Source organism: Glandiceps talaboti, chromosome 18 (genome assembly GCF_964340395.1).
Source record: "Glandiceps talaboti chromosome 18, keGlaTala1.1, whole genome shotgun sequence".
Classification (NCBI taxonomy): Eukaryota; Metazoa; Hemichordata; class Enteropneusta; family Spengelidae; genus Glandiceps; species Glandiceps talaboti.
The window spans coordinates 6,220,730-6,342,319 of record NC_135566.1 but is presented as its reverse complement, the minus strand read 5'-3'; the positions used below and the strand labels follow the sequence as shown (position 1 = coordinate 6,342,319).

The following is a 121,590-nucleotide window of genomic DNA, read 5'->3' as shown; positions in this document are numbered from 1 at the left end:
AGAGTAGAGTAGAGTAGAGTAGAGTAGAGTAGAGTAGAGTAGAGTAGAGTAGAGTAGAGTAGAGTAGAGTAGAGTAGAGTAGAGTAGAGTAGAGTAGAGTAGAGTAGAGTAGAGTAGAGTAGAGTAGAGTAGAGTAGAATAGAATAGAATAGAATAGAATAGAATAGAATAGAATAGAATAGAATAGAATAGAATAGAATAGAATAGAATATCTTTTTCTGGTTTTTTATGTCTTCCAATTTCAATTTGTAGATCATGTTGAGCTCAGTCTAATTCTTGAAATTAAACCAACTTCTTTTCTATTTTTCATAATTTAAAGATAATTGGCTGTTTGTATCTTATTGTGTAACAATTTGTAAGTTCTGAGCTTTGAGTCTTGTCTATCATTGTCTTTGGTCCATTTCTTGGTGAAATAATCTTTACAAAATGTTAACAGCGTAACTAAAACATGATTATCAGGAGAGGATTGTAAAGGAATGTTCTAAAATAGCTTTATATTCAAAATATTTTCTACTTGGAATTGCATGAGTTGACCTTTAGCTTACAAGTGACTGTGAAATATTGCTATCGATAAGCAAACACTCAGTGACTCCTGATCAATGATATAGAACATGGCTATACGTGCGGAATAGTTTGAAACTTATCTACGCGAGTGTCCTCACACATATATATGGATAGAAGGTACACATCAGAGCATTGGCGTTCATTGCATTGCGACCCACACTTAATGACAGTTCTTTCTGGCAAACATGACATCTGTGATTACTTCGTTGTTGTTGTTGTTGTTGTTGTTGTTGTTGTTGTTGTTGTTGTTGTTGTTGTTTTGCAATAAATATGTTATATTATGTTACAAGATGGATTTTTTAAATTCTATACAGTCTACTGAAGCCAGTGATGTGGAAGGGCACAGATTTCTTGGACTTGATCAGTTGGCATGGCATGCCTTAAATGCCTTCCTTGGTATAATACACTATGGAACAGTACCACCCACATCGCGAAGAATGTCTACTGTCTAGTCATCCGACATACATGTACATGAAGTCCCGTTCGATAAGAGTGAAATTTATAGGAAAAATACGGGAAATAGCACACGGGCACTAGAACAGATATCTATGCAAATATGAACAAAACAGTATACATGTATAGTTCTATCGTGTCGGTGTCTGTCTTTGAATGGAACATATATTTTGAGTATGTATGCTATCCGATCTACTACAGTATGCATTCTCAAGATATATTCTCTTATGTTATTCAAAATTAGACACTAACACAACATGAAACCTGGTGTACATTATACTGTTTTATTCACATTTTCATCATCGGTTCAAGTGTCTGTGTGGAAAAATACCAAACTTACAACTTTCGTCACACGGTCACTGTGCACTGCATAGTCCAGACGATAGGCCATCCTACTGCGCCCTCTCACGTTCACATTTAAAAAAAAGTTAGTAATCATTGACGCCACATACACAATCATGCACATAAACGTAGGGACTGTATTAAGGTATTATTGCTTAGATTGTTGTTGTTTTCCTAAGGAAAATATCACACGAATCCTGCTACTACAAATGTATCAATGGCACTCTATACTATATTAACGCGAACGATGTTCTTTCCATAAAGGTAGGGAAAATATGCAAGTCAAAACGTTTGTATATTTAGCCTATAGACAAGCAAAACAACAATCTGAGAAATACTACTCGCCCCTATGCACATAAAGGACATAGCTCAATGTGTGATGAAAACTAATTTTTCTTTTACTTTAGGGGTGGGAGTTTTTTAAAGCCATTTTAGTTCTCATCCACACAAAAACGATTACTTTTAATGGATTTGTTGTGTACAAATATTGTGTACTTTTGGGATGTGAAATTTGTTCCTGGCTAGTACCTTTGGATATAAGTTTCATAATTGTTAAAAGCCAACAAAATTGAAAATCACTCTTCAAACAATACCAGAAAACTAACTAGAACGGCAGTCACAAGTTTAACTTGAAATGAAACAATATTTTAGTAATTTTTAAACAATGAAACTGTCTGCACACTCGTTAACTATCAATGACATTGTTGGCACTTCAATGACAAGTTTGCCTTCTATAACTATTGCATACTGCATGGCGTCACACTCGAGGTGCCCCATACAAGTCTCCTCTCCGATCCTCGCTTGGGGATTGTGATGACCACAAAATGGGGACAACTTGGACATGATTTGTTACTTTTATCAATGAATCCCAATCTGATTAAAATCTGATGTGACGAAAGCGGCTAAATGCTTTCTTTTAACCTCTATTTCCATCGTTCTGTGGGAAGGCGGCGATCACTCGGAACAATAAATAAAAAATTTAGCCGCTTTCACCACATCAGATTCAGGGATCAGATTGATCAAATCCGAAATACTCTTGTATCATATTTTGGGGCGACCTCGCCATATTTAGTAAAGGGTGAATTTGTTTCTTTTTTGTACAGTTCTAGTCACTTCCCATAAAGTTCTCCCTCCCTTGTGCATCGTCTTGACCAATAGTCCCTTATTCTTCCTATGTACAATAATTTTCTATACTTCATGAAGTAGAAAGCTCAGTGCTCAGTAGAGCAACATCCTGTCGTATAACTTGAATGTGCGTATTCGTATTCTCAACTCAAGAGGGCGCTATAAACACCAAAACTTTGGATCAATTATCTATGCAAATACTGATGCAAATTGACCATGGCAACTCCAACGTACACAACGCCATATTGGAGGGCTTTAGTATAGTGTAGTGGGGTTTCAACCACCACGAAAACATCATGGGGCGAGAACGTACTCCCACACCAGACGGTGGACTGACAACGGGGATCGGAAAAGATGAAAAGTCAGATAGTAGAAGAGGAAGTGTATTAGGCAGCAGAGCTCCAAGTAGAGCTAAAAGCCGTGGAAGTATAAGCGACAGCAGAAAGGTAATGTCACTGAAAATCACAGTTGTTGTCATAATTGAGTTACCTCTATACAAGGTGTGAAAACGACCTGACGTTTTCGTCTTTGTGACTTGCAAGATTTTATCTCGGGTGTGAAATGGCAAAATATCCCCATGGAAACTTACACCATGAAAGTATAATTCAGAAATGAAATAATTTGATTTCGGGGTTTTGAAATAATGGTCCGTTTCAATTTCTTTCATTGACTGGCGTTCTTCAAAACCAAATATATATATATTTTTAAATAAACTGTGCATAGATGGCTGATAATGTGATATTAACATATCACTTGATTACACATCTTAGTTTAATATCAACGACATGTCAAGTATTTCGTCACTGCACAGACACCGAACTGTTAATTTATATAACGTTATAGTCGCTAAAAAGGAGATACATTTAAATTTGAACCTGCACACCTAGAGCACTTCGTTTATTTTACTTTGGTGAATGAAAAAAAAAGTTAAACTTTTCCCCGTGAACAACTGCTCTTATTTGATTGACAGCAGTTAGGGAACAACTCACTGATCGTTGAATGTGATTTCCCCGCCAAACACATTGTAATTAGTATATCTATAAATTCACTAAGTACAAGTAGATCATAGAGTACAGGAAAGGTCACTTCTTCAAGTTCTTGTCAGGTCGACTTAAAGTGTTATATTTCTTTGTCATACATGTCCTTCTGAGTTCCACCCCCATGCCCCATAGGACACGTTCCATTCATATTAAGAAAGGCCCAAGTCCTTCAACGATTCGTTTATTAAATAGAGAAAAACATCACCTGTTTTGGTAAACTATTAGACCAAAGTAAATTGTTCTTCCAAACACAATGTTTTCTTAAATTTTTGACTGCATACCATATATTTATCATTACATTGACTGAGCATGAATTTAAATTCAGCTTACTTTTCTTTTTATCTCTCCCCCCCCCCCTTTTTTTTTTTTTTTTTTGAATATTGAAAATGTATTTGTTGACAATATCCCTTATGTATGAGATATTCATTTCTGTTATATTCTCTCAATTTTCAAGGACCTTTGCTGTAATGAAATAAATGAATATTTTATGTTTGTTTAGCCATACCTATTAAAATTGTTAGTAAGCTAGGATGTATGAAAACATTATAAAAAATTATTTTTTTGTGATATTTTTTGTGATATTTTTTAAGAGACTATTATTTGATCAATGTTTTATCTGAAAATTGAGATGTAATACAATTGAATCCAGTTGAGAAGAAACAAATGTGTCATGACAAAAATCTTATCAATATTGCTACATTGTATTGTCAGTCATAAATAAAAACTGAAGGACAATTACTTCATTTCATTCCATTGATTGCCTCAGAAAATATATGTCATTACAATGTATATAATTTGATGATGACCTGATTAGATAATGGTCATGCATGAAAACAAAATGTAGCAATGTTAGTAAGATTTTTGTTGAGTCAGATGATAAAATGTAGCAATGTTAGTAAGATTTTTGTTGAGTCAGATGATAAAATGTAGCAATGTTAGTAAGATTTTTGTTGAGTCAGACAATGAAATGTAGCATAGCACTGTTGGTAAGATTTCTATTTAGCAGGACCATGAAATTATCAATGTAAGTACAATCTTTTTTGAGTCAGACAATAAAGTGTAGCAATGTTATAATAGTACCATATTTGTCAAGACAAATATTCTGTTTCTGTCATATCCATTATCCATAGATATATGTCTTCATGTGAAATAATTCAAATTAAATTTAGATGATGCATACATCATAATGATGTCAATAAATTTATGGTAACCTTTTTAGTGATACTCTTTTCATGTTTAAAGACTCATTTGAATACTTTTTTGGTAGATTAAAGTATTTATGAAATGTTATTAAAAATACTTTTTATTGTAAGAACTATTATGTTACATTCCAAATAAACAGTTCAGAAAAATAATATGTACAATAATATGTACTTTCAATCCAGACAACAAAATTGAACTCATGTCTGGTTTTAATATTTTTGTCTGTCATATTTTGCTAAAATTAATAATAGTTTGACTTTAAATACTGTAAAGAAGAAATTCAAGAGAACAAATCTCAATCTCCAGACATGAAAATTAACCAGACTTAAATTGTAAATGTATCTAGCTGAGCAGATTGCGATTTTTTTTCTGTTTCACGTTTTTGATGCGTGTCAAATTTCTATATGGTACTTGAGCAATAGTATGCACCATGATAGCCTGGAATCCATGTGGATAGGGATTTTCTTGTTTTCCCAGCCTCATCTGCATGGATTCCATTCTAGCACCATGGTGGCTGAACTCATGTGGGTTAAATATGTGAAAAGGGAAGGGTTTGATTCTTGTGGTAATTGGGAGTTGATTCTGTAGTTGCCAGTTCGAGAGCAGGATGTGTGAGTATTTGTTGTCTGCTGACTGTTATAATATCATTTTTGGATGAAATCAAAGTATCAAATTTGATATGAAATATGATTTTCAATATGTGAAGAAGACGCTGAAAAGTTTGCACTTAGTAATATTTTTTTCAGAAAGAACACTGATACTACAGCATATTGCAGGTTCACTGACTCTTTGATACAACCATGCAGAAACCAATAAAAATCTAAACATGTATCACTTTAAGATATATGTAGCAAGACTGCAAGTTCTTGCTACATTTAGTCTGAATGAAGTAAATAATGTAAAGGTACTACAAGTAGACACAGACAAGTGGGCACCAATGTTTGACATCTGCAATTGATGTCTGCATGGTGGCGGCCCTGTTAGTTTATTTCATTTAATAGACAAAATGTAACAAGAAACTATATTCATTTAATCTTGCTATGTGTAATTTCTATTTTGGTTTCTGCATAGTTGTATCAACTAGGGCCAGTGAATGGTTAACCTGCAATGTGCTGTAAAACTGTCTTATTTTGAATGCCAGATTTAAATTACATGTCATTGGTAGACACATCCCTTCACGTTTAACATACACACACATTCTTGCAAGTCAGAGTGTTATGTTACCACTGACACAATAACAACTAGGAGCAGCATGCATTGTCATGTAGAATTGCATAAATAGGACAATGTTGTATGACAGTGCTCACAGGAGTGAGATCAAGAGTTCAAAGTAGGATTTAAAAAACTAAATTCTTTTAGTTTGGGGATGGCGAGGTTATAAACATGTTAGTTTTAATGGAATCTGTACCCTTAAATACAAATTGTTTTGAAAAAATGTCATTAGATAGAGAAATGGTAGAATTTTACTATAATAGTAAAGGCATGGCACTAAAATAGCATGTTTTTCCCACTACATACTGACTTTATATTCATAGACTATAGTGCTACATACTGTTTTGAAAGTAATTGTTCTGTCAATTTTGGCCTATGAAGTTAGAAGTAGGTAGGGGTGGAGGGAGTGGGGAAGGGGGTCTGAGACCTAACTAAAAAAAATTATCTTTATCCTACATTAAACTGTTGATCTCACCCCTAAGGTGTAGAATAATTGATTAATTAAATTTCTGCTCAATTTCAATATTAAGATGATTAAGAAATATCTTTATAATGGTCCTGAAAACAGACGCCATCACTCGGTACATATTTTTTTAGCCAGGTAAAATCCACATTTTGAAATAACATAAAATGTCTACTTACTCAAAAATATTTTGAATTGAATCCCAAAACTATCTTGTGTACATTTTTGTCATTTTCATTTCCACATTTCTACATTCTTAGCCTAATGTGCATTTACACAGCTGGGTGGTTTAAAAAAAAAACTTCAATTAATATTGTTTTCTATAATTATTATAGAATTTATTAGTGAAGGTATTTATAGGGACAAGACCCCTTATGTTAGTTGTTACTTGTGTTTTTTTGGCTGATCGAAGAAAAATTTGGGAGAATAGTACATGCTGTTTGTTGTATATTTGCTTTCTATTTGGTGTTGATATTTATGTTGATCAGAGTTTTAGACAGGTGAGCTTACATGCATTTTTTATGATTTCCAAAGATGACTGTTTTAATGCATATATAGAAAGTAATTTAAGACTGTTTTGTCAACAGAGTCAGGTAACACTAACAGTTGATGTATTGTGTGACTCGTGATGAAATTTTGTTTATTTATCAGAATGTCGTCATTCCGTTTTTCTCCTTAGACAATCAGCAGACCAGGAAGTCGATCAGGGTCTGCTAAGGGACGACCTGACAGTAAAGTATCGAACCGATCAGATAACGTCGACAGTGATACCGAAGACACAAGAACAAGAGCAACGTCAGACCAAGATGCAATGAGTGAGAGTGGCTGGGACACAGATCTGGAGGTCGAAGGTATGTAATTTATGCATAAAAAAGTAAAAAAAATACCTGATAAATTAAGTTTAAAAAATTTAGTGAAATTGTGTGCTGAGAATCAAAATTTGTTAGTACAATAATAAATCTATTGCAATATTTGGAAAATCCAGATCGACAGCTTTGTATTCATAATATCATAGTGATATATCATTAATAAGTAATGACCATTTTCATTTTCATTTTTCATGATTGTGTACATTTCATAGCAAGATCATACATATTTGATAACTAATTATAATCCATTGTGAATATATAATGAAGTCAACCTTTGTTGGAGATAGTGAGCTTTCCATACACACGTAATTTATTCAAAGCATATACCCGTTCATGCATATCAAGAATACGTCAGTACCATTTTCCTCTAGTCATGCTAGTACTATTACATATCTTACTACGACATAGAATACTTTTTCTTTGTATAGACTTTGCTTGTTTACGTGCATGCTATTGTTTGGAGTTTCTTTGCTTTACAATAATGACTTTTATTGATTGTTGCAGTGAGATATAGCCATTTTCTTTATCCGGTCGATTGGCCACCTTTCTTGTTTTTCAATAAAAGTTTTCTCGTTAACAACTGCATGTAGTAACCCAGATGTCATTAACTGAGTGTTTTCTCTCTAATAAATCAACTGAAAGTGTTTTTCTGAAGTAAATATTGAAGTTTTTTTCTTCCAGGGTTTTCTTTGGGTGTAGTTTTGTGAATTTTAATAATAATAATCATCTGTTCCTTTCATTCATTGATTCTTCCATACTAGTAATTCTAAACTTCAGTTACCAACTGTTGTCAGGATAGGCTTTTTAGAAAAAAAAGAAAAATGTTGCTTCGTGGCATTTTTGGTAAGAAGGTGCCGCAGGTGACAGATCTGTCATTGTCAATGAACTAATAACAATCATCTCATTACAGTATACTGTAGTTGTCCGATACACACACCTGAGTGAAATTATTCATGCGACAAACACAATGCATTACTCAATATGAACTCTTATCTGTCTCGAATTCTGACCAACATGTTCAATTTTATTTATTTGCATGATATAAAAGTTGACTTACGGGAAAAAATATTCTGTAAATTGTACAATTTCTGCTCAGAAACGGTTTTGTTTGAATTTCCCTAGTTACTAGCTAGCTTTTTGTTGCCAAGGACACTGAGGTATGTGTGTATGAATCGGACGACTGCTGTTACTGCTTCTAAATTACTTCAGGCACACAGACTGTGCCTCAGGGAAGGTTTCTGAATGTGAGCTAATTCCTTCTTTCTCTACCTGACTTTTTATTTACACTCTTCCATTAATCTACATAAGCTGCCTTTTCTTTGTATCCCTCTAAGTTATATAACATAAAATCCTTTGTTTTTCCTTCTCTTAAACTAATAGGGTTATCAATAGTCTGGTATACAGTTATAATGATGACACAAATAACCAAGTGACCTTTCACCTTCACAGTTCATGACATTTCTCTAGCCAAACTAACCACATTGAACTAACAATTAATTCCAAAGCAGCGTTTAGTCCCACAGCTTGACCTCTGAACTCTGACCTTTGACAGAAGGATGTTTGATGTAATATTTCATATATTCTTTCTATACGCATCTTTTTATTTGGCCTTTCCTCCAGGAGTTTTACGCAGAAGTAAGATATCCCACATTATCATTAGATTTCATTGTTGTTTTTCGTGTGCATGCTTGACTTAATCGAAATGATAACTTTTCTACGTCGTTATATTTATGACATTTTATTGACTTTTAATTTTTTTTTCCTTTCTTTTCTAATAATTATCATATTTGTAAATATATATCTTTATATATTAATTCTTTTCAAAAAATGTAAATGATCAATTTGTCATTTCACATGCACTGCATCACTGTATTAACAAAAAAAATGTCTGTGTACTAAAATGTGTATTTCAGTTTTGTTGTTGTTGTTTTTGTTGTTGTTTATGTTTGAATGCAATGTTTGATGTGAATGAAACACAGTAGTACCCATATTGATGTACATTTTATTTCTATCACAGATCTCTTTCTTTTCTTTCTTGAATTCATATTTTTTGGGAATATTCTACCTGTTCGGAGGGTGTTTATTTCTCGATTCCTGACCCATCATTTGTTGATGTCTGTATCTGACTAATTTGTTTATCCGTAATAGAAACGAGGGAATCATACGACGCATCGGGAAGAACGACCTACATAGAAGCATGTAAGATGAATGGCGTGGTACCGGTGTCGTATTTTTCACGACATATCACAGACGCTGATCTTGTGATGAAGCATCATGGTCTTGGTCCATCTGGAGCGAAGGCAATAGCGATTGCACTGGTTGTAAGTATACTAACATATATTGGTAGACGCTTTCGGATTTTGTGATTTTGCGTAAATATCTCCTCTTGTTGAAGAAAGTTTTGTAATACTTTACTTGCATTTTCAACCAAGAAACTGTTTTAGGTGAAAGTTAATCTGTTTACACTGGTCTCGTTTGCATCTCACACACAAACCAAATTTCCAATCTTTACCGTTTCCATTTGTTATGATTGAACTTATTACAGTATAGATTTTGGGTAATTTTAGTCAAAAACTGTGTACAGATAGAAAACAGGTTGTTATTCTGATAACCTGAAGGTTTAAAGGGCCACAAGCTGAAATTATCTGTTTTGGGGATGTAATTTTTTTCTGCATATTAAAAGTTACTCACAGTTTTACTGACTGATGTATACTTAACTATCACTTGCAATTAGCTGAACTCAAACCTGGTATTAAGATTATAACTTATAAATAATCCGATGACATAATTTATGATACATACCAAAAAATATACAGGAAATCCCTACTATGTAATCAACTCTTCTAACAATACCAGAAGACAGATTGTAATGTTACAGAAGACATGCACCAGCATTAAAATTTTACTAAGATATTTTAATCAAAGTAAAAGCTGATAAACTCAGCTTTTACCACTTTCAATTATGGCAGCTAGATTCCTATATGAATAAAGCTGCCTATGACATTCAAAGTTCAAAGTTCAAAGTTCAAAACCTCACTTTCAAATCTTTCAATCACACATACTATTTTTGTCCAGCCTATGCAAATAGTGTGTATCTCAATGACGTTATTTTTGTAGCGGTCACAATATGTATGATTAAGACAACATTGGTGTCTTCTCAGCTAGCTATTGTGTCAGGAATTGTCATTTGAACAATAGACACCTGAAGGCTTTTGTTCTGTTGACATAGGCAGTCCTTCACTGCAGCATTCCCTTGATTACCGTTGTATTGTTTGGGTAAGCCAAAGTAGTTATGTGGTGTAATATACTGGTCACCTCCAGCACTCATTAGGTAATCTTGTTGGTGTAGCTTGCCTCGTTATTATTGTTCTATTAACAATGCAATAGATTAAAGTAATTATTAAGTCTATGCTGACCACAAATTAATGTACATCATGTACATCATGATGGTATCACCTCAAGGGAAACATACAGTGAGAAGTCAGGTGATCACTTTTAGCCAATAGCAGCCGGTATCCAAGTGTCCATATCTTGTTTAGGTGGCGGATGTTTAAGTTTTGTAGTCAGGCGCTTGGGAATCTGTCGTCAAAAAAGACAGCCATTGTTAGTCTAGTGCTATCTGTGCGCTGAATCTCAAGATCTGTTGTTACGAGACAATTCAATACCACCACCTGTAGTATCAAGACTAACCAAAGAAATTGCAGTGATCAGAATGTTGTTTTATCAGCGGTGGACAATTAAAACAGGATTTAACAGTACTGAGTTGACTGTAATCTAACAAACTAATTGAATTCATGGAATAGTTTCAAGATTAATTTGTTTTGTGACTGTATAGCATAATAGGATTCCAAAGTGTATTGGTTGGGAGTCCGTGCATGTTTCTCTTACTTGTAAATACCAGCTTTTATCGTTACACCAATCTTTGATCTCAATTCTGTGTTCTTCACTGATTGTGCTGGACTTTAGTTGACTGTGCTAATCTGTGTAGAAATGTAGGACTGAAAGATTTCGTCAGAGTTTAAGGCTTGTAGACTTATATAACACCAAAGATTCATCTCCACAGGGAATGTGATAGTTAATCTTACTGTATTAAAGCCTATACTATATTTGTTAGGGTATGATGCAGGCTTACTAGAAACCAAATACAATTTTATGTATAGGGCTAAGCTGTCTACAAAGTTCGGTAATTTGGATATGAAAAAAATCATTACCGGTATATATTGTATTTTATGTTGGCCTTCGATCAACTTTCAGTTACTTCACTATGAGGATTGACTAGTCTAGTGCCTATCCATGGCATCAAATCTCAATGGGTGAACAGATAATTCAATACCATGGGTAGATCTAGGCTAGAGATTGAATGAATGAATGAGAGACATCCGATAGAAAACAAGGCCCACATGTATAGTTTCTATACTGCTGGTGTGTGTGTTGGGGTGGGGGGTCAACCTCTCTGTAAAAAGACGTGTCCTGAAATTAATATCATCGGGCTATGTAGTCTTATTCCTATAGAACATAATGTGGTACTTTGCGATAAACAACTTCAGTAGATGCACAGTGTACAATGTAGATGTCTTTGGTTGTCACATGTGATATTCCCTGTACTAGTAAATTGATTGTATGACAAAGTACTCATTAGTATGTGTTATCACAACAGTGGTCATTAACTGTTATTGTCTTTTTGTGTGCCACGCAGGGCTAAATTGAATTCTTAGAATTGATTTTCTTGATAGCAAAGTAACTTGACCACAAAAGTAGAAGTAAGTCATGTGAGAGAATGCAATAATGTCATTATGAAGTTACCGCTGTAGGTGGTAAGAATGGAATGTCATATTAAAGAAAGCCATTTGACTAGATGGTGGAGAGAGAGATCATAGGAAACAAGCCAACACATCTAGTTACTAGACTAGCTCTGTACATAATGATAAAGTTTATATATATTTAAACAAAGGAACCACAGTTGATTCAATGATTAGTGGTGATAGAAAATGGCCTATTGAGTTTATTATGTCTAACCATACTGCCGTGTGTTATGCGATAACAGTTGGATAGTTATCGTTGATTAAAGCCAACATCCATTTGTAACAAAATGGTAACAAAATTACACAAAGCCGAGAATCAAACAACACCTTAAGTGCACTTGTCTAAAGATTGTCTAATACAAAAAGTAAATGTACAGAACTCCAGTTTACCAACATTTGTTAAATTCCAGTGTCACTCTTTATATATTCACAGGCAAATACAACAATATTGAAATTAAATTTATCAGATAATTGGTTAGATGCAGAGGGTGGAATCGCCATTGCTGAGATGCTCAAAGAAAATTGTTACGTTGCTGAGTTGGTAAGTTATGTTAGCAATTTACATTGAATTAAGTACTTGTTGGTTTGTTTCTTTTACAAGATAATGTGTGGTGTCTCAGGAATTTTACTTTAAAAAAGTGGCAGGAAACAAAGAATGTTTGTTTTGTCCATGGGTAAACATAGACCTTAGTTGGTCTGCAAATTTGTTTTTCTCTCCACTTTTGGCTTGTGACGATTCTTTTTTTTTCGAAAATCCTCCAGTTTAACCCCCAGAAATCAAATAATGTACCCCTAAGTAAAACTTAAGAATGTCTGAAATTGTTCTGGAAGTTGAAGTTTTTAAGTAAAGATGTTCTTGTACATATTCCCAGAAAACCCTTTTTCAGACAAAAAAAAAGTGCAAAAAGCCTATCCAATTTCAGACTTGAATGCCGTAAAAGTAGACCCCATTGTGCAGCACAACCTATATAGGTTTTTGGAGTACCCAGGGTACACCCTCATTGCAGTACCTACGTAGATTGTTAATGGCAGTACCTTCTCTCCTACCCTAGGGTACATCCCCATTGCACATACCTATATAACTTTTTAATAGAAGTACCTCCCCACCCTCAGGGTACATTCCCATTTCACATTACCCCTTACACTATGCAAATAATCTATATTGTATTTTGTCTATTTGATAGGACTTGTCTGACAATAGACTTGGTGATGATGGAGCTAAAGCTATGTCAGAGATGTTACTACAGAATGTAAACTTAACTCACATTACACTGGCTGGTAATGGCTTTGGTGATAAGAGTGCAGAAGGTTTTAAAGAAGTAATACTGGTAAGATAAAACTCATTCAGATTTCTCCTCAACTGACTTCACAGACAGAATAAAATAAGCATAACCCTGACTTGTAGACTTTTGACTCTTGATGTTTTTAATTACTTTGCAGAAATTTGCCCCCCTCCCTCTTCAAACAGATGTATGAAGTTTGACCCCATATTTTGGACAACATAGTTTCCAAGTTGCCGATTTTCAAATTTTTTTCAAGATTTTTCAAACCTACTTACCTCAGGTTTCAGCTTTGTGAAATAGTTTCTGCATATCAGCCCTTGGGGTACTAGACATCTACTAGCGCCCTCACAGGCAAAAAGTGTATAACATTATTATTTATCATTATCATTACAGAACAACAGCAAAATAGAATACTTGAACTTGAGTAGGAATGAATTCAGTGAACCAGCCGGACAGATTCTCGGAGAAGCCATCTCAGAAAACATAATAATTCGTCACCTTGACCTCAGCTGGAACCACATCAGAAGGAAAGGAGCCGTGGCATTAGCTAAGGGCATTGGAGTAAGTTGCTGGTCTTAATGCTGTGGAGAATTTTTACTTCCTTGCATTTCTCTCTTTTGTTTTCATTTGTCCCACTTAGGGACTCAGTAAATGCTAATTATAATGCATGCATGAAAATGCTGTGATCATGTGATTTTGCCTGGCGGGCATGGCAAATCATAAATTTGAAAAGAAAAAAAAAATTTAAAATCATTGCAAATGTTCTGCATAACTCCATTATAAATCAATTTTTATGATATTTCTTCCTTTTTGTAATTCTATTTTCTTTTTGAATACATTGATTTTTATAGCATCAGCTGCATATTTTTTGGCATCGTGTAAAAATAAATGCAAATGGCTTGTAATATCGACTGCTTTATTTGCTTCATATACAAGGCATGTCTTCTTCCATCATTGCAGACATCAATCTTGTAAAAAAATCTAAATTCTTTGAGAATGACTCTATATTTTGAAAGATCAGTGAAAAATGTCCACAGCAAGTTCAGCATTTCACTCCTCTACTTTTTACTAATGACACCCAATGACTGGACTGTGTGTAGCAATAGTCAACCTACGGGTCATCAAGTCTGTTTGTACAATACCCCACATTTACATACACACAGAGACGTACATACTCTCACATCTATGCACACAGACATGCTCACAGACACTCCTACATACATCGGTATATATACATCCAAACATCCACACACACACACACACACACACACACACACACACACACACACACATATACCACTGAAATACACGTATGCTCACATGTATGCACATACTCATACACATACTCATACACATACACGTACACATACACATACACACACACTTGCACATATGCATGTACACAAATGCAAGAAGTCACATGTGCATACACTCAGACATATGTACATGGAAACACCCACACACATACACATGCTCATGTGTGTACACATATACCTCCTACACACACACACTCGTTCACTTTTTTTATACCACAGATGTTTTCGTTCAAACAGTACCTACTGTAAACTCCAGGATTTTATATTTACCCAAACTATTACCCATACTTCTACTAAAGATACAAAGAAGTCATAATAATTCATACTCTATATATTGATTTTGAATCAATATTTTCCAAATTATCACAGAATTAATGACCTGTTTTTACAATCACTGAGTGCAGAAGATATAAGGTTGATAAAAAGAAAAGTTTCAAAGTAAAATACTGTTGGGGGCGCTGTTCAAAATTGGCAACAAGTGTTAACCATGTATGTTTTCACCCCAACCACTTTGACACTGTAGAGCAACATTGGTTTGAGAAAAGTAGATCTGTCATGGAATGGACTTGGCAATGAAGGTGCTGCAGCAATTGGTGAAGCATTGAAAGTCAACAATTCTTTAGAAGAAATAGACCTCACGTGAGATGATGTTTTATTGTGTGTTTGTGTTTGCAGTAGTAATAGTGAAGCTGATATAGACTGGCAGGGTACTTCTGCTGTATGTTTTGTTTGGTATTTAGACTGTCCTCTAGTTTGAATAATCAGTATCATTGGATACAATTTATGTTAAAATTCGGGGTCAATCTAATGCACTCTCAGAGGTCACTACACCAATTTCCTGATATGAAAAACAAAAGGTCATATAGGTTTGACACTAGGAGTGCTATTCAGAAGTGAAGACGTGAGAGCCACAGTAGTTGAATACTGTACACCTTCTTTGACAGATCACCATGTCAAGGTATTTTAAGGCCAATGTTGATAACATGCTAGGCCTTTCTGAAAAATTCTACTTAGTTGTTTGGAAGATGTAATCTTGTAACAAGATAAAGAAATTATATTTTGTTGTAGTTTATTGACTGTTTCTTGTATTGCCATGCTGTTGGTATCTGTGACCAAAGATCTGATCCTCATTTTGCCTAATGTAGGGCGCCCTCTTGTGACACTTTCTTCAAAAGTAGCTACCAAGTGGGTAAATGAAATAAGGTGTACTATAGTGACTGTTATGGCTATGCAATCCATTCGACTCAGTAAAAGAAATGATTTGTTGTCATAATTCCAGGAATAACCGTATATCACCAGAGGGCGCTGTTCTCCTGGCCAAGGGATTATACGTGAATGAAACTTTAAAAGTACTAAAGGTTGGTTGAACGTGAACAGTTCTTTTCTTTTTCAATTTACAGTGTTCGCTGAAGAACTGTTAGAAATGTGCTAAAATCAGCACCCCCAAGACGATTATGATGTCAACCTGTTACTATACTAATAGATAAAATAGACCTCTTATTAACATATACAATGTCTAATTATTGGTATTTTAACAATTTTCAGTGAATGTTTTGCCGGTTGTGTGGTCAAAAAAAAATAATACTCCAGTTACATCTAAAGCAGGTTTAATCATGAATGAAGGTTGTGCAAAAATGTTTTGTAAGAATTCAAAACGAATGCATGTAGTAAACTAAAGGCTTTGTTTATATGTATCATGTTTGATGTTGTAAAACAAAAGTAGAAAACACACTTATTATATGTAGTAACATCACTTTTACTAAGTATGATTGCATGCATTGATATTTCAGTTGGGTAAAAATCCTATGCAAACTGCTGGATGTTATGCCGTAATCAAAGCTATCAAAGAAAATGCCAATACAACAATAGAAAACCTGGATTTCTCTGTAAGTACCGTAATTTGATATTAGTTGATAGAACTTGCAGATTTCTTACAGACAAGCTAAGTAATATTTCAACTTTAGAGTTCTCCATGTGTATGTTACATTTTGAGAAGAAAGGCAAGGCTTATAGATTTTATTTTGGCTGCATTTCTGATGCTTAGAGTCCTAGAAATGTCATTTTCACCAATTGTGTATTGTGCTACCCTAACAGAAATGTCATTGTTTCACCAAAAGTTCACTAAAATACATATACTTAGGCTGAATCAGAGCTCCGTTAAAAAATGTTATTGATTTTTCTGTGTTCTGTAGGCAGTCTTTTCACAATGGCTTCGTCTAAATCCATGCATAGCTATTTCAGATATCCTGCTAACAAACAGACAGACCAACCGACAGACCGACAGACAAACAAACAAACAAACAAACAAACAAACAGGATGAAAACATAACCCCTACCAAAGTTCTTTGATGAGGGTGAAAAGATAACATAATGTGCATACATATTCTGACATCTTTCTGCCTTCTTCACTTTAGGATATTCAAGTCAACAAAGATTTTGAAGATCTCTTCAAGGAAGTGAAAGAACTACGTCCAGATTTGAAATGTAAACATGGCGGCTCTGCTGAAGAAAAGAAGAAGAAACCCAAAGTGAACCCCATGCAGAAACTACAGAAATATATCCAGAAAAATAATCTGAGATTGGTTGATTTTTTTAATAAATTTGACAAGGATGGTAGTATGAGTGTCTCTTATGATGAATTCAGGGAAGGTTTAGAGGTGAGTGCTTACTAGGGAGGCCAGACGCTGTGTGAAATGTTGCAACATCGACACGACGCGCTGCACACTACAGATTTCTCAAAACTTTGAGAGCTTGTATCTTGATTTGTAGTTCATGTATTTGAAAACAAATTATATCACTCGACAGGGAATAAATAATTCTATATTTGTGCCAATTTTCACCAAACAAATCCGCTTGCAAATATAACTATGCTGGCAGTAAAAATGACACCTGGTGCCGAGCGCGCCTTCCCGACTAACTCACACTAAAATTCGCCCTGAGACGGCACGCACTTTGAAGTTAAACCCCTTCAATACTGAAAACATTCCCGCCAAAATTGTTTGGACAAAATTCTTGTTTTATGTAAGTTTTTGGCATATATCAACTTCATTTTAGACTGGAATTAAAGAAATGTTACTTCCTAATAAAGTAATATTTTTGTAATTATGAAAATATTCATATAAATTGGGTCCCCATATTATTTAAAAACTCGTCTCTAGTCATGAAAGGGTTAAATTAATTTCCTTATTTTAAAGGGACATGATATGGAACTTTTGTAAATTTTCATCTTTTTTGATTCTTTGAAAAAAAAAGTTATTTTTATTTTACTACTTACTGAACGTGCCTAATGTAGTTAGCAGTCACTGACAGAAATCTTACATTATCCGCTGCTACAATATCGTATTTATAGATAGAAACTGTTTTTTTACACTCTGTTCGCATTGCTGGCCCTAACTGAAATGGTACAAGGAATTTTGCATGAATAAATTTGAATAATACTATCATCACCATCTCAAGTCAAATTCAAGGTGTCCTGTTCATTTCCTCTCGACACATCTTTCTATAAATATATTTTGTTTTAAAACTTCATGAGATATTAGCCTTTGAAATACAGTTGTTTTATAAAATGGCGGGTCATTTTGTCAGCCCTGAGATCAACAAAAACTTTGTCGGGTGGAAACAATGCCATAAGATTATTTTAATGTAATTCAGGGCATGTATCCTAAGTAAACCACATAGTTTGTAAGGTACACCATGACAGGGCACCCTCACACATCCGCCACCCTCTTTCACAGGCTGGTGAGGGCAGATCAACATGACATATCGTAAAGTCTATAAACCACATTGCTAGATTAGTTTTATGTGTGTATTTACTGTTTATCCTCTTATGGAAACCATTTTTCAGTCCAAGCACATGCAACTTTAAATTTTTTATCAAAAAATTTGTAAAACAATACTTTTCTGTTTGTTTGTTTGTTTGTTGATTGGTTGGTTGTATACTTTCATTACAGGAAACTGGTATTGACATGACCCCCGATGAAGTAGAGATGCTGATAGCAGAATTGGACAGGGATGGGGATGGGGACATTAACTACAGGTATGGACACACTATCTCATATAGACATACACACACAATTATCTATCATCAAATGTAATGTTTACTGCTGATAAAAATGTACTGTGTGTTGACTTGTATTTGTATGGCCTAACAAGTTTTCTTTAGACAGTGGCCAAATGAACGGAGACGAACTGGTATGGTCGTAAACAAACCCAAGAAGTGTGACTTGAGTATAATAACTAATGCACGATGAGTACTCGCCAACAAAAACTCTAATATTAGCAATAAATTATAACTGCTGCGAAATTAATATATTTATGTTAATTTGTTATGTAATAAAAGAAAAAATTTGTAATTATGACAAAAAATAATTACACAACTTACTTTATTAAGTGCAATATTGTTTTAAGAAAAATTATTAAATGTATATCATAATAATATTTATATTATTTTTTTGTGTTCATTGCACTTTCTATGATTATTATGTACTTTAGAGTAATTTTTTTTATTTTTCAATTCACCCAACTTTTTTAATTTCAGTTCACTTTCTTGAAGAGTAGTTTGTTTATTTTAGCCTGTTGTATGGTATTTTAATAATTAGTTAGTTATTCACCAGTACTGGTCAGATATACCTTATGTACATGCATATCCACTCCCAACGAATTCAAAGTCAAACTGTTTACCTAAAATCCACATGGAATGTATGAAAAGTCATGATAGTTGACAAAGTCGTTCATTTGAAAAATGCTCATCTCCAAGAGTTTGTTTTCAGGTTGTAAAATGAGGAATCAAAGTTATTGTTGTCTTATGTCACAGTGATTCTATAATCCTGAACTGTGCTAATGAAAAAGGACACAGTAACAGACCTGAGTGAAATGTGTGAAAATACTTCCTTCTGAAAAATGTTCTGTGTTTTTACTCATAACTGAGATTACTGTACATTTACAGTCAAAAGCCATTTGTATTATAGAGTCTGATGCAAATCTACTGGAATATAGATTTTTAGCATTTGAGGTATATCTGGCCAAGTATTTGCATGATTATAACAATGAATTTCACTTTTATCCAACCAGGTATCAGTACACCTAATATGGCACACTGACCTTTCACCTATGCAAATAACTCTACAAGCACAAAGCACAAACTACAGGAAGCACCAAGAATTTGCATATTTTTTTCAGTACAGACACAATGCACACAAAATATAATTTGTAATTTTCACAACCAACAGAACAGCTATGACAGATGCCAACATTTACATTGTCAAGTGTTTCATGACCTTTGACTCCTTGACAGTTGCTATGCAACAAGTCTGAAATCAGAGCTTGGTTTTTCTCGCTGCATGCTTGCGTGTGTCATCTTTATGTCTTATTACATTGAATAGGGATGTTACTACAAGAATGTTCAGACTTTGTAATGCCCTTATTTCAACACTTTTCAAAGACGTCCTACGGTGTATAACTAATGTCTTACATAATCAGAACAAATGGGTGCAAAATCCTTTTAGTGTGGAGTATTCATATGTTCTCAAAAACTAACAAGAAATGAAATTAAAACTTGACTAAAGTTGGGAAATTATATAAAATTGTAGACATTGTATGAATATGCATGATATACTTACTTTTATGATCCTGCATGACATCCCATAATATGTTACTGAATGCCTTTAATCAGAGCATCCTTGCATGAGAGTCTGGTTGAAATGCATGCCTATCCGCTGTGCTGTGTCCGTCTAAACACCAAGGGTATTGGTATGTAGCCTGTACAAAGTAATACACATGACCAACCAGTCATTTTTACTGGGCATGGTGTGAAACTTACCTCAAGTAACAAATCTTGTGCGTGTATTGTTTGTGCTGATACAGTGTAGTTCCTAAAACTCTTTATCATAATGTACAGACAAAAGGAATCTTAACTAATATTACTCACCGTCTATAGTCATGTTAACTAGTTCAAGTAAAAAAGAAATAAAAAGTGCACAACAGTTTGCTTCTGGAAGGGTAAAAATATTTGTACTAAGTTAACAAAACACCAAGTTATTGTCAACGATGTTGTCACCGTGCTGTTTGTCTTTTCTGTAGTCTGTCAAAATGTTGACACTGTTTATAACTTCAAGTTCCTGTTTTGCCAGTTCCTATTTTGTTGTCTACTATACTATATCGTCACCATGATGTGTAACATTTCTGTGTTTTGTCAAATGTTGACTCTGTTCTCTGTTTTGCCAAAGCTGTTTTGTTGTTTGGTTGGTACTACTCCCTCAGTTAGCCATGTATATGTACCTTGTATCTGTTTGAGTCCTGTTCCACCACTGTACAGTAGTACTGTAACTATTTCACCTTGGAGTCTGTCCATGGAAGTTTCTATCCTTTGTTTTCACTTGTGCTTGGTTTGTAGCCGTTGTGTTTGTAGTCAACTTAAGTTTGCAGTTACAAATAAATTAAAACTTTGTACTGCACCTAAATACTTGGATAAATCTTAGCTTTCAATCTGTTCTCAGGTCTTCTTCAGGGATGTGGCGTCACATTGTTTACGTATGTGTGACTTCAAAATACTGACCCAGAAGTTTGCAGTGTTTGTCTATTTTTGTGTCTACTGCAATGTGGCTGCTGTCACTGTTCATTGTCTATTTACATTAATGTTCTATGTCGCTGCATCTCTGCCACTGCATCTCTGCCACCTAACTTACATGAAGATTGTTTCACTTGTACTTGCTATGTTGCTGTTGCATTGTTTGTTTATATTTGTGTCTGCTGCAATGTGCGTGTCACTGTCTGTTACAGTATGCTGTTGTGTCTCGCTGCATCTCTGTCACCAAAATTACAACAAGTAACTCTGACAAACATACTCTCAGCTTTCTTGCTGCTAAGACTGGATGACAGACAGTGTGACCTCAAGGTCAAGTTTTTATTTCATAGACTCAAACACATTACATGTGAAAGCGCTCATGATTGGACGTCCTCAATATTAAGTTTTTTCGATTTTCAATTTTGACACAAACTGAACCTATCTCTAATAGCAAAAATAAAGGACATACAAGAATTTTTACACAAAGTGACATTGCTTCTCTTAGAATAAAGGACATACAAGTGCTGACAACATCTCAGAACTCAGACTGACATAAACACCATTTTTTTGCAAATGACCAACAAGAAGCACAAATAACAACAAAGTTTGACAAACAAGACATTTTCACTAGATCTGCACAATCTGTATTCACATCCATACATACAAAACATCCAAAAACAGAACATCATACACATCACCACTTTCTAATCACCCAGCATTTCTAAAAATACACAATATTTCTGTCCCCACACTTGTTAATTTATTTACATTAATGTTTAATTTTGTATAATTGTTTGTTTTATTCAGTTAAATGTCCAATGCTAACAAAGTTTGTCTCCTCAGTCCAGTCACCGATTTTCAAAATACTAATTTCATGTTCTTTTTTGTTTTTTTGTTTTTTCGTGTAATATCTTCCTTTCCCTGTATTAATGTGCACGACGCTACTACAGGCTTATCACACTGCGGTTGGTATGTATGGCCATCCCACCCGGTAGTTTTAAGGTTCACCTTCCAATTTAAAAAAAAAAAAAAAAAAAAGTTATATTTTTTGTTAGTCTGTAACCCTCTCCTGCAACCCCCTCTAGTTTATAATTTCACTCGGCACTAAGTAGATTTGTACGCACATTTCACAGAAGGTGGTAAAAGTTTGTCAGCAATGGGATCTAATCTTACAAACTAACCAGCTTCCTTTATGTAAATCGGCTTTTCTTATTTGCATGAAATGTGTGAGTAAAAGCTATATAGTGTGTGACCTGCTAGATAAAGTTTATGACTTTGACTTGAACATTAGAATAGATATGGTGGAAGCTATCAGGCTGAAGTCAATACAGAAACTAAAGGATGTAGTTGGTTGCATTGGCTTTAGCTATGTAAAATGGGAAGCCATTTTATAGGGCTCCTGTTCACTCTGTTCATCAAGCATATTCAGTGTTATGCCTAAAGTTTGGGAACCCCTGTAACAGAGAAGGGCTGGTTATCTAGTAAAGCTTGTACAGATTTCCATACCCTTTGATGGGGAACCCTTGTAAAATAGCAGCGGAAGTAGATTTTACTTACTTGCTGCCTTAATAAAATACTGATATTCAAATTTATTTGCATATTTTCTTATGGGTTAATTAAAATTGCAAGTATTGACCAATAAATATCTGATATTTCCACCCTTTTCAAGTCCAAGTCAATAAATGTATTAGTGACTGGCATCATGGATGTGCAGTTGTAGTTCTGCCTAGTGATTGGCTATTGGTAAAGTCAATATATCTAGATAATGCATGCTGCTTTCAACTCTGTGTGTGTATACTAGTAGATAGATAAGGGTATATAGAAAGACTGTCTGGTAAGTACAAAGCTTCACAGCATATAGTGAGTTAAAGCTTGTTGGATTTAAAGGGTATATCAAGGCTCAAAGTTTGTCAGAAAGCTAAAGCGGATAACATTAAGATTTAAACTTACCGAGGCTCAAAGTGGGTCATAGATATAAAACACAGTTAATAAGAATTCTATTGCTTTTATTGTAAGATTAGTTTTATATGTAAAATGAGGACTTCTTAAGATTATTTTGACTGGATTTTTTACTTCAAAGACATTGCCCTAAACTTTTCAAATTGGTTGAACAGACTGACTGTATATACTGTATATACTCTCACATTCGATGAATGTTGATTGAAAGAAAATATTCACGATATGTATTTATAGTACAATGTCTGGTATAAGTGGGTCCTTGTTTTAAGGTGCAATGTCTGATATAAGCTGGTCCTTGTTTTGACTGGGGAAAGATGGGGAGGGGGTTTGAGACAATAATTTTAGGGATGGCTTAATGAAAGAGAGGGTTGACCCAAACTTTGAGCCTTTTTCGCTTTGTATCCTGTGTGATAATTCCAACGCTTTTTGGTGAAAGTTTTGTTTACGTGATTATTTTCGTCTGTAGTTTATAATTTGTGTATCTAGTTACTTATTTGTTCATTTATTTGTTTATTTATTTATGTATTTATTTATCGATTCATGTATTTATTTATGTGTGTGCTACAATCACAACTAGATGTTTGCCTCTATCCCACAAATGATGTTAATGTACTGATCTGTTTGATTTTTAAAAACATTTTCTATGGTATCACACAGCGTGTGTTCTTCACCATGTAAAATGTGTGATTATAGTTGCCTTTTATTGGCACTACACTGATGGTAAATGCTCTAGTCTGAGTGTTGAAGGCCTGGTGGTTGGGAATGGCTTGGTGGGCACTCAAGCAGTAGTTTAGGGGTTGGTTTGGTCAGCACTCAAAGCAGGAGTTTGAGGGCTGCATGTTTAACATGGCAACCTTATAGAGTTAAAGGATGATTCATGCAAGATCCACAGTGTCATAAGGTCATAGTTCAAAATTATCTTGTTAGTATTTACACCTGGTTTTCAAGACTTGACCAATCAAATTACCACATGACATGATAATTGCACTATTGAATTGAAAATGAAGATGAAATTGTTGAAAAGGATAAATGAGATTTGAATAACCAGGTGTAAATTAATAATGGCAACTGTGCTACAGATATCTACCGTTACCATGGTTTCATGTAATCGTTGTTTTGTAACGATCGGTTTTTGAACTGTTGAATATATTAATAACTCCCATGAAATATATGACACTAGTTAGAACATAAACTGAAGGGATGCTGTCTGTTAACGAATAAAACTTATCAGATTTACACTGGTCATCACAGCAAACAATACACTGTTGTTGCATTATCAAGATATTTGAACGACGTTGAAAAACGTTTTTAGTTGCCGCTTATGTTTAACGCGTAGCATATATAACATATATTTACATGTATTAGTATATATTAGCATATTTTGTAAGCGTGTATGGAATAGGCAAGCATGCGTCTACATATATTAACATACATTTGCATATTTTGCACAGCGTATATAAAGCATACACATGCATACATCTACATATAAAGACACATTTGCATATTTTGCAGTGTATATAGCATTCACATGTATACCTACAGCATATGCATACTTCTACAATACATTTGCATATTGTGCAAAGCATACAGCACATACGTGTACCCTACTGCATTAACATACATTTGCATATTTTGCACAGTGTATGTAGCATACACATGCATACCTCAACAATGTCATGTACATTGTATTAACATAAATTTGCATTTTTGTGCTGCGTCTATAGCATACACATGCATACACCAGTATGTAGTCACATGTAATCGCATATTTTGCAAATATCGGCTTACATTTGCATCTTTAATAATTTGACAACTTCTCTTTCTCTAGGATATCAAATAATCATCAATGCATTTCACATAGTGTAAGTTGCATGCCACAGTTGAGCCGTTACCATGGCAATGCCTGAACTATCTGGGTTACATTCATCACTATACATCAACTTCTTGTATGGTACATATTTCTATAGGTAATAAACAGTATACTAATGTGCAGTTTAGATGTGCTGAAAACTTGCATCATCTTTAAACAGCAGGTTTCTTTGCACTTGCAGCAATGGAACAACACGTTGCCAGCTGCTTTGACATAAAAAATATGTTCTAGTGAGAATGGAAAATTGTAAAGATGTTGAAATTTTCCACCTTTTATACCTGCTTTTTTTTAGATGTATGGTTTCAAGCCAAAATGAGTTTCATTTTCATATTTTATGAAATGATATGATATGAAATCTTGAAAGAATGATTTAATTCAAGGAACTTTACTGCATAGTTCAACATTATGTTTGAAGCATAGATACCCTTGAGTTTGACTTCAGTTTTTTAACTTTCCAAAAACATCTTATGTCCAAATACTACAGTAATAAATAGGCTATTACATATATATGCAAAAATGACGAATCAATTTTTCGTAAATGTACTACAGATAGTAAGATTGATGTATAGTGATGTTGTTACCCAAATTAAGCTTTTTGAATGCTACCACTTTTCCACCTTTTTTATGACACTCCATAACTGACCATTGCATGTCACCATTTCTCTTCCCTTTCCCATCCATTCCTCTCTTTCCCTATCTGCATGCTTCATCCCCACCACCACCACCACAGTGAGCTTTACATGTGCTACTCCAAGAAGGTAAGGTTGCTATGGCAACACATGAATCACAGTATTTCGGAATAACACCACGCTTGTTAAAATGGCTTGTTGTGTAATGCACACAGTTTGAAATAAAACTTTTGTACAGCGTTTACGTGTCATCTTGTCAAGTGTTGAGCTTTGTGTTGCACCAGCATTCGAAATGAAACGATAGTGTATGAAATCATTTATGTTATTAAATTGCCTGCAATGCTGAATCTAAAAAAAACTTCATATAGTGTGTTTCTTGATCTCTGAGGACAGCTTCTCTTCAAACTCCCATAACAGTACTAGTATTTCGTTTCCATTCCCCTTTCCAGAATGACTTTTAATATATGTAGTTGTTATCTTTGTTTGATTTTAATGAAACCACCAGAGTTCATGGAATGTCTGTGTATCAAGCTTCATCAATGTGTCAGTCGACCTCTTTGTACATACAGCAGAAAGATTGTTTTTTCTTGTCGGAACGTAATTCTGTATTTTACCCTGACTACTGAGACACAGTTGTTAAATCTTTACTATAATATAGAGTAGAGAACACAGAAGTCAGAACATCATCAACACTGTATCATAAAGTCTTTATATTGACAAAACTGTAAGGCTGATTTCAAAGCAGCATTTCTTGTGCTAAGGAAACCCAGAAAAAAATCATTTCCACCAATCCTGTATCATGTGACCTCTCTAAAATAGATTTATAAAGAATAGTATATCTGGCTTAGAAGAGGTTTGCTGTACACTGGAGTGAGGTATTGTGGGAAATAAATTAACTTAGGAGCTCCAAACCTCATAGAAGAGTTACCTCAGTATTGATTTAGTCAGCAACTTGGGTTCAAGAGGTGTGAAACTACAGGGTTTTTTTTGTTTATCCATGATACCTTGACATCTGAGCCAGAATGGCTGATTTTTACATTTGAATTAAAAGCTACATTTCTGCATAAGATGACTGAATATGAAGAAGCTTGATACACAGACTATAGTGTTTATAATATAAGAATTTATTGTACACAGATTCACTCATTTTACAACATTAATCTTTGTGTGTTTTAGATTGTACATATCACATATCATGTACTGACCATAGCATGTAGGTCGTATCACCCTCACATTGTGTGTTTGTTCTGTTTTGTTTTCTCTCCACTTACTATTACTACCACCACCACTACTACCACCATCAATCACCATTGCATGCTGTTCTGATTTGATCTCAACTTTTTTCACCTCATCAATGCCAATTTCAGTGAGTTATACCTGGGCTTTGTCAATAAGGTGGGTGAACATAAACTCATCAACCTGTGGGTCCTCAGTGGTTGTGTTTCACTAACCTAGGGAGGCTCAGTGGTTAAATGTATACTAAACTTTCAGGTTTGATCCTGTAGAATTTTATGTCTTAAATGATCTAACACAATCGTTCAGGATACCATTGTTATTCGTTTGACCTTGAGTGAGAATTTGAGCTTGAACTTGAGAGTTCTGAAAAGCAAATTTTTTAGAAAAGATTCATATTCGTGAAAGTGTTCCAACCATCGTTTTACTTGTTAGCTTGTAATGACCAGCCTCAATTTATGTTACCTTTGTTGGTAGAAAAAATAAAAAAATATTGGGATCAGATTCACATTCATATTATGTGGAAATGTCAATCTCAATCCTATGCCAACTTTACTCTATTTCAATAAACAAATATGAATATCATTTTCTGAGCAATCTGAAAAAGTTCATAAATTCTCACTCAGAATTGTGAAAGTGAATATTTCTATGTAGGTTTTGTATTATGCAGACACAAACACCATAGCAACAACAAAAAACACCATAGTAACCAAAAAACTAATCCAACACACTTCTTTTTCATGTCTCTTTCTTCTGCTCTACTGGTATTTAGGCTCAAATGGCCATGTCGGACAAGGCATGTTGGTGCTCTTTCCTATCTCTTTATTTTCAGTCTTTATGATTCTTTTATTAAATGTAAAATGTGTAATAATTATGCAAAGAACGCTAAACATAATTCAATATATATGCAAATTATATTGTAATTATGTAATGTTATTGAGTTATTTTATGCAAGCATTTACTCTGCTTTTAATATAACAATTTGTATATGCTATGCGTACTTATGACTGTTGTAAGGTTTTGTATATTTTAAGATGTTGTACAATTCACTAATGCTGCAATTTTAATGTATTTGCTCGTCATGTTTACGTAAATTTTGATGTGATTTGATTCGTACATTGTCAGTTTTATATGAAAAGTACTTCCTTCTATCAAGTTCTGTTCAAACAGCTGACCGAGCCAGCAAGTGAAGCATTTTACATATGAAAAGAAAGATTGGAAAAATGCTGTATTTTTATGAATATTCATGTAACAATGATATACATAATATCTACATATTTGATAGATATGCATATTTATTAGATATAGTTTAATGTAATCATATTTGCATATCAATAAGTAGTCGAAATTCACCGAACAATGAGATGTATAATATTTGCATATTCTTCAGATTTGCATATGGATTAGATATATTTACATAACTATTTGTTGAAGTTAGATCTGCAAGCAGCAAACAATTCTTTATGATCATTGTAAACAAACTAAAGAACATCAAAACTAGGGATAAGTTTGATTAATCTCAAACTCAAAATATGATATTTTATAGATTCTGTTTCTGATGAATTTACTTCTTTAATGTGAATACCAGTATTAAAAGTGGTCTAAATCCTAAAATTATGCAAATGAACTTTTAAAATGAAATTCCAGTTAAGTGGTTCAAATCCTAAAATTATGCAAATGAACTTTTGATATGAATACCGGTGAAGTGGCTTAAATCCTAAAATTATGCAAATGATCTTCAAGCAGCAGTCTGGTTCTTGATTCTGCTGACTGTCTTTTACTGTCAACATTGTGGTGATACTTCAGGAATCATATATAATTGTTAACTTGCAACTGTATATTAAAGCATGTTCATTGCTGCATAGCACATATTATGCTTTTATTTAAAATATAATATTTAATATTTTATTATTCATTTAATATTAATATTCCAGCCAATAAATAAGACCATTATGCTGATCAATGTAAGCTTAGCAAGTCATAAATGCCACACAAGGTTGTTTTGTGTGATGATTGTATCATTGATTGGGGCCTAAAGTTCAGTTGCAGTGAAGCTTTGTGTTGTGGTTGGACTTCATCTTGTGTTTTGTAACGTTTCAAAACTAACTAAGTTATGTGATTGGAAGTGGTGAAAGTGATTTCATATAAGCTAACCGAACAGATCAGAGCAGTCAAAATAGTAAAGACATTGACCATTTTGCCAACCAATCAGATGAAAGTACAATATGCAAAATAGCATAATTATTGACCAGTTAGCCAACCAATCAGATGAGAGTATGCAAAATAACAAAAACACTAAGCAGATCAGAATACACAGGGCAACAAAAAATACCAATTAAGAAACCAATCAGATCAAAGTATTGAAAATGACAAAGACTTGGGCCAATTAGATAACTACATTACCGATGAAATGAAAACGAAATGAATATTGCTGTTCGTATGTCACAGTAATGTAACAAAATTTCATGTTGTATGAGAATCAGAAAGCAAACAGAGACACTTTGAACTCTCCCTGAAAAAAATGCTGTGTTGTTTGAATCATTTCAATGCGATATTTCTAATTTAAAAAAAAAATTAGAATGTTTTTGGTTTCAAATGGCATTAAGAGTTACGACATCATTTGAAGATAATGCAAAGAAATTGACTAACTTCTTGTAATTCAAATTTGTAAATTATGAATATTTCATTTGAATTATATTCGTCAAAGACTGCTCTGTACAAGTGCTGGACATAAGGATTGGGTTTTTGATTAGTGAACTCTATGAAAACATTATTAGGGCAGGAATACACCACTTTCAATCATTTTAGTCATAATATAGGCAAACATAAATAGATAGACAGTCATTGATACATGTCTTGTTTCTGATACGACTCTGGTACTTCAGGTCTCGATGTTGCGATAGACATAAACTAAAACTATTGCTGTTCAATGTTGTAGATTACACAAGTTGGTGGTATTGGTTCCCCTGTTGTGCAAATCTAATCACCCTGTGATCAAGATAGTATAAACATTGGAAGTCCCAAAACAGCACAGCAAGTTTATGGAACTAGCTTTCAGAGAGCTACCCTCCTGAGACTATAATTAAACTAATGGCCATTCAGTATTTTATCACTGTTGTATCAACACATAGCAACAATAGTTTTAGTTTGTGTCTATCTTAGTAAACTGTCACCTCAATTACCAGAGCAATAAGTTCCAACAACATTATCTCTAAAACATCCTAAACATGAGATGAAAAGTAATTTTTTGCAGTAAATATTATGAAGGTAGTATTCTCTGATGTGGTCAAAGGTCAGAGCAATACATGTATCAATACCATTGTAATGTCAGTTATATAAATATTGATTTCCGTTATCCTATATTTCTTCCTCTAACAACAGTGAGGTCGTCATGACAACATCAGATTTTCACAAGAAACAACAGAAAGCGTAGCTATTATGGACAATGGACATTGGTAAAGAAGATCGAAGCCGCATCTCCTCCAGTCTGTACCTGGGTATACAGGTGTCAACACTTCAACTTTAACCTTTGAACCTTGAACCTAGTCAACCCATGCATTAATATATACAGATATCTTCCAAACACTAAAATGCTATGTGGGAGGTAGCTACAGTATTATTTCATCTTCCAAATATTGAAGAAGTGTTTGTTAGGATTGCTTGTTAGTTTAGTACATTTAAAGACAGTTCTAGCCATGTCTATGGGTACATTTAGTATTATTGACAAGTTTGAAGAACGCAGGAACCAGCATTCCCAAGCCAACCCAAATTTATTCCTTGTGATATCATTGATAAGAGTAGAGGTTCCTGATTGTCATTAGTCAAGGCCTTATAATTGCAAACACCTTATACTAAGTGAAGTCATTGGTCCAGGATCAGTCAGCACGTTTACTGTTGTTTTGAGGGATGGGAGGGGGTAGGGGGCAAGTATTATCTCTTTCAAAGAGATGTAATAGAGTTATTAACCCTTTCTGAGGATTGGGTAAACCCATTTTAATGTTGATTTTAACATTATATAGTTCAACTTGTTCAAATATTAGTTTATCCCATCCAAATATTGCCAGGTTCATACCATTTTAATATTGGTTCAATCTATTTTAAGATTGGTCAACCCAGTTTATATTTTTGTCAAAGCCAGTCTAGTATCAAAATATTCTAATATAGGTTCAATCCAGTCTTATATAGGTTCAACCCAGTCTAATATAGTATCAACCCATTCCAATATAGGTTCAACCCATTACAATATTGGTTCAACCGAATCCAATATTGGTTCAACCCAGTCTAATATAGGTTCAACCCATTCCAATATTGGTTCAACCCAGTCTAATATAGTATCAACCCATTCCAATATTGGTTCAACCCATTCCAATATTGGTTCAACCCAGTCTAATATAGGTTCAACCCATTCCAATATAGGTTCAACCCATTCCAATATTGGTTCAACCCAGTCTAATATAATATGAACCCATTCCAATATAGGTTCAATCCAGTCTTATATAGGTTCAACCCAGTCTAATATAGTATCAACCCAGTGTAATATAGGTTCAACCCAGTCTAATATAGGTTCAACCCATTCCAATATAGGTTCAACCCAGTCTAATATTATTTTAAAGCTGTGTTTGTAGGAGATTTCCGTCCAAGGATGTGACATATAATTCAAATGAGCTGCTAATTATTTACAAATAAAACTCGGAGCTCTCAGCTTTTATGAAATGCTGTTATCTAGCTGTAAATGTATTTCAGTTACATTAAAACCAAGAAGGGGTATTGTTTTATGTGTAAAAAATCATGTATTAAGAATCGTACATTTTAGTTGTGTCATGGCACATGGAGGTATAAGTTTATGCCTTCACGATTGTATGGACCAAATGTTTGCAAAATTATTAGTACTATTTCATATATATATTGTTTGCAAAAGTGTTAAGTGGTTACTTTGCCTGATTTATTGGGGAAGGGTGGGGGGGGGGGGGTAACCTGACTTGAATGGCATTGATTACTGCAGCCTAACTGTAACATAGATATGGGAAATTCTTGGGAATGTTTTCCTTCCAGTCATATTTTGTCACATTTATATCAGATATACTATCACAGACTTCAAAATTTATAGTAACTTAGCATGATTTCCATGTTATTAATGAAAATTTTGATACAGGAAAATTCACAGTTCAGTGTTTCACAACGATAGCTGTTTATTATATCACAGATTACAAGTATCACATATTTCAAAAAAATCTGAACAAAAATGACCAACAATATCTGATAATATTAGAAAATGCCTTCTGTTACAAATTGTTACAGCTGGGACAGTGTCATAGACAAGCTCTAGTCTACAGGTACTCTTCTTTTGATCAAATAAAGTCATTTTGAAGAATGAAAGTTTGGAAGAAAATAGCATGTACTCAAGCACTCTAAGAGGAACATATTACAAACAAAAAAATTGTGAACTACTTTTTGGTGTGGTTTTTAATCATTTCCATTATTCAGCTGACAACTTATCCTTCCATCCGTGCATATATTTTATATTTCATTTACGATTGTCAATATGTCGACAATTTTTTTTGTCTAAAATGACTTTATTTGATGATAGCAGGATGCAAATGGCTTAAGATGAAAACTAGTCAAGTACGACAGTAAAACACGTACTAGCAAAAAAAGTTGTCTTTAGACAATATATTACGTTATGTTGATTGTAAATTTAAGCACTTAGCTATTCTTTGTATATACTTTGAAGATGTATTTTGTTATTTCTTTCATGAAATTTGAACTTTGTAAATATGAATGACGTGATTTCAATTTAAGTGTGAAATAAACGACACAAAAAAATTACAAAATTGATCGTTTGGTCTTTTATTAAATCCCCAAAAATATTACACAAAACATAATATATATATATATATATTTATGATACATAAAATGAATTCAGGTTTTTCAATTTATGTAAAAAAAAAAATTAAGATACTGTATGTATATATCTTTCTTTTCATGTTCTTATTTTGAAGTGTTATTCCTACTTGGTTCACAAACGCTGAAATTTCAAAGCACACGTTGTAGGAGTCACAGGGTGTAAATGTAATCTTGAAATTTTCAATTACACAAATGTCAGAATGCCTGCCATATTATCTAAACATTGCTGTCTTCTCACTAACATTTGCATCTTTGTGAAGTCTTTTGGGCAAGATTTGAACAATAGTTATGCCTTTGAGTTGTTACCTCTATGAATGGGTATCTGTAGGATGTGATAGTTATGAGGCAGACATCTTTGAGTAGATGTGAATGACAGTTGTGCCTTGATTTACTTACTTGTCTTCTTGCCTGCTGCACAACTATTAAATTTGCCGTACTGTGTTAGTCCTCAAAACATACCTTGTCTTGTAGGATATTGAAAAATGTTCTCTAAAGAATTCATACAACATGAAGATATCGTGTTCTCAACTTTCACTACATCTGGGTTTGTTGTCATGGCAATCATGTTTTGCCATTATTAACATGCAGAACTATCCTGAATGTCATAATATGGTTGAGAATAAATGGGTACCTGAGAGGATGTGATTGTTATGTTGCTGAGTATTTGGGCCTTGCTTTCATCAGCTGTATAAATGGGCACCTGGTAGGATGTAACTGGTAATGTGAATAGATCTACTGCATGAGTGCCAGGGTGGTTTGCTTTCTAAGGAGACTCGTACCATTAAATTTTGGTCCATGGTTAAAAAACAATGTACCATTCTATATAGAAGGTCTTTATAAAATTATGCATTTTAATAATATCATAATATCTTGTTCAGCCTTTGTTTGAAGTAAGAGAAACAACAACACCTGCTTGCATTGTGTCAGCAAATATGACGTGTAATAGCCAACATGGCATACTGTGGGTATTTGCACAAGTGCTTGTGAAGTTCTCCGAGGCATAGAGTGAAGCTCGTGAAAATGTTGCAGAAAACACCACATGCACATGTGCAAATATCCTGAATATCGACACTAGCACTCATAAGTCACTGTTATTGCATAAATTTCTCCAAAAAAGTTGGCATAAAATACAACCACACTCACTTGATTTTGAGTAAATGAAATGATTGTGTGTTCAACTACACATTGGTATACAAATTACAATATGATTTCAGTATTGCACTGCAGTGTAAATACCAAACAGTACTGTATGCAAGTAATAACTTACTGGCAGACAAAAGTAAGCTGTGAGGGAACAAAAGTTAGAATGGATACTTTGTTGTACGAGTCTGTATTTTGCAGACTGAAAATACATACATTGTAATACATGTGTCTGCATGGTTATAGTCTGCAGGTAGTGTACAAGCATGATGTGATGCATGTTTTTGTTTTGTCTGTCAAAATTATGACTGGGACAAGCACTTTCTTTCACCTAGTCCGTATCTAGTAAATCACCCTCTGCTAAAGCCAGACACATGCAACAATTGTATAACAATGTATGTATGTATGTATGTATGTATGTATGTATGTATGTATGTATGTATGTATGCATATATATCCACTCTGCAAGAGACAGATACTGCAACAATGTATTACAATGTATATATATATCCACTCTGCAGGAGATGGATACTGCAACAATCGTATACAATGTATATGAATCATCCTCTGCATTTAGATTAAACAAGTAACAATCTGTTCTGGCTTGTGTTCATACACAACTTACTTTCTTCTGCTGTAAGTGATTCAAATGTTGAAAATCACCATTACTTTCCCATGTACAATGATAAAGAAGAACTAAAGAATACAGAGTTTATGGTTTTCTACTCCAGATCTATCGCACCTCAAAATGCCTCAAAGGTTATCCAAAATGGCTCAAAAACAACCGTAATCTTTAGCTGCCGTCACCAAAATCCACACTACCACTGTTTAATTGTAAAACAAAATGACATATCTATGTTACATGGCAAACACACACAAAAAAAAGCATGGTCCCAATAACATACCTTCAAAAACACATTATTTTGTGTTATTTTTTAAATTTATCTCACAATGTAAACAGTGCAATGTATACGACGTAAAAAGTTTCAAGTCAGCCAGAAAAAAACAAATAACCCAAAACTATGATTCTTTTTAGACCTACCAAATATGAAGATTCTTGAAAAAAAAGTATTCTCACAATCAAAATTTAAATATTTAAAAGGAGAATTATTATGGCTAGTATAAAATTATGACAATTTTATGACCCTGTTTGAGATACAAATGAATATCTACACCTGTGTATTCCATGTTAGAATGTAAGATATACCGTGTTGTGCTGCCCTTATTGACCTCTGTGTAAAAGGTTGGCCAATGTGTGACATGGTGCAGCCAGAATAAAAATTGAATTTCCCGAACCATATGTTTAATGTAGTCTTCTGGCAAACATTCCCTGTTTTGGCTGTAATTTATACCATTTTGAATTCATTTCATCTATTGTCCTGTTTTAAGCCAGTTTTAGTTCAATTTCCCATAGTCTGAATCTTTCAATCATTTATCAACAAATAATTTAGCCGTACTATTTACACATGGACATCAATACAGTGTACAGTATTATTCACAACTTGTAGACAGGTAATTCAAGTAATTCAAAAGTTTGATGTATTTGTCAAAGGCAAAAATTAACCACAAAAAAATTGCAAAATATAAATTATTAGTGCGAAAAGGGTTCATAAAATCAATTTGATGAGTTGTACTAAAACAAGTTGACCTTTGACCTGAGTATACAAACATGTATATAAATTATATGTATATATTTAATAAAAGTCCCATTTGGTTTCTTGAATAAATCATTGGATCGAAGTAAACTTCTGTTCCACACAAAGTTGTTATCTGAAATTTTCGACTGCATATTTCAGTCTTTGTTAACAGATTGCCCTAGAATGTGACCTTTAAGGCGAGTCTAATAAGGGTGATAGGTGCCTGGAAATTTGTATCTGTCTCAGACTTTGTTTTAAGTGGGTCAATTTGTTGACAACCATTAACATGAGCAGTTGAAAATATCAGATAATAATTTCCAATATTGCGTTTGTAACAAAAATTTTCTTTGATACAATAATTTAAAAATTTATAAGAACTACACATAAAATACAACACAGAAATTCGATTGCCTATACAAGTATAATAATCAAAAAAACGATTCATATATATCGCTACAAGTGTCTCCTGAGAAACATCATAATATTATGTTCCTTCCATCTTACATCACAAACTTTGCTAACATCCGACGTATAAGATCACAGTGTCTTTGCATTATGGTTCCATTTCTAGCATTCTAGAGTATCTTTTACCAGTATGTTCAGAGTCATCAAACTCTTCTTCATCACTCAGGACTCTAGAGTATGTTTTACCAGACTTCTCAGTCTCAACATAATCTGGTTGTTTGTACCTAGAATTAAAAACAAATATTTATTGTTGAAAATATACCGACAACAATTTAAGTTATCTAGCTCAAATTGCCAATCAAAATTTTGACATAATGAAGCATTTGAAAATGTGACCTCGTGTATTGCTATGTTTTCCATCTTAACACCTTAGAAATGATTGGTCATTCGATTGAGTAGTACAACAAAATATGTGTGTAAATATTGGTGATACTGTCAATCCACAATCATAATCACAGCATTGACGTGAAAGAAATTTTAAAATGAAGAGACAAACACGATGTGACCCCCTAGATTATTGAAGATAATTTGACTATATAGAATGACTCCCTAGGATACTTACAATTTGAGTAGGAGAGATGATATAATGACAGTGACGGTAGAGAAGGCTTCACAGGCTGCAGCCATCCATGGTTCTAAGTAGATACCAGCTGGAGCTAACACACCTGTATAAGGTAAAAATATATAGAGTCATAATCAGATCAAAATCATAACAGTAATCTATTAGGTGGAGCTAGCAGACATGTTTAAAGAGGTACATGTTGTCACAATCTCTTTAAACTCAACATCATATTCTTAATACGAGATAAGAGGCACAAAGTGCATTTCTATTACAAATATGGCCACCATTATGCAAAAGTCACAAATTTAAGTGGCATGTAGTGTTTGACATTTGCACCAGATTTGGTTGAAATTGTGTCACGGTTGTCAGAGATATGGCTGACCAAGGACAGACACACACACACACACACACACACATTCACATGAAGGGACAGATGGATGGAAAGACAAGGATCATTCCTATATCCCCCTTACAGGTGCCTGTTGGAGGCTGAGCAAATCATCCTGAGGAGAACACTGTACTTACCTCCTGCAACAGGTATAGCTACAACGTTGTAGACTAAAGCCAGCAAGAAGTTGATTCTGATTCGCTGTACGATGTAATGTGACAGATGAATGGCAGCAGGTACATCCAGCAAATTATTCTGTTGTTGCAAAATAAAAGTAACATTACATTAGATGTTAAAGAAATCCCTAAGAAAATTTAGAGTGAGATTTGATGACTCTATGATTCATTGCTCAATCCTTAAAATCAAACACTAACACACAATAAACATGCAATATTACTATATGTATTCGAGTACCTAAGTACTAACTTACCCTAATAAGGACTACATCAGCAGCTTCTATGGCAACATCAGTTCCTGTTCCTATGGCAATACCAACATCAGCCTGAACAAGAGCTGGTGAGTCGTTGACTCCGTCGCCTACCATGGCAACACGTTTGCCACCAAGTTGGAGTTCTTTGACCTTATCTACCTTGTGAGATGGTAATACTTCAGCGAATATTTGTGTGATACCAACCTACAAGTACAAAATTTATTATAATTATAGTTTCTGAATGCATGTAGACCAAATTGATTTCACAACAGCCTAGAAACATGGTAAAATCACAATTCTGATCATGATTCTATTCAAGTACAGGGCTATATCAATCGTCTGAAAGTGCAAACATGCTCATGTGGATCAGTTCCACATTCCTTTAAATATCTGTGTGTCTCTTAGCCAATAAGAAGTCTGGTTTTAAATCTTGTATATCAGCCTATAAAAAGTCTTGTTATAAAAATCCTTTGTACTGTCAGCCTATAAGAAGTCTTGTTATAAACATGCTATGCATCTCAGCCTGTCAGAAATCTTGTTATATCTTGCTTTAAGTCCTCACCTGAGCAGCAATAGTATTGGCTGTTCTGTGGTTATCTCCGGTCAGTAAAACTACGTCCAAACCGAGGTGTTTCAAAACAGTCACAGCCTGCGCAGCTTCTGGCTTCACAGAGTCAGCAACAGCTATTATACCAATAACAGCACCTGTGTGGATTCAATATACTTAGTAGTTGAAATCTATTGTAACTAGGATACAAAGAAAGTGGAAAATCCATGAAGCAATTGCCTGCAAACATTAAGTAAGCTGAGTCGCAGCCAATTACGGCAAAGCCTCTCCAGGAAATAAAAGACACTTTGAAATTCATAAACTATGGGTTCTGGAGTCACTTCATGATTTTACATCCCCTACAATTACTTGCAATTTCAGAGAGCATCAAGTTAATCTTGTGCCTTTATAGGGTATCTTTGCTATGGGCTATTGCATGATGGGAGTCACCAGACCAGAAATTATATATTCATGGTTGCGAAAGATTAATACTTGTTTGGTATATACTTTGATATTAGTACATACTAATACACAGCAAACTAATTTTATAGAGATGGAGGAATGCAGCTAGACTATCTCGTTAGTTCAAAATTTAATGCACGGAAACTATCTTACCATTGGCAGCAATGAGTACAGCAGTGTGACCTTTGCGTTCATGTAAAGCCATTTCTCTGTCGATATCTACAGCAACATCAAGGTTATTAGTTCTCATCCATTCTCTGTTTCCAATCAGCACACTGTATGGTTCCTTGTCTGAAATCAAACAATTTATACTTGGCATTGAAAGGGGGAACTGCACTCCAGGATATAGAGACATTTTCATAAACTACAGGTTCTGGAAAGTCATTTCATAATGTTGCATCACCCACAATTACTTGCAATTTCTGAGAAGCACCAAGTTGATATTGTACCTTTATAGTGCATCTTTGCCATGGGCTATTGCATCATGGGAGTCAGCAGAATAATGTATTCAATGGTTGCACAATGAATATTCATGACTCCTGAGTGCCTATTCCCTATTCAGCACAAAACATGTCTCGTAAAGATTAACTTGGAGAAACACAGTTCCATATCTTGCGACAGAATCACAATCTCAAAACCTTGCTTTTTCATTTTCCATTCATTGCAAAAGTTTTGTTTAGAAAATACAAGTAAAAACTTGGGGAGGGTAGGGGTGTGAGCAAGAAAGGGGTATTTCTAAAATACTACATTGTGGACATCATTTACATTATATGCAGTTGGCAATATTTTTTTCAAACCTTGTTTATACATGAAATCATGTTCGTACTGTAAATAAATGAATACTTTCAGTCTTACACTCAATTCAAATTACCAAATACACATTTTATTTATAAAGTTCCTTTCATACCAGTCAAATACAAACCCAGCAAACTAAGCATGGTGTTTGCTCTGTATACAGGCAAATTTTGTTTGATTTCTTTGTTTATGTAGACATGAAATAAAAGCATCTACAGAACAAATGCCACGCTTAGCTTGCCAGCGCTGTATATCCTGCTGCTATCCCTGATAATGGTTGCATATAAGACAAAAGTTGGAACCAATTCTTACTCTTTACAGTCTCTTCTTTATTGGTGTTACTGTCATCAGTTACATCACCATCCATTGGAATTGCAATATGTTCTTTCCTTTTAGCATTTAGTTTACCAACTCCACTAATAGTACACTCCAAGCCATAACCAGCTTCAGCTTTGAAGTCGTCACACTTTCCCAAAACATCCACACCAAATATCTGTCAAAAAAAAGGAAGGAATAAATGAAGTTCAAGTACAATATTTACAAGCAGAGGTCCCGGTCAGCCTTTTGTAAATATAATGATTCAACACTCGCAGATATTGAGAAGAAATCTATCTATCTAGATATATGTTCGGTTATCAAATATTCTATGCGGGAGCCTGATGGATCACAGTGAGAGAATGTGACGTGTTCTATAATACTTATTGCCTGGCCATACTCATCTTATAACACATCTTTTTTACAAAGCCTTCAGTGATTGGGTTAGACCATGTCACATGGTATAGACTAGTGACCTATAGTGACCTTGATTTGCATACAAAGACCACTATTTATTTTCTATTTTCCCTAGGGCACTAGTACAATAGCATGAGACAAGACCTACTGGTGATTTTCTTTCACTCAGAAAAGGATATGTCTGGGAATGTGATGTGATAATCATATAAAAACATTTTCCTTGGGGTAATTGTCATCTTCAAGTTCCAGACAATGAAGTGAAGCTACCGACAAGACAAGACAAACTCCCTACCTGTTTAGCATATGACACAATGGCAGCACCTATAGGGTGTTCACTGTTAGCCTCAGCACTGCCAGCTATGGCCAGGATGTCATCTTCACTGAAATTGGATTGGAAAGAAGCCAAATGCACTACTTTGGGTACGCCATGCGTTATTGTACCAGTCTTGTCAAAGACTACTGTTTTCACCTACAGAGAATAACAACATAAGATAAGATGTCAGCATACGATACACTTTGCTTTTCTGTAACTCAAATCAAATCTTCTACATTCAAAGACATACAGTGTTTTTGTTAAGGGTTGGAGAACCCCTGGTAACAGAAAGTGGGAATATGGTAAAACAGACAGTTTCCAATGCTTTGTAGCTACTTACAACCCATATCAAAAACACTGGTAGGGAACCCTGGTAAAATGACAGGACAACTTTTACCTACTTACTGCCCTTAAGAAAAACAGTGACATAGCACTCCCTAACACTACTGCACTTTTGATTAGTGTCCAAAATATCACCCTACAATTCAGATTATAACATTTGACATACCAATGTCTACTCATAACATAAAGTGATGTTAATTTACCAAACTGGCTAAGTTTGGTTGAAATCGCCTCATGTATTTCAGAGATATAGCTACACATACGCACATGCACACATTCATGCACATACCCTAATGTAGTAGTCCCCCCTCAGGCTTTGTCCGTTGGGTACTAATAATGGGTAAATTTGTTCAGATACAAAATCCATTTTTTCATTTACAAATCTTATAAATGTGTAACATGTCTTGGTGATAGACACATTAAGGGTGACTTCATGAATTCTAAATTAACATTATTCAGTATTACTCAGAGTTGCTTACCTTGTGTGCCATTTCTAATGGTTCACCCCCTTTGATCAAGATGCCGTTTTGAGCACCAAGGCCGGTACCAACCATTACTGCTGTAGGGGTGGCCAACCCTAAACCACACGCACATGCAATACACATGACAGACACAGCACATGCGAATGCAAAGGACAGAACAATTTCATCATGTCCCATAGTTTCTGGCTGAAAAATGAGAAAAAAAAAGAAACACTGATTTTTATCACGATCATACAATTCATGATTGGGCTTCTAAATGTAGTCAGTACATGAGTAAAAGATTTGCAGACATTCTCTCTGCTTGTCTTTTGGCACCATTTCACAATCATGGGAAGACTGTTATGGCATCTGTAGCCACGTCTTGTGTCACAGAGTGCTGACTTTGGCAATGTGTGAATGTCACCTTGACACAATATAATATTTGTATAATAATACGCTGGACCATTTCAATTGTTTGTACTTGATAAATCAAACAATCAATCAATCAGTGAATTTATTAACTGTGCACCGGTTTCCACTACAATGTAGAGTTCAGAAGTGTTGTACAGTTAAATTGCTCTGGAGAATAGATATGTCTTTAAGTTCTTTTTGAAGGCGTTAGCTGTTGGTTTTTGTCGTATTTCCAATGGCAGTGCATTCTTTTGACCGGGTGCTGCACGTGATAATGTATGCCTGCCATACGACAACAGTTTCTACTTGGGTTTGTACATCAAAGGAACTACTAAATCATGATATTTATCAGATCATGTAAGATAATTACTCACATTTCCTCTCTTTGGTATCAGGTAGATCAGTTCTGGATTCGCATAACCTATCGTAATCCACACTAGCAATGTAGTTAATGAGAGAGCAAACACCAATGGTACGAATACACCGGCCAGTTTGTCTGCTATTCTCTGAATGGGAGCCTGTAAGAAAATTAAACCAAACATCAAACTGAAAAGTACACACAGTTTAACATAGTATACACCTACTCAGATGTAACAGTTTTAAAACTTTTGATTTTACTTTGTTCAAGAAAACTCCAACCCTTTCTCAGTTAAAATCAAGAAAAAATAAGGAGTCATCGTACAAGGTCATATAACATCAAAATTAACACAATAAGACTGTTGTATTAAAATTCTGATCTCTGGGAGAATAATCTATTGATTTCCTTGAAAACAAGATAGTGGACCCCAAGTGAGTATAGTTACTTAGATACAAAGGAAATCATCTCATTTCAACCAAACAAAAGCAAAAGAGCCTTACCTTGGAAGATTGAGCATTTTCTACCAGTTTGAAAATCTGTGCCAGTACACTATCAGCACCAACATGTACAGCTTCCATTAGGATTGTCCCTTTACTGTTGATAGCACCTCCAATAACAATGCTACCTGTATAGACAATACCAAAATGTCTTTTAGGAATGAGTTATACATGATAGTATGATTGCCCCTCATGGAATCGCATTAGTGTTGTCTTAGTAAGGATTACCTTAGTCTGGACCAAGTTTTCTATTACTCCACCAAACAAGTGCATTTCATATCTAGATTTTAATCCTGCAACTTGTATTTTTCGTCATTTATGTTTCCAAATAAAAGGTTATTTATATTTTATTCTTCACTGTCACTTGTTTAATAAATAGCAGCCACTGGTAAAATTCCCACCATATTAACTGATGTGATACTATATTCTAATACTAAATGAATAAAATGTTGTCATTTTATTCTTATATATTAGACTACAGTATCATTGTGTTGTCTCCACTGTTCCAACTATGTTACTAGTTCTCCTAATTAATACACCATATACCAGTTATCAAAAAGACAAAAGATTGTACAATTTGGCCACAAGGTGTTCTGTTGGGAAGAAGCTTTTCAACCAGACGTTAGGGTCATGATAGCCGCGCCGCGTACTACAGCCTCCCTTGAGAAAAAATCCTTTCCCATTATTTCACAGTAAAGGTTGGTAGCAGTCTCAACCGGTCAAAGCATTATGTTAACTTTATTTCCGATCACATAATTTTAAGGAACTCATGGAATTGTTATTGCCACATACTTCTATTTGCTACTTTGTGTCCTATTTCAACTATCTTTCAGTATATGACAGTATCATTAACATACCTGGTTTTTTCAAGACTGGCATAGATTCTCCAGTAATGAGGGACTCATCTGCCATAGATGTACCATCTATCACTTTACCATCTACAGGGATTTTACCACCAGGAACAACTTTTAAGATGTCCCCTCGCTGGACCAGATCTATAAGAACCTTTTCTTCACTCAGAATTTTGTTATTTTCACCGAGGGTCACAAGGATGGCATCTGTAGCTTGCAAGGACACTAACTTGGCAAGGGAATCAGAGGTTTTACCCTAATAGATGAGATGAAATAAAAAGTCATAATTAAAATTCGACCCAATTAGGGATTTAGTATAGCAACAAAAATGATTAACAATTCAAATTTTTAAAAGGAAGAAATTTGTCTATATATATTTGGTGATTAATATCCCAATATGATGAGGCATATTCACTTCAAACTTCAAAACAAAATCACAGCACATTTTCTCTATTTGATTCAAAGTATGATGTCACATCAATAGATCATGCATACATTAATATTTATACAAAGTACATACTGACAATGATGTTATCAATCAGCCAGAAAATGCTCATGATAAAAGGGTTTTGTCACTCCTCGTTTTTGACTCATTGTAACAACAACCCTTCTGTCACTCACATTTCCCTGGCTGAGCCAAAAAAAAAGTTGATCTGAATGAATGAATGGAGTCTTACCTTGGCTATGTATTCCAGCCATCTACCAAGTGACATAAACAGAAATAACAATGGTGGTGAGTCAAAGAAAGTCTTGGGACTTGTTTCTGTCTGCATTACCATGGCAACAATCACCACAACCACAGAATATAAATATGCTGTTGAAGTTGACATGGAAACCAAAAGATCCATGTTGGCATTTTTATTTCTCAATCCCTTGTATGCCCTGATGTAAAAGTTCTTTCCACACAGGATCTGCAATGTAATAATGTTTGTTGGATAAAAGTTACTTAATTTACATAATTTTACATATTCATTGAGTATTTGGACTTTCAACACTCTCTATTGGTCAACCCCTCTCAGAGCAGGCCAGGGAGGGCAGAACAACATGATATATCTTACAGTCTATGGCAAGGCATGTTAACTGATATTTTGGGCTGGGTAGTACAAATTACAGTGTAGTGCTATCCTTCATCAAATCTTTCAGATCTATCTTTCTAGCTTATGAAGTCCTGAGATGAATGAGATGTAATTTAAAATTCAAACAAAGCCACTCACAGTCACACAGTCATTAACATCATGTCTTTGTTACAATCAATCACAGAATTCTAACCAAGTTAGTTTTGAAGGCAGGCTGTTAGGTAATGTCCAAATATGGTATACTTGTCAGCCAAAGGATGCTACTTATACACTGTTTACATCATTACAACAGTTGGGGTTTACTCATTTGCATGAACAACATTCTATAGTAGAGTCAGTTTGACCAGACGGGGTTTGAGACCACTTTGGCATTCAGATTACAAATGATATTGTATATGGCCCCTGTAGTACAATATGTCATGTTTGTGTGAGCATTGAAAGAAATCTCCCATTGCATGTATGAGGTATGTCTGCACACAGAGGGACAGACGGCTGGACCTTGGTCGATGCCTGGAGAGGGAAGGATGGTCCCAAAGCAAATTGGATATTATTGATTATTACTATCAAATCATTAATTATGACATGCCAATCAAATGTAATTCTCACAACCTGAGTAAATTTTTCCAATGATGAAATGAAAAATAACATTTTGTGGCAGTGTTTGTCTTGTACCTGTAACTTTACAACAATGGAAAATGTACAAGTGATTTCTGCATTGTCATGGGTGTGTACCAGCAAGTTCTATATGTCAAACTGGTATCTCATGTAAATGCGTTCTCACTTTTAATAAGCCCTCAAAATAAACATCAAACAGATGTTAAGTCAGGTCAAATTTCAGTCACATGTGAGAACTGATGGCTAAATACACTATTCTATATACCAGTAATACTGAAATAGATATATCAGTAAACTAATTTGCATAAATTTGTCATTCATATAAATTTGTGCACTCCTGGAGTCATTTACAACATGTCATTATGAAGGCAATAGAATGAGAAATGTTAATGATAACAAAAATAAGTACAAATGTAACAAAATACAGAGTGAAAACTACGTAGGGGATATTTGTGTGTTATCTTTATTGAGTCTATCTCAACATGAAACCTTATGGTCAGTCTCACTGGCACATCATTTAATAGCATTTGCAAGCTACAGACGAAATCTCCTATAATTATGTAAAATCTCATCAGGCCAAATAAAAAAAAAAAGTGGTTCCGATTACACTCAATTTTGGAATAGGTGGGGTAGTTAGATTTATAATTCATTTTTTAAATATATTTTTCTTCATATGTGAGTGTTTAGTTCGGTACTTATGTTTTCCATTGTTTTGAATATGGTCTATGTGTTGCTGGTTTCTTCTGATCAGATGTACAGCCATTACAGATTGGAAGAATAGTTTTATAATTTGTCTGTTTAAGTTGATGTCAGTTTCTGCATCCACTATTTCTTGCCAGACTTCACAATTTTCACAATTTTATTATTTTATTCTTGAATACGCAAACAAAGGTTAAGGGTTGGCGTGAAAAACTAAGTGGGGTCAGGTAACCAGAACCAAACAATTTTCTTTAGGGAAAATAATTTCTTATTTTATCATATTATCTACACTTACCTGGACTGGAGTTGCCAGACAGAATGAGAGAAGATTTTCAAGTGATAAACCTGGTATTATCATGTAGTGGTTCTTTGAAATCATGAAATACAACATTATAATAAATGCTGGTATTCCAAATATCATGGAGAAGAAAAACGAATTTCGCCATCTGTTGTAGGAAAAAAAATAATAAAGTGTATTTTTAACAAAGATAAATATATTTTGCAAATGTTTTCTATTTGAGAGAATAAAAACAATGTTATGATTCCAAATACTTTTTAAACTTACACCATTAGGTAAGATTGGTATTACTTTTTTTTTTATTTATTTTCTTTTTGTCATATCTTCTTAATTTTTGCTATATTTTTTCAAAATTCTTGATTTTCACACTGCCTTCAAAATGTTTTCCTCAACGTTTAGAAAAAGTAAGAAAAAGTAAGGTAGAAAGTCGGATGCACATATTTTTTTTTTATTTTTTTTTATTTTTTTATTTTTTTATTTTTTTATTTTTTTATTATTTTTTTTTGGGGGGGGGGTCTTGTATTCGGTGCTCTGCTTAGGGGCCAGGCAAAAAAAAAAATTTATGTAAAACACTGATATCCTAAATCCGTCATTAAGTATTTTGTACAGACACTAAATTCACCCATGCACATGCATAATCAGAATAAAATCATGCATTTGTATGGTATACTATTTTTACTACTGTTTGTAGAAATGTTCTGGCGACCCAGACTAGAATAATACTGATATGACCAGCAGAACTATTTTTAGTCTCCATAGCAGGTTGAAAAGCCCAGCCAGCAAAGTGATTTGTATTTCAAACAAAGTAATTTAAATTCCGTATTTTTCATGGATACCATGCATAGAAGCTGATTGGTGGAATAAGTCACATGATACATATATTTTGTTGCTTGTGTCAAGTTATCCAACATGTGACTAAATACTTTGCCATATTTGGATGTAACCTTTGTACAAATAACCTTGAACAACAGCATGTATATGCAAATGTTATGCTAATATTTCCTCACAGTTGTGGATAGTGCATAGTGAGTCATGGCCAAACTACTAAATTTGAATTAATGAGTTTGTGGACTTGGAGGAGACAATGCTTGCCAGGTCAAACGTGATCTACTCTCTGCAATGGAGGCTACATAAACTATTTGAAAATAAGACATTATAATATTCAATGTATTGTCATTTTTTTTAAAAATATAACATATAAACTAAAGCAAAAGTTACTGTTCTTGAATTTCTCCCAACTAAATTAACGTGACTTATCCCCTTATTCTACTTACTGTTTAATGGCATCCAATTGTTTCATTGCATTCAGGGATTTTTGCAAACCTTCACCACTAAGCTCAACATCATAACCAGCATCCTAGAAACAAAATAATAATAATACTCATCAACCAGTGGCAAATTTTTCATAAACAACTAAATTATGTGAATGGTTATACTTGAATGATCACAGCAGCCTTGTCATTATGACAAAAATGCAATGTTTACAAAATTCAGTCTCATTAGTTCTGTTAGAGCTATTTGTCATGTCCTTCACTATTGTAACTTTAGTGTCTGTAAGTGTATGTTTTATTGTTCATACAGTAGGGAATATAAATCAATACAATGTCACAAAACTCATGAAGGAGTCATACACTTATTAAAAAGCCTTCTAAAGTCCCAAAATTTTTTCAAACTATTTCTGGGAAATTCTGGTCAAACTTAAATATGTAGCAATAGGGAACTTGTAATTCAGACTGAGCATGCTCAGAGGCAAGGAACTATGGGATTGTCTATAGTTAGTGTAATGGAGCTATCAATAGAATAAACCTCCTACAAAGGTCAAGGTCAACCATAAAAGTGCCTTGGGGACAAATTTTTCTTGATTCAAAATGAGAATGGGGTTGACTTTTTTTTCAACAAAGCACATTCCTGTTCTGACAAAATTTAAACATTTTTTTATTTCTGCAGCACATATTACATCAACATATATTTTAATAAATATTTGTTATACATGTATTTGATCAGATGGAACTGAAAAGAAATGAAATATCAAAATTATTCAAAACAATTACATGAATTTATAGGAATCACTTATCAAGTTTTAAAGTTGCTTACCTCTATGGTTTTTATTATTATTCTTGGTCCAATGTCGCCTGTATACTTGAAGACTCCCTTATTGGTTACCAAGGTAACCGACGCATAGGTTACACCAGGAAGTTTAAGGACAGCTGTTTCAATTGAACGGACACAGGATGGACATATAATATCTGAAATCTATAATAAACATGATCAAATCAGGAATTTAGATTTCACAATATACATTTTGTGTAGTACTACTGAGTTGTCAATAATGTAGAAATTAGCACATAACAGTTTAATTAATGCACATGTCATCTGATTAGGATTGAAATTTAGGTGTTAAAAACACATTTGTCTGTCAGAGTGATAGAAAAAGTGAGTCCATAACAAAGAATGGTCCCTATGGCCCCACTGATAAGATTAAGCTAATACAACAGGTTCCATTAGGAGAACAGTGCTAATGCACTGAAATGGTGTCTGTATATGAAAGATTAATAAATAAATAAACAAGAACACGGTATTGAAAACTGGGCCTTTAAAATGATAGAGCGGTTACTCTATGTGTGGTCATTGCATTTCATTTTAGATTGACTGCTTTTTCGTGTTTTTTTTTTGCAATAAATGACAACAAAAGTGACTTGAAGCTTTTTCAAAAAGTTTGATTCCAATATAACAAAGTGGTAAAAATAAAGATCAATTGTTTTGCAGTAAAGGAGTATAAAATGGCTTGAATGTTTGACTAGTTTTGCACCAAGCTTGGGATTTTTCAAAGTAAGTTTTCACCGAGCACTTCTGCACTAACACTGTAGCCATGAGGGACAGCCCTCACTGGACTCACTGGGAGACAACATCATTTTATGTAAACCACAGGCCTCTCTACAGCACAGTCCAAAACATACCTTCATAATTCACTGTGTCAGCAGAAATACGTGCTCTGGGTTGCGAGAATGGGGAGACGTGTATTTATATGCTAAAAAGAACTATCCAGTATGTACTTGTAAATAAAGATCTTTATTAGTATTATTATTAGATTATTACTTACAAGAACTTCCAGGAGACCTTCACCTTCTTCTACCTCCTGTAGAACTTCTGCTTTAAATCCCAAACTATCGATGGCAGCTGTCATCTTCTCTATAGTGATTAAGTCATTGTCGTACAGAACTTCAGCTTTCTGGGCCATTAAAGCCACCATTGCTCGCTGAACACCTAAAAATAAATTACCACAGTTACATTGTAAATGTCATTAACAGTTACAAGATGTTTCACAGGGAGCAGTGAGTATGTAATCGCTTGATTTCTCTGTCTGGCAGAAGTGGTTTTTCTGTTGATCTACTATATGTACTTCAGAGTTCATGCATGTCACTTGTGATATCATATCATACCGTTACCTCAAGGTGAACCATAACCTAGTCCCTGATTGTTTATATAAAAAGTTGTATATGATCTATGTTCAAGCATAGACCCTACACGATAGACCCTACATGATAGACCCTACCACCAGACCCTACACGACAGACCCTACATGATAGACCCTACGCGACAGACCCTACACGACAGACCCTACCACCAGACCCTACACGACAGACCCTACACGATAGACCATACCACCAGACCCTACACGACAGACCCTACACGATAGACCATACCACCAGACCCTACACGATAGACCCTACACGATAGACCCTACACGATAGACCCTACATGATAGACCCTACATGATTGACCCTACATGACAGACCCTACATGACAGACCCTACACGACAGACCCTACATGATAGACCCTACATGATAGACCCTACATGATAGACCCTACACGGGTAGGGTCTATGGTTCATGGTGATAAGATTAGATTGATTCTTGATTATTATAATTTGATTGTAAACAAGTGACTTAGCTGTTGAAATAGCTTCACTTATTTGTTTTTATTTTTTGTTACATAAATGGTATAGGAGATGAACAAATTGGATAGCTAATGTTATTTTCTAGAAACAGTTCAACTATGCTACAATTAATTATAACCATAGTGGTGAAGTATGCATGGTTCCCACTTTTGGCAAATGTACACAGTATCATTCCCTTGTAAGACAAGACAGTAATTCACAGTTCCGGCTCATATATAGCTGTAGTCTGATTCTCATAGTGCAGTGTGAGTTACATGTATGACAATTTGAATATGACCCAACATTAAGGCAACATCGTAACTGTTTCATGTGCCCCATGGCTATTTCCTGACATGGGGAGCATGTCCGGGGTAGTTTTAAAAACTACATGTGTGTGCTATAATCATAACCTATTTATGTGATTAAAGTAGGTGGCAAAAGTTATTATACACTTAGTTTATACACAGACATGAACTAGCCATTTATTCAGTATTGTCACCCTTCTCCTACATTTCTCTTATTCTGTATTGTGCGCCATTGCCTAAAAGACATTTGTTTCATAACGTCTGTATTTGAAGGATCTAACTCTGAGTAACCTGTAGACTGAAAGATCTCGTTGTTCTTTCCATTTTTGTAACCTAAGGGTTGGAGCTTGAATTATAAGCAGAAAGACTGGATCGTACAGTCTAAGTAACCTGCCACTGTATTCATTTTGAGTTCCCAAATCTTGCATGTCATTCTGTTTGATTTTTTTTTAAATGTTAATTGTTTTGTAAATCAAGACAATGTACAATGTGGGGCTATAATACAATAGGGATCTTGCAATCCAGATGCAAAGGATCTGAGGTTATCGTAATACCTAATCTGGATCTACCGATAAAATAAACCTCCCACAATGGTCAAGGTGACTATGAATTGATCATTTGTGGTTACAAACAATGAGACCTGGTCATAACCAAGAAGTTGTGCTTTACCTGGTTGTTTAATCAGCTGTTTCTCCAACGCAGAAACACAAGACACGCACGTCATCCCCTTCACAGAAAAAGTGCTTTTTACAATTCCTGAATTACCACGGATGTCAGGCAGCAATCGTACCGTGACATCATCCTTGTCTGTGTTGAATGCAACAGTGCCTGGGGCTTCACCTGAACACTTCGTGTCGGCCTTTGATGAACAGCTGCTATCAACCTCTGCCTTGCTTGGTGTTCCACAGCTGGTTTTTGGTTTACAACAGGTATCTTCCTGTTCAGCAGCTACCTTTGATGAGCAACAGCTATCAGCCTCTGCCTTGCTTGGTGGTCCACAGCTGGTTTTTGGTTTACAACAGCTATCTTCCTGTTCACTATCTGAACACTTCTTGTCGGCCTTTGATGAGCAACAGCTATCAGCCTCTGCCTTGCTTGGTGGTCCACAGCTGGTTTTTGGTTTACAACAGCTATCTTCCTGTTCACTATCTGAACACTTCTTGTCTACCTTTGATGAACAGCTGCTGTCACCCTCTACCTTGCTTGGTGTTTCGCTGCAGGATGTCGATTTACAGCAGGCGTCTTCCTGTCCGCCATCTTGTTTATTACAACAATCATCAACTGCCTCACCATCGCTTTCACAACATGTTTTCTGTTTCTTCTCTGTTCCTTCCATTTGAGAATCTTCACATGATTTCCCACTATCAGTTCCTAGATCAATTAATGATTCTTCATTATCACAATGTTTCTTTTTGCAACAACTATCCACCTCTTCGGCATTATCCCCATTTTCAGAAGTGCAAGATTCCTTACACTGATCATCAACTCCCTCCTCTTTGCCAATACCATTAGATGAACTTGAACGCTGACCCGGTGTGCATGTGCATACCTCACTTTCACAGCATTTAACATCGCTACCATTCCCACAACTTGCTGAATCCTTTTCACTGCCACATCCTGACATCACATCAGCTCCATTTCCTGTCTTCTCAGCATGTGGTAACAAGGGACAACCCTTGGAAGCTTTCCTCCTATTGCCTTGGCAACACGGTGATTCTTGATTGTTATCTTGGCAACAAGATGGTTGCCGGGAAGACATTTTCAGCAAGTATCACTCCTTTGTATCTAAGAATACCACTTATTGTGTCCAAAATCTACATCAAAATATAAAAATTAAACATTAAAATGATAAGTCTATTTTAGTGTCTACATGTGCAATTCTCACTTGTATGTCTTTTTTCTCAATGGTTGAAAAGATAGATCCTTGAGTTTTCCTACATGATAGATAGAATTGTGAAACAGAACAAATCCATGTTTGTACTACCTCAATAAAATGTACACCAGAGCTTGTGTTGGGTTGAAGTAAATGCGATTGCTGAATTTCATTTTTGCACTTCTAACCACATTTTGAACCCTTACAAACCTTTAATAACAACAGGTTGTAGCTATTTATCATCTTTCCCCTTGTTTTGCATATGTTTTACAGCAAATGATCACGAACAAATAATTATAAAAATAAAAACAGTCAACTGCTAATATAATAAATCCTATTAATACCCATTTTCTCGTCCATTTTGCTAAAACATTTGACATGAGCATGTTTGCACTTGAAGTTGATGAATACAATGTCAGTTCAGATTGTCAGTTATCTATTGGTTACTGAATCAGTCTGTATTCACACAACTTCTTTATGTTAATTTTGTATGCTTTACCAGACATGTTGTTATGCAATAAAAAATAGTCTGGTTAATGTTCTTTGTTTTATTACATAATAATATAACATCTTCAGAATGAGTGTGATTTTTTTTCCTATCTTTCAGTTCATAATCATATGGTCTGAATTACAGTTAAAGTCGGAAAGCAACATTTGAGTTTTCAAAGTTCTTAAAATACAGCAATAAACAATAATTTTTGCTCACATATGCACTCAGCTGGGGGGGGGGCACATCTTAATACACCTGGTGACATTGTCATGTTTTTCTAAGTCAATTTGTTTTATTATTTTGTGTGATTGAAAAAATATTAGATTGAGTACTTTTAGAGTTTTGTGTGGAGAGAAAACAGTCATGTATTCTTTGTACAAGTTCAACATATAAAAAGATGAATTTAATTTTCCATCAAATTCTTGCTTGGTTTTTGTAAAACTAAAGGGGGTTGCTATATATATTTTCTTCATAAACTATTCAGAATACAAAACACTGGCTACCTACATTGTATGTAGTAAACTGGCGGCAGTGACTTTGCACAAATAGAGAGGAAACTCGATCGTGAAGTCTATTGTATGTTCTATTTTTTGAATGGGGGCGGGTTCGTTGACCTCCCAGAAATTGGAGGGTTTTTTTAAGTGTTTGTATGTATAACAGTATATTCACGATGGGCTCCTTGACTGACTTCAAATTTCCCGATAGATCCACCCCTCATTACCGTTTAGTTTTTTTTAAACACTTTAGATTTACATGGAGATTGGAGGGGTTTCTGCTTGGATCACGACGCGTCAACTTACAAGTCGACAGATTTGTAGGGTTCCAAGGTCGACGGGTCGAGGTCTTTGAAGTTTGATGTACACATCTGTAACGTTACTTGTAGCTTTCTCGTTTGTTTCGGCTGTATAAGCCATACATATTCTCGGAGCCTGTGGTATGGGTTCCCGGTGGCAATAAAGTAAAGTAAAATACTGAACAAAAAGTAATTCACAACATGCATTCATCATTCATAGACAACAGAAACATTAGCGTTTGACATGACGTTTAACTTGTACTGACGGAAGCTGGTGCTAGTCGATCGGCGCTGAAATCAGGGTGTGGCGAAGGTCGACCGCGTAAACATGGTACTCGGATGAATAACACTGTAAATTTGTGCAATGAGTTCAAGTGATAATTTTACGTGATGCTGTACTGCGGGAGTGCGATACCGAAGCAGTGTAACGGAAACAGGTCAATTGGCCCCGTCAATTGGACCCCCCTAACCAAATGAACCCTCGCCGAGTGTGAGGCAAGGAAATTTATCAATTTCAACTGGTGAATTTCATTGCTTCGTTGATAAAAGTTTGGTCTCATTTAATGCACACCGTGAATCTGTAGTTCGTTTAACCCGCATGGATGTATGGTTCGCAAGACTCGATCCAGCACAAGACTGCTCCCGTTCTACACTTTACTCTTGTTAATGTTACGGTGGATACCTTTAGCTTTCCCACACCCAAACTGCAAACAGACTACACTCGTATTTGTGCTATCTATTTCTTAATAATAATGTTTCTGGATTGTGTCGAATATCCCTGAACAACTTACATTGGTTACGGCGAGGGTTCATTTGGTTAGGGGTCCAATTGATTAGGGTCCAATTGACGAGGGGGCCAATTGACTAGAAAGCAGTGTAACGACTAACAGTAACAATGACAATGCACAATGCCAACTCAACAATCTCAGTCGCACCGGTCGTCGAGTTCGAGCCTCATCATAGACATTTCAGTCTCAGAAATTTAGAGAAAACTCACCTATGTAACACTTTTACGCTTTGTACAAGAATTACAAGTCCTGTGAAAGACCACGTATCATCAGAAATGACCCGTTTCCCGTGTAACCTCCTGGAGCTGTGCTCTCCCGTAACTGTCAATGGCTACCCAACACGGACAATCGACATATATAGTGCCGTGTGCACAATACGTAAGAGTTTAGCTGATTTTATTCGATTCACACGTCATAGTCACATGCATTTTGTGTTACAACTGCCCGAACCGCCCTGGCTCCGTCCCCTGCCCCCTGTGTATCATTTGTGTATCTTTCCTGAGTATTGATCATTAGTGTAGTGTAATCCTTCATCGAATCTCAAGCTAGATGTCTCTTTCACTCCAGAGTTGATTTCACACAAGTCTAACAGCATACCTCCGGGGCCGGCCGGGCACAGGACACTCCTCCAGACCGGACTGAGTGCCCTGTGTTACGGCCAACAATGAGCCGTGTATGTTTTGTTTTGGTGTCAAATGTAAACTGACCACTAGTATATTTACTCAACATTGATGTTTCCATGCATGCAAGTTCACTATCAGCATTGTCCATACGTACGTGCAGCAGGTTTCTAGACATGTGGACCCTTTGCCATCTCGACCCCCGTCATCTCGACCCTCTATTGGAATGGTACTGGACATCTCGACCCTCACACCCGGCCACCCTGGTCATTTCGACCCCTTTGATAGAAGCTTTCACAAAATAATTTAAACACATATATTTTAAGTAACGGTATAGAAAGCAGTCGAGTTTGAAGAAAATATCTTTGGAATTCGGAATGATGGAATCGTTATGAACCTAAAACTTATAAACACATCCGTGACACTGAACCGAACGCACGAGAGAGTGCAGACACCACCGACCCGGGACCACCGACAATAGGTCTACGACGGCACATTCCGCATACAGGCCTACTCACTTTTTGATTACAGGTATTACAACCATGGAGAAGTTTCATAAACGAAAAATCAGTGTTTCGGTTTCCAAAAATTGTCAGATTTCATGAGTTCCCTTCACCCGTATTACAAAATAATTCGTGTTTCAGTACATTTATACCACAGCTGCCATGTGAGGTTTATGGTACACTATAGACACTCGAAGGTTTATGGTACACTATAGACATTCGAAGTAAATAGGATAAAGATACGTTAGTTTATTTTGAGCGGGGTCGAAATGACCAGGTTGTGAGGGTCGAGATGACTAGGGTCGTCCCAATAGGGGGTCGAGATGGCAAAGGGTCCAGATGTCCTGCTTCCGTGCAGAATACCATCTAAGTCTTAAGAACATTACGTCATCAATGTTTATATCTCGTACTTGCCAGCAAACAAGCATTGTAAGTGTGGTTCACTGTGCACTGGGTCCATGTAGTCTAAAATTGATAGTTTATAGACGTTCACAGTTTCATATAGCTATAGTAGAAAACATAATAAGTATTTTACAAAGGCATGATGTTCTGCTTGGAGCGAACATCTTTGTTAGAATCGCAACTACTTTGACAACTTCGTTTTGTGACGAATCGTAGTACTTGAAATGTGCGAGGTAAATGAGCGACTGGTCGACGGAGATTTTGATATTTTGTTATTTTCATTTCAAGGAGCACAGATCTGACAGAATTGTATTGTTTCAGAATTGTGAATCTTAATACTTCTTTTTCCACTATCTCGCAAAAAGAAAAAGTCTTAAGCAGAGTTGTCTTAAGAATGACACTGAAACACAATTATCTTGATTTACTTTATTTGCTGACCCTCCAGCTCCAAGCAGAGAGTTGCTTGTTTACTTTTTGATAGTCCTTCTTACACTTACAGACGTAGTCTTGCTGCTAGACGTTCGGGCTTTCTTTCGATGCTATAACTATAAGCGAACGAAGTTCGCATGTGAGGGCTTGCCCGAACAGTCTAGCGAATGTCATTTTCAGACCGGACATTCCATTGAGATTACGATAAGCGGTGGGTTGGGCCATATATGCATATATATACTTTAATATATTCAATCTCTGCATGCAGGTGTTGACAAACACATTTATGTCATTACAAAGTTTAAATGCTTTTTGACTTCAATTTAGAGTACATAATGAAAATTTACCAAAATGTCCTAAATGGATATATTTTAGATCTGTGACTCGTAACACTATGTCTTATCAATTTATGGTAATTGTGTTTGATGAGTGTGTAGACGTTGTCATTCACACATTTTAGTTAACGGCATTGGTGGTTATTTTTACAAGTCCCTCCTTAAGATGAATATGCATGAAAATTTAGCTATTGTCCTCTGTTTGTGCTTGTCGCTAATACGGTTCTCTGATTGGCAGTTATTTATATCCTGATGACATTCGCTAGACCTCGGATGTTCCATCCTCGATAGCGTTGTTCGGCTGTGTGTCGTATTTTATCGGAAGAACATCCGAGGGCTAGCTGATAGATTATTACAGACGGTGCACGAGTCTATATTACTGACTTGACTCTGAACACCGTCCAAAGAGCAATGGACGCGGCGCATTACAACACCGAAAGCAACATGTATGTGCACCAATTGCAAGAAAATTGCCTACCCAATGATCAAATATTAGCAATTGATCGAATATCTACGCCATTTTCATTCCTCTGACGGTAGTATTCCCTGATCACATCACAAAAAGCGTCGAAATCGGACCTTTTCAAGTTCGAACTGTAACATTCAAATAACACTCGTTAACACCACCATATTTGATATCGTTGCGCGAGATGAATAATTACCCAGAGACACTTGCGCCGACGTACATAAGAGCTGTGATTCAATTTAGGGTAGAACTTGAAAAGTTCTGATTTCAAGAGTTTTGGACCCCGCAATGGATTTTTTGCAGTCAGGATGAGGTAAACAGACTAAATAATCGATTTATTGCTAATATTTGACCACTGGGCGATTTTATTCCTTAGTTTAATACCGGCATTTTTAGTAAGCCCGTGTTTCACGGCTGGCTCTTTGCAGGACGGAGGTAGGAGGGACAATTGTCAGCATCTAGTCCCGGATTACTCTGTATGCAAGCAGGACTAACTTTTTGATCAATAAATTGTGATCTTTGTATCATTTTTTTTTCAAGATTTGTACCATACCACACTCTCTGGCAGTGTGTGTAACATAAAGTAAAGATTGACTGATACTTTTATCAGAACTGGAACTATGCACATGTTCTCCGTATTTCAAAAGAAGGGAAACACTTCTTTTTTTCAATACAAACGTCATCATACCCAGCACTGTAGTGTTTGGAAATGGGTACACAAGTTGCTTTAAAATAAAACAGTGCACACGTGTGTATGCTCTGACTTGAGAAATCCATTCACACAGTTCAAGTTGTCAATTTATGTATATGATATTTCACAGTCATCTAACATTTTTCATCACGATTTACTTTGACATTTGATAAAGGTCGAATTGTAAATAATTAGTTCTTTATTATTAAAGTCAATCCAAAATATAATGGAATATTTTGAGTGCCTCTATATAGTGCCAAGTGATGCCAATGTTTGTGTTTGAGGTTGTCGCTAGGTGGTGATAAGACAATCGTTGACCACAAAAGTGCAACTATTTAAGCAATAAACCACCCCTGGGGATGGTATACCAAGAGTTTTTGACCAGTGAACGAAATATATGCACGAGCGATAACGAGTGCATATATTGAGTTCACTGGTCAAAACCGAGTGGTATACCATTCCCAGGGGGTGGTTTATCGCTATTGTATTCTACCAGTATATTGAAAATATCGGAAACAAGATAAGACGCAACATTTTCTGGTTTCATTTGCCCCCATCCCTGCACGGACTACAACGTTCTAGACGAACAGTGAACATCAAAATTTGGTCGCGTGCCAACTGTTCATTATCGTTCAATTTTAGACGCGCTAGTTCGATGTATAGACCAATCAGATCTCACGATTTGCGCCATCAATATACTGGTATAATATAATTGGTGATTTGGACCTCAATGTTTATTTTCTTACCAGATAAATGTAAAGGCCATATGAGAAGATCCACAATTTTTGACTTTTCCACTGTCGGGGTGGGGGGGGGGGGGTATGTGGTTGCGCTGAAGATAATAGCAAAACCATAGTCCAATAACTGTTCAGATCATTTGAGTAAAAGAAATAAACGAGTTACCAGTAAACAGTGAATATATCAATGTAATTGTACTATTACTAATACCAAGGAATCCTGTTGTCGTACCCCCCCCCCCCCTCGGGGGGGGGGGCGTATTATTGCTGAGATTGCCGTATCGTATGAATCCTGCTGCTACAAATGTATCAATCTCTAAACTACTAGCAGAAAGAACACTGCATTTGTTCTTTTAATATAGTCAAAAGGTTGTTATATTTAGATGTAGACCAGGAAAACAACAGTCTAAGAAATAATACACTATGTGCCCCCCCCCCCCATCAATTAAAAAAACTTACCGATCAAGCACTGTATCGATCAGTGTAATTGTTAAAAGCGTGCAAACAACCAATCAACACTAAAATAGTAATACTGTGCTCCGTGACTGTGCTACAGTTAAACCGTTGCATTGTACTTGTATATGTCGTAGTGTGTTGTTGCTTTGTGTACACTACACATGTCATATGGATGTGACCAGCTGCCGGATTAGATGTCCTCTTGTCAGGGAAACATCGAGAAAAATCAGGTGACGAGCGACTTAGGCCACTTTGGTCAGCTGATCGGTAACGTGACTAGTCACGTGATATCACAACAACGCAGAACTAGAAGAAGATACACAGAGTAGAGTGTTTCGACAACTGTCTGAAGTAAAATTTACCGTTTTTGTTTACACTACATAGAAAAGGTAAGACAACAATTTTCACTTGAGTCATAAGAAACGATTCTTACGCCGTTAATTGACCAGTTATATAGATAAAATTCGCATATTGTAAGGTTTTCTTCCGGATTTACTAGATCAGAACTCCTTTGTCCAGGGAGTGGTAACGATATAACGTTGCTAAAATGGCGGGTATGTTCTGTAGTCGGCAGCACATGATGGCCACCACCCTTCATGTCTCGTAGATATAGGAAGTGATGAACAATCCAGACAAAATCGATGTTCTCTGTTGACGGTTTGAATTGATTACAGATGGGGTAAACACAGTGTATTGTACTCGTTGCCGACGGAGTTACTGCTCCGATAGTAAACCATAGTACATTTGTAGTAAGAACGTGTCAATTCTTTTAACACCCGACTCAATTGTTGAAATTCATGCCTGTCACTTTCGATGGTCCGTTATTAAAAACAAGTTTTGTAGAATCAACTCTACAGTAATACATGGGAATGTTATCCGCCATATATCCTGATGATACATCATAACACTTGTGACTTTGCACGGATTGTTATTTGTAGAATCTTGTACGATTTATTATTTGTCTAAACATTTCAAAACTATATTTTCATAAACAGTCGCGTGTTGTTTAAGCAGTTCGATATCCTGATGAAAAGGACAAAATTTTCTCCCGTGTGATCTCTCACCGAAACAAACTTGAAGTCAGAAACGTATAATAATGTTAGCGCAAGAAATATTTCATACAGTACTTTGTGTATATTCTGAGAAAGATCTACGATAGTGATACATACTTTTCACTGTCTTTTTGGAAAAGGGTGTGTCCAATCATGGCGATATAATACTTCCATGGTCCAATGAAGGGGTAATATTTGCAAAACCAAGTACACCCAGTCACATTTGTCGTGTGAAGTTCTAGTGTGTATAAACTGAGTAGAATGCCATGGAACAAATTTCGTCGAGAGAGTGAGAAACAGTACAAATTTCTCTGTTAAATGGGTTGTGCTAAAAAGCAACTACAACAAGGTGAAGGTGTACAAGTTATAATGTTGATTCAGTAGAACTGCACACCTGTGGTATTTACATCAACAGTGTGCATTCATATGAATGTGATTTATAGGACATGATACATGTCTCTTGTGTTTTAGTGTTGATTGATAACATGTGTACCATGTACTTCGTGGCACATGATCAAACTCCAAGGTTCAGCTGTGGTCACCTGACCAGAATACAACCATTTGCATTTACATAATTTAGCCTGAATTGCACTTTGAACCCATAACCAATCGTGTTATAATCTCAGCAAAGATAATGTGGAAACTATATAATCCACACTGTATACATTCTATAAGCTAAAGCTCATTTTGTTGTGGTGACAGTTTTTGGAAATTCATAAAAATTCATTTAAAAAAAATATACTCAACGCCATTATGCCCATTGTCACATTATAAGTTAGGTTGAAAAATTGTGTGATTATGTCACTTTTATATTGTTTTTGTTATGATTATATTTTTAGTTGGAAAGAAGGAAGGTGCTAAATTTTAGTCTGTGATTCAATTTTCTTGCATTTTATAAAATGGGGTAAAAACACATATCCAGTGTGTACATGTATGGTGATACTGATGGAAAATTCTGCAATATATGACATGACCTTAAATTGTGATCATGTGATATACCTGGCTTGATCATGTGATATACATGTGTGATCATGTGATACATTTATACATTCATTGATCAGGTGGACGGGTTGACAAATAATTCATAAGGAACTATTTCTGAGCAACTGCTATAGTTCATAATCAGTGTATATCACACATATTGTCATTGCATACTGTAGCAGTCAATGAATTGGTTTAGTCAGAATGAAAGTGTTAAAAACAGACCAGCATTCATCTCTCCAAACACTTGATATATAGTATTCAGTCAGATCATTAGAGCTTTAACACTTTAATCTTGAAAATTGTATTTTTTAAATCAATTTTTGTAAATGCTGAGGAGAAAATGGAAAATAAAAAGTTCATTATCAAATATTTTTGAAATATTTGCATCATCCTGGCAATATATAGACCAGGCAGTACACCTCAGTATACATTTTTGTGTTGTGATGTCATGTTTGGTGTAAATTGGCCAAATACTATATTAAATCATGTGACTGGATCATGTGATTAGTCACCTGATACAAGATGTTGATAGATTCACTGACCAAATATGGTCATGGAATGCAGTCAAGTAGTCTATTGTACTAGAAATGTGCATTCCACTGGCACTAGTTGGTACAGGATAATCAGGTGATTTTTAAGTCAGCTGCTCAGTAACATGATCAGTCACATGATATTACTGTTACTCAACGAATTGTCAAGGACAGTTCTCTCTTGACAAACTATATGTAAGGTAAGACTACAATTTTACCTAATATGAAGGAATCACACTTACAGGTACGGTGTACTTTATTGGATTCAGATACATTACCAAATTATTGGTACTACTAAAAGTATCAGCAGTATATTTTCTCATACAATAAAGTCTTTTCAAGGTATCTCTCAGTATACTACATCAAACATGAAAAAAAAATAAAGTTTTCTTTGGTTTAGTAAATTGACCTTTACTTTCTTATCTTTTCTTTGTCAAAAGTTGTTGTCACACTTCTTTAGACATTTATTTTATGTAATGCTGTTGAGAAAAAAAATACACTGTACTTTAGTTCTATGAATAAAACCAGAAGTTAGTCGTATCACTTGGATTGTTTACATGATTTGGCAAGTGTAAAAATTCATTTTGTAGAAATTCATGCAAAAAGTAGCCTGGAATCCACTTGAATAGGGATTCTGAATTTTGATGGAGAAATAAGAAATTCAAAACCCTCATCCGCATGGAGTCTGTAAGAAAATGGACAAACAAGATAGTGAGAATACTTTGACTTTGAAATGATTTCTGAAATGAAAGGAATGTTACTGTTAGTTTTAGTACTGTAACACCTTCTTTGGTTTCTGATTTATAGGACTTGTCCTGGTTTAATGTTTACAGAAATTGTTTAGTGTTGATTGATAGCTTGTGTACCATGTACTTTTTTGGCACATGATCAAATTTCAATGTTCAGCTGTGGTCACCTGATCAGAATAGTCATTTGCATATATGTAGCATGACTTGCTATTCACTCATTATTCTTTTCATATTTCATTTTTAAAATGATGATGTCTTGAAGTTCACTTATCAGAATTTTGGTGTAGAATGTGCTACAGGGAGCAATTTCTTTGAACATCAAAATCCTTAAATCTCTCCAAACTTCACCATACGAAGCTTCCTGATCCCTTTTATGATAATTAAGAAATTTTGGGGTTCACCATCTTGTAAGTTTTCAATGAAAACGGCAATCTGTTATTTTCCCATAGTAGTTGGTGGTCAACCAGTAATGTGACCTCTCATCTAGTATGTTTTCAATGAAATACTACTTTAATTCACTTTCATCTTTGCAAAACAAAAATCAAAAGTTTTACTCACAGAGTTCCCCCTCCCCTCTCAATTACAATTTCAGCATGTTACTGCACATACCTATGGATAATAAAATTGACTGCTAATTAGCATGTATCCTGTCTAATCATTGGTATTTTAACAATTGTCAGTGAATATACTGATATTGTTGGTTGTCTGATCCAAAAAGTAACACTCCAGTTACAACTAGGAACTTTAAATTATGTGATCGGTCACCTAATTACAGTATATATGTCTGTTGGAAAATTTGACCATAAAAGGGCATAGAATGCCATGGGTGATTTCTTTGTTTATGGACATTCAAGGGGTTTGTTTACAGCCACTGTTCATTTTGTTTTTAATTGCTCTGACCCTGAAGTTTTACAATGTAGGTTGTTTATATGTGAGTCTTGATCCTTACATTCCAGCACAGTACTAAATCCTACTGTAGGTATATAGCAACCTGACAGTTATGAGTTACATAGAGAGTTTTGTCAGCACCAAAACCGGTTCTGAATTTTAAATTACCACAAAGAGCCATAAATAACATCCAATTGTGGCGTTAAAAATAACCGATGACATTATTGTCCCTACATGGCATAAATTTCGGACTGGAAAGTGGAGTTACAGGTTGTAAAGGCATAACCATTTGAATGAAGTAGCCACTTACAAGAGCCTGTCAATGTGTGATGGATTACTACTGACATGCCCTATTGTTAGCATGATTCAACCGTTTCCATGGATTCCAAACTTGATGTGTAGTCCAGAAAAACAGATTGAGAAACACAGTGAGCTTAATTGTCATTGATATAGGATGATGGATCATTAGTTTTGAAAGCTGATGACAACTTTGTAGTCTAATTTCAATGGGAAACACAGTATTTTGAAAAAAAAAAGTCTTTACTCATAATGTTGGTGATTTTAATGCTTTATATTTGAAAGGGAGTTCTACATAAATTGATTTCTTGTTAGCATTTATGAAATAACGTGTTCTATAAAGAATAAGATGTGCAGTCTCAGTACATGTATCATACAAGATATATGTTGTTTAATGTGAGACATTCACCACACGATGTATAGCCTTACTCTATATGTAGTGGATGGAAATGTATAGAATGTCGTCTGTAACTCAGTGTAAGGTACACTGTGATGGGCGCCCTCATACATCAGTGAGGGCAGAGTGACACGACGTATCTGACTGTCTAATACAGACTGTAAAGTTATACATTAATATGCTGATTACATGTACCTCATCTTCATTTAAATGATTTATTTGTATTGAAATGAGGACATCACTCATATACATGTAAAGCAGTGACAAGTTTAAAGGGGCAAGTTAGAAACTGTAGGATGAAGTTGATTTTGATTAAGGAGACTACAGGCTTGCAAGTGGAAATATCCTGTAATTCCTGTGATTTATATCCTCGGACATTGCCATAGTAACCAGACGTCATACAACTTCTAAGTTTTATGGAAAAATATTGTTATGACTATATTATGAAATATTATGTCATGTCTCTCTTAGGTAAAATGCTTTAAGCCTCTTTTCAATTTTTAATAAAAATATAAATTTACACTGTAAAAGACACCTCCGGGTCCACTTTCCCTGATAAATCAAAGTTGCTCAAATCTCAGTCTCCAAACTTTGCCATATATGTACCCTGTCCTTTTGAAATAATAATTTAAAGAAATTTAGGATTTTGATCTCATTTTCACCTCTATTTTGAAAAAAAAAAAAAAAATGTACAATGACCTCAGAAAGCTTCATCAGTCCTGAAGTTTTATGTACACAGAAAATCCAGAAATCTTGTAAACAAGTTCAAGGCCAAGTTCATTGCTCACTCTTGACTCAAGTTTGAGTTGTACAAGGTTAATTAAAATGCCGATTCTAATTAACTTTATGGGAAATTATATATAATTTTCCATAACACATTTGTTCAAGTTGTCTGAGACACAAGCAGAATCTACATTTATAAAAGAGTCATTTTTGTACTTTGTGTTTGGAGTTTTTCACTACAGTGTTAAACATGGGTAGAAATGTGATTCAATTTGTAGAGACTCCATACCTCATTTACCATACAATTCATTGGAGAATTCTGGTAATAATAAATACTATTTGTACCTGGGGGAAATCAGGTAGATTTCACCCATAAAGTATATGTATGGGGATTATTATTGGCCCCTTAACAAAATCAATTAAACTTTGAGACTTAGTTAAATTTAATTTGTCTTTTTTCAATTACTAAATGTTTGTATGTGTGTATTCATCAGGTTGATAAGTCATTTGATGATAGTAAACTGTATAGGTAAAGCCAGCAAACAGACAGTTTGAGAAAACGTGTTGACATGAACAGGTGAAACAGCAGTAATTAGAAATCTTGGTCGTGTGACAAGACTCGTTTATTACTCTTTTTCAATCAGTTTCTCGTATAGCTAACAAATAGGAAATATACATACTGGTTTGAGAAACGTATGTTATTGTTATATGAGAAATGTATGAAATGTTTGTATGGTGGCCACAGAGAGTATTAGATGAAAATTTTTCATACTGAGTTTAGAAACATACATGTTTATTTTGATGGTTACTGAAGGTGTACAAGGGAGTCATTGATATGATGACCATGGAGAGTATAAAGTTGAAATTTATCCCATAATGTGTTGAGGAATTTATCTTGTGAATAATATGATGGCCACTGAAATAGTGAGATTTAAAATTTATTCCATACTGGGTTTTGAAACACATATTATTGATATGATGGCCATGGAGAGTATAAAGTTGAAATTTATCCCGTGTCGATTAAAGTTGTCACTTTTTACATGACTGATGGCGTTCCTTCAAAGTCATTTATCTCGAGAGTAGAGTCAACGTTTATATTAAATCAAATCAGTATGCTGGACATTTAGTGGTAAATTAAGTTAATCTAACGAAAATCACCTCCCGTGACGTTATGTATCCCTTGGATCTATGTGACTGGAATGACAATGCTGTACAAACCTAGAAAAGACACTTTTCGTCATTAGAAAAAAAAAAAAAAAAAACTAATAATCTTGTACCATTCAGATCATATTACATATGTAGTTCTGTTATGAAAAGTTTTGTAGCTTTCTGTGTCTAGATTTGCCAAGGTCAAGAGACTTTTTCATAATTTAATTTTTTTGATTAGTTTAGCATGATTGTCAGATATCCTAATTATTTGTTTATTTTCTAAAAACAACTACTTTACCATTAGTACTGATAATTTTTTCCCACCTTTTGTTTCATTTTTGAACATTTAAAAAAAATTCTGTACGACTGGTTCAAAAACCGATTGATTCTATGCATACAGGTTGGTTGGCATTTTAGAATTAGTAAGATTTCCTCGTCACAAAGTGACATAAAAAGCCTACAAAGTGAGTTATAAATATATCCATTTAAGCTAATGTGCTTCAAATCAGAATGTCGCAGGAAATTAGATTTCTAAAAACTATATAACAAAAATAGAGAATATACAAAAAGTCATTTTGTATGCCCTGGGAAATGAATATGTGACTTGAATATCCCACACATGAGTAATAAGGAAACACATGTAAACATTTGTAACGTTAGTTTTACTAACCAGTAATTAAATTGGATTTTCCATAAATTTTCCATAAATCTCATCAGACTGCAGTTATGTATGGAAACTAGTAGAGGCTAACGCAATCATCCATAAATCATGAAAATTTGATCGGCTAATTAAATATTCATGCAATTCCTTGGGGTATCCTGTAGGAGGATGCTTGAATTGACAGTCAAGGGGCTAGGCAAGGATTATTGAATACAGCTATTTGCAGCATTTCAAGCTATGTTAGTCCATTGAGAGACAGGTAATCCTGTCGGTGACTCGGTTGAACTAGTCGATGATATTTCACTTGGCTAGAGTGCTTTTATACTAACATGCCTGATAGAAGAAGTCAGTTCACAGAAAAAGATGCCATTAAACTCAGGTAAATTTGACTGCTTTGATTTGATGTTTAAGTGAAGGACAGTGCCAAGTAATCAATTTATTTGTGATGTTAATCAGCGAGAATAATATGACGTACTTCCAGTAGATTTGTTTTTATGTTTCAGGATAAAGATGTCCTGATTACTTTGTATTGTTGTTATTCATGTAATTGAAACGAATTCAATTCCAATATTTTTTTCAGCAAAATTATTCAAATTAATGTTGAGTCTTTTCTGCTGATTATTGAATTAATTGAAATCTTTACTGTCATAAGATTTACAATAAAAAAATATTTATTGATATACATTGTATTTTCTGATGTAGTGATTCTTGACTTCTCATATGCTAATTGAATGAAACCATTAGTGGTTGCTATAGTGATACTGGATGTTGAAAAACAATCCCAAAAAATCATTTGTCATTTTTTCTCTCTCACATCATCTACCCTCACATATACACATTTCCAACTTATATTTTCACAGACAGCAGAAAACTTGTCACAATTTTATCAACTTATCTATTAAATGTTTTTTGTTTTTTTTTAAGGAAAGAGTGGAGAATGTTTCCACAACTATTATCGTACCGGCAGAAGGACGTCGGGAATATGGCCAACTTGGATAGAGTGGTGGATATTAGGGTTTGGGGAATGAAGTGTCATTTATGTGCAGAATCCATACAGGGTACGCTATCCAGTCAACTTGGTGTTGAGTCTGTCAACATTTCTTTACCAGATAGCCAGGTATGTAAACATAAAATCTATTTCCTGTACAGTAGATAACGTAGCCATTTGGTAGTAGATTTTCTATCTATGGAGACTAGATTTGGCTGAATAGACATACAATTGACAATGATATACTCAATGTTTACACCCATCGTAATTCTCAGTACCTGGAATAACATTTTACCTCAAGAGGGTCAAAGTAGAACAAGAAGGTCAAGTTATTCTCTCACACACATATTTATACTGTATGTACAAAACAGAAGTCATGGTGTTTGACCTAGAAATTGAATGATGCATGTTTATAAGTGATACAGTTCTATTTCAGGTAACAAGATGCATAAAATGTCTTTTAAATTTTATTTCGAAAATTCATTTCATATGAAATACAGTGTCTTTTTTTATTTGCTTTTTGTGAAAGTTGAAAGGTGGAAGATTTTGTATTCTATTGACCTATATTCATAGCACTATTGTTTATGAGGAAACCTGCATGCTTTGGTCCTGTTACAGAAATGCTGTTTGTTTTTGAATTTATTTGTTAATGAGAATTAATCTTGTACCCACATGGAATGTTAAATCAGATTATCAGTGGCCGAGTGGTTAAACCACTTGCCTCTTTTACTCAGTTGGGGTTTGAACACGTTCAGGGTTTGATTAAATTTACCACAAGTTGTAAGTAAGAAGAGTGTCATTCATTTTGACTCTACTGAACAACGCAGGTTTTCCCCGAGTACTTCGGTTTCCTCCTGCATTAACACTGAACCTATAAGGGATGGCCCTCACCGTACTTCTTGGGAGACAAGTGTTTATATACTTAAACAACTATCCAGTATAAATAAAGATTATTATTATGAATCAAATCAAAAGTGGGTCTCATGTCCCCTCATGCACTAAAAACTGTATTTGAACCAATTTAGTCAAAATTGGACAGAAACTGGTTTTGAACCAATTTAACTGAATCGGTTTTGAATCAATTTAGGTGAGGACAGGGCTATTGTCTTTTCCTGTTGAAAATTGTTCTTATATTATCCTTGTTTTTATTTGAACACAGATACAGGTTATCTACAAGGCAAACTACACGACAGCAGAAGTCATCAATGATGCCATCGCCGGTGTTGGTTACGCTACATCTATGTTAGAAGACAAACCATACATTGAGATTCCACAACCACACAATGGTGAAAACCAGAGAGCACCACTTCTTGCATCCGTGGAAGACCTCTCACCATCAGAACTGGTTTCACCGCGAACATCATTAATTGCAATGTCAAATCGAAACTCTGCTGCATTTGGAGGTGTTTTTGGTAAAGGAGTGACACAGCAACAATTAGAGGCTGCCCTTGCTCATGTCAATCAGGTTCCACCAGAAAAGGTTACACTTGACATTGATGGAATGACATGTGTTTCATGTGTCAGTGCGGTTCATGACCAGCTGAATCGGAAAGTGGGTGTCAAGGAAGTTGATGTTTCTCTGGAGCGTAAAGAAGCCATTGTTGAATTCTATCCTGAAAAAATGACACCAGAAGAACTGGTAGATGTTATTGAAAATATGGGTTATGAGGCTAAAATAAATGGTATGTATATTAGATTTATCATTTTCTTTTCAGTGTTTACTCACTAAGAACAGAACAAGATTACACAGCATTATGCAGGATATACAACTGTGGAAACTGAACTTTCGGCTAACTCTAGCTAAAACAAAAGTACTGAGACCTTGCTTGAGTCAGGGCGCTAACTGAGTTCAGTCCAGTACTGTTGAATTCACGCAAGGTATCCATCCCCTTTGCATGGTGACTTAGTCTTAGGGTGACCCTATTTTGTTCAATGTTTCTCATTATTTTTTCATAGCAACTACGAGTCAGTTGGTCGATTAAAAAAAAGTAAAAACAAAATGTTTCTCTCCTCTTTCCCTCCTCCTTTTCCTCCTCTCTAACTTCTTGTTATTGGATTCCTGGTAACAAGCCCTTTCCCGGCTTCACTACACAATTGGCATGTTCTCAGGCCCCTACTTGAATACTAGTAACTCCTGTCATGATAGAAATGCTCTGTTCGTGGACAAGTGTCGTTGCCGCTGCCATGACTGTAGATGATATTGATAGTCCAAAGACTTGCTTATTCTTGCCAGAGAGAGTGCTTTTCCACAAAATATTAAGGATTGACGACAATTAGTTTTTATTTTATTTGACGGAGCTAGAAATTTGGGTCGGGGTGGTAATGAGAAACAGAAGAAAAAAAATAGGATCAGCCAATAATCATAGACACTGCTAGAGTATATGCCCACTCCAAAATCTATGCTTTTACATGTATTATTGCAGACTTGAATGATGAAAAAAAAGGTATATTTAATCACAGCAAATGATTTAGGTATTAAAGGCAGGTTTCCATCTAGATGATAAAAGTTTATTAACCAAGTTACATACATGTATAGTGAGATTACTGTCAACACGGATCATTGGTTTTAGTATGATCTATGTGCAGGTTTACTATCGAGAGAGAAATTTGGCAAAACAATAATACGCTATGCCATAGTGGCTTATAAAGTGATTTAGTCTGCAGTCTGTCCAGGGAGATATTGAAATTGTTGAAGTATATGGAGTTATAGTCAAGCTAAGGTGAAGGATGTGTATAGTTAGCATATAGTAAAGAGCGCCACCAATGGCCATTATAGTGTGATAGAAATGAAACATTTAATAACTACCTACTCTATTGTTTAAGATAGACACAAACTAAAGTATTGCAACATGTTGAAATAAGTTATCAATGTAATGTTGATAGAATTACACTTACAGCAGGACAGTGTCTCTGATAACAGGTTTCCTGGAGGCGTTCAATATCAGGCAGTGTTTACACTATCTTGATCACAAGATGATAATATCAACATAACTATTAGCAATGCTATCATCCATATGCAATCTGTCACATGCAACAACAATATAGTTATAGTTTAATACCACGTTGCCCCTGACAACGCATCAAAATAACCTGGTTTGAGTGTGAATGCAGGTGTATGTGTGAAAATAAGAGATGGGGGATGCAGTTGTATGAATATCATCAAGTCATCACCTAGACTGTAAGATATGCTGTGTCACTCACCCTCACTGCCATCGGTCTTCTCTATCCAACTCCATGAAAGGGGTTGACCAATGTGTGACGGTGCCCCATACCTTATTACAGAAAATTCATCACCACAAAAAGAGCCGTGGTATTAGTAGGATGTACAACTCAGTGCTCACATGCCTCTATTGTTATACTAACATTGTACTATCGGGATGCCTTCCATAGTGTGACATTACATCTTAAAGCTTAAATACTAACAACTACTGCTCTTACTTTCTTTTCAATTATGTCCTTCAACCAACCAGTCAACAGAAACAACTGTCACAAGTCTAACTTACCATCCCAACATTATGCTCCAGTCATCTGGGAAAGAAGATCCTTACTTTCTGACTATGATGGTAACCTTTGACCTTAAAATACTCACTGTCACTTGTATGGCTGGATATTTGTACGAGTAGTATTGATAATCACATGACTACCAACAAAAAAAGATGACTTTAGGGTTTTTTTTGGAAATTGTCTAAAAATCAACTTGTTCAAATCTGATATCGACCAGAATCCAAAGATGATTGCCCATATATGGTATTGAAAGAGTTTGTTGGCAGTTTCTCAAGATTGTGAAGAAAAAAAAAATTAAATAAAAATGAAAAAAGTTGAAAAACCATAAGTGTACAAATGATACTATTACATTTGAGTCTTACAGACAAGAGAAAAAAAAAGTTTTTATTAAATAAATTAGCCAAAAACCTCAATCTGTACATTTTTTCAATAATATTAGTGTACCAGCTACACACTACATCTTATAAACCTGGACCTCGTTGTCATACATGTATTCAGTGATACAAGTGTAAATCTAGTCTATAAGCTATCTGTTGACTTTGAATCTCTTTCAATGTCTAGTGAAACAGATGTATGTAGAACAACATTATGTGCCAAATTTTAAAGTACCACCAACAGCTTGATTTAATCCAACTGGAGCCAATATTAACGTTATCACATCCACACATGACTTACATACACACTTGAAGGTGGTATTATGATGTAAACATAATTTGCATAATGTTTTGTTTACCCAATTACAAGTGCCTGTCCAGTGTGTGATGGATTACTACTGACATGACTTTTGTCAGTATGTGGTCAAGATAGATTCAAAAGTCAACAGCTAGATTCTAGTCTAATGTAACTCCTACATTACCACCCTTATTCCTTTCTTTGGTGATTGAACATATTGCCTAAAACGTAAGGCCTTTCCAAGAAGTTGAAACAGGGAATACTTTACACACATTTCTCATAATCTTTGGAAAAGAAAAACTTAATTTGTGTGTATTCACTTAGTGTAACATAATTATACACTTGTCTATTTCTCCTCTGCATGTTCTTGAAAGTATGTGGATGTGAATTATCTGATATTTTCTGTTTATCATGTAAATGTACATCTATTGTGTTTTCCTGTATTATAATCCATACTGTACATAATGTGAACATTTTCTCTATAAATGGTAAATGTACATTTCACATTTTTCTTCCCTATTCTCTTGTACACATTTCAGAATTCATTTTATTTTTAAAGGGTAACACAAACAAAAAACTTGTGTATTTAAAAAAAAATTGTGTATTTGAATGTATTCGTATCAACTACATCTACATGTGTGTTATTATCTAATGGTGAGGACAAAGTTCGACAACTTTCATTTTCACCATGTTTGTAACTTTTAATGTTTGATACTTTGTTGTCGTTTTTGTGTTGTGTTCTTTACATAATTCTTTTTTTTTTCCTCCTTTTAATGTTCTCTTTATATATAAATTAAAGTTACATTGCATTTTGATGTTCTGTCTACAATCATGACACTTATACATATTAAAAGTTTCAGATCACATACTTTTGAGGAACTCAATGTATTGTTTTAACATTTTCTATTGACTTCTTCATGTACTGTCATGTGTTTGTAACCCTCTTTTTTCATTATGTGGGGTGCCCTCATGTGACTCTCTCTGAAAATGTTTTAACTGAAATATGGCATATTGTCAACATTTTGAACTGTATACTATCATAATCTTATGTAAAAATGGCATCTCACTTTGATAATGAAATCAAACATTTGGTTTTGTTACAAAATTGAATCCATCAGTATCTCAGAAGTATTCCGCAAACAATAGACCCTACATGAAATTTCATGTATAGAGTCTATGAGCAAACTCTTGCACACACACATCTTCACCTCTAACTTAATGTCAACATTTTCAGATTTGAATGACCCCAAGTCTAACCACGTATCAAACCATCCACCAATCCCCAGAGAGCCAGTGGTGAAATTCAAGACAGGGAATGTCAAAAAAGATGATCACGAAAAGATTGTGATTGACATGCCATTATTGCCAGAGTTAGAGAAAGCTATGATTGAAATTCAAGGTATGACGTGTGCATCCTGTGTGAATGGCATAGAGAAGATGTTGCTCAAACACAAAGGTAGGTGATGTTGAGATACACATGTTATATGCAACTCAGAAGTAAAACATAAACGATTGCTGTCCCCTTTTTGAAAATTTACCCTATCTGGTTTATCCAAGTCATTAGTCTTTTTTGAAGTCATGTAGAGTCAGGATGGTCAATTTGATTCAAGCCTCGCCAATCCTGTCATTTTCTGAATGGCTAAGTCTGAGGGCAAGATGACAACCACTACTGTGCTCTAGTCAACCTACTCTGGAGTTGTGACGGGCAAATGATTAGTGACTGGCTTGGCATCTGCAGGTTGAAGTTTCTAGACTTGTCCTTCCCTTTTGTTTTTGAATGGCTAAAGTCCTTAGACAAGATCTGAACCACTCTTGTGCCACAGTCAACCCAGCTGTATAATTGAGGACCTGGTAGGATAGAGGTTGAAATGTGAATGCTTTAATACTATGTGCTAACAGAGGCTGAAATGGATTGTATACTCCCCAGGGAGTTGAGAAAATATAAAGGGCTGTTGTGCCGCTATAGATCCACTCCGGGGTAATAATTGTAAAGTGCTTTGAGCTCGCTAGAGAAAAGGGACGTCGAGAATTTGGGACCTGGTAGGATAGAGGTTGGAATGTGAATGCTTTGATCCTATGCGCTTATAAAGGCTACAATGGATTGTATTCTCCCCAGGGAGTTGAGGAAGTAAAAAGGGTTGTTGTGTTGCTATAGATCCATACCAGGGGTAATAATTGTAAAGCTCTTTGAGCACAGAGTGTATATAAAAACTAAAATTATTATAACATTTTTTTCATAGGCATAGAGAATGTGTTGGTAGCATTGATGGCTGGCAAAGCAGAAGTCAAGTATAATCCAGAACTAGTAACACCACTACAGATAGCAGAGATGATTGAAGATATGGGATTTGATGCCAATGTCATTGATGATGATGAAGCTAACACCGGCACATTGGAACTTCTTGTAAGTCAAAATATTACATTTTTTTCAGATGTTGGTCATGGATGTGTGTTGCCTTTGAATGAATAAATTTGAGTATAGATACTATATGTATATCATCTGGTTTGATTATACTCATTGCTCCAATCTGACACAAAGTAGTTTTGATTCTAACAAACACAAAAGTGTTTGTGTGTGTGTGTGTGTGTGTGTGTGTGTGTGTGTGTGTGTGTGTGTGTGTGTGTAAAATGCTATATCATGATGATTTGATATAACCAATCATCTCAACTGTTATTATAGTATGTAGTACTTACTACTAGGTACTAATTATTCCAACAAAATTTCAATTATTACGGTAATCAACAACATTTCTAAAATTTCATATATTTATTCAGAAAATATGAATGTGTATTTTTTTTAAAACAGATTCTTGGAATGTCCTGTGCATCCTGTGTTAATTCCATTGAATCCATTGTACTAAAGAAACCTGGCGTTCTTTATGCGTCAATCACCCTGGCAACCAATAAAGGTAGTTTCAAATTCAACCCAGAAATGATCGGACCAAGAGATATCATGAAGGCAATAGAAGGTGCTGGTTTTGATGTTGAAATTCCAACTAAAGATGGTCAAGCATCAGCCATGCTTAGACAGAAGAAAACAATCAAAAAGTGAGTTTGGTTTAGTGTATAATGCACCCTGGAAATAAACTTTTTCTGTTACTGTCTTCAAAAAAATTCAAACCCATTTTGAGGGGTCGCCATAAATTTTTTGAAAATAAATGTCAAAATGATATAAAACATTATGACACTTTAGAATCCAATATGGCCACCATCCAATATGGCTGTAGAATCCAATATGGCCACCAACGTGACGGTGACTACTATGTTTAATCCGACGGGAAATAAAAGGTTGTTGATTTCCTTAAAAAACAAGATGGTGGGCCCCAAAATTTCTTTTATCATTTCAAAAGGACCTGAAACAAGTTTTCATATGGTAAAGTTTGGATAGATCTTTGATTTTCGGGAAATTGGTCTCCGGAGGCACAATCTATGTATATCTGCATTTAGAACATTTTTTATTATTCCTATCAACTTAAATATAATTTTGGGTGATAATATAACATCTAGGTAACTTTTTCAACTTTGAAATCTTGCAAAGAAGCTCTGCTGCACTTGGCCTGTGTATTTGGCCATTTTAAACATTTCCTGCAAGTGGTCACAGGAAAACCAGCCCTCTGGTGATGATATCACATTTACCTCTTCTTTTTTTTGTTTATTGAAAGCAGAAATTACTGTGTAATTGAAGATAGATTATCTTTTTAATGATTCTTACAGATGGCGGAATTCCTTCCTTCTTTCCCTAATCTTTGGTGTGCCAGTGGTTATCATTATGATGTATTTTATGATATCCGGGAATCACATCATGCTCTTCCCAGGAATGTCTCTGGAAAATTTACTACTGTTCGTGTGTGCAACTCCTGTACAGGTAGGATAGAATCTTTGCGAGCAATAAACCGTGTAATAAATGTCCACTAAATAAATGTACTACCAAACCAGAGTGACTATAGAGTTTCAATCAGTTGGCACAACATTTTTTGTTACAAATTACACAAACCGAAAACAGGTCCTGTAACATGCATGCACATGAACTGTTACATTTTATCTCACTGAACACAAATAAACAGTTTTGTGTTTGATTCTTCCTTGTTTCATCTGACAGTGATGTTGGTTTGTGTTCACAGTGAGATAAAACTCATCATTTTATATGCTTGTGAGCTATAAGTGCCTATATTTTGTTTTATGTCATTTTTAACAAAAGTATTATATGAGATGTAAAAATACATCATGCTGCTCAATTGAAACTCTATATTCACTCTGGTTTGGTAGTAACAGGAGTGATACAGTTATTAAAGAAAAGAAAAATTCTGAATAGATATCTCAACTTACATTTAAAATGTCTGAAACTGGATACCAAAATATTTGCTGACATCTTGTCGGTTTTGACAACCAATAAGCTGTTATGCATGATAGCCTTAAAACAATACAAATTTAAATGGAATGTCGGTGGCCGAATGGTTAAACCATGTACCTCTTACCACTGTGGCCAGGGTTCAAACACATTCAGGGTTTGATTAAATTTACCATGCTGTAAGTAAGAAGCATGTTGTTCAGTTTAGCTCTCCTGTACAACGTTTCCGCTGGTACTCCAGTTTCCTTCTGCATTAACACTGAACCCATGAGGGATGGCCCTCACTGGACTTCTTGGTAGATAAGTGTTTATATACTTAAAGAACTATCCAGTACAAATAAATTATTTAAATTACTGAATTTGCAGGCTGTGGAACACTTTGTCACATCAAGCATCCAACTTGCTATAAAAGCTATTGAAACTGAAAGTATTCAATTATTTTCCTACCAATGTAGTAAACAATATGACACAATCTACTATTTTGATGAAGTGCTTAGTGCATCAAGCTATAATCTGTTTATTCTAAGCTTGTCATGTTATATTTATTTTCAGTTCGTTGGTGGTCGACATTTCTATGTCCAGGCATATAAAGCTTTAAAACACTGTGCACCAAACATGGATCTATTGATAATGTTAGCAACATCGATAGCCTATTTGTATTCCTGTGTTGTCGTACTGATTGCTATCGGTCAGCAAGTCAGCTACAGTCCAATGACATTCTTTGAGACTCCACCCATGCTGCTGGTTTTCATTTCTCTGGGAAGGTGGCTGGAATACATTGCAAAGGTTTGTAATTCCTATCAGTGTTTACAGGAGAAATGAAGTTGCCTTGGTGTATCACCCATGGGATATGATGTTTGTAACACAAAGATAGACATAATTTAATCGTAGAGTAACAATAATAGAGACACAACACACACAGCAAGATCCTTTACCCAATCACATTGAAAAGTGATACAAGCTTTGTTATTCTTTTACGGTGTATTATCTTGTCTACTTCTACATCCGCACTTGTGCAACATCTCTATAATTGTTTTTTTTTTGCATTTGAAGTTGTTTGGGTGTTTGTGAAAAACATCATGTCTCATGATACAACACCAAGGCATCTTCATTTCTCCTGTAATGTGATACTAATTGTAATAATTCATCTTTCTGAGTTGTTTAAAACGACAATGGATAAAAGAGCTGGCAGATAAATGTATATTTTACAATATTACATGGAGATATTATCTTTGTCTTCTCAACAGGCCAAAACTTCAGATGCCCTTGCCAAGTTAGTGTCTTTGCAAGCTACAGATGCTGTACTAGTGACTCTCGGTGAAAATAACGAAGCTTTGAGTGAAGAACAGATTGATATAGAGTTAGTGCAGCGAGGAGACATCTTAAAAGTTGTTCCTGGAGCTAAAATCCCTGTAGATGGTAAAGTGATAGATGGTACATCTATGGCTGATGAGTCTCTCATTACTGGCGAATCCATGCCAGTCTTGAAAAAACCAGGTATGCTGCTCACCCTCATGTTTTATTCACAACCTGGCCATGCACATTGTGTATTATACAACACCCAAGCCAAGTTGAACGAGTTTGAACCAAAAATATGGGATTTCTACCCTGGTCATAATGCATGTCACTACAGTTGGCAATTATGTCATTCACTTTTTGAAATATGAGTTATTGAACCCCAAATATCTTTCAGTACTTCAAGAAGACCATGAATAAGCATTCATATGACAAAGTTCGGAGAGATCTGATTTTAAGAAGTTTCACTCTCGCAGATTTTACTGTTTAATTTTCAGAGAAACTGTCCTCAAGGTGTATCCTAGATGTACTTTATCATAGAGATTATGATACAAATTAGATTTGTGTTATTTTACTACGTAATGCTTCAGTTTCTGTGACTTCTAGTTAGAAAATTGTCGTATCTATCACAATTTTGTAGGAGTGACAGTGATTGGAGGATCTATAAATCAAAATGGAACTTTGTTGGTAGAAGCTACTCACGTCGGTGCTGACGCTACATTGGCTCAGATTGTCAAATTGGTGGAAGACGCGCAGACATCCAAGGTTTGTAAAACAGTTATCTCTAAGTCTGTATTCCATTTTGTAAGATGATGTTCAGTGATGACATTGCTAGAATCCTTGTTTCCTATACAACTTATATGAATCATTTGTAATCACTTAATAAGTCAAACAAACAATACAAAGGCCCAATTTTGATTAGGATAAAAATTTGTGAGAAAAAACATTTGTCTGGCAGAGCTATAGAAAAAGTTGGTTCAGAACAAAAGAATAACCCTATGTAATCTGTATGACTCCTCTGATATGATACCATTAATGTGGGAACCTAGGATTGAAATTTTGGCCTTTAAAGCTCAGGATGTCAGCTGACACAGGCATGTCCTGATGAAGGGTTTTTGTTTGTTGATAAACTTAATGTGTCACAGTCACTATGTTAAAGCTCTTCCCAATCCAAGTTCCAATCACCAAGTTAAATTTGGCTTGTTTGCACAACACCTGAGTTCACTTTGCTGGAGAGTGTGTGTGTGGGGGGGGGGGGGGTGTCTTTTGTAAATCATGTAGATGTCTACATAGAAACGAATTGTTTTGTGAGTGTCCTAGTTACTGGCTATGTTTCTGTAGTATTGGACCCCCCGAGTTCCATATGTGAAACAGACAACTTCTGCCCTTTAAAGGCTCACTATGGATTAGGATTAAAATGTAGGTTTGAAAAACAGTTGTTTAGCAGAGCTATCAAAAAAAGTTGGGTCAGAACAAAAGAATGATCCCATGTAATCCTTTTACGATAACACAAATGCAATGATGCGGGATTGTAACATGGCCCTTTAAGTGCAAGTATTGATGTTACCTTATAGTCTGTCCATTTCACATTCCTTCATTGTAAATTACATCATTTATTCATTTTGCTATCTTTTTATGACTACACAGGCACCCATTCAGCAAATAGCTGATAAGATATCTGGTTATTTTGTACCTGGTATTATTTTCCTGTCAGTACTCACTCTAACTGTATGGCTGGTTATTGGTTATACTAATGTGACATCAATTCCTGATTATCACCAGGTGAGTGCTACTACCACCCATAACATCTAAAGTCAAGTGTTTCCACTGTTTACCTCAGCTGCTTATTACGTTCGTTTACTTTTATAAACAGCCTTGTACATCAAACAATTTCTAACTAATGTAATCCATCTGTAATGTGACCATGATATCAGATAGAGGTTTGGATTCAATTCAACTGACTCAGTTCAAGTCGGTTTTAATTAAATCGAAATTGGTACTCCGGTGTGGGATGAGAGTACAATTACGATTTGATTCCAAACTGATTCATCATTCCAAATTGAAACAGAGAAATAGATTATCCTCGGCATTGACAACATACATGACATAAATGTATTTATATAATTATATATCATATTTACTCATTGTACTCAGTAAAATAAAGTAACCTGATAATTCAAAGGCAACTTTTACTCATATCAATTGTATTGGAATTGAGAAATCTTGTCGTCACAATTTTGTTGTGATACAGATTCAAACACTTCATGTTTCTATCTGTTACAGACGAACCCGGCCAATCAAACGAATGATGGAAATTCTACTGAATTACCAAAGGTGAATAATCAGTGCTTATTTCTTCTAAAGCCCATTTTTACTTTTCCTAGAACAAAAGCCTTGTTTTTCACAGAATGGCTTCTTCCCATGTTATTCTACGAAATCTGTATCTGTTCCAATACAAGCACAAAGTTACATCTTGTGTATACTATAAGATAGCGAACAATACCATTCATCTCATATTGATGACCTCTGACCCTCTATTCATCTCATATTGATGACCTCTGACCCTCTATTCATCTCATAGTGATGACCTCTGACCCTCTATTCATCTCATAGTGGTGACCTCTGACCCTCTATTCATCTCATAGTGATGACCTCTGACCCTCTATTCATCTCAATAGTGATGACCTCTGACCCTCTATTCATCTCATATTGATGACCTCTGACCCTCTATTCATCTCATAGTGATGACCTATGACCCTCCATTCATCTCATATTGGTGACCTCTGACCCTCTATTCATCTTGTATCTTACAGGTTCAAGAAGACGTCGTCAATGAAACCGAAGTGATTCTCCAGTTTGCCTTCAGATGTGCAATTTCCGTTCTCGCCATTGCCTGCCCCTGTGCTTTAGGGTTGGCAACCCCAACAGCTGTGATGGTTGGTACAGGTGTAGGTGCAAGGAATGGTATTCTTATTAAAGGTGGTGAACCACTAGAAATGGCGCACAAGGTAATGAATATGAAAACCAATGAAAATTCTGTATTATGTAGTACAGAGTTTAAACAGTAAACATATTTATTTTGGTCCATGAAAAATTTGGTGGAATAGCAATTTAGGACAAGCCAGGCACAGTTTAATTTTGCAGACAGTGCATTCAGTGCAACACCTGTCACAACAGGTGAATACAGAAATTGGGGACAACTCGTACAGTATGTTAGCAAGACTTATTTCTGCATGAAAAGCTTATTTGCTCGTATTCAGCTAAACTAAATCCAGCACCAAACACATAATGTTTTTGCACATTGACAATGTAACTAACTTTGCCATGAAACACCAGGAACAAACTTAAGATTTTTTTATTCAATTGAAGCTATAGTACTCAACTGTCATGGCCCTCACTGCTAGTATAGACACTCTCGCTTAGGATCCATGCTTCTAGTCCATAGCTGCTTCCAAACAGCACTCCTAGTGGCCAAACTATGTAATCTTTTGTCTTTCTGATAACTGGAATATTTTCTAGTTTTACTCGGAAAGAATGAATGTAAATGGGTTTAAGAATGTAGTTATAAGAGTATGCCAAAGTTGGCGCATTCCCTATCAACAGACTGTACAGTGTTATGTTAAATTTCAAACTTTTTAAATCAATTCATTTTCAGTTAAAAACTGTAATTTTTGACAAGACTGGTACTATCACCCATGGCGTGCCTCGAGTCATGAGGACTGCAGTGTTTGTAGAACCATCCGTGTGTAGTGATGATGAAATCCTGGCAGTAGCTGGTACTGCTGAAGCACATAGTGAACATCCACTAGGATTAGCTATAACTAGGCATGCTAAGGAAGTAAGTATATGCTGCCTATTTGGATCTGAACATGGTTTTTGATTTAAAGTACAATGAAATACAAAATTTGGACCATGATTAAGATTATACATATATAGGGGGGGGGGGGGATACATGACATGGTGATGGTGACAAGTGTACCTCGGCCGATTCAAGTAACAAGCACAAACGATACATAAATTATTAAAATTAGGGGTCAAAGGTCTACATTTCAGCCAAAAACTAAAGGATAAATATCTTCAGTGTTGAAACTACATTTTTTTGAAAATCTCAAAATTTTTGAAAAATTTCTGAAAAAAATTTGAAACTGTGTTGTTCAAAATATGGATCAAATTTCATACATGCATTCAAAGAGGGGTTCAACCCTCTGTATAATGCTTAAAAATCAAGAGTTAAAAGTCTACAAGAGAAAAAAAAATGGGGGGGGGGGGGTCAAAACCACAGTACATTTGTATAAACCCTTTAGTATTATGTAAGCACCATTTCATTCTTGTCATTGACAGATGCTTTGCACAGAATCATTAGGAAAATGTTCTGACTTCCAAGCTGAGCCAGGTTTTGGTCTACGGTGTACAATCAGTCATATTGAAAACATGCTGAAGGCCAAACAGAATGCAGGCAATCATATCACCTCACTGGACCAGACAGAAGAGGTAACCACGGAAACAGTAAATGAGGTTGAAATGCCAAAGAAAGAGCAAAGTGAAGATGAAGAAACAAAGAAAGAACAAAGTGAAGATGAAAAGATTACAGAGGCTGATACAAATGAAACTACTGCTGATGAGACAGAGGAGAAGAAAAGTACTGAAACAGAGGATCCAGATGCAATAACAGAAGATGGTAAATTGGAATCTTAATTTTATTACATATATACCAGTGATTATTGCACTGGTAAATGTGTATATGATTGGTATTGGCACTGTACTCACCTATGAAAGAGGGGATTGGGTGACCAGCTAGAGAAAGCAAACCCCCTACTCCTTTCCAGACATGAACAATGGCAAATTACCTACCTCTTTTGAGGGTCGGAATACCCCCCACTCCCCCCCCCCCCAAAAAAAAAATAAATAAATTATCAGATGGTGTGTGCCAAGTTCAAAACATCTATCTATGTTTAATCCAAAGACAAGCCCATTGTGAAGGAATTGCAGGCACAAACAGGTTATTCTGATGGTATTTCTAAAGCATGAAAACATTTCTCACGTTATCGACCCATGATTAAGGATTTAACAGGTCAAAAGTTGATCCATTTTGGGTGAAAAAATAACCCATTTGGGCATCATATACACATATATGCCTTTCTATGGGAGTACCAGCCCCTCCTCTCACATACACAAATAGTTAGTAAACCCCTTTTACTCAAGTGTCACATAACACTGAACCCACGAGGGATGGCCCTCACTGAATTTCTTGGGAGACAGGTGTTTATATACTTAAAGAACTACAATGTATCCAGTATAAATAAAGATTACATCATATGGCTTTGCGATGAGAGTACCCTGTGGTACATTTATTTCTTCATACAACTTAGTTTTGGGACAAGATATGAAAAGTCATGTGGATAATGATGTTGGTTTGCTTTGATAAGTATGTGGGATTAATTATATATGTATCGGTCTTGAGAAGCAGAAGGAGACAACATATGAAATGGTCAATAGATGTGACAGAATGAATGGAGATGAGATGTACCAGGTTTATGTTTGACAGGAGGGAGTGAGGGATCCAGACTGTCAACTTCCTCCAGAGACTACACCAAATTTGAATCTGAATCAGTCTTGTCTTGATACTAGTAAATTCATTCTTGTTTAACTTTGATGATTTACAGATAGCAACAACGGAAAAAGTAAAGAGTATGTTGTATTGATTGGTAATAGAGCCTGGATGGAGAAGAATGATTTGGAAGTATCTGATGAAATGAACGACACCATGTCTATTCACGAGGAGAAAGGACAGACAGCAGTCTTAATTGCTGTCAATGGTAAATTACTTATTTGGGTTTTATGTTTACAATTTAGGTTATTTATTTATGTAGACTTTTATTTTTAAATTGAGCTAGCTGTTACTCTTACTCGAGTGATATTTTTTTGATCAGACAACCAACAATATATTCACTGAAAATTATTTAAATACCATTAATTAGACATTACTCATTAGGGTTCAAAGCTACATCATCAAGCTTTGTAGGACACATGTTACCCCGGTTCCGTCAATGTATTTACAAAACAACACGAATTTCATTTGAATTGAGCCAGTTGTTTTTGAGAAAACCATTACACAGACAGACAGACACACACACACACACACAGACAGACAGACAGAAACACACCACACACAGAGACACAGATGGTGACACACACAGACACAGACATCCCTAAAACATAACCTTCCCATACAGAAGGTAAAAACAGGGACGTGACACATGCAAGAGCAGACTGAAAATGAGGTAGTTACAGTTGGAAAACAGACTTTTTAATACTGTTTTCTAAAACAGCGTTGATAAACATTTGCTAAAACAGGGCACATCACCATTTCAACACATTACAAGGGCACTTGAGTAGTAAAGGTACATGAATCTCTCAAAGTTACTAACGACTCTATCTTTCAATGATTTTGACAGGCGTGATAGTTGGAATGCTAGCCATAGCAGACACAGTCAAACTAGAGGCAGAATCTGCTGTCAATGAATTGAAGAGGATGGGTCTAGATGTTGTACTTTTGACAGGTGATAATAAGAAAACTGCCAACGCCATTGCCAAACAGGTAGGTTACTGAATTCCTGTAGTATCAGTTTACTTTATGCTAGGGGGTCAAAATAGAAGGTTGACTTAGTCACATATACCCATGTTGTAACGCATGTGTTGTGTGTAGGACAGAATTACCGGTAGTCATGGTATCAACCACGAATTTGAATGCTTGTTGTGTTTATGATATGCCTGTATGGTACAGTTCTATTTCAGGTAACAAGAATTGACTAGACTAGACCAGCTAAACAGTAATAAGACCAGGTCCTCTGTTATTTAGAACTTCCTCTGATGTTAAATACTGCTAACCTAAGGAGTCAACTTGTTTTGTAACTTTGATTGAAATTGAACTTTAACCTTTTAACTCCTTATTGTTTATCAACCCAGGTTGGAATCACAGAGGTCTTTGCACAGGTATTACCATCTCACAAAGCTGAGAAAGTCAAAGAACTTCAAGGTCAAGGTCAACGTGTTGCCATGGTAGGGGATGGCGTCAACGATTCACCAGCTCTTGCTCAGGCTGACGTAGGTATTGCCATAGGAACAGGAACGGATGTTGCCGTGGAAGCAGCAGATATAGTGCTCATCAGGGTAAACAGGATTTTCTGGTCATTTTATCATAAATTGTCAGATTCACATCAGTATGTGCCTCAAAAATAACACTTGTTTAAGGTTGAGATGCAGGTTCGTTAGCTCATTTTTCCTCCATCACATTTCACACTAAAGACAAGATAAATATACCATTTTTTTCATTAATTATGTCGAGTCTTTGTATGAAGTTGTGGTTTCTGTGGTGATTTTTTACATTTTTAACCATATTATTGATCTGTACCCAAAAACTGTGTTTTTTGACGATTTTCACTTAAAGCTATTTAACTTTTACAAACAGTTGAATATAGTCCTCTTTTCGACTTCAAATGAAAGCTATGTACATAAACAAAAAAACGTTCCTCCGGATTTTTTATTTTGTCTCTCATTGTCTTGTTATAATCATCCAAAGTTGTATTTTTGTGTTTTTTGCATAAATTACCGCTTTTCACACTTCTCAACGCAATATCTCTTGATTCCCTCAAAAACTAAACAATCCGGAGGAACGTTTTTTCGACACACTGTCTCCGAGTATTGTCTCCAAATTTGACACAGCTGGGACGTTCTGACGCAAAGTTAAATAGCTTTGAACTTCACACAGTATACAAAATAAAGAACGTAGAAAAATGCTAATTAACACAATTGGACTCCTTCCGCCCGACAAAAGCTTTCAAATTCGACAGACATTGCAACAGCTGTTTTCTGTGACTTGCAAATATGTTACTCAATCCTTGCCATTTGGTTGTGTACGTTGCTTTGCTACAGACATGAAGAAAATCAGGTATTTTAGGAGTGTCATGAAATGCTACAGATAGAAATGTGTTTGTTTCCCGCGATAAAGGTGTCAAGTCATCTATTATTCATCTACGGGTGGAGACTTTGGTTTAATCTTTTAATACGGTACGCGTGCCGTTCTCGACATTACATAGTATACTTTCTGGTTTGGATTCGAAGCTCTTGCTCTACGCAGTTGGTGTTCGTGTTTTGATTCGAATATGGGCTACGTTCCATATTCCTGCTCATGTATTAGGCATTGCTACGTTGTTGGTGTTTCGTTGAAGACACACAATAAAAAAAGTTAATCCTTTCCCTGAAATCAAATTTCCACACCACGACACCGTACGACATCGGGAATGTTATACAAATTGTAAGGAGTGTTACAAAACTACGGTATAAATAATGGTACTTGAACTCACGTCAACAGTTTTTCTTCCACTGCGAGTGACGTTTTATGATACTCGGAGTCGTAGTAGACATTACCTCATTTATTTAAACTACTTGTACCTTCAAAATCTCCATTTTATAACTTTAATAGCCTTGAGGATCGCTCGGTGCCAAATTCTTTGCCGTTTACGTTCAGACAGCCTCATCGTAGACGCAAATAAACAACGCAACGCACGTATACTACTACAGTACATGTGACTCGGTGTCGACGTGTCTCGAAAGTTCACGAAGGATCGAGCCGTGATAAGCCGATCGTTAGAGTGTGGTTGCCACACTCAATTTATAGGACCTTAACCCTAATAATATAATATAGTATGTGAAGAGGACGTTGTCAAAATCCACCAACGCGAAAGTTCAAAGCTAGTCTACGGCCACGTTCTGTGAATCTTACAGAAACAGAAATGTAATACCCGGAAATCGCCGATGCAATATCACGCATCTGACGTGAACTCTCAAGTCTCGAAGATAGCGTGGTTCATTTTCGATGCGCCAACGTGTTGATTAAATCGTTTTATTTTTGTAAACATCAATTTTTTTCGATCGGCTAAAACAATAAGCCTGCAATACTGTTAGATATTCGAGATTTGTATGGTTTTTTTTACATGCATGGTACTTGAAAACCGTCATCTAATACATCGCCGTCGCGTCGGGTACACTTGAAGGCTGTAGACTAGTGTAGTCACAGTCGCTTGTAAACTGTTATTCCTTTTCCTAAATGGTTTTATTCTTGTCTATAACGGTCCTAATACAGAACAATGACGTTATTATAGGGATTGGCGATATTCTTATGAAATCGGTAGCAATGTCATACCCCCTCTCCCCCTACGTGTTGTATGTAACTTGTAAGTACCATTTAGGAAAGGAGTAACAGTTTACAAGCGACTGTGCGGCTGTAGTGCAGTGTAGGCCGCTTCACTGTAACGTTTTTAGCCGATGCACTGGTCAAAATCAACGTGCATAAGTCCAGGTTCAAAGGAGGTATTTTTTTTACTTTTTATTGGTTATAACCAAATTTACCGAGTTTGATTGGTTTTGTACAACAACACAGCTAAGAGATAATGTCACGTCAGTCATTGCACAGAGGCCTACTAGCTATGTCTCATTTGCATATGAAAAGACACTCTTCTGTAATCAACGTTTCTGTCAATCTTCTTTATGTATGCAAATCTTTGTACATAAACATTCAGGAATGAAACCATATAAAACACATATAGCGTTAGAGTTTTTTCATTTCAAATTTATTAATGGAAAAAATGAACGATTTTCAAAAAATCTTTTAACCAAATGATGGCACATACCATGAAGCTTCATAATGAGCAAAAAAAAAAAAAAGGCCAAAATTCACCAACGAACCTGCATCTCATCCTTAATTTGTGCTGTTACTGCCTAAGAAAAACTCCTATCCATTCTCAGTTGAAATCAAGAGAAAAAAATTAGGTGTCACTTGTAAATTTTTGAAGAAGAGGTCAAAATGATAACATGTGGAGGGTCTATGCATTAACCTATCTCACAATCCAAGGTTGTCGGCATCATCCAAACATGGTGTTAATTACGAGAAAATAACAGATTGTAGGTTTCCTTGCATACAAGATGGCAAACCCCAATGTTTTGTTATTATATCAAAAGGACCAAGTGCAAGCTTTCACATGGCAAGTTTTTTTTAAGAGATTTGAATAACTTTGACTGTGAGGCTAATTTTGGCTCCAAATTTAAGGCACAGTCTACATGGTCTACCATAAACCCTAATAGAGAAATCGTTTCCTGTGGGCGCCACCAATTTATTCCTAACTGTATTTGCTTTTGGCATTTCCATACAAGTGAATATATGTGTTTATCCATTTCTCTTATATTCAGATATGCTATATTAATTTAGTTATATCTTTTTTCACAGAATGATTTACTTGATGTATCAGCAGCCATTGACTTGTCCAAACACACCGTTAGAAGAATCTATATTAACTTCTTCTATGCTATCATTTACAATGGACTAGGGGTACCTATAGCTGCAGGTAAGTTGTACAATAGTGTCTATGCTATCATTTACAATGGACTAGGGGTACCTATAGCTGTAGGTAAGTTGTACAATAGTGTCTATGCTATCATTTACAATGGACTAGGGGTACCTATAGCTGCAGGTAAGTTGTACAATAGTGTCTATGCTATCATTTACAATGGACTAGGGGTACCTATAGCTGTAGGTAAGTTGTACAATAGTGTCTATGCTATCATTTACAATGGACTAGGGGTACCTGTAGCTGCAGGTAAGTTATACAATAGTGTCTATACAAAGTGGATACAGATTATTATACCATGCATGAGCCAAATTGAACAAAAAATATGGAATATATACTATTATCATTCTACTTCATGACAATGCATGTCTATATAACTTATTCTGCTGTGTTTGAAATATGAGTCAAAACATTCAAAATTGTGATTTGTTTCTACTAATTTTCTTTGATATTACTGCCATTGGTATAATTATGTTATTCTCCAATATATTTCTTCATTCAGCAGGAATATACTCGTGACCTATGTCACTAAGAGTCATCAGACTAGCAGAGAGAAAGGCCCCTTAGGTCACTCGTACATTCCTTGGCTGAACAAAGAAAAAGATTGGGGAAAAACATCTAATTATGCCATGCACAAGCCAAGTTATTATCTTTGAACAGAAATCAGCCCAGCACTCTTCGCCCAAATAAGGTCATCGTATATATCAATCCACTTTGTGGTATGGCCTTGACTTATAGCACGATTTTGACCACATACAGTGATTAATTTCTAAACCTGAATATTTTCGCCACTAGAAAAGTTAGCATCTTTGCAGTCTCCTGCTAGTTCTCAAAGACTATTTTTTACTAATTACCTGACTGGTACATGTGTTCATGTACAAGGAGACATTTTAGTCACTTATTTTCATGTTTTTGATGGCCAGCAAAATAAGCGAAAACAAGTCTGTAGTAAAAATCTCCCAAGTTTACAGTATATCCAACATTGTCAACAAAATGTTCAAGTAACATGTTCAGTTTTATTTGTACAATCTTCAAGAAAAAGAGCAAGCGATATCGGTATTGTGACTAGACTAATATCTACCTTATAATTACTTAATGCTAGTATATAGTATAACATACTTCTAATATTATATCTCTCTTTTGTGTAATTATTTTGGTCATTTCATATTTCTCCACAGGCGTTTTTGCTCCCGTTGGTTTCCTGCTGCAACCCTGGATGGCATCTGCTGCCATGGCATTGTCATCTGTTTCTGTGGTAACCTCATCACTTCTGTTGAAGTTGTAAGTTTCTGCTCTCTTTTCCCTAGAGATTTTGTGTTTTCTTCAACTCGTGTTCAATATTTAATATTTTTTTAAGCATTTTGGGACTTTGTCTTCTCTGAAGACTTGTTCAGGTTTGTTTTAGTTAACATATCCATTTTGTATTTGTACAAGATTGTATCCCAAATAGCAACGTATTTTTACAAAATTAGTTATTTAAATACCATATCTTAAAATAAATGTTCTGTGATAATATACACATATCTTCATCACAGACTAATAAAATGTACACATAGCTTCATGGCAGACACATAAGATGTACACATAACCTCATGGCAGACACATAAGATGTACACATAACCTCATGGCAGACACATAAGATGTACACATAACCTCATGGCAGACACATAAGATGTACACATAACCTCATGGCAGACACATAAGATGTACACACAACCTCATCACAGACACATAAGATGTACACATAACCTCATGGCAGACACATAAGATGTACACATAACTTCATCACAGACACATAAGATGTACACATAACCTCATGGCAGACACATAAGATGTACACATAACCTCATGGCAGACACATAAGATGTACACATAACCTCATGGCAGACACATAAGATGTACACATAACCTCATGGCAGACACATAAGATGTACACATAACCTCATGGCAGACACATAAGATGTACACACAACCTCATCACAGACACATAAGATGTACACATAACCTCATGGCAGACACATAAGATGTACACATATCTTCATCACAGACACATAAGATGTACACATAACCTCATGGCAGACACATAAGATGTACACATAACCTCATGGCAGACACATAAGATGTACACATAACCTCATGGCAGACACATAAGATGTACACATAACTTCATCACAGACACATAAAATGTACACATAGCTTCATGGCAGACACATAAGATGTACACATATCTTCATCACAGACACATAAGATGTACACATAACCTCATGGCAGACACATAAGATGTACACACAACCTCATCACAGACACATAAGATGTACACATAACCTCATGGCAGACACATAAGATGTACACATAACTTCATCACAGACACATAAGATGTATACATAACTTCATCGCAGACACATAAGATGTACACATAACTTCCTCACAAACACTTAAATGTACACATAGCTTCATGGCAGACACATAAAATGTACACATAACTTCCTCACAAACACTTAAATGTACAAATAGCTTCATGGCAGACCCATAAAATGTACACATAGCTTCATGACAGACACATAAGATGTACGCATGCCAAAAAAAAAATAGAGAGAAGAACTTATACATTTGTATAGTATGTGTATAGTGACAAACATTTGTGCAATAAGTATAGTTAGTATAGTGTGTGGCTATACCATAAATAAAACATATTGAAAATGCACTATAAAGACCATTTTCTTGATAAATGTCTGAGAAGTAACCTTTTTTCTCATTTTGTTTTTTTAATAGTTACAAGAAACCTAAACCGAAAACAGTTGTCATAGTACCTAAGGCAGTATAAAGATGGATTCCAACCACAACAAATCCAGCACCATACGCCAATATGACGAAACATATTAATGTTATATGTATAATGTACTTATATAATATTTCATTTATATACTGCTTTGTCTGCATGTAGTTTATAGAGAAACAAAGGTGAGACTGGTTTTATCTTCACTGTATGTCTTTATGGTTAGAGACCAGGAAAAGTAATTTTCACCAAATCTGCATTACGCAACCTTTTGTTTATGTCCCATAATACCCTGCCTCAGTGTACAGCAGGCCTCTTTGAAGCCAGATTTGCCAATTTTTAAAACTCAATTTTTAGGTTGCATGATGCAGAATTGGTGAAAATGACCTTTATTGGTCCCCTCACCATAAAAAAAAGTAGTGAAGAGAAAATCAGCCTCATTTTTAGCACCCTTAACTTACTTTACTGTATGATAAGATGCATTTCAGCTAAGACAAATATGAGTGGCATAGGGGGTCTTATCACTACGAGTCAAAGATGAGTAATAACAAAATCCTTTGGTCACGAGTATTTTCATGCTAATTCAAAAAAAAATATTGGAGAATAATACAATGATACCTTTGGAAGCTTAATTTAAGAAATGGTGATTCCAAATGTTTTGACTCAACAAAAATCTATCTAACATTGCAACGTTGCTGACCAAGATGATAAAATGTAGCAGTACTATTAAGATTTTTGTAGAACCAGATGATAAAATGTAGCACTGGTACTATTAGATTTTTGTTGAACCAGATGATAAAATGTTTTTATCAGATTTTTATAGAGCTGGACGACATTTTGTAAATGTTGTAGGCACATGTATTCTCATGACTAAGACAGGCAATAATTTCTGTTTGAATATGCACAACTTTTTATATGTTGTTAGCTTTGTGAATGCTGCATTATAATGCTGCATTTGTATAGTGTTCTTTTGCCGATGTTAGTAAATGTACAATATAATTGTATAAATCTTAAACTAAAAGTATTTCATTTTATACAAGACTAACATTGCATTAACTGTAAACCATACTAAAGACTTTACTATATTGTATGATAGTTTGTAACATATTAACTCATCTGTATATTATTGTATGATATTCGTAGTCTTAGTAAATGTATTTCACGATGACGTGTCTTTGTCCTTTCCATTCACCCCCACCCCCACCCCCACCCCTTACCTTTATATAGGTTATGGTGTTGGTTCCAACTTATGATTTACAAATCCTGTCCAAGCCTGAAAGGCTTTATAGAATGCACCTCAGAGACAAATTTTCTTGAAAATCAAAGTTTTTCAATTTTCTCTCAACTTTGCCTTATGAAAGCTTGTTCCTGGTCCTGTTGAAGTAATAAATAAAAGAAATTGGGGGGGGGGGGGGTGTCACCGTTTTTTTCCAAGGCAATCTTCAATCTTTCGTTTTACCAGAGAGTTAGCACAGTATTCTGTGACTGTATTGGATTCTAAAAATTTTGACATCATTGTGACCTCTACTTCAAAAATTTGTACAGCGACCATAGATTAGTTTTATTGATTTTGACAGAGAGAAGGTTGGAGTTTTTTTGAACCATAGACCCCCTTGTGTAGGGTCTATGTTTGAACACAGTAACAGCAAAAGAGTTTAGTTCCAAAGCACATTCTACGTTAAATAACAGTACTGCTCCTTACTCTGCTTGGCCTAGACTTTTACTTGCACACCAGTCCTCTATATTTCTTTGAATACCTGGGAGTAAACAATCCATTGCAACCTCTGTAAGTGCATTAAGATTCAATCCTTCACATAGTAGCCTATGTCCTACCAGGTCCCCATTTATACAGCCTGATTGACTGAGCACTTTGAATCTAGACCTAAAAATGAATACCAAAAAGCCCAACATTTCAGCAAAAATGTCTTCAAAACTTGCCAACATAGTATAAAACTTCTTTATGTCACTTAAGGGAAAAGTCCAGCTAGCCAATATTATACCTTCTTAAATGGTCAGGTATTTACATGGTTCAACTTTTCTTTATATAATACTAGTAATATTATCAATAATATTAATTTCTGAACATGTATTTCACCATGATATTGGTGTGATTAAAGTGTCCCTCTAGTGTCCATTTACGGTAAATGTCACTCAGAGTGAGGTGTTTTTTTCATAAATATAAATGAAGACGAGAAACTGATACCACAGTATTCAAACCATAACAACACTATACACTCCTTTTTTATTGTGATATTTCAGAATTCAGTATTTCTATTATATTTCAAATTATTTTATATTCAATATTTCATAACCTAAAACATTAATGTTTTCATATTTACAAATAATAAAGATTATGTTCATTTGTTTATAATGGCTGGGTACTTCCATTACTTACTTTAAGACGTATGTGTACCAGTATTGTCAAGATTGTTTGCACTCAACATTTCTGAGTATGTATGTATGTATGTATGTATGTGTGTGTGTGTGTGTGTGTGTGTGTGTATGTATGTATGTATGTATGTATGTATGTATGTATGTATGTATGTATGTTACGTATGTGTGTGCGTGTGTGTGTTTATTTGTGTATCTTGTGTGTGTATCATGTGTATGGCCCTATGCGCATTGCGGGGTCAAGGGTCAAAGGTGTATTCCACAGCTGTAGCAGACGACACAGTCTGCATCTGAAGGGTCGACTGTCCTGCATCCTGTCCTGTTTGTTTGTTTTTCGGAAATTGGTGAGTACTCCTCTATCTATTATCTACTAATCAAATTAGTCATCAAGTAAGACATAGTTCATAGTTTTTTGAACAAATATTTATGTTACTATTGAGTCAAAAACGTGATTTTGCCTTTTCTTTTTTTAATAATAATAAACTTTATTTGAAATTTGTTGAATGGTCGCCACAAGAGTAGCGCCCTAGTGTTTTCTGCCAGGAGTCGGACGGTTGAGCTGAGTGTCGAAATTTAGGCTTTGTTTATTTTGTTCTCGTTCTCATCACAACTTTTAAAGCTATTCAAAAAAATACAAGAAAAGGTTCAAACACTTCAGGAATAGTACTCCCACGTGCATTTGACATATCATAGACCCTAAGAGGAGGGTCTATGGACATATCATATCAACGAGAGCACACGTTGTGTTGTTTACATAACGGCACGTTACGTTGACCACGTGTGTAGACTCTTACTTGTATACATCTAGTCCTGCGTGCAGACGGTGCACGGGGCAAGCAGGACTAACTCGTACCATACAAATGTATGTGATCGATAATAACCTGACCGGGGCACCGTTCTTCAACATGTCTTCTCGATTTCCAGAAATGTAGCATTGGTTGCCTCAGCCTGTAATGTTTGATATCATTGTCAGATACAGGCGAACAGGAATGACAGGTACTCACTCTGTCTATGTATGAATGTCTTCACCGTCTCTTCCGATTCCTTTCGTCAAACTCTCAGACATTAGTCGTTATAAATAAAAAATATGTCACCATCTCTTTACGTTCCTCCTCGATAAATATGTGTGTGTCCTCTTTGATTTTGTCTGTCATATGATGGGGAGGGGGATGTCAGGGTAGCTGAGTGTATTTGTTTTGTGTTTGCATTTGTTTGTTTGTTTGTTTGTGTGGGTGGGTGTGTGTGTGTGTGTGCGTGTGTGTGTGTGAAAGTGTGTGCATGCAGCGTGTGTGAACGTACAGCCAAATCAGATATACCCCTACTAGCATTTAGTATCATATATACAGAGATTGAGAATAATTACAATATTTATTTATTTAATCAATGTAATGCTTTGAAACCTTGCTGCTGCACAAACACATCATATCATGTGTCCATTAGATAGAAGTGACAGATATAAGACGTCATCATTTTGTCAAAATAAATAGTATTAATTTCATTAATTAATTCAGACACACACGCACGCACGCACGCACGCACGCACACACACATACACACACACACACACACACACACACACATATATATATTTTGCAACCCATGGTGATCACAGAGAAACTTAGCCAAAGCTCAGACCACTGTTTTCTATAATGGTCTGAGACTGAACGTATGAACATGATCACATCATAGCGATTATACATTACATTCATGTCCAGAGACCGAACATGTTCAAGATGTTCACACAAAGTAATAAATCAATAGCCCTCAATACCAACTATTGAACTAATTTAGTCCATCAATTTCGGCAACATAGCAGATGGCAGTTATAAGATGTCTTTTTTGGCAAAACGTTGGAGTCTCTATGGTAACACATCATACAAGTTTCTGCTTCTTGTGTCGCTTTTGTCTTCACATTTGTCATTTTTCTCCATTTTATCCACTGGTACCAAGTACTCTTCTGCATCCATAACTGGATAACGTAATGGTGTTAGTGGTGCATACTGGAGAGGATCATTGTCATTGTTGTTGGATTGTTGGTAACCACTAGCCTCTCCTATTTCTGCATAGATTGAGTCAAAGTCTCCATCTTGATCAGTCTTAGTTTGAGCACCATCTCTAGACAAAAATCCGGATATATTGATCTCATCATAAGATGCGTTGTTGAAATTATGAATCTCATGTCTTACAACTTTGTCTTCACCTCTGGCCATTTTTCTAGAAAATATTCAACATTCAACTAACAATTATTACATCATCTCCAATAAATGTAACAATCCTACAATGGAAACCAGTTTAGTAGAATCAAAACCTCTTCTGGCGCAACAAAATGTCTTACTAACATTGCTACATTTTAACAACTGGTGCGACAAAAGACTTACTATTGACTTACTCTTACTGAATTCTTTTCATCATCTGGCATCAGTGTTGCATTTTCTTTGCATAAGCTACCATTATCTGAGCAGATTGTTACAAAATTATACAAAATGTAACATTGTATACTTTTATCAGACATGACAATGGATCAAAGAGTAGCAATTTGTAGTGTCAGACAACATTTGGCAGTTATATGACACCATAAAATGTTGCAATATTGGTAAGATTTTTGTTGAGTCAGAAGATTTGTTTCAACTAAACTGGTTTTCACTGTATATGTAGTGTATACGCCACATCATCTTCAATCTGATGATCATAGTGCTATGGACAGCGACAGATGGAAAGAGTTGTGGTACTTTACTGAATTATGTATGACAAAGTGATTAAAACTTTTGCATATTTTGTCAAATCCTAGTCTAGATGCCAACTTGGTTTCTAACTAAACCACATCTGGTCAAAGTCACTCAATCAGCACATAAAGTTGTTCATCCAATCAGTGAACCCCAATAGTGCCTTAAACACAGTGTATAAGTAACATCCTGAGCTGACAAATATACCATATTTGGACATTACATAACTGCCCCAAAAAACAGTAACTTTATGATGGACTGTATTTGGCTAGGATTTTGTGATTGATTAACAAAGGCATGATGTTAATTACTGTGTGGGTGGCTGTGGATGAATTTTAAATTGCATCTCATGCATCTCAGGACTTCTAGAATAACGACTTTGACTGTACTCTGAGTGGAGGTGTAAATTATGTCAATGATACTGTATTAGGAACTAGACTAGTCAAATCATGAATCCATTTTTACTAGTAATCTAATCTGATGTCACATCCTCACCTTTTTCTGATTATAATAACAGCAATAAGAACACCTAAAACCAGTAGTAGTACACCAGCCACTCCAACACCAACCAAGATCACTACAAATAACAAGGAAAACAACAGAAATTGTCAGAACGTAAACTGAATGAGATAAGGAAATAGTGTGAATGGACATTGTCCAATCCCAAGTGTAACATCCAAAGCTGATTCTGTTTACAATCGTATTGTGTTGATAATGAAATTGATACTAAATTATACACATAATCGTATTAATATAATCATTTGGCAGTTTTAAGCATGTTAGTTGGTTTGTCATTTATGACTTTTAATAAACTTTTGTTTTTTAATTTGTATTTGCACACCATGAGTAAAGCTGATGTACTCACTTCCTGTACTAGACGATTTTTGTCCAGACGATTCATCAAGTGTGTTTATTCCTCCTGTTGACGTTTGGTTTATATTTGTTCCATTGTCAAATTTGTCTTCTTGATTGAGGTCTGGAACTATTAAAGAAAACAAAAAATAAAACAAAACATGGTGATCTCAACAAATGTATAGCTGAGGCTATAGCAGGTATGTGTTGGTTATTGCCAAATTGGTACTGTTGGGTTTAATGTCACATAGAGGCTTTCACAAGTGCAGCAGTCGTAAGATTCACAAATGCGTATCCTGGGGTCCCACACTATGAAAAAGCTAACCAGTAACTACGAATGGTCCACAGTCTCTCTATCATGATGGCTGCGCAAAACTTTGCTTCTAGGCAGAAGTTTACATCATTTCTGTAAGATATTTTTTCAAAGTTAATTCAGGCATCATGCAATTAAGTCATCAACATGATGGTCAATACTGAATTTGGGATTGTGAAGACCATACATTGTGATCACGACGCATTCCATCATCGTTTTGTTAATAAAAAATACTTCATCCAGAAATGCATGCTGGATGACCTCTGACCTTTACCAGTATAAATAAACAGTATTTACCTTGTTCTGGTATACACCTTGGTAGATTATAGTCCCAGTTGCCAGTTTGTAAACATGTGATGTAATCTGACATGTCAGACTGTAAGTCTAACATGAATCCAGTAAGGCAGTTGTAATGGATAATTGTGCCATATTCAAATGAACCCATGACATCACGATCAGCATGTTCAGGTAACCCCGGATCTTCACACATTACAACTGTAAAGCAAGTCAAACAAAGAAATGATATAACTGAAAAAAAACCATCATGTTCTCCAATCGTTGTCATAGTACCAACTGTGAATATACACATTTTTGGCCCTAAACTTATTTTAACATATTTAGCTGAAACAGTGATTGTGCCGAAATACATATCAGGGTGAGTTAATATGAATAACTTTATGGATACCACCAATTTCATACTTTTTCTCAAGAAAGTGGTGTGGATATAAGTACACTGCAGTCAAAATTGTTTATCCGCCAATGGCGGAGTCAAAATGTGAAAAATTGTCATACCAAGTTCTGATGATATGCACAGTCACACTCAAATAATGATGGCGCTCTTACTTCCGGTTGGAGTGTGGTGTGTAGTGTTGTAACCCAAATTTTTTAGCATCACACTCATCAGAAAAACAACTAGTTGCTTTCCTTGATAGGCAGTAGCTAGTGTATAGTAAGATTTTTGTACAGTTAGATGACGATCTATAGTTTTTCAGGTTTTTTCTGGCTTGTAGAGTATGTCATGTTATAGTGTATATTTCTTACCTAGACATTTGGGTTGTTGTCCACTCCATGTACCATTAGGTTGACAAACTCTCCAAGATTGACCATGTAACTCATACCCATCCAGACATGCATACGTTTTATTGACACCAATTGTGTTGTTACTTTGTAACTGCACCCCATGCAGGGGGTCTCCTGGGTCACCACATGATATGACCTCAGAATCCGTATCTGCACCTGAATCTGAATCTGAATCCGAATCTGAATCTGTCAAGGAGAATAACAATCATTGGATTACACAATTTTTTCTTGAAACTGTTGATTGGAAATACAATAAGCTTACATAGGAACGTTAACGTTTCTCTAAAGTACTCATAATTATGAACAGAATTGAAGTTGTCAAGTGAAAGATATAGAAGAGTGAAAGAACAGGCTAGGTGCATATGAACACAATCTGAAGAAAATCTCACTAAAAAAATCAAAGCTGTCAGTACAGATTATAGTATTGGTGAAAATATAACCTTGTTTCATAGTTGTAAATTGTACAGGTGTCACTTTTGACAAATATGTTTCGCGGTTGAAATTGTCTTAATCTTTTGTTTTGTTTTGTTTTTATTTGTTAAAGTTAGTGATGACACATACAGGCCACCGTACTTAAGGCACTTGCGGCATGCACGTACACGGAGTCTGTCCAGTGGGAAATGTTGAAGTTAGAAAGAATAATGTTCACAGAATCTGCTAAGTTGAAACAAACTTCAATATGTTGTACAAATTCGAAGTAAAGTTACGTTTGATCAAAACGTTTTCTTTAGTAAACATATTAAACAGAATCTGTCCAGTGAATACAGAGAATGTCTACGTCGTTATCCAATTGCAACCACATAGTTCTGAATAGACATACAATACAAAACAGTTATATTTTACGTCCTGTATATACATGATACGTGCAACGACACATTGAAATTCATCTTTACAAACATATAAGTGAACTTTAACATGTAAAATTTTGGCAAACGTCGTCTTGTATCATATCATGCGATAGCCAAGTTGTAGGCGTTCGAACAAAAAATACGAGATTTATAACGGGTTTTTGTACATAAATGACTACACGTCAGCTCCGAGGAAATAAAATTTTTACTTACAAACACAAGTCGGAAGACTACCACTCCAGCTACCATCATCTTGGCATTCTCTCGTTTTGGAACCATCCACCTCACCATTTATGCACTCGTAAGTTACGTTACTACCGACTATGCGTCCGTTGCCAAGCATCATTGCTCCCGGTGGTACCCCTGGGTCCCCACATGCTGTAAATAAAATTAATGTAGCATCGAATCAATGTTCAGAAAGACATGTTTTAGTCCGTCGTTATACAAGTAAACATATTTTAAAATGACTTGGTAAATTAAAGTAGACGCTATCGTAAATTACTACATCTTCGTACGAAGACATATATCGCCCTTACATGTAGTTTCACTAGTATTAGACAACATCAAAAATGGATATCCAAAGGATCGATATGTTGCCCGTCTGCGATGATAATGTCTAAAGTTTTTCTATGTTTTGAAGGGCAAATTCGAGATGCATTCTGGAGTTACTGTAATATTGGGGGACTCTGAGGACTCTGAAACTAGCATACCAATGGCATGAATACCATGTAACATGTGTGGAACATCGTCATTAAAAAAAACAGACCTCTGCAGCAACGGTAAAACACTCGCCGCCAGGTAAGACTCGCTAATTTTGTTCACAACATGTTTAACTTTAAAGGACCTACCATTACAGACGACACCAGCGTCTTGTTCGTGAGAACATGGACCGTCATCACCCCCAGAATGTCCCCACGAGTCACCATCACAATGTTGCAGGCTGTGTTCATCACCAAGGCAACGGAGATTCCGAAGCCAAATCCATCTAGGGACGTCATCGGAGGGGGTAAAGTAATTACCCTTATGTATGGCGTGAACACCTGGGAAGCCAAGCTGACGACAGACCACAGCCCCATCTTTGATATCCCAATCATCATCGCATATCGTCCCCCACATTCCAATACGTAAATAACGAACTTCTACTCGCCCCTCGTACTTCGTTTCACCATCTCTGAGACGTATCCATGCACCTACTGTTGAAAACATCACAATATTTCTCTTTATTTTTTTCAACATTTATTCTTAGGCCTAAAAATATAATTGTTTGGTTCCGGTTACCCGACCCCACCTAGTTTTTCACTGCCGACCCTAAACTTTCTTTTACATATTCGAGAGAGAGAAATAAAATCGCATAAATTGTGTAGTCTCACAAGAAATAGTATATGACATCAACTTAAAAAGACAATATAAAACTGTTCTTCCAATCTGTAATGAATGGCTGTACAACTGATAGGCAGTAATTAACACAGACACCATTTGGAAAACTTTGGAAAACCTGAACTAGCCACATTAAAAAAAAATTAAATTAAATTAAAAATCTACTTACCCCACCTATTCTAACATTGAGCGTAATCGGAACCACACAATTTGTTTAATTAGGCCTGGCTTTATCATTAATTTGACATTTATATTTGTCATTGTTTTGTTTAAATTCCAACAGTATGTTGTTGAACATAGCATTTCATTTGAACATTTTGACATAATAATTCCCATAAATGTGTCCAAGGATTACACATATAAAATGAGAAAATGTGCATGTAGCACCTCATAAATTAACAAATCCTGATTTCTGAAATCATGCGTCTTAATGGTTTTCGTATAATCAGACGACTGCCGCGTGTTAAATTTCATGCAGTTAACGTTATTTCTGGAGATTGGAGCAACTAGCTAAGGACACTCTCACACAAAACATTATTTCCAAGCAGAAATTTACATTATTTACAAAAGACTTCTTTTGCATGAAGGGAACCCTGACGTCATCATGTATGCAAATAAGCAACTCATCATGACAGTCGGAATTTGGGATGTATGGGGGAGAACTTATAAGTTATATCGTGATCTCGAAGTGACGCGTGATGTTTGTCACCAAACAGAGAACGTGTCACCCAGACATGCGTCATGCATATTTGACGGCCAATGAACTTTAATTGTATCGAAGGACAGAATACTGTATACAATTATAATCTCGGCGACACCGTTGATGCCAAAACACCCCATACATGTATCACACAACACTACACAATGTAACTCCTGTCGCGGAACCACATAAACTTGGGTCAGTTATGTGGTGTACCTCTTCGATAAATTGGTTCGTTTTGAGAAAATGGCTATCAATCATTGAATGTACCGGTAATCATGGCTTGACGAGAGTCATGCCACCTCACCCCCACCCACCCCAATCCCCACCCACAAGTCATTTGTTGACCCGTAGGGATAAATTCTGCATCGTATAAATAACGGTGTACAACAGTACAATAGAAAAGTCACGTCATTTTACAATTACTAGGTGTGCATGAAGAAGCAATTGTGTTATGTCATAATTTCATATCAGTGTACCAGAAATATAATGTTGTTTTGGTTGGAAGAAGTCACGTGATATTCCTACTTCTGTAACGTTATGGCTATTCATGGGGATTGACTAATGTAGTAGTCTAACACCGAATCTATCTAACTGGGAGTGGTAAGCCTGATTTTGGGGGTCAAAAGTTTACAAGAATACTACATGTAACAAAGATATGAACACTTCGGGAAACAAGGCTGTTTTAGATTGTATATGTTAAACACATATCTGAAGGTTATAAAACAGCAAATACATAAGGTACATGTGAGTACTTCATAAACACCAAGTTATTACAATGTTGTGACCTCTATGCCTACAGAGTGGGTGTTATATAATGACATTTACGGCTATTCTTACCTGTAGCAACATTTGAGAGTACCACTATCAGAACATGTAAGTAGATACCGGTACGAATGCTCAGTGATGTCCACCAAGTCATGGTACCTACCAGTAACATTTCAAAACACTTCAATTTAGAGTTGACAAAGTTCAATGCCCTCTGTTCTGATGACTTCGACGAACGTTGAGGAATGAATACAGTTCTTTGGCACAATCAAAATCACATTACGTACAGTGCTATCCTCCAGACTTATTCTCTATTTGTATGTAAATATTGCAAACAATACTTGGTTCGTTGTTGTGCACGTAACCAGACTGAAATCTCTGCAAGGTTAGTCTATGTTCCCACGGTAAAAGAACACGTTTCCTCTTATCCGTAACATGTATCAGGTATATGAACACAATAGCATACGACGTAGGGTTTTTTAGTTTTTAGTTTATATCCTTGTTCCAGGTCTAAATATAACCGAGACGCAACCAAATTAGCGTCTAGTTTTGATCTAGTCCGGGATTGTTCTTGGAAAGAATTTGTTCTTTTTAATGTCTATGTAAATGAGGTATTTAAAAATAGCTTGAGTTATTTAGCGGAAAGACAAGTTCGTGTTTTGAGCCACTTTAAAAGTTTGTGATATCCGCTAGACCACCAATTCATTTTGACGTACACAATGTGCGTCCCTCCCCGCACAATTCGATGAATGTTTTCCCTTCCCACTGTATCAAAATTGGGACTTCCCAACCGCAATTCTTCCTTGATTGCTCCCCCCCCCCCCAACCGATCGAAAAAAATTGCCTGCCCACTGTAATTTAGCTTTTTGCAAGAACAGCTTCATTGACTGCACATGTCAATATATACATATACAAATGTATATGAATTCAATCTACGAAACAATAGAAACATATGAGGATTTCGTTCAACTTGAACCTTCCCCTGGGCAGTGAAAGCCTACCGACCTTTCGTTATACCATATACCACGGACTGCTCGCGGAATATGGCTGTGATTGGGCGCCCTCATCGGCTGTACTCGTCATACGAGAGGACCGATGAGGGCGGAAGTCTAGTGTGAAAGGGAATTTTTCTCATCGGAAAATGAATCATGCGAAATTACTATATAGAATTAATATTAGTAGAGAAAAAAATAACCACTTTTACCGTGCATTTGTTTGCATAGTTTGTCTTAAATGGGGCATAAAATGAGGTTATACATGAAAGGGGGCGGGGGTTGTTTGTTGCATATCAAATCATAGGTTTCAAAACATACTATTTCATCACTTACTATTGGCGAAATTTAAAAACAGTATTTAGGCATATTCTATCAAAATATTCGATGACACAAGTCATTTTATTTATAATAGTAAAATGTTATAGAAACCCCCATTGTGGCATCAATTGTGCTAGCAATGTCACAAGATCATATTTGATGATGTCGAAGCCTGGCATGCATCAACATTAACATTCTAGAGTGGTTAATTGACGTTTTATGTAAACACTTTAACCCCAAAAAAATGTTCAAGTATATACGAAATATAAAGTGTAAGGAAAAACAACTAATTCTACCTTATACGTAGATTCATTTTCACTGTTCGTCATGGTCTTGCTCTTGGGGTCATTTTTGTGGGGATTAAAGTTGGTTTTATTTTATTTTAAAGTGGAAAATTGAAACGTGCAACGAATTTGAAAACTATATTTTTAATCGAAATATGTTGTTTTTCGATATTTTCATACTTGAACTGATACTGTCACTGTACTCGCTTAAAACCTAGTGACAGTAGATTAATAGTTTTATGCGAACCAACTAAACCATTCTAAATGCTGTGGCAGAATTTTTCCCCAGAGGAATAGCGTTTCCAAGGAAACGATAGATAAATACACTTCAATCATACCACTTGACGTGTGTGCTCTTTTTCACATGATTTGGTAATAACACTTCAACCAGGATATTGTTCTGCAAGGCAGCGCACGGAAATATGACGAAAATTGCCCTTAATTGCCAGCAATACTGCTTGGTGAATTATGTATCCATTATGTTACGTTACTCAGCTGTTCCACATTCATCACATATGACACTTAAAATGTCTATTTCACGTTGTTCATTTTTCAAGTAATGATTTCCCTTCTTTTGAAATGACGGAAATTTGATCCACATTGACTTCATTTTTTCGTGAGAACCACTCATTTTTTCCACTCAAAAGTCTTTTGTTACTTAAAGTCTATTATCGCGTTCAGAGAAAATGTTTGCCATATTGAGGTCCTTATAGAGTCATCGGAGCACGATATTGTCATAATGAGAATGAATTAGCTGCCTTATTGTCGAACTTTGAACAAAGGTTTGTGAAAATATGGGATTCTAGTTTTTTTTTTATTTAGTAACTAAATCGATTCACTTAATAACGACGTGATTGAGTGTTATTAGCTGAACCAATTCAGTCAATTTTATTCGCTAAAACACCCAAATTGAAACGTCAAAAATAACTTCAACTTTTTTGAGAATTTAATTTAATCTAATTAACATTATTATTAGACTAAGGCTTGCATTTGTAATGAGTCTAATTGAGGTATTCAGTATTTTAAGCATTTTTTGTAAATTAAAATCTGCCCTTTTGAAAACAGATGTACGGATTACACATATTACCGCTTTTGGTCAGATGAATATAGCTTGATGATATTGACCTAAATAAAGTAAGCTACAGTTCCTACTATACCACAGGTGTCACTCAATCACTTTACGTATCAGAAATTGACATTATCACTATATGGTATCGCTTTTGTTACAAGTACAACTGTCATCCCCAACTGAGAGAGAGAGAGAGAGAGAGAGAGAGAGAGAGAGAGAGAGAGAGAGAGAGAGAGAGAGAGAGAGAGAGTCCTCATGACAGTATAATCATTTTCCCTTTACTGTCTATTGAATAATATACATTTTTAATACATGTATATATTATCACAATAACTGGCACTTATTACTAAGCTGTGTTATGTAAGGTTTTCATCGCTCTACTAGTATTGTTTCATAAATATTAACATTGTCTTTGTATGTATGACATACTATGGAAATTATTGGTATCCATGCCCTTGATTACGTCATTTAGGTCCGTGTTCACAAGTGGCCAGTGTCTCGTAAACACGGTTAGTGTCTGTGTCTGTGTCTGTGTCTGTGTTTGTGTATGTGTCTGTGTATGTATATATATGTGTGTGTGTGTGTGTGTGTGTGTGTGTGTGTGTGTGTGTGTGTGTGTGTGTACACTTGAGCATGTGCATGAGGGGTTGTGTTCATCATGTGTGTGCATCGTGTGCTGTACGTGACAGGTAATGAAAACAACTCTTCCACAGAATATTTATATAATTTATACAATGCTGCATTTATTCCATAATACATAATAATGCATTTACCAATATGTTCAAAGAACAACCTCCATTCAGTCAAAATATTTCAAATCTTGACCCTCGACCTTGACTTAGAATTTACGTTTTGTACTGCTATCATAATATTGCATATGAATACATGTTTGCATTCATACATACATACATACATACATACAGACAGACAGACAGACAGACAGACAGACACACAGACAGACAGACATGCGCACACACACATCCACACATCACATACATACATACATACATACATACATACATACATGCATGCATACATACATACATACATACATACATACATACATACATACATACATACATACATACATACATACATACATACATACATACATACATACATACATACATATACATACATACATACATACATACATACATACATACATACATACATACATACATACAAAATGTAGCTATAGCTTATACATAAAAAATATTGTACAAAACAGAGGTAGCATGCGCTTTTACAAAAAATGTTTCAAATTTTATGTTTTTGAGATATCTTGTTTTTAAAAGTTGACATTAATAAATATGATGCAATATAAAATCCACTATGACTGGCATATAATGATTAATATCGATCAAATGAAGTCTCTATTCTACGATGGAATGTTTCAGTATGTGAAATCTACAGTACTGTGAACGAGGATACAAAATGCACGTTCTCCTCAAAAAGCACTACCACAATCTATCTAAAGGTCGTGAAGTAATTTTACAATAGACATCAGTTAACCTGAAAACAAATCGTTCTCTGACTCTACAAACATCTTACTAACATTTCTGAATCATGTCATTGCTTGGCTTGACAAAACAATTAATTACACTAGTTCACCAAAAAAAATGTTGAGGAATGTTGGTTTAGAGTTTTGACGATAAAATGTGGCAGACGTGTATGAGTGAGATTACTGTGACATGTCGAGTCACAAGACGTTCTGTTTCAGGTTAACTGGCTTGAATTGTAGTACATGTACACGTATGATGTACGGGAAAGGTACAGAATGCTTTCCACAGGCGGTTGTGACTCGAAGTTTGTTCCTGAAATTGGGGTGTAGTTTTTCGGCACGGTTGTTTTCATCTGTCCAAAAAAATGGCCAGTTAAAATTATATTGCATATTTCAGTAGCTGCAATGGCAAAAAGGAGAATAGTACAGAATATATTCAAACTAAGTCTTCCATTCTGTCTTCTAGGTAAACACGGGGGATGTATCCCCTAGATTGTCTGGAGGGTGAATATACAAGCACCCACAGTGAGTTCGTTTCTAAGTCTTTCCGATTGAAGTAAACAGTATCCCCTCGTCGAACAGTGATTTCACTTTGTGTCAATGCTTTGTGAGTGTGAGTAGCATATGTCCTAGTCGTCAGTTCAGTGATGTCATAATCTTCATCAGCGACTTGATGACGTCTGTCACGCATGCGTACACAATCTTTATTCGATCTGTCTACATCTTCTCCTTTGTCACCTTGGCAACTTGTCAGGACTTTGCGCGTAGATGCAACTTTCACCTCTCGGTTTTTGGTAAACGCTGGTTTTGATATGTTCATGTTCATCTTCTCGTTATAAACTGGAAAAGGAAGAGCAATGGAGGATGGTTAGTCAGTGTATGTTATTGTGTTGAACACGAGAAAAAATACGAATCGGAACAGGGTAGTAGAAATAAAAATCACACACAATTTAATATATATAGTATTTCAAGTGTAGAGGATGCACTTTGTGCCAAGTTTGAATTAATTCACGGTTTGGTTATTTCATTTCGAAATGGGGGGGATATAAAAATAGTACACGGTTGTATAGCAATTCAAGGTACAGATCATACATTTGTGCCAAGTTTGATCAATTCATGGTTCACTTTATATTCCGTTTGTTCCCATGTGACCACGGTCATTCTTTGAATGGCCCGTGAAACAAAGTTACTATGATTGTCACGAAGACTGTCTGCCCTATTCTGTCATAGTCTGATGAAAACGATAGTATTATAACTTCCATGGATGACTGATTCTTACCTGACAGTGACACAGCATACGAAAATGGAATGAATCCTTCTCTCCCTTGTTGATTCTTAACAAAGCACCAATCAAAATCTTCATGATTCAGCAACGTCACTGTCTCTCCTTGTTTGACAGTCAAATCATTCTCATCCTTTGCAACGAAATCAAACAACATTAAAAGTCTTTCTTTGTCTGATTTCTCAAACTTGTTCTGGGGTTTCCGAGAGTTTGCCTTCACTTCGGGTTTGTTCGCAGATGCTCGTTTTGTTTCCGGCGACTGCTCAGCTGTGTCGCCGGCGTCGGAACTGTATCCTTCGGAAAGGCATTCCTCGTTTGAATGTTCGTCGTCATCACTTCCAAAACAGCTGGTTTTTATCAAACCTTCGAGTTCATAAATTGTTGAACAAAGACTTGAAACGCTATTGGCGGTTCGGTCCATGTGCATGGAATATTTCGAACAATGCTCTTCTGAAGACAAGCTCAATTTATCACAGTTCTCTTTTTCCTCGATTGACAAGACTCCAGTGACACTAACATCGCTCACTTTCGAAGAATATTCTTGACAAGACTCTTTCCCCATCTTCTTTGGCAGTGTTTCCTTACAAGTGTGTGATTCGATACTAGCATTTTCCGTCCATTGTAAGACCGTTTCTGGGCTGTTCCTCTCTCTTTCAGCAACGCTGTTGCTTTCATTTAATTTCTTCTGCTCCATCATTTTCTGTTTCCACACCTTCCATTGGCCACTTCCAAACGAATCCGAGTCACTTTCGATAGAAGTGCCGTAATCCGAGTCGGTGCTAATAGTCGAAGAAGTCGGAGATTGCAGAGCACTGAATTCCGGGCTCGATCCTACACTCTCCATGTTTGTATTGACCAAGATTTCAGAATGTTGGGGTGTTGTACTTCTGGGTTTTATTGGTATTTCATTGTGCTCGCAGTCCTCAAGGGTAGAATTAACCTTCGTATCGACCACACTCTTATTGTCCTTACATGTATCATTTTCACTCAACAACGCAGCTATTTTATGTTTCAATTCAGTACTCGAGTCCCCTTTCAACCTCTTCTCAATGCTTTTTAGTAGTTTAGCCTCTGTTTTATAATGTGCCGAATACCTGGTTTTGTTAGGCGACCTGTCAACATTATTCGATTTAGTGGCACTACATGGCGTAATCACGCCTGTGTGCATTGTACAGTCACAGTCGCTTTCAGTGAAATCGCTCAGTCCGGGACAAGAACCTGACAGTTTTCGCGATCGACGAAGAGTGTTATCATTTTTACACGACATCTCTTCGATTTTCTCTCCCTCTGTGTCCCTGTCCCGAGACTTCGAGCATGGTCTTCGCACACTGTCCTTTCTGCGCACCTGCCGTGTCAAAGTACAATACCGCAAAGGGATGAAACCAACTTTGCCACTTTCTAGTTGCACAAAAGCCCACCCATTTTCCTCATGCATGATCCTGACATTCTGTCCTCTAATAACTCTCACTTCGTTCCTCTCATCTGGTTCAAAATCATATAAAATAGTCACTCGAAAGTTGGCTGGATTTTTCAATGAATGTCCTTTCAGTGCCTCCTCCAAATTGATCGAGTCTGTGTGGTCCATGTCCGCCATTTTTGTTCTAGACCGCGATCGATGTTTCCGTCGACTGTTACTCAATGATCTACGGCGTGTTTGACAAACTGTACACTGTTCTTCGCCATCAACTGTGGAGGGAAAATCCAAAAAGAAAGACATTAGTTTCGTCGTACCTATAGACACCCAGGGTATGGATCAAAATGTCCCTAACTGAACAATTGGGGACCTATTAAGATGCAATTTGAGCGCAAGTGCAAACAAAATAAGAGAGTCGTTCATTAACTTCTCCTCCGGTTCTATCATTCCCTGGTGGTACTTGATACCTACCCAAAAGTGATTCAATTATTTAAAATCAACGTTACGCTAACATTTGATGAACGTCAAAGTTATCATACCAGTGAGATAATCGGACGACGTCTGTTTGACCACAACACAGCTGCGAAACAAAACTGGCAATGTTTGAAAAAAACGGCTGTGCAGCAACCGCAGGTATGGCGTGTTAGGCTAGTCCTGTTGACTGGTAAACACATCTAATGATTTGACAAACATATTCTATTATCGAAGTAAAGTTATTTCCCCTGGGGGGAAACTCTAAGTATTTGCACGCTAACAGAGCATACCAAATATTGTCTGCCAAGTCAAGCAGGTCCGCACTCGGTATAGTGTACTGGACAAATAAATCCCTGACCGAGTGCAAAACTTTGCTATGCCGTGTTGCTTGATCAAGTGATCGAAGAAATATGATGTTTGAAATCCAACGGACAACAGCTTATCGATTTTTCATTGGCCTACTTAGGTGTTCTTTGTGGTGCATTTTAATCCCAAGAACCTCTCTCTCAAAAAATACGGCAAAACAAGGAGAGGCTTTGTCATGCAAACTTATCATATCAATTAGTTTACAAAGGGCGCGAAATACTTGGAGTTATCCTTAGATCGATGACGCATGTCAATGGTCGCCTAGAGATACATGGATAATCCAACCCCTAAGGGAATTCTGTCTCTTGAGACATTTCAAGTTGTTCGTCCCACTTTTGAAACAGGTGTGACATTGTCGTGTACTGCTTGTCTCGTATTAAGTGGTCCTACTCTGTCAACTCCCGAGAGATTTGACGGTAATGAAATTGTTTCGGGAACGAGACAACCTACATCGAATGTCGACACATCTGGCCAATTGAACCCACTGTATTAACGTGGCCTAGTTATCGGGGTAACTGTGTTACAAGGACATGCAGACCGTGGTCTGTAGATGAATTAAATTGACCACAGATAATCTCCAAGTTTTCAAATCACTTTCCAATTTGTAAAGTTATTCAATTAAAAGTGTTTTCATCAGTTGAGAAGCTATTACTTTTATGATCAACCCGTCCAATTACATAAACGTTCTCTATCGATATTATCATCTGATGAACTTGACAAATTTATGTATCAATCAAAGGCCAAGTACATTAGGTGAAGTGGGCATTCCTACATTCCCTGTGCCCAATGACAGCATACGTAACACGTTTAAAACAAATTATTACAGTTATGTATGGAATGACTAACATTGTAGACCTGTTTGCCCTAGACTCGCTGTACGTGTAAACATAGGCTCCGAAGTAAAATGAATGTCATCCTACCTCGACGATGTAAACAAACCCAGTGTAAATAAAGAACCAGAAGTTGTTTCATACCTGTCATTTAACTGGTTTTCATATAATTTATTTGGTTTGGCAAAAAAAGAATTACTTTATATCGCATATTGTGAAGTGCTACCATTTTTTAGGAGGAAGGCTGCGTATACAGAAATACGTGCATAGAATAATTTCGCATCGTATCAGGATGTTTCGAACACCCCTTTCTAGAAATAAACGTGACCGCCCTTTTACATAATTTGCGTGAAATGTTTGCGAGAAATTTTGCTTGCGGTCATGCGTTGGCCGGATTATCTGCGATTTTACTATGTCTTGTCTTGACAAAGGGGAAATCAAACTGTGTTCGTTCCCCTATTGTCTGCGATTCGTTATTCCCTGCGGAAATTAGGTTGACGTACATGCAACAAGCGAGGCAAATCAAACTAACACGTCATTAATTAATTACATTAGCACAAAGTAAACAACAAGGGGCACAAATAACATTTTTCTTTCCTTTGTCATTCACGAACTTTCACACGCAGGATTTTAAAACTGTTCTAGGCTTAAAGTTTAGGACAACTCACAATCGAAATGTGATTGCCTTTCGGCGATGCTATATCTCGAAAATAGGATAGCTGCATATCAGTCATGCACGCCCTAGCTGCACCACTTTAGTGCACTTTAGTGATGTCTTCGGGCATAAAAAGGGTACGTTGCGGAACTAAGCATACTCCGCTAAAGAACACAACTTTGGCCGTAGATAGGATATAGGTTTAACTGGCAAACGTAGAAATTACATAGCTTTGGCAGGGTAGCCAAACACTGACAAGTAAGACCAGTGACATACATTCTACTTTTAAGTCGCATATGTCGATCACAATGGTACAAAACATTTACTAAATAAGGGAATTCTTTCAAACAGATCGGTCTAGTCAGGCAGTCATGCTTGACTTGGAACTGAAATGACATCTGCAGCACCAAAGTAACCAAACAGCCCACATTCAATAAACTAACAAGGCCATCAATGCTGGCAATCACAGTAAAACTTAATTACAACTATTTCTCTGTCCTCATGGAATGCGTCATCGCAGGCATTTCAAAGTAATTGTGCTGCGTCTATGTCTTCTGATAAAAGCTTCTCGAGGGGGTCCATCGTGGCCGGTCATGTTAATTGGTAAAATCTAAATTGGACACTTCACTGTTTATTAAACGTCTCAAGTACCCTATAAAGAGGCAAAAAAGTCACTTTCGTCTCTCCTAAAATCTGCTACTACCCTATGTGTCAATCACCCGACTCTCGAGAAATTAATTGTGATCCGTAGATGGCGCACCTCGTGAGAATATGACATACCTGTATGAAAGGGCTCACAAGACTTTGGCTGAAATGTGGCAAATGACAGCTGTTTACATGGTTTAAGTTTACCTCACATTGTTTTCAAGATTAAGGTTGTCACCCCTGAGACAACAGACTGATTGGATTTATGCCAAAGTGGCCGATATTCGTATTAAGATACAATTCATGTTTTACATGGCAATCATGCTATCGCTTTAATTACTTTAAAACAAAACGAAATCGACAATGTTTAAGGTTACACACACTTAATGACTATCTGAAAGATGATGGGTTTCATTGTTTTATAACCATCAAAGCATTCATATTGCAAGTGACACCGAAGTGATACTTCCGAGCAAGGTTTATACTATCCATTAGTATATAGTTCATTTAGTCTCCAGTGATAATTGCATCGAGTAATGACTGTTGGTGCAACGACATAAACACGCAAATGTATTCATATGATGGAACACTGTCTTTTGAGTTCGTTCACAGCCTTATCAACTGTTAGTGTTACAATTCTAGTTTTGTGTCGTCGATTACCGCGCGATTTCACGAGATTTTTTTCCGCCTTATACTGTGCAATTGTGTAATGGTCATAAAAGAGGCAAATATCCATTATTAATTAATATGCCGGAAATTAGCCCTAAAATTGACAACGTTATTCCCAGGTATTTTTATTTTAAGAGACCTTCGATAAAGCGTTGTAACAAAGGAGTGATAGTAAAATAACATGGTGGATTAGGTTTTATTACTTATGGTAGTTAATGAGCCAAGAAATGTTTGTTTACAACATATAGCCTCCAACTTAATACCTATCAAAAAGAAATTGTGGATCGCCAAACTTGCAATTTCAAATACCACCAGGGTAAATTGTGTTATAGTTTTAAGGCAACTTCAAGGGTAATGACAATTGTTACATGTTGGCTTTTTGACTAGGGTGAATTGTATGACATTTGAGTTGAATTCCAGGGCCATGTTTACATCTTTGAACATAGTACCGGCGAAGATCAACAGACGTGAACGAAAAGGTTCGCAAGGTCGCATAAAGCTAATACTCAGACAGATCCCAAATCGACATAAGTGCTGCCTCTATCATCATTAGTGTAGTGTTTGACATATCACACCAGTCGTGTGAAGAGTTTTGTTCTCACCATTCCCTACCAAATGGCGAGAGCAGCCCCCCCCCCCCCCCACACACACACACGACTGAATTCTGTAGGCCAGAAAACATCGTATCAGCACGCACACTTCAATATCAGTCCATGTACTAGACTTGGCCATCCATGGCTTGATCATCCTATCATTCGCCAACACCCGATCGCAAGCCAGCATGTAGAGTTTTTTTTTCATTTTGTCGTTTCTGGGGGTGATCGGAAAGGAATAACTAACGTGTTGTTGTATAGTGTCAGTTGTGGTGCTACATTACATTGTAATTATGCCTTCAAGTTGGTAGTCAGTCGACGTCCAAATTTACCAATTGCAGCCTAGATGTTTAAACCGACAATCATGAATTTTGGAATTTATCGAAATAAACTCAAGTATGTATAGGTCCTAGAATCGTTATTTTGAATTAATATAGACCTATTGGATCTTCAAGTCAAAGTCAACGTCACCACAAAAACTTTATTGTATCATTATATTGTTAAATTTTATATCCGTATTTCTACTAGCATGGACGTCACTCACAATGTATTAGAACACCGAGGTATGCGGAAAGGGGGATAATCAAAGCTTGCTTTGCGGCATGCTTAATATATACCCATAAGTTTCGATTTCAGTGCGTTTATTACAAATCGAAATAGTCACAGTTTTCGGCTTCCATTGCCCTACCTATAATCCTTTGATGTGCTACCGACTCAGTTAATTTCAACACGAATGAAATGTGCATTAACTTGGTCATGGATTAAGTGTATCTTTATAGATTCACGATCAAATAAATGTATCGGTAGACCGCACACATGTCGTATTTCACACGACGTCTAAAGTGGAAATCAAACGAGGGTAAATTTCAACAAACGTGCAAAAATATGTGTTTATGCCCCATTAATTTTTTTTCATTACATACGTGTTTTGATAACAATAATTCACATTACTACGTTGTCATAGAAACAAATTAACAGATCCAGAGCTATTGTTGTATAGTACGTTTCATCAAGTATATGTTATCCTCTCGAGTACTATATGATGAACAGGGTGACCACTTTGTGTCACAATTATAGATAAACAACTGTAACTTAATTGAAGAATAGGACGCAAACTGAAAAAAATGTAAGGAAAATTTGGCAAGTTATATAAAAGGGCGTCGTTACTGCAGGAAAATATTGTAAATGACACAATTCTCATTAGAATTCATGTTTACTTCAAGTGATTAAGTGAAACATATTATTAAATTCATTGGCTAGATTATAAAATAATCAAATATCATGTTTAACATTAAATAATTATTGTAATGTTACTTTTTACTACTTCAATTACTGAAGTATGTGGTGTTATGTTTATTGATTAAAAGACGCATTTTTATAACAACATCACACAGATATTTATCAAGTATTGTCCACACTCACTGTGTAAACATTGTCTCATGTGATATGTATACACCAGAAGGTAGTAACATAGAAATTTTCATTTTCTACTTTATTCTAGCCGTACCCTAAAGGTATGTCACCGATTAGATTCATATAGATTCCTTTGAACAGTGCGAGTCCGTCAGACAAACATACAAACCCAAGCAGGTCAAATTATTCCATCGGTTCATATCAGAATATTCTGTTATTGCAATATGTATTGGCAACTGTACGTGAAACAAAAAAACATTCATCGGGTCTCTGCAGATTGGTGTTACCATTTCTTCGTTATATACAGCTTATAATTAAGTATGCCAGCGCAATAACTATGCCTCTGGATGATAAAGAGGGGATGTTGAATATATTGCAAGTATGATAAATGATAGAATGATCGTGGTGCCAGGATAGATTGCATTAATTAATTAGTTGTGAACTATTAAGAATATATGAAAATTGTGTTATTGTCTGTATTTATTCAAAAAATTATAGCAGTTCCTTTGCGTAGACAAAGACACAATACAATATCCACATACTGTCTCTCTGCCTTTGTCTGTCTGTCTGTCTCTCTGTCTCTCTGTCTGTCTCCCTCTCTCTCTCTCTCTCTCTCTCTCTCTCTCTCTCTCTCTCTCTCTCTCTCTCTCTCTCTCTCTCTCTCTCTCTCTCTCTCTCTCTCTCTCTCTCTCTCTCTCTCAATGACTACCCAAACAGATAATTTGAGGCCCTACGATGTTTTATCGAATTCACCTTTGACCTTCCTATATACCCATTCAGTCAGATTTACAGTTAATAAATCTCACGAATCTGGTATGTGGAATCCTTGTGTCTCCACCGATAATTATAAAGTAATGCTAATGCGAGAAACTGGGATTGAACCATGGCCTTTAATTAACATCCAACGAATCAAGCCGCAAATTGCAACCTGGGGCTACTTTTACTACACAGTAGTATCATAACGCTTTGATATGCCGACGCGGCATGGATATGACAGCAGTGATCACAGAATCCACATAGACTGATCGTTCGCGTGAGTAAATATTGATATTACGATGGATAATTAAAACTTTGCAACATATATTATATATAAGTTATTTGTGGTATGTAATCAATGCCAGAAATCCATATAATAGCATGTTTGTGGAGGTTTGCATTCATTTACATGATTTTATAAAATTTATCATAGTATATGTGAATTCAATCGTATTGTGAATATCGGCTATACAGACTAACCGAACTATTCATACCAGGAGATGACGTCACTAAGTGTTATCGTTTAATTAACATCATCACAGTAACCGTGAAATTGAATAAAAATCAATCAGACTCGACAATTGTACATTCCACAGAGTCTAATTTAAATTTTCAAATTAAACCTTAACTGAAATTATGTGTCTGCATGACTGTGTGTTTCTAATCTGTATCGATATGAATATGAAATTTATATTGTGCAGTCTGTTCGACGAATGTATTTTCAAATTGAATGCCTCCCAGCAATCCATTAATTTCAGAGTCTATTAACGCAGATGGAGACGCGGATATAAAAATCTGATTTACTGGTACTTTGTTCAAGAAAATTCAACCCTATTTTCAGTTAAAATTTAAACAAAAATCAAAGGTCACAGTACAAACTTTGGAAACAGAGGTGTAAAGAATACAAAATTGAACCATTTTAGAATCCAGGAATTTCACTCAGTGGAAAAATCATAGGTTATCGATTTCTTTGAAAACTGGACGGTGAACGCCCAAGAATCTATTATCATTTCAATCGAACCAGAATCAATCTTTCATATGGAAAAGTTTGGCGATATGTTAAGGATTTTGATTTTGAGGGAAATTGGTTCCCGGGGCGTATTTGTCTATCTTTTGTAATCAATATTAATATGAACATGAATATGAAAATGCTTTGTCCAGTCTTGTCGAGGAAATTACTTGATGTTGAATGCCTTCCAGCAATCAATTAATTTCAAAGTCTAAATACACGTTATATATGACATTAACAACTGGTGGTATACCAGGTAATTGTTTTGGTTAATTAACTAATGGTTTTCGATCTTTCCATACAAAGATTGAGTATGTGGAAATATTTGGAGCAAGCCAACACATATTGATCGAAACTTCCCACTTAACTTAATTTGATAAGAGTGCTAACACTGCGTAATACGTATTACTTATGCACGAGAGACTCTTGAGAAAGTCGAACTGACCGACAGCTGAATACACGCATTGTTTCATATCCATGTCAAGGAGCGAGACACTTGACCAAATGAGAACGTGTGGTCGTTTTGAGGTGTCCGTTTCATTGTCACATTTCAGTGACGTCAAGTGACACCGTAATGTGAAATCTACAATAGAACGTCGTACAGGTATTTGGGTCGCGAAGTTTACGTGACATACAAATTTTTATTTATTTATTTGATTGATGAACGTTCTAAAGAATTCAGTTTTCGTTCGGAATTTCAAAACCATTGTACAAATTTTAGGTTCAGTACATCAATTTTTTAAAAAGAAAAGTTTGGGGTCTTGTGTGCGCGTGTTTGGGTATACATGTAATAGAAAAAGAGGGGCGAGGAGATAAGAAGTAAAAAATTAACAAACACTGGCTGGCAGACAGACAGACAGACAGACAGACAGACAGACAGACAGACAGACAGACAGACAGACAGACAGACAGATGGGCTTGATTGGACTATATCGTAATGGATGTGTACAGGTCGTTCCAAACTTTAACATACGATGATTTATTTCTAAGCACCAAATGCAGGGTAGATGGGAGATTTATGACGACACACCTACCGACAGACGAACACGACTGTTTGCATGGTAACCTGGATTTTAACCGTCCAGCATCCCCAGTAACGGTACCTAGAACACCTCAGGCTGAATACCATATTTGATGGACCAATCACAGACGTTGTATTTGCAATAAATCAAACTTTCTATGGGTAGTCACAATTCCATCTTTTTTAAATGAAAGGCGAACAACTAAGGTTTTTATTTTCTGTTGCAAAATAGAAAAAATGGGGAACTGCCTGTCAATGGTTTTATTGCAATAACAATATTTTTTGTGGCATGGTATATCAATTCATTGTAGTGAAACTGTCATAAATTTAAGAATCAACGAGCTAGTAGAACTCTTCATACAATCGATAGCCATCGTTATACCAGCCGGCTAATATATACTGTAAGACCTGGACGATTTTGTTAAGTTTACGCAATGTATACGTATCACGGTGACTATATATATCCATACCAGTAATATACGATCCATGCAAAAATGATGACGACCCGATAGGCACTGAACGCTAATTGGTTGTGAAATAGTAAATATCATTTGAAGAAAAATTGCGACCAAACAAATTGAAATTTCCCAGACTAACGGACAATATGATGTTCGAGTCGTCGTTACGAAGCATTGATCACTATGCTACTAAAGTACTATTTGTTAAAGTGCAGCAAACTAGGTTTATATTAAGCTTTTTTACTCAAGTGAACTTTCTCTATTAAACTATTCTAGTATACTATACTGTACTGCCCTATTCTAGTGTAATATTAATGTCAATGCATGTCTTCTATAACATTACAATTATATTCTGGCGTTGTTAGAACGGTTGATTACATAGTAGGGATTTTTTATACGTATACTATATTACGTCATCGTTACTAGTAATACGTGGTTTAAGTTCGGTCAATTGCAAATGATGGTTAAACTAGCTACTAGTAGTACTACGAACACCAGCACCCCACCAGGTATCAGTGATACATTTCAGGCGTGAGAAAAAATCACACAAGCATGAAATGGACAACCCAAACAAATCAATAGGGTGGATTTTAACAATGAAATGTACACCATAACAGCATCACAGAAAGGTGTATAATTTCTGTGCAAAGGTCAATGCTGAAAGCAATTTCAGTGAATAAATTGACTTTCTCCTCGACAAACAGAGTCCACACACTTTGTAAATGCAACAATGACGGTCGCTATTCTATGTCGCGTGCCAGACACCGGGAAACAGTTCACCACATCTACAACTTGTCCGCCGTCAGTTGGTGCCCAGGGTTCGCCACTGTCACTGAATGATCATGCATTCAAACATGAGTTACAACTATGGGTGAAGGGTCAAAACATATGCTTAGTGTGGATAGTCAACGGTTGAGTGCGTAACACACAATCTGGTTGATTTAGTCAGATGACTTTCTCGAAAACGATAGCTTTATGAATAATAATGTATTATAAGTTGATCCGAAATCGTACTAATAATCATCGTTATTACTTTTTATTAATATTCGGCAGATACTCTCACATAAGTATGAATATATTTTCAAATGAATGTAGTATGTAGTAACTAAAAACCACATTTTTGCGAAATAAATATGATTTAAAGGAAATGGAAAGCAAATTAATGCACCGGGGATTAAGTAATCATTCATCACCGACTCTTATGTGGTGTCAGCTGGCGATTAACTGCGCATTGTATACGACAAATTATGTCTTTTTAGTCAAATGTTTTACAAATTGTTAACTGACAGAGTTTACCCAGTATTCTTTTCCCATCTACCGATATCATAAATCCTTTTCAAATTATTTATTTTTGACAAAGATGAGCGGATCTGATAATATTTGGATAACATTTCGACATTGTTGGAATGGCTTTCCTTTGATGAATATGAATTTCATTTTTGTGAATGGGGATTTTTTTCTTCTCTCGCAGTCAAGTCAGATGTTGCAAGCTGCTCACGGTATGAATGTAATCGAGGCTATTGTTCAGGTTCGTCAGCCTGAGTAATACCAACATTGTGGAAATTCACTAGAATTATGATTTCACAGACGGCAATAAATATCGCAAGTCGTATTGTCTATCGCCGTTTTCTAATCTGTCGTGTATTCTTGCGCTTAACAACTTTTAAAGACATTCTGCTACCAGAGTGTCCAGGCTGTGGTATTTTTTCACGCGTGTTTTGCATTGTACGGGGTCGACTTTCACGAGCTAAGTTGTGGTACGTTGACAGTGTGTTACCTCCGTGACGTGACGTGACGTGTCGGCGTTGGACATGCAGTATCGGCAATAGGCTAGGCATAAGAAAATGTTGCACTGCAGAAATCACGATGATAGGTTATGTTTTTAGATTTTTACATCACTGCTGTTGTCATTAGCATCATTGTACGGATATGCGTGTGAAAATATGTCCCCAAATACTATCGTAATGTGTTTCCTCAATATAAATGTCAGTAAAGTTTCAGTTGTTATTTTCCGTACATAAAAGAAGGAGTGAACAATCACTTATTCACCAAATCGCTATCCACTAGAAAGTAAATTTTACTGTATCTATATATAGACAAAACAGTTGTATTGAGTTTTATAACCCCATAACCCCTGTAAGCTTTAAGACGTCGTACTTTTTTTTCAATAATCAGCAAATCTGAGTTACCCATTCTCTTACTTTCGGATCGCGTGTTTATTGTCTACACATATATTCATCTTCGTTGTCTATTTATCTATCGAATCCCCAGGGCAAGTTCGACTATTCATAGACAGAATGATACAAAATAAAGGCTTTAAAGTACGCTCCGCTAACCAAAACCAAAACAGAACATATATTTCAAAGTCAGTGATCCGCTACAACTCGGCACAACACTTAAAAGCAATGATGTATGGTGTATAATAGTCGAGTTAAACAAAGTCAATGAACAAGTATTCAATGTACTGAAGTCACCATAAAAAGGTGATTTGTAGTGGACAACAGAATCGTTAGTTTATACTGTGTTTTTTCACACGCCCTATCAACGCCAAAAAAACAATCGTGCTATTAATACTAAATCAAATTTATAGTTTGGCGTGTCTGACTTTTGATACGTCTAAATGAGAACGACGAGTTGTAAAGAACAAACCGACGCATGTGTCCTGACAAATTTGAAATAAATTTGGTGAATAACAGTCCCGCTTTGTGTCAAATTGTGTTTCTATAAATTTTCCAGTTGTCTGCACATACAATGCAATCGTTTTGAAAAGGCAAGGGATGACAGGACTAAGGATGATATTCTCGTTAAATCTCGCGATATGTTTAGATTCATTCACAGCGTCAGATTGGGGTCAACTCTACAGTAAATGCAATTTGTGTTTGTATAACACAAGCAAATTAAAATAGTTTATCTTTGTGGGTTTTTTATGTAGCTAGCGGTAAAAATGTTTCGATCATTTTGATTTGCTAAATTTTTCGTGTCAGAAGTTACCGTACAATTACAATGCATGTGTAGTACATGTGTATTTTGCGAACTAATGGTGCGTGGGAATGCCGTAAGAAAAGTCGACAATTTATCTAAACAATATGCGATAGTCTTACTGAGGCTGGGGGAAACAAACACTATTGAAAGTCGTGCACAAAATACCAACGAGCTACAAAACGTGACAAGTCAACTTGCAATCAAATTTAAATCCTGTTTAGCTGGAATAAGTCGACAAATGTCAAACTGTTCAACTGGTTTTTGTCTCAAAATAGTATTATTATGTCATCGTATTGTGTCAGGTTAATTAATCGATTTACAAGTATGCCGATATGCCCTCGAAGTTCAGACTACCATTGAGCTCATACTGACCCAGCCCCAGGGTGATTTCTAACACCCCTCCCCCCACACCAAAACCTGACTAGAAGATCAATTTTGTCCGACAACTGTTGTAGATTGAGATGCATTGTAGTCACACTGAAGTGTATGCATTACACAAGGGGTTGTTTACATCGCTGTGTCACTACTCGGTATGACTACCACTTCCCCCCCCCCCGCATCTTTTCCAACCATTGTCGTAAAGACCACTGGCCTCTTTGTGTTCGAGGAAACTGTACAATATTGGCCTAGTCGTTGAACGAGAGCGAAACTGAATTCCATATGTTTCATTGGCGAGACTGTATCAGTTTAATAATCTTGTTGGTAACGAATACATTTCTCGTGTTTCGAGTTAAATCTAGAGTACATTGCATTTGATGTATTATGACTATTACTTCGTCTTTTCGTTTGAACCCAGTGTGCGAACCTGTGTCGACTTGGTTTTAGACCACGATTTGAATTTAAGACTCAATGACAATGCTACACCGCGGCAATGAACGAGTTGCTGGGTAATTGTGGTACGATTTTTCATGCCAGATCTTTGACTAAAAAACCACCACGGAGATCATGTGTAGTGTGGGTTGCTGCGATACCTTTAATGCCATGATAAAGTGGCATTCGATTTTCAGGTATGTTTCACACTCACCGTGAAATTGATCCCCATGCTCGTTTCAAGAGAGGGAGGCTAGAAAAGCAACCCATTGAAAACTCATATTATTCAATGGGTGCTAAGCAGCGGCTTTTCAATCAGATGGGACATATCAAATGCCGTGAAAACTTGTCACTCGCGTAATCATGTACTTTAGGAACCTGCGGGAATATCTTAAACGGTGCGAAAACTCTTTTCAGACAAGAATTGCCCTTACAACCGCTTCGACCTCTTTCCCTCACCTAAGCGAACAGGTAACATTAGTTGATTTTGTGTATCGGACACTACGCATATGAAAGTCAACCCCATAAAAAGAAAACACACATATGCGTAAAATTGGCTTTTAGGCGCTCTGATATGTGATATTTTATTGGCTATTGAAATGAATTACGCTACTTTTGAAATGAACAACCCATTTCTGACAGCCGTGCCGTACACCCTAAGGTGAGAAGCAGTGTAGCAGAACCACTATGTGGATGACTTCACATAAGGCAGTCCATAAAGCGGTCTAATCACGCAAGTAAATGTCAACACTGACTTGACAGTGGTGGTTGCATCGAATGTGAAACGCAAAATAACCCGCAGTTGTATTACGTTGTTTATTAAAGTACATTCGCAGAATC

The 121,590-nt window shown here is 35.8% G+C and overlaps 4 protein-coding genes across 7 annotated transcripts; 2 read left to right on the top strand and 2 right to left on the bottom strand.

Moving 5' to 3' along the window:
- The first annotated feature begins 2,722 nt into the window (after positions 1-2,722).
- Positions 2,723-32,736, top strand: LOC144448947 (uncharacterized). 3 transcript variants are annotated; one of them, XM_078139331.1, is made up of 14 exons: positions 2,723-2,930; positions 7,082-7,253; positions 9,420-9,592; positions 12,507-12,614; positions 13,258-13,401; positions 13,750-13,917; positions 15,196-15,311; positions 15,952-16,030; positions 16,463-16,558; positions 17,087-17,329; positions 18,623-18,708; positions 22,185-22,203; positions 27,060-27,087; positions 30,307-32,736. In XM_078139331.1, exons 1-13 carry the CDS (start codon positions 2,781-2,783, stop codon positions 27,060-27,062), a joined length of 1,557 nt encoding a protein of 518 aa, XP_077995457.1. In that variant the 5' UTR covers positions 2,723-2,780; the 3' UTR covers positions 27,063-27,087; positions 30,307-32,736. The 3 variants fall into 3 exon arrangements, with proteins under 3 accessions (XP_077995457.1, XP_077995458.1, XP_077995456.1); XM_078139332.1 differs by lacking the exon at positions 22,185-22,203 and adding an exon at positions 8,892-8,906; XM_078139330.1 differs by lacking the exon at positions 22,185-22,203.
- Positions 32,737-34,538: 1,802 nt separating this feature from the next.
- On the bottom strand, positions 34,539-54,432 carry LOC144449297 (copper-transporting ATPase 2-like). Its single transcript, XM_078139814.1, has 19 exons — positions 54,305-54,432; positions 50,821-51,965; positions 49,009-49,172; positions 48,003-48,161; positions 47,183-47,265; positions 45,906-46,056; positions 43,898-44,131; positions 43,227-43,476; positions 42,373-42,497; positions 41,889-42,032; positions 41,122-41,310; positions 40,280-40,456; positions 39,568-39,748; positions 38,614-38,751; positions 38,014-38,156; positions 37,452-37,655; positions 37,159-37,276; positions 36,634-36,736; positions 34,539-36,295 (listed from the first exon to the last, which is right to left on the bottom strand). The coding sequence occupies exons 2-19, from the start codon at positions 51,908-51,910 to the stop codon at positions 36,160-36,162; spliced, it is 3,789 nt and encodes a 1,262-aa protein (XP_077995940.1). The 5' UTR covers positions 51,911-51,965; positions 54,305-54,432; the 3' UTR covers positions 34,539-36,159.
- Positions 54,433-59,035: 4,603 nt separating this feature from the next.
- LOC144449191 (copper-transporting ATPase 1-like) lies at positions 59,036-92,484 on the top strand. Of its 2 annotated transcripts, XM_078139693.1 has the most exons (22): positions 59,036-59,123; positions 67,089-67,281; positions 68,312-68,834; positions 70,623-70,715; positions 72,563-72,784; positions 73,569-73,732; positions 74,135-74,376; positions 75,043-75,193; positions 76,229-76,462; positions 76,924-77,173; positions 77,613-77,737; positions 78,620-78,754; positions 79,256-79,306; positions 79,786-79,980; positions 80,628-80,810; positions 81,314-81,650; positions 82,636-82,788; positions 83,428-83,570; positions 83,939-84,142; positions 87,255-87,372; positions 88,554-88,656; positions 90,148-92,484. In XM_078139693.1, exons 2-22 carry the CDS (start codon positions 67,102-67,104, stop codon positions 90,197-90,199), a joined length of 3,858 nt encoding a protein of 1,285 aa, XP_077995819.1. In that variant the 5' UTR covers positions 59,036-59,123; positions 67,089-67,101; the 3' UTR covers positions 90,200-92,484. The 2 variants fall into 2 exon arrangements, with proteins under 2 accessions (XP_077995819.1, XP_077995820.1); XM_078139694.1 differs by lacking the exon at positions 70,623-70,715.
- A 1,781-nt stretch (positions 92,485-94,265) lies between these two features.
- Positions 94,266-101,489, bottom strand: LOC144449534 (uncharacterized). The gene is made up of 8 exons (XM_078140077.1): positions 101,276-101,489; positions 99,207-99,551; positions 98,572-98,736; positions 97,472-97,696; positions 96,728-96,925; positions 96,131-96,247; positions 95,761-95,842; positions 94,266-94,756 (listed from the first exon to the last, which is right to left on the bottom strand). Exons 1-8 carry the CDS (start codon positions 101,373-101,375, stop codon positions 94,402-94,404), a joined length of 1,587 nt encoding a protein of 528 aa, XP_077996203.1. The 5' UTR covers positions 101,376-101,489; the 3' UTR covers positions 94,266-94,401.
- Between the last annotated feature and the right edge of the window lie 20,101 nt (positions 101,490-121,590).

What these genes read in the sequence shown, in the direction of transcription:
- LOC144449534 (XM_078140077.1), bottom strand. Translation starts at nt 101,375, where the DNA reads ATGTTACTGGTAGGTACCATGACTTGGTGGACATCACTGAGCATTCGT. An exon ending in CGCTGGTGTCGTCTGTAATG is followed by an intron (nt 98,737 to 99,206) that starts GTAGGTCCTTTA and finishes TTTTATTTACAG; the next exon opens with CATGTGGGGACCCAGGGGTA. An exon ending in AAAATCGTCTAGTACAGGAA is followed by an intron (nt 95,843 to 96,130) that starts GTGAGTACATCA and finishes TGTTATTTGTAG; the next exon opens with TGATCTTGGTTGGTGTTGGA.
- LOC144449191 (XM_078139693.1), top strand. Translation starts at nt 67,102, where the DNA reads ATGTTTCCACAACTATTATCGTACCGGCAGAAGGACGTCGGGAATATG. An exon ending in TGTGTGCAACTCCTGTACAG is followed by an intron (nt 75,194 to 76,228) that starts GTAGGATAGAAT and finishes ATTTATTTTCAG; the next exon opens with TTCGTTGGTGGTCGACATTT. An exon ending in AGATGCAATAACAGAAGATG is followed by an intron (nt 81,651 to 82,635) that starts GTAAATTGGAAT and finishes GATGATTTACAG; the next exon opens with ATAGCAACAACGGAAAAAGT.
- LOC144449297 (XM_078139814.1), bottom strand. Translation starts at nt 51,910, where the DNA reads ATGTCTTCCCGGCAACCATCTTGTTGCCAAGATAACAATCAAGAATCA. An exon ending in AGCTATACCTGTTGCAGGAG is followed by an intron (nt 36,737 to 37,158) that starts GTAAGTACAGTG and finishes TACCTTATACAG; the next exon opens with GTGTGTTAGCTCCAGCTGGT. An exon ending in TCATCTCTCCTACTCAAATT is followed by an intron (nt 36,296 to 36,633) that starts GTAAGTATCCTA and finishes TTTTAATTCTAG; the next exon opens with GTACAAACAACCAGATTATG.
- LOC144448947 (XM_078139332.1), top strand. Translation starts at nt 2,781, where the DNA reads ATGGGGCGAGAACGTACTCCCACACCAGACGGTGGACTGACAACGGGG. An exon ending in CATTAGCTAAGGGCATTGGA is followed by an intron (nt 13,918 to 15,195) that starts GTAAGTTGCTGG and finishes TTGACACTGTAG; the next exon opens with AGCAACATTGGTTTGAGAAA. An exon ending in TAGAAAACCTGGATTTCTCT is followed by an intron (nt 16,559 to 17,086) that starts GTAAGTACCGTA and finishes TCTTCACTTTAG; the next exon opens with GATATTCAAGTCAACAAAGA.